The sequence below is a fragment of the Hippocampus zosterae genome, chromosome 18 (assembly GCF_025434085.1).
Source record: "Hippocampus zosterae strain Florida chromosome 18, ASM2543408v3, whole genome shotgun sequence".
Lineage (NCBI taxonomy): Eukaryota > Metazoa > Chordata > Actinopteri > Syngnathiformes > Syngnathidae > Hippocampus > Hippocampus zosterae.
In genome coordinates, this window is record NC_067468.1 from 7,214,357 (window position 1) to 7,358,535 (window position 144,179).

Below are 144,179 nucleotides of genomic sequence, written 5' to 3' on the forward strand. Positions count from 1 at the left end.
CATATGAACGCTCACAAAAAGAACAGGGAATGAAATTGTGATTCTGTATTGCTCAACTCCTGGTTTTAAAACTACAGCACCTTCAGACAAAAAAATAACAATGTAAAAAATAAACATGTAACATCTCTTCTTCATCTTTTGGGATGGTGGTGAAATTCTGTTGTGCTTTGAGTATTTCCGATCCAAATAAATATCACATGTCACCGAGTGGAACAAATTGTAGCATTAGGTTTTTGTCAGTAATAATATAAATATAGGTCTTTTTTTTGTACAAACTTGCAATTTGTCTTTGGAACAGCATAAGAAATTTGCAGTTATGATCCAAGTAACCACCTTTTTTTTCGAGGGGCCTTTGATATTCATAGATTCCAAATTTGTAACAAAAAGTCATTTCAAACTAATCTCTTTTTTTAATGGGATAGTGAAGAAATATACAAAGTTGATAGCCAGGACAACGATCATTTCTCATGAGTTTTCAATGCGTGGCCAAGTGACACTTTTGTATCCTATACTGCATACTTGGTAAGTTAATCATTTCATTGGGCAAAGCTGTGACAAATTTAAACATTTATTTGCATATAGGTATTTAATTAAGATACAAACACAAAGAATAAAACCACAAATAACTGTGCGGTATAATTGCTCGGTTTAATGCTTAAAGCTTGAATAGATTTGAGTAAAACGCTGGGACTCTTAAAATGCTGTACCAGCTTTTTGTCGGCGAGGACAAGAACTCACCGGGAAATCAAATGAGTGCTTATCCCATAAGCCAATTAAGACGGACATAAATGATTTCATAGTGACTATTTCAAAAAATAGGTTGTTGGGGTTTTCAACATTCCTATCTGTACAATTTAAAAGTTTTTGTTGACGTATTTTACATTAAAGGCAACTTTTCTTTTGTAGTAGGAATAAAGGGTGCATAATTTGGGGCAGTGCAATTATAACGTTGAGGCAATGCATCGCCCCCACCATCCCACAATTTAGGACTCTTCTTAATTCTTATCAATACATTACACCCATGCATCAGTTCAAGCATAATTGAGACTAACAGAATGCAGTATTTTTGGACTGTGACAGCTGGGGGGAGGCGACACAGACTATGTTCTCTTCCTGCAAGTTTATTTACGTGAATATCCTACCACAGCTCCTTTTGATACAACGACGTTGATGGAATGGCATAGAACAGAGTGAGGAAGCAAGAGAAAGAGTGTGCCGACCGGCTGCTCTTGCCGTCGTCAATGCTGACGGCGAACGCTCGCTTCAATAAAATGATTCCCACCGAGATCAAGTGCACGTATGCGGTCGGGTGATAGCTGGTTAGCGTCAGGATCGGACTGTGTGGAGACAGGGCAAATGTTAATTCAAAGGTACAGTGAGACTGAGAGAAGAGGAGAGAAAGTCTCAACCAAGAAACAGAATGGTACTTTGGTCACTGAAAACGGAGAAACGCGATTTTGAACGTTGAATCCAGAGAGTAGCAGTCGGACTTTTGAGTCAAACGTGTGTAAACGAAAACTCTTAACACTGAATCCAGCTTGTGGCGTGGTCGTGAGGCAGTGAGGAGGCAAGGTGTCCTTGGCGGGCGAGAGAGTCCAACCCTCACCCCCAATACGCCCGTCTTGTTGTCTTGAGTTGGGTTCAGCACCTCAAGTCAAATACCTGAAACGTGAACGGTCACCACTCTTTGTCATTTTGGATATGCAGAGCGACTTCAGTTATTAGGTCCATGGTGATTGGAATGTCAGCCTGAGGTTGATCCAACAGACGAAAAAAAGGAATAAAATCAGGCTCACTGTGAAGTTTACATTCCACGACTGCACGCTCATTCTCTCATCCTTGAGGTCCTTTGGATGCGTTTCTTCTCATCTTAATGATGTTTTGTCCATCATGGCGTACAGCCTTTAAGATGCTGGTCGAAAGTTTGAAATGTCAAAATGTCTTCTGCGGCAGCCAGAGGTTGTTTAGGACATACTGGAGCAGCGCACAGAGGGCGAACCCATCTGCGTCAGCACCTTGTCCAACCACTGGAGGGGGCCATTGAGATGCAGCTCGATCCAACAGGGAGTGCTGGTGACTGTCTGACGTCTGAAGGGATAAAACACCGCTTAAGGATAAGAACATGGAATGGGGTGCATGTCAACAACGACAAAAAGCAAACGCTTTGATAATTACCGCGCGGACATGATCCAAGCTTCCTAAAAAGAGAACCTCTCGAATGACGGCCAATTTGGAGCATTCTGACAGACTGATCTTTTCAGCGATCACAGAATTAAATCAAACGCAGTTCATATGACAATTTCAAAGTATGTGGGCGGTAATTCATTGTCAAAATAAGATCACATGATTAAACGGAGCCGACCGCCGTCGGCCTGAGCGGCGGGGCCACCGACGACTACCCAGACAGGCTCCACAGCAGCTTAAGGCCCACCAATGACGACAAAGCAAAAACCCCCCCACTGCTGTCTGGCGGCTGGGGAGGTTACAACACAATAACCGGGCCGGGGAGAGAGCAGATGTTTGCTGGATGGATGGTTAGACGGCCAGACGGATGGACAAATGTGCTGTGATCGTGCGCATTTGACAACAAAAGCAGCATATAATAGGGATTGTACAGGTGCACGGGAACACTGGAGTAGAAGCAAGCGACAGCTTAATCCTTGTTTACGGTACAAAGCATTAGTCTTCAAATCAAGCTGAGTACAACAGACCAACCACAGATGCACATGGCTTATGTTGAAGGTGCGAGTTACAGTATACTGGCATAATGTGCTGTGCAGTCTCTCCTGAAGGAATTGATATATAGCATTCATCTGTCTTCTCCATCTCGTGAGGTGGCAGAAGAGCTGAAGCCTTTCCCAGGTGGTTTTGGACGAGAGTCGCCGTACACGCCAGACTCTCACTTGAGCCCACAAAAGATGTAGGCACAATTTTAAAAAAGGAGAATAATAAAAGTTTCCACTTCAGCAGAAGTTAAACGGCTGACTGTACACCTTAGAATTCTTTTGATTGTCTTTTAATCTCGCCCCATCTTACCTGTCCCGAGTTTTCACCTGTCCGCACCTGCCCAGTTCCTGAGGTCAGGTCAGCGGACCAAGTAACGAACTGGAAGTATCGAGGAGGGATCGAGCTTTTTCCGTTGCTGGTCACTTTTTGAGGATGACCTTCCATCTAAAGCTAGGCAAGCTCCCCATCATTCAAACTCATTTTAAAACACATTTTTATTCTTTGGCTTCTGGCTCAGCATTGTTTTATGGCTATTTGTATGTTGTTACTGTCGTGTTTTAACCATCTTTGTTTTCATATACGTGATTTGTACTTGATGCAACTGGAGTTGTTTTTTAAAATAAAGTTTAGTTGAAACGTTACTGTATGCTGATTATGTCCCATTTCATTCTCTTCGGGGTCAGGAACCCATCCCAGAATTGGGTAAATAGGTTGTAGTCAACCATTTGCCCAATGCTTGCCATTCCAGTGGATATGAAGAAGAAATTGGGCGTGAAATGACGCTGGCGGCATGTCGGCTATGCAAACCACTAAATTAGAAATGGCCAACCACTGTAAATAGTGAAAGGCAAACATAACACCACGGTAACTTTGCCAAGTGATTAGAAAGATATATTCTTACTGCTTCAAATAATGAATTTCTCTCAACCGTTTGAGGTCAATTCTCCTTGTTAGAGGATGTGTTTAGAGATGCACACACCTGTACTCGGCGCCCCATCCTTTGACGAAGCTCATCCTAATGGTACACATCCTGGTCAGTTGGTAGACCGCCTCGAATCCCTGATTGACGGACTGCGCCAGCAGAGCGGCAAACTCCTGGTTGTTAAAAATCTTCAGATTACAGCCTAGAAGTGAAAGATTGAAGATTAGATTTCATCTGGTTTGCACTACTCGGAACATGTTTCTGAATATGTACGGCATACCACAACCCCCCCCCCTCCCCTCGCATAACCCGTGGCTATATTTTTGCCTTAAAAAACCCCACATTATTCTGATGGAAATACAAAGGGATATCGCCAAAACAAACAAAAAAAACAATGAAAGGAAGAAATGAGTTCATTTGGCAACATGGATTTATCAAAAACAAATGTGGACGTGACAAGCTGCTGTGCTGTGAAACGTCGGGGGGCGTGCATGATGGAGATGGTTCACACACACAGACTGACAGCGCAGACCCTGACATCTCCGTCATGTGACGCTTGCTTTTGCCTTCGACACAAACGTGCGGCGCCGAATGACACCGTTTCACGCTGCCGCTCTTGCCAAGAATGAAATGTTCAAAATTGCACGGATACAGATTAGTCAGCCTGTGTGGGTGAGAGTCTGCGGAAAAACAAGTCATGTTGTGAGGAACATCAGTTGTTCTTCCTTGAGGGCTTTCTTTTTTCAAAAGGAACTGTAATTACAATACATCATGGGTTGGGTTTTTTTTCAGATTCTGCTCCAACTTGCTACTTAGACTGTCTTTTGCTTTTTGTAATTATCTCAATGTCATTTTGAGATATTGACAGGATACTCATTTGTTGTGGTTCATGGCAGCAATTCAGTACAAAGGGGAAAAGTTAGTGAGAGAAAATCCGCTTTGAATGCCAGATATATTTTGGATGCCAAAAAGTGAAGTGAAATGACACCATTTTCTTCTTAAGGCTACTATCGAGTTCTACAAAAGTTTTTTTTCGCCCTTACGCTGTATGTTCTTTTAGCAAGCAAGCTTTTTAGTTGAGAACTTGAGTTTGGAAAAAGAACGGTTTTATTCAGAAAGACTCCAGCGGTAGCCATGTACATAACTGAGCCATTGTGTTGGTTCTGTTCAGCGATGTTTGCAGGGGCCAGTGAAAACGCGTTGACTGCTAAGTTAGCCCCTCCCCTTGTTGTATTTTAATGTCAGTCATTATTACTGGTGTGAGTAGCGCTATGCATTTTTTAGCTGGCAGTTGGTGTGAAAAGTTACAGAAGCACTGGAATGGCAAAGTTAAGACAGGTTTGGCCTCATATCGTAGGGGAAAAAAAAGGAGTAAAAACCTGGAGGTATCTTGCAGACGGTGGCAGGGTGCCACCCGTATCGCTGGTTGCAGTTGGGGCTCTGGACAAAAATGGCACTGTCACTGAGGCACTCGGCAAACACTTCTCCTCCAATGTAATACAACCTCACTCCACGACCTGCAGGGAAAACGGTAGATCGTGTTAGCTAATCGTTTGAGACATTCGAACTGCTCATTATGCTTGCTAATTAGGAATGAGAAGCGAACTCTGTACTTTTGTGGGTATGGACCCATATGTATTGTGTTTAGAACTTTAGAAGACGTCACACCATTTCTGGTATAGAATTCCAAGTAACGGTATTTCTCCAGCTTTGGTCATCAGAACCGAAGCATGCCTACCTATATGCCTCCGTGTCATTTCAACCGTCGCGTTCCTGTTGACGTTGCTGAGAAGCCCAAGGCAAAAGCGTTCAGAGTTGGAGGGGTCAGTGAAGCCATCCACAGTGAGAGAAGGCTGCGAAGCATGGAATGTTTCTCCAACGCGCTGGTTGAGCTCATAGTAGGCTATCGAGCACCAGAAAGCTGGTTCACTGTAGGTTACTGGCTGAAGGTCTGTTGGGAAAAGCGCGTCATAAAAATTGATTTCATTTGGGAATTGGTGTTTCTCATTCCAACTACGTGGAACTACAATACAACTGGATATATTCTAAAAAGCTTTTCTCTACCCCTTGAAATGGAACAAGCTAAAAAAGGGGGTTATTTTTGCCATTATGACTTAATATTTTCAGCTTCAACAAATTGGAGAATCTTTTATTGATCCCAGGGGGCAAATTCAATTTAGCTTTTGCTTGAAACTCCCTACAGAACAGAAGGAAATCAATAAATAAAGATAAAGACATTTACCCAGGCCATGACTGACAGGTGACAAAGTGTTGGGTGACAATTCTGCTGGTGAGCCTAGCACAAGACACACACACGCTTGTTAATACAATAATAGGTTGGTACAATTTTAAAAAACAGACAAAACGAGCTTACCTGATTCCATACTTTGATTCATCTGCTGGTCGCTAGCCTCGCCATCTTCACTAATGTAGCCAGGTGGGGGAGTCTCTGTCAAAGCATGATACATAAAGAAATATGTAAATCCATTCATGACTGGACGCTAACATACGCGACACATAAACATCTTGCTGCTAAGTTTTTCAGGGGTAGGTTGGGCGATTAACTTTAAAACACAAACAGATGAAGTGAAAGACAGCTACTGAGGTCTTTCTTTCTTTTCACATCTTTTTTTTATACTTTGTAACAACTGTTGGTGTGCCGGTCTGACGATTTTTCAGCAACAAATCGTTTTGAAACTGAAAAACACTTTTTGGGGGATTTTTGGACACTTAAAAAGTTGGGCTGAAAGTTCAGTACAAAGTTATCGTTCAGTCAGAGTGGGACTCAAAAGTCAAGCGATTTGGTGGTTTTGCCAGTTTGATTTTGATCCACGTCGCTATTATAAAATGAATACCTTGAGCAAGAACCATATTTGATACAGAAAGGGTTAACCTGCTTACAGACCTGGTATGTAGTTATTAGGAGGATCTATGCCGGCTGGGAAATTGGTGTTTTCAGGGATAGAGTTTGTAAAGTCATCTAGAGGCGGAAGCTCCGTCAGGATCTCTGTATGGCGGGGCACCAAAACTGGTGGCAGCACTGAAGAAAAAAAAGACAAAAATTGCAACTATTCTGGGGTGGTTTTTTTGTTCATGCAACTGTCTTACGCAGCACCAATAAAATCCATAACTTTTCATCGGCCTTTAATGAATTATGCAGATGGCAGCCTCATGATGAGCGCTAGCAGTATATACCGTCCCTGTATTTAAAATAGATTCCAAAGAGATCATTACCCGGCGTCTCCACCCTCTGGTAATGATAAGGGTTGACACACACTTCATCCTTCTTGAGGTTGAAGGCAAACTGACAGTTGTCAATGGCACGCAGCTCATGGTGGCTGTGGAGGTCGGGCCATCTCCATAGGCGACAATAGATGACGTGCGGCAAGCCTTTACGATGAGACACCTGAAGACGGCCATCCAGCGACCTGAGAGCATTTGGAGAGCCGAGGTCTTTAGCAGATGTCTTTTTATTTAATGGTAATGTACAGAAACAAGGATGAACCTACGTAAGCCGGACCAAATGAGTTCCACTTGTTCAATGGGTAGCTATTACTTATATACTTATACATAAAAGAATTACTGAGGTCTTTCTAATTGAAGGGCCATAACAGTATGGCATGGTTGGTTTTAAAGCATCCCCCCCACCCCCCTCCAAGAATGCAGAATTTGTGCGAGTGTATTCACCTGTTGTGGTCAGGGTATCCGTACATGCCTGAAGAGTCCCACTGCTCTATCATGTGGCCTGACCCTAGACCCCATAGATCTGAGCAATTGCTACAGACACACACATGCGTGCATACACACAAGACAGGCGCACGCACACACACGGACACAAACACACACACACACAGGAAATGAGCAAAAAAATGACAAAAAATAAAAGCAAACAGACAATAAATGTGTGATGTTCCATTCCAAATAAGTGGGATGAAATTACAGATGCGTAAACAGTTGGTCTCTTGTTCAAAATCGAGTCAGAAAATAAAATACCCCCTAAAACTATAACTATCAGAGACTAACTGTAGCAATCAAGAAACAAATCCGACTTTGACAGAAAGTATAGCACAGTCAATTTTCTTTTAGAAAAATGACAGAATTAATAAAATTTTTGTCTGCTTCAACAAAAGCACAATTATCTTTCTTTTCAGAAACCTAGTGAGCAAACCGTTTTGAACGATTGTCAAATGTCATCATCTCAAAGCTAACATTACTTGTTCTCATGTACAGCTCCTGCAAAGTCTGCTAACACAAGATCACATAATTTAAAATGCATGTATCTTGTTTTTGTTGTGATTGACATGTGAGCAACTTTATTTTGTTGCACACACAACAATCACGCCACCCTTAAAAAAAAGACATGAAAAAAGAAAAAGAAATGCAAACGACTGTTCAAAATGTCAAGAGGAAGACGAGACCACCCACATAAAAAAATTAATAAAACAACATCAGACAATTGGTGGAAAAGTACTGTGTATGGCTTATGACTGCAACACATGCATGCAGACACGACTAACCACCATCCCTTTTGTTTTTGTTTTGTTTTGCATGCAAACCAGTGAAACTTGGACTACCAATAGTTAAGGATCCCGCCCATGCTTGTGATCTTTTACACACTCGCTGCACAGCTTTTTTTTCCTTCGTTCTAAGAGAAATCTACACTCGTTTGCTGCCGGCGTTACGCCACACGCACCCACATCAGAAAGTTCTCTGTGGCGAGATGAATCACAAGTTAAAAAAAAAAAAAAAAACAATACTTAGCAGAAGCGCATACGGTGCTCAAGTATCGTAAGAGTAGCTTTGCAATAATGGGAACGAAATGCGGCCTAAAATACCAACTGAGTTGTGATAACAGTGACAGCATTTGGATCAAACATCATGCCGTGAAACATAATGGGCGATCAAAAAAAACCCAAAACATTTTTTTGAATCGACATCTAAGACCGAAGACACTAGGAATCTGAAAGCACCGACACCTTATCAGCAACACTTCAGTTATCACTCCCACATTCCTCTGGTGAAGAACCATAAGGGGTTTGGCCCTTGAGTATCTTTGCCCAAATAAAAATAATCTCTTCTGTCCATGCACCTTGCTGCTGTTGGAGTCTTTACCTACAGTCTAAATCACTTCATAAGCGAGGCGCAAATAATTCAAAGAGTGAAGGGGAAGGGTTGCGCGACCATTAAAGTGCAATTACAAACATGAAATGTCACTGCAAGCAGCCCAATTACCCCCCTTTACTGAGACTCGGCACTCAGCAGTGATAGACGTTAATAATCGGCTGTTCCGAGTCGAGTTTGCCTGACACTGTTCCGGCCCAATTATGATAAGGTTTCACAAGGCAGGTTTGAGAAACACTGGAAGGTAAAAATGAAATATCCCATTGCAGCTCTGAAGCAATGCGAGCGCTTCACAAATAAGAAATGACATCAAGGAAATTATTTATAGAAGTCACGGTTTGCTATCTACTTTTTTTTTTTTAATTGCAGGTACTACACAGAACTTCAGCGCATTTGTGGTATGCCTGTATGAACCAAACTAAGATCTCTGAACCGAGACATACAGTACATAAATCGTTACACTCTTCCTCTTGAGTGATGTTATTAGGGCCACGTGGGGGGGAATGTGGTTGAATTCCAATTTGTGTGACCTGGAGGCATTTGACTTTTTGTCTCGAGTGGTTCAAATCTGTATGCTTGGTCGAAACATTACCAGCTGAAAAGACAAAAACTATCTCTTCACCTTCAGCAAATGTGCACTATTAAATCAAACAACGTCAACAATGGAAGCATGATGGTTTCACGTCCGAGATTTTTGGTTTCCTGCACCCCCGGTTTCACTTCTCCTTTCAGGTTAACCTGTGTGACCTGAATGAAGAAGTGGACTTTGGTTGCACAACTTTTCGTTTTTCTTGCAAGTCTGTGGTGTTGTGACATGAGTTTGACGACACATTATGAATGCTGTGTGGCCAGTCGGTTCATTGATGAGTTCCATCTTACTAGAATGGAAGGGAAAAAGTCGGTGTGTGCGCAGTGATTCTGTCAGCTAATGCTTCAGCCTTTATTTAAAAATAAATAAATAAAATAAAAAATTACGCTAGATGTAATTTGGTTGAACTCCAATTCAAGTGTGATCAATTTACGGGTGTTTGACTTTGTCAGGAACTGTTTCGACTTCTCCTCAGTGACACTTGGCCATGTTTTGAGTACAACTATAACAGCGTTTGCATGTGTGTGTTATATGTGCGTGTTCCCATCTCACCTGGGTATGGTGACACACTTTGTGTTGCTGTTCTGCGTGGTGATGGCTTTTTCCAGCTCATCCAGCTGCCCCGTCTTCTTCAGCTTCTTCACCAGGCTCTTGACAGCTTTTTCACACCATTTCTCCTCCTGTCCGCCTCCATTTTGCTCCCCGACTCCTCCGATGCCACCTCCTGCTCCTCCGCCTCCTGCCGGAGTCTTCTTCCACCCCAGCAGCCGCTTCACCACCGGGGGAGTGAAGGGTAGTATGGAGGACATGTTGTATGTACGTTGTGTACGTGAGTGTTTTGAGTTAGCCTCTTAATCTGATGTAAAGGGAACAAGGGAGGGGGAGAGGGATTTAAAACCGTCAGCCTGTATTTCTAAAATCCTTCTGGAAAGAAAAGGACAACAACCAAATCTATTTTCTCTAATAGTCCAAAACTAAGTCATTAGGGTTTTTGAAAAAGGCCAGAAAATATAACGATGAGAAAATATTAGATGGAATGTGCAAATGTGGTGGAGCAGAAAACGGAGCATCCAGCTAAACCTAAAACACAGAAGGGGACAAAGATACAAAAATGTTTTTTAAAAAAAATACAGTGATGAAGAGATTCATGAACGTATACCGGCAACTGTCACGATTTGTGCACAGTGCACAAGCCGGTTGGTTTGTTACGATAAAATTAATTGTGTCAATACAGGGTAGCTTTCGGTTACTAGGTCAGCCTCTAAAACCTAATCCATCTTAACAGAGGTGATAAATCTTCTGCGCTGATGCTGATACTAATCAAACACTAATCTTATACAAAGGTACCGATCCCATTATCAAAATCAGAGTTAACCTTCTCTTGCTAAAGCCGAGCAGTGTCAGACCGCATTAAACCTGGGCCGGCTGCAGGGTCAAACGTGGTGCCACGGTTAACTTTCTGCACGTGTGGAGAAAATGCGCTCTTATTGTTCGATTAAAGAAAAAAATAATAACAATGGCGTCTAAAACAATTCGACCACGATGAGACTGGAATTTGTCAAGATGAGTATTGACAAGCCACAAAGCTTCTGGGAGAATGTCCTTTGAACAGATGAGACAAAGCTGGTGCTCAGCTCTGTTTACGGATGCAAAAATAAAGCACGTAAAAGCATGCTGCTACCTATCATCTACTGTGAAACATAAGAAGCACGGGTACGTTTTGGGGCCGCTTTGCGACATCATGCTCAGGGCATCTTGAATCTGTGCAGAGTGCAATGAAATCTCCAGACTTCCAGGTTTGTGTCTCTTGCACAGTGGCAAGTTTAGATTGTGTGGGGGTCGAGTGGAAACCCGAGTCCAAAAAAAAAAAAAAAAAAAAGAAGAAGCTCGGATGAAAACAGCATGCATCAATTTCCCCGTTGTGAGGTCAGCACTTCATCACAAAGCTGCTGAATTACACTTGCCAATTAATGAGCGGCTCCGTGCATCCAGCCAAACACCAAACCACCCCCCAACATCAACACGCCCACAATAAGAAAGAAAACAGCAGGCCATCTCTTTACAAAGTTCCATTCCTACAGCAACGATATATCCCAGAATGTGCCCAAGTCCATCACTCAAACATTAATTATTAGGGGCTGAAAAACAACTTTTTCTGTAGTTAACTGACTATAACGTGAAAGTTCAAAGTCAATTAAGCCTTGACATCATTAATATTTTTTCAGCACAGTACATCAATCAGTTCACTATTTATTTATGTCAGGGACACATTAAAAAAGAAAATATAATGACAACAACTCCCTGTAGCACTGAATGTAACAACTGTTGTAAATTGTACGAGACCTGCACATAGTTTTTTTCTTCACTGAGTGAGCTGACCTCATCTGGTGTTCAATCTTATTGCAATTATTACAAATTTCCTGTCGGGCTTGTTTCCCCATCACCTATCAATAGCGCAGAGGGCCCACTTTAATTGCATTTTGGCAATAAAAAAGTATTTTTTTCCATAATATGTCCCCATTTAAAGAAGGGGCATCAACAATGTTGTCAATGTGCGCATGCATGCTCCGATGGTTTCTTCTCAAACCTCTGTCAGCAGTACTGGCATGTTTACTTGTGAAATCCATGAGAAAGACAACACTGAAAATAGTCGAAATGTGCCCCCCCCCCCCCCCCCCTCCACCAAGTATCGTCGTGCTCTGTGACCTTCACGTGTAACCTCATCCGATTATATCGCTCATTCAAACAGCAAGATCAATTCCGCTGCATGGCAGTGAGAGTAAATTGGCCATCGGACGAAACGATACCAATGTCAAATTTAAAGAAGAACATACAGTATCATTGGGGTTTAAAATTCCAAATGAGAACGGCACGTTGTCAACAGGAAAGAAGGGATCATCACTTCGGAGTCTTCCTCTGAAAGTCAGAGCTCTTTCGAAGAATTTGCTTGAATGGTTTAGTGCCGACAAATAAGGAGAGTGACAAAAATTAACGACACTTTACAAACATTTAACGCTCGGGATTTACATCAATAATTGCTCCTTGGGGTACTTGTTTAATGCCAAACAAAGGGAGAGCAAAAAACCGCCAAGCAGCTGCAGAACGAACATATCGAAACTTATTTTCCTATTAATTACGGAATTTATCAGCATCTTAGGCAGGAATCGGTTTAAAAACCACCAAGGGCAAGCAACAATGCTGGGGCAAAATTTTGTGTTGTGAGAAAGACGAACCTTCCAAATGACATACGGAGTGTTTTTTGTGAACGGCACAACAAAAAGCTCAAACCGTGTTGATACGGCTAAAATGTCAGAATGAAATGCTAATCGCGACCAGCAGGGCCTTGTGGACAAGATAAGCGGCCTTTATTTTGTCTGTAAAATCAAATCTCACTGTGAGAAACGGTCTGTTTATACCACTTCTCTACAACTGCCCACAATATAAACACGCTTGCACAAAAACACACACAAGCACTCACGCGGTCGGAAGAATAAGCTAATAAGCTCCGCCGCAAACAGCTCGGTCTCGACTTTGAGAAAGAGAAAAAAAAGCGAGGCCAATTCTGGCATGATTTTAAAGTCCCAATACGTTGCATGAATTCGAGGTTCTTTGTCTTAGAATGTGTCCTTCTTCTTCTCCGCCTCCTCCCATCGGCTTCAAAAGCGAGTGCGAAAAAAAATTGCTAGCAAGCTTGCTACTTTGTCCGACAGACATAATCGGGTCTGCTGCATGTTATTGTCCCTTGCAAATGTTAGTAAGTATTTAACGCATGCTTACCGACTGGCGAGGCGAAAGAGTGCCGGGTGGTCACTTAAGTACCCGTCAATATATCCAGCTTTTTCATTTTAAATTGGTCCAGCGAGTCTTTCAAGTCGGTACACGACCACCGAACAACCGAAACGATGGCTCCTCATTCAAAACTCAACCAAACTGAACTAACAGCGAGTACCTACCCACATAAACTGAACCACATCTACTCCGCCTTTCTCTCTTTTCATTGGCTGAATTTATTGGTTCAGGGAAGGACTTCGTTGCCAGACATATTTCTATTGGTGGAAGCCAATGTCAGTTCTATACAATTGTGATGTTGACGAGTTCACCTTAATTGCCCTGCTATTCTTTTATTCTTATTCTTATTCTTATTCTTATTCTTATTCTTATTCTTATTCTTATTCTTATTCTTATTCTTATTCTTATTCTTATTCTTATTCTTATTCTTATTCTGTTTACTTTAAAACGGAAGTTTGATGTTCGTGAACCTTTTCATAGATAATGTGGTAGCATAATGCAAATGCGGAACAGTATTACACTGGCAGCACCTGCATGCAAATCAATTCCAAGGAATTCTCAGTTCAGGTGAGCTGCTTCCTGGTTTTAACCAAAGTATGGAAATTTAGCTTAATATAGGCTTGCGTGTTGGGGGCGAAAATACGGGCATGCGCAATACTTTCTCTGTTTCACCTGAGACTTGTTGCTCAGAAGCGGAGATGCCAACGACCGGTTGATTTTAGAGGGGGGGTTTTCCCTTTCATAATTTTACCTGATCATCGACATTAGGGATGCTTTACCAGACGGGAATAATAGTGCATCACAAGATGGACTCTTTACCTCACTGACTGTCGACATTACCTATTTTAGAATTTTGTTTTGGGTTTTTTGTAAGTATTTGCTCGATTTATCTCCCGTCTTTCTCCTTTTAATTTCCATGTCCTTTATTCATGTCAATGAGGTATGAAATGTCTTTTGTCTTTGAGATTTAATGTAGTCAATTCTCATTTTTACAACAGGTTATGATGTTGATTATTGCTGTGCTATCTTACTTCAAAATAACTGAGCAAATAAGCCATTTTACTGATCGTAAACAGAGGTCAGGTCACATTTAACTGAGTAAGTGTTAGAGACAAAATATTTGAAACGAATGTAGAACATAGTTCGATATTGTGTGAGCTGCGATGTTCATTTTCATGTCGCTTCGGGCAGGTGAAGACTGATGCACTGAGTTAATAAATCTCACTGGGCCATCACCGGAGTGACAAAAACTCCTGGGGGTTGACTGCAGTGCTAGTTATAAACATGCTACTGCAGTGGTATCCTTTCATTCAGAGAGTAGGGTTATTTGAGGCATCTTTGTTCATTTTTTTTACATAACGTATATAAATATTGATATTTGTTTTGTGTACAGGTGTGTGCCTGATTTCACCACACGCAATGGGCAAATGCTGCAAGTGCAACGGGAGGCTGCTTTGCATGTGCTTGCTGCCTTGCATGATGACCGGCCATCTTCTGATTTATATCATGGTGACCATATTTGTCACCATCTCCTACGCTCCCCCGAAAATGACCATTCACTACATTGCTCCAGGGATTTCGGCAAATTCCAGTACCTTGGCCTCTCATCCCCTTAGCCCCTTCTGGAACCTTCATCTGGAGCACAATGCGCTGTGGAACCAGTTGCAGCACTCCTTGGACCGTCACTACAATCCAATATTACGAGGAAATGTGACTGGGACATTGAGTGAGCCCAAAGCAAAAAGTTCAAGTCATATTAGGAATGGATGTCTCAATGCTTGTGTGTCACGCACGTGTTCAGACCCTCATCTGTATGATGTCAACAGTATTCCAGAAGAGATGAGAACATTTGTCAGATCAATGCATTGCAGGAGTTATCCAATCCTTATCAATCAACCCACTATGTGCAAAAAGAATGGGACGAAATCAAGTCTTGACTATCCAATGCTCCTCATAGCCATCAAATCTCAACTGGGGAACTTTGAAAACAGGCAAGCCATCCGTGAAACATGGGGGCGCAGTGGGTTTGTGACAGGGGAGTTCGAGAAAAAAGGCGGATTTGTGCGTACTGTGTTTCTGCTTGGAAGGCAGGACTCCAGTACAGGACCTCACCCGGACCTGAAAAACTTTCTGGACCTCGAGAACCAAAAATACGGGGACATCCTCCAGTGGGATTTTCGGGACACTTTCTTTAACCTGACCCTGAAGGACTTGCTGTTCTGGCATTGGCTCCAGCAATACTGCCCCACGGCTGTATTTATCTTTAAGGGGGACGATGATGTCTTTGTCCGAACTGGTGCTCTTCTCACTTACTTAAACAAGCGGTGGGAAGAACACAAACTGCGGCGGGCCATTCCAGATGAACCTCACATGGATTTGTTTGTGGGAGATGTCATTAATAATGCAGTGCCCAACCGGGATCCATCTACTAAATACTACATACCAGAAAGTTTCTACAAAGGTGCCTACCCAACATATGCTGGAGGAGGAGGGGTGGTGTACTCTCGCTCACTTGCATTTCGACTAAAAGAAGTGTCCCAGAGGGTTTGTCTCTTCCCAATCGACGATGTTTACCTGGGAATGTGCCTGTTAAGACTCGGGCTCTCTCCAAGTCACCACCCAGGTTTTTTAACATTTGATCTCCCGGAGACAGACAGGGAAAATCCCTGCGCTTATAAATCCGTGCTGCTCGTTCACAGGCGCAGTCCGAAAGAAATGTTGACGTTATGGCACAAGTTGCAGAATCTGCACACTCAATGTTGACTCTATTTGGATTCATTAGGATGAACGCGGCCATGAAGATTTGAAATATGACCTTCAGGCGCCTGTGCGGTTCTTTGAAATGGACAATATCCTCTCAAATAGTTTGTATGCCAGCAGTGTAGTTGTCCAGTGGTTTGCAATAATTTACTGGACGTCAGCTCGGGGAGACGAAAGCCCCCTGTGATCCTCAACAGGCCAATCGGTTGAGTGGATTGTACCATTTCTGCTCATAATTATGCAAATTAAATCTGATCTAGTTTAAACAGTCTTAAAAAGGACAACATAATAGTTATTAAATCCTTTTACAGACTTATGATTCAATAGTATATTTGGACCCTTTCAAGATTGACTTTAACTTCTATGATCGTAAAATACATGATAGTAAAAATGATCACTTCACAATGTATCTGTGCTATGTAATGCTGCGTGTGTTTTAAATGGCTTAACTTGTGATAGTAATACGGTGAAAAGTGTTTTACTTTAGTGATTTATCTGAACGATACTTGACATTTCTTGTGCATCCTCACTCCATACTGGTCAAGTGGGTCACCACAGATGTGTGCTGACTTTGTTCATTTTTGTTCAGCCCTTAACATTCAATAAATATACAGTAGACGTTTCTAAAGTTCATTTGACTAAAATGTTGTTTTGGGATTGAGGGACATCTAGTGTTAAATTCGAGCATCACAGCTACTGAAAACAACTAACTGAACAGAAATTCTCTCACTTTGGCACTCACAATAAAACAAAGTGGTTGATCTTACAATCAGCCTGACACAAAATGTGTTGTTAAGCGCAGTGGAATAGTTGTTCACACAGCCTCCCTCACGGCAAGGTTTCAATCCATCCACCCACGGTCCTAAACATATATTAGGTTCATTGAAGTCACACACTTGTGAACGCAAGTGTGAATGGCTAAATATCTTTACATGTCAGCCCCGTGACTGACAGGTGTGATCAGTCCAGGGTGTAAACCGCCTCTCACCCGAAATCAGATGGGCTCAACTCCAGCTTCACTGTGACACTTCAACAAGATAAGTGGTGGAGAAAATGTGCAGACAGATGAATTTCAGTCTCTTTTTAGTCGACTGACTTCAAAGCCTGCAGATCCGTAGGAATTATCTATGAGGGTTTTACCGGGAATCAACTTGGAGCCGTCTCGCATTGCCGAGCGCGTTTCCACACAAGACCTCAGAGGAGTCTGAGTGTCACATGACTTGGACACTCCAAGCATGTCCCAGGAGGAACCACCAGCCAGCAAACCAGTAGTGAAATAAGCACAAGCATGTGCGGTTCCACCTGGAAGACATTTGAGCCACCTGGAGCCTGCTTACATACCTCTATAACTCATTTTGGAAAAATTAAGACCTTTTAGAAAACTAGAGAAATTACTTATTTTTCCATTTTTAATAGTGCTTGTATTCGTTGGGGTCTCAGGTGGACTGAGGCCTACCGTAGCCAACATTGGGCAAGAGACAGAGTCCACCGACACTGGTTGCCTCTCAATTCGAGTGAATATACTTAGAGACAAACAATCATTCATACATTTTGGAATGGAGGAAGAAGCCAGACAGGTACTTTGCTACACTGGGCTAGGGGTCAGAAATTGGTGGAGCCGCAGTTAAACCCCTCCCGCATTTTCTTTTATATTTTAAAATATGTTGTTATATATAATTTTATGGTTCACAATTAGCCAATCCGTCACAATCCATTTTCGAATCCGCTTTTCCTCACAAGGGTCGCGGATGTGCTGGAGCCTATCCCAGCTGTCTTCGCGCAGTAGGCAGGGTATTATTAATCATTTTTTAAGTTATTATATTATGATCTGAAACAATGGTGTCAATACATTCATTCATTCATTCATTCATCTTCCGAGCCGCTTGATCCTCACTAGGGTCGCGGGGGGTGCTGGAGCCTATCCCAGCTGTCTTCGGGCAGTAGGCGGGGGACACCCTGAATCGGTTGCCAGCCAATCGCAGGGCACACAGAGACGAACAACCATTCACGCTCACAATCACACCTAGGGACAATTTAGAGCGTCCAATCAGCCTGCCACGCATGTTTTTGGAATGTGGGAGGAAACCGGAGCACCCGGAGAAAACCCACGCAGGCCCGGGGAGAACATGCAAACTCCACACAGGGAGGCCGGAGCTGGAATCGAACCCGGTACCTCTGCACTGTGAAGCCCACGTGCTAACCACTGGACTACCGGGCCGCCCGGTGTCAATACATGATCGTTTGTTTTCATTAATAGTGTATGTGGAATAAATACACTTCTCCCATTTTGGATGTATTGCCTGCTTAGTAGTAATCACATGGGTGTTTTCCAGTGTTGCATCTGTCACCATTGCACGTTTATTCCATTACCTTGTGATCACTTGCATGAGACTGGACTATTTTGTTGAACATTCTTTGTCAAATTTAGTTAAAACTACTTTTATTTTGAACATGTTTGAGCTGTGAAGTACCGGTATAACCTTTTTACAACGAAACCGAAGTAATAAAAAACGATTATCCAATAAACATAAATAAATCACAAACACATAAAAATCAAATTCAAGACGATTCATTCATCTTCAATCTCAGACAAACCGAAAGCTTGGACCAAATGTTAAAGGTCGTCATATAAAGTTGCCCACTAGGCGGCAGTCTCACACAATGATTTATCATGATAGGATTCCGCTGCGCTTAAATCCGCCAGGTAGCCTCCAGATGTCAAGCTAATTTATAAATCAAGATGAAGAGAAGAAAACTGGATAACTTTAACTCAACGCAATCATTGAGAAGATACATATTCATGTATTTATTAATTCAGGTTATCCAGGTACACTGTACAGTGTCAGTAACCAGCTTTTTAAAGGATGACATTGGGATGAAGTGAGTTTTATTATTTGTAGTTCCAGTTGTTTGGTGCACAAAATTGAAAAGACATATTCATTCATTTACTAACAGACTGGCACTGTATTTCTCTGACAGCATCGATCAAATGAGAGCATTATCTTTATTTTATTTAAGGATAAACATTTTGAAGTGTGCATTTCTGTATTTGTTTATTTATTGGAAATATTTTGTTAAAAACAAAGTATTTTTAGAATTCTTTGAGTGACATCTAGCTGTAATAGATGCCCTTTTGCTGAAATTGAGATACTGTATGACTTTGGGCATTTTACTTCACCTACAAGTCCTTTTCAACCTCTCATCCAGCAGTATGTGTATTTATTTCAGACATGTGTTTGGAGTCAGTATGAAGAACCATATAGAGAAGTAGGGCAACAACAACTGAAAAGGCAGATTTTAGTTTCAGTGTTTCGACATATTCCGTCTCTGCAAAGAAAGAACAGATGATGAAACCTCTACTGGCAAACAACACATCACTGCTGGGGGATACTGTGTCAAGGCTGGTGTCAATATTTTTGACATAAAAAGAGAATATCTGAGTTGGTTTTTTTTTAAAGGTGGTTTCACCCTTGGATGAACTCCCCAAAGTGGAGGCAGGATAGAAAAAAAAAGTGGGGGCAGAATGATAGGAAGCAAGAATAGAAGACGGATGAGGAGGAAGAGGAGGAGAAAGCAAAGGATCTGGTCCACGTAAATCATCTCCATTGTTCTCATAATGCTGCTTGTGGGCAAACAAATGCGCATGCACTGAGGGAACAGGGAACACACACACACACACACACACACACACACACAAAAAGAAAATCTCAGGACACAAACTCACACTTCCTTGTTCTTGTCTCATTCTGTTCCTAATGGAGTTGTTTTTATAATGCAACCTAATCACCCTCTTTTCCCCAAACACATAAAAGAGATATTCCTCTATCCACAGTATACTTTAGTGCTTGTGATGGGCATAAGCTCATCTCTCACATGCACGCCCGCACGCACACACATGCACACACACACACACACACACACACACATACAAACCCACAGTGTCGCCAACTCATCAACATGCAGTCATTCGGTTGGCATTGGATCGTGGGCTGCTAATTGGCCGCCAAGCAGAACGTGTGTGTGTGTGTGTGTGTGTGTGTGCGTGTGTGCGTGTATGTTTCTCTGCTGCAGAGCCGGGCTGCAAAGAAATTCTCGTCACGTCTGTGAGCCTCGATTAAGATGTTGCTCCAGTTTCGAACAGACAGACATGTGGGGAGGAGGGTAGAGGGGTTTGTGAGGCAGAGAGGGGGCTCAGTGGAAAGGATGCAGTGGGGGAGATGAGAGAACGCTGGAGGAGGGCGAGGGGTGGGGGTGGGGGGGGGGTGAGGTGGAGGTGGATGAGAGTTGATGAGGCGGGAAAAAAGTGAGGGAGCAGGAGGTAGCAAAATGCTGCAGTGGTTCTGTTGTGCAGAAAGTGATAATTCTCCTCTACTGCCATCCTTATCTGTATTATGTAGTTCAGAAGTAAGTGGAACTATTTTGTGGATGTGGACGAAAAGTCCCCCTCTGTGTTGGTTGGGGGCTATACTGGTGCATCCAGCACTTGGAGAGCACTTCTGATCCGAAAAAGTATCACAAGTTGGCAGGGTCACAGGTGAGCTGGAGACCATCTGAGACCATCTGAGGCAGAATCAAGCAGGCAAACCATACCATTGCTCGCCAAATACAACTGTGCCACTGGGGGTAGAATTATACAAATCCGTTGCTAGAAATCATTACTTTTCGTTCCACTTTAGTTGGGTAGAGTGCGGTAACATGACACTTCCTGTTAGCGCTCTTATTTGAAATGTATTCATGCCACTTCAGGTGTACTACTTAGCGGGTTGAAGCTAACTTAGATTGCATGCGGGGTTTCCAAGCATGCTTTGTTGATGGTTCCAGTCATCCTTGTGACAGTGTTATGTTTTAATTTACACAGACAGAATGTCAAATATTTATAATAATTGTTGCTTTTGGCCATGTATTGAATTGTTACTAATTTTGGTATTAAATGATTGCGACTTGGGATTCCCTTACAATCGTAGTGCAGTCAGTACTATGTATAATATCCATTCATCCATCCATCCATTTTCTGATCCACTTTATCCTAACAAGGGTCGCGTGGCGTGCTGGAGCCTATCCCAGCTGTCTTCGAGCAATTGGCGGGGGACACCCTGAACCGGTTGCCAGCCAATCGCGGGGCACACACAGACGAACAATCATCCGCGCTCACGCTCACACTTGGAATGTTCAATCAGCCTTCTATGGATGTTTTTGGAATGTGAGAGGAAACCGCAGTACCCGGAGAAAACCCACGCAGGCACGGGAGAACATGCAAACTCCACACAGGAAGGCCGGAGCTGGATTCGAACCCGGTACCTCTGCACTGTGAGGTCGACACGCTCACCACTCGACACTGTGTCGCCCTATGTATAATATATTGGCCTGCTAATATGTATTAATTGGCTGATTAATACGTTTAAATACTGCGAGCACACCTTATTTGATTTCAAAAGAGATCCACGAAATGAACATGTGGGCTGCAACAGTGGCCCGAGCAGCCTGGGCCACCTGGAATTCACTCGAATGTTTATGGTGTATGCCGCCCGCGTTAAATGATGCAAAGCTATTATGCTCCGGATGATGGTTTCATCGAACACCCTTCATTGTGCTCAGCCTGATCCTTCGGAACAAATTGATAGAAGTACAGTATCTCAAAGACAATAAGGGGATGGGGGTAATAAGATGAATTAATTAAAAGACTAAGCATCTATCAGTTATGAAAGTTGAATCCAGAGTGGACCTTAGATTACTCGAGTGGATGACTAGCACTTTCCGAGCGACAAGGAGGTGACGTTAGGGTGAATCTGTGACAAGAAAATTGATGAGAAGGAATGAGCAATAAGGGAGAAGAATAAACACAAGGGGGAAGGAAAGTGGGTAATATAATGAAGCCGTGAGAGACTGTTTAATGATTCCAGGTCATGTACTGCCTTACTGCATTTTACAAACTTGCTCTCACTTTCGTATGCATACTGGGTGTATGAGTACCCGCACGACACTCGGATATTTCACCGCAGTGGTCGTTATGTAATCACACCAGAGAGGGAACGAGTGAGAGCTTCCAATCTGCAGCCTAATTCGACACAGACATTGGCAGACACATCTTACAGATGTCTGTCTGTGACTTCCATCACAGCCAGCCAGCTGATTTGTCTGCTTCAGTATCTTGACAACTTATTTTTGGTCTGGTGTTTTTTTTTTTTTTTTCAAAACAAGCTGCTCTTAATTATTAGTTTGGATGAGCGCAGAAAAGGTCGCGGGTCACACGTGGACAATGCCCAAATCCGACCAACTTTACACCAATGTCGAGTTGTGATTATATCTTCCAAATGGCATGAGAGTAAAGAAAGCCATGCATTATTTCGCAGTCTGTGTGTGTCCGTACAGTTATGTGCGTCAATGAATGAAAGGCTCAAGCGTCTAGCCTAAGTGATCTCAAGTTCCTGACATGTTTGTTTGATGGAGGATAATTAAATCGGAACTGGAAACCAACCTGTTCTCACTGCAATTAAATCAATATTTAATTGATGCAGTGCAGACACACACACACACACACACACACACACACACAGACACACACACAAATAAAATACAATACTGCAGCCTTATGGTCACTTTGAGAGAATGTCCTAATATCAACTATCAAAACGCCTTTTGAAGCAGCAATAATGATTTTCACTCGGGCTGAAATTGACAAATTCTTAACATCGGCGGCGATCTTGGAACACTGTTTTTGAAAAGGCTTCATTGATATTCAGTCATCACATTTTGTGAAGGCGACTGATAAATTCTTTAGTCTACATGCATAAACGAATAAAAGTCGCACGACACAGAAGATGCTGTCATGATGTGTAAGGAAAATGTCTTGGCGAAGTGAATGTTGTGTGATGTGCATATAATAAGACGGTCTTGGTGCACAGGTCACATTCACTGTTGTGTAATCAAAGGTGTGAGTGAGCAATGGGCTTCGTGATTGCAAGATGTCTCCAAAAAAGGGCTACAAATGTTACTGTAGGTTTGTTAGATGCACTGTAAAAAAAAAAAAAAACTTGGGTCAACCCAAAATTTCAAGGCAACAAACCGATAAAATTTGAGGTCAACCCAATTTTTCTCAATCGGTGGTCTGCAAATAAAAAAAAAAGGCTTGTAAAATAGTTTGTAGTTTTTTTTTTTCTAGAGACCATAAAAACAAAAAGATCAAACTTGGGTGTCAATTTTTTTGCAAGCAACGCACTATAGAATTTAAAAAGGAATTAAAAAAAAAAAAAATATATATATATATATATATATATATATATATATATATATATATATATACTGGATAGCTCAGTTTGTAAGGCATCGGTTTGGCATACGGGAGACGGTGGTTCGAATCCCGCTTGGGGCAAAAAATGAGCACATAACACCATCCAGTGTGGGTCCTTGGGCAAGATCCTTCACGCTAATGCCTACCTCATACAATGATGAGAGACAATAAAACGAATGACATGCCGGCTCAGACGCCGCCCGGCCCAGAGAGGTGTGATGAAAAGGCCGATACCCGAGAGGTACATCCAGATGACCATACCTGAAGCACTAGAAACTGCCAAACAAAGGCTCCAAGCCTTGTCCTAAAGCGGTACACGAAAGAGAATGAGGCCAGACGAATAAACAGGCTGTTCGCAACACAACCTGCGAAAGTGTACGCTCAGTGGCAGGGTCCTAACAACAGAGCTGACCCACCAAAACCGGAAACTGAAAGGTACTGGAAATACATATGGGAGAAGGAGGTTGCACATAACAGCAGTGCACAATGGCTGGTGACCCTGAGAGATGAGCACAGCAACCTCCCTGAACAGAACCCAGTTACCATAACAGTGGCAGACATACAGGAAAGAGTCTCAGATATGAAGAACTGGACAGCACCAGGCACGGACATGGTCCACACCTACTGGCTAAAGAAACTCACAGCACTCCATGAGCGCCTAGCAGTACAAATGAACCAGCTGCTGAGGGATGGGACTCACCCAGAATGGCTAACCGAAGGGCGAACGATCCTGATCATGAAGGATCCCTCGAAGGGTGCAGCCCCATCCAACTATCAGCCAATAACCTGTCTCTCCACAACATGGAAGCTCATGTCAGGCATCATTGTGGCTAAGATAAGTGGACACATGGATCAATACATGAACGAAGCGCAGAAGGGCATTGGTAGAGATACCAGAGGAGCCAAACATCAGCTCCTGGTTGACAGAACAGTCGCACAAGACTGCAGGTCCCGACGTACCAACCTGTGCACAGCTTGGACTGATTACAAGAAAGCCTATGACTCTATGCCACATACATGGATCACTGAATGCTTGGAGTTGTATAAGGTGAACAGGACCCTAAGAGCCTTCGTTGCGAACTCGATGAGGATGTGGAAAACCACACTTGAAGCCAATGGCAAGCCACTTACCCAAGTGCCCATCAAATGTGGCATATACCAAGGTGATGCACTCTCACTACTGCTGTTCTGCATCGGACTGAACCCCCTAAGCCAAGTAATCACCAAGACAGGCTATGGATACCGCCTCAGAAATGGAGCTACAATCAGTCACCTCCTCTACATGGATGACATAAAGCTGTATGCTAAGAGCGAAAGGGACATAGATTCCCTGATCCACACAAGAAAGGGACATAGATTCCCTGATCCACACAACCAGGATCTACAGCAGCGACATCGGGATGTCATTCGGGCTTGAGAAATGTAGTCGGATGGTGACTAAGAGAGGAAAGGTAGTCCGCACTGAAGGGGTCTCACTCCCTGAAGGAACAATAGCAGACATTGAGGACAACTACAAGTACCTCGGTATACCACAAGCCCATGGCAACCTCGAACTGGCAACAAGGAAAGCGGCTACGGCCAAATACCTCCAGCGAGTGAGGCAAGTCCTAAGAAGCCAGCTAAATGGCAAGAATAAGACCCGGGCAATAAATAGCTATGCCATGCCAGTGATCAGATACCCTGCAGGAATAATAAGGTGGCCAAAGGAAGAGATTCAGACCACGGACGTTAAGACCCGAAAGCTCCTAACCATGCATGGAGGGTTCCATCCCAAATCCAGCACCCTGAGACTGTACGCAAGCCGAAAGGAAGGAGGCCGGGGACTAGTGAGTGTGAGAGCCACTGTCCAGGATGAAACATCCAAGCTCCATGAATACATCAAGGAGAAGGCTCCAACGGATGACGTACTCAGAGAATGTCTCAGACAATGGGGAACAGAAGATGAGGTGCTGGAAGAGGGACCATCATGGGAGGACAAGCCCCTACACGGGATGTACCACCGGACCATAACTGAAGTGGCCGATCTCAAGAAGTCCTATCAGTGGCTAGAGAGGGCTGGCCTGAAGGACAGTACAGAGGCACTCATCCTGGCTGCTCAGGAGCAGGCCCTGAGCACCAGAGCCATTGAGGCCCAGATATACCACACCAGACACAACCCAAGGTGTAGGTTGTGCAAAGAGGCACCTGAAACGATCCAACACATAACTGCAGCATGTAAGATGCTGGCAGGGAAAGCCTACATGGAACGCCATAACCAGGTGGCTGGCATAGTCTACCGAAACATCTGTGCGGAGTATGGACTGGAAACCCCAAGGTCAAAATGGGAAACACCTCCGAAGGTGGTATAGAATGACAGAGCAAAGATCCTGTGGGACTTCCAGATCCAGACTGACAAGATGGTAATGGCGAACCAACCAGATATCACGATCATAGATAAAGGGCAGAGGAAAGCCGTTGTAGTGGATGTAGCAGTCCCAAGTGATGGAAACATCAGGAAGAAGAAACATGAGAAACTCGAGAAATACCAAGGGCTCAGAGAGGAGCTGGAGAGAGCCTGGAAGGTAAAGGTGACAGTCGTGTCTGTGGTGGTCGGAGCACTCGGGGCAGTGACCCCCAAACTAGATGAGTGGTTGCAACAGATCCCTGGAACAACGTCGGACATCTCAGTCGAGAAATGTGCAGTGCTGGGAACAGCAAGGATACTGCGCAGAACCCTCAAGCTTCCTGGCCTCTGGTAGAGGACCCGAGCTGAATGAGGGACGGACACCACCCGAGGGGTGAGATGAGGATTATATATATATATATATATATATATATATATATATTTTTTTGACCAACAAGGACAATGGGCTTGCTGCATTGCGTTTGGTCACATCATGGTCTATTTTAAGATCTTCACCATGTTAAAGTGTGCTCAGTTTTGCCTTTGGTGTCAGCAAGCTCATCAAATATGCATGATTTGGACTTTTCACCTTTCTGATTTTTATTTCTTGTATAAATCAAAGGAAAATGGAGCCTTTTATGGTAGGAGCTCATCCATGTTTGATGCGCAGCCAGGAGGGAGACCTAGATAATAGAAACGATCAGAGACATACAGTGCTGTGTCTGCACGTGTCTGTATGTGTGTTGTGTGTGTGGGCGTGTGCGAGTGTGCGTGTGTGCGTATGTGTGCTTGCATGTCCTCATTTCACAGAATTAACGGACTTACATAAGTGCATATACATTCATTAAGGGGTTGAATTGGGCTACATAGCTTCATACAATGTGTACTTACTTGCATTTAATAATGGGGTTGTAGTTTAAAAGCTATAAGATACGACACCACTCATTTTAATCCGTTTCTGCCACAAAGGAGGGTCAAGCAGTGAAGAGTTTCTTCCCCTCTTTCAGACAGTACAGATGTACTACTCTTATACTGTACGTCATCCATTCCTCATCCATTCAGAAAAGTCCATCCAAGTCATTCTAGAGAAGCAATGATATTTCTACTGAGAAGATGTACAAGTATAAGAAAAGAAAACTCATGGCGAGTTCACTCAGGCAAAGCACCAGGTGATCAGAGCGCAATAGAGCGATTCATCAAAAAAGTGTCGATGCATGAGATCTGATTGTTTGCAGGGATAGTCCCTGGAGGTACACATGAACATATTTTGTGTCCCTGAGCAGCTTGATCTTGCCGTGGGACAAAATCAATAGTCATTTTCAAAACATGACTTAATAATGACTCATTACACACAGCATAGCATGAGCAGTGGTGGAATGAGTTACACCGGTCGGGAGATATACTCATATGCTGGGCCAAAAATAAAGTGTGTGTGTGTGTCTAAAACAAAATAGCGAAAATGCCGCAAAAGGTCCGCAAAAGACAGCGAAAGTCAGCATAACAACAGTGAGTCACATAGAGCAACATATACAGTACTACATGTATATGTTTACTGTATTTTGTTATTCATACACTAACCCAGGGGTGGGCGATTACTTTTTGCATAGGGCCACATGAGAACCAGAAAATATTATGGAGGGCCGGATCAAAAGGGTGAACTAAATTTGACATAATATTTATTGGATTTCTTTATTTAAAAAGCAGTATTTTGCATTTTTTGGCACATTTTTCAGACTTTAAGAGTACATTATTCTGTCGTATCGAACGGGATTTGCTTGACTTGGCACTACTGCGGGCTTCCGTATCGTCTCCCCCTTCCTCCCTATGCTCTGCAACTTCAACTAACTATGCCACCTGGCGTTGAAATGCCTGTCATTACAAGTCCAAATGAAATGAATGCAGTCGTTGACATCGAACCATAATTGTGTACCAACCTTCGGCGGGCCGGATTAAAAAGACCAACGGGCCGGATTTGGCCCGCAGGCCGTAGTTTGCCCACCCCTGCACTAACCTAATCTAACTTATACATCTTATACTGTATATGCATACATATATAGCTGCAGGGTGATCACATTCCTGAGCTATTCCACAGCACTGGAAAAAAAGAGTGTGATTATTAATTCAAAGGCCTGGTTGCCAATGTGCTTTTCTTCTTAATTCACAGAAACCTATGAAGCAAACCAAAGTGCGGAGAGTGTCCACTTCAGTGTCGTGAGGATCTCATCTCAGCAATTTGGATATGATGTAGTCCTGATGGCTTAAGTGCCACACATACCAATTTTAACATCTTCGCCATTTCTTAAAATGTGAACGACCGCTTCTCTAACGAGGGCTGATAAGTAACATTGGTCCTAAGCCTGGAAAAGAGGAAGGAGTGGCATTAGGAAGGCCAGTTGGGGTATTTTTCGCTTTTACAATGGGTAGACGCACATAAGTGGAGTTTGTAAAACTCCATCCATCCATTCATTTTATAAACCACTTATTTGGCTCCTGTTGAGGCTCACGAGGGAGCTGGACCCGAGATGGACCAGGCGAAGCGTGGTCCAAAAATGAAGCATGGGCTTAAAACAATCAAACCCTAGTACGAGCTCAACAGTGTATTGCCCTGTCGAAAATCTTTATGAGCATCTTTATGATTTACCTTTATGATGAAGGTTTTATCTCCACTACTTCAAATCTATATACCTTTAGCCACACACATCTTGTGAGAACACATTGCATGACTTTATAGCTCACTGTAGGGACTACCAAAACATTTATGATAAGAGACAAGATCAGTGCACAGACAGCCAAAACGTGGTCAAAAGGTCCGCATCTAGAACTGTCGAGAAAGTCTCAAAACACATTCAGACGTAGCTTTTGAACTCGTCTTGAGTCATGGAATGGTTCTTTGTCTCTTGGCTAATTGAGTTCTGTGGGGTATTCTTGAGTGTTTCAAAGATCTACTCACAAATGTAATTCTGTGGAGAAAGAAATATATGGTGGTAAAATATAGAGAGTAATAATAATTCACTTTTTATTTATTTTTTTGCTTCAGCTATAAAACGTACCGGCGTAATCTGCTTGATGCTACCATGGACCAATTGTGTCAAGTAGCTACACACCACGCATGCCAGCACATACATTATTATGAAGCCATTACACTAGATTTCATCACCTGATCTGACCGTGGTTTTGATTCCACAATAAACCTAATTAAGATGCGGCATTGTAGAAGAACAAAGACTGTCCAACCGGGGGAAAACTGTGCACGTGTGCGCATCAGACCACATTACCCAAGAGCGATGACGCTCTACGTGTGCACGCGATATTGCGGTTATTAATATATATTTAGCTCCTCCCTGTGTCTCCATTTTTCCCATCTTACCTTGACCGACCTTCAACACGCACAAACGCGTGCAATCGCTCGTACCTCAGACACGATCGCACACAGACAGAGCCCATTGGTCCAAAAAGGACATCACATTAGGGACAATTCAGTGCGTGTATGATTGACGGCTTGGGATAAAGGACCTTGGAAAAACATCTGGGCAAGTGACAAATACCTCCCTCCGGCTACCTTTGGATGAAGGCGACGGGCAACATGGGTAGCTGGCGACACTGTGTGAGTGTGTGTGTGTGTGTGTGTGCACGCGTGTGCATTGACTTATCTCCAATGCCGCACACAGACTTGCCAGTGACACGTCTCTGTGTGTGTTTGTGAATGTGTGTGTGTGTCTGTGTGTGTCCTTGCCAGCCAGCCAGCCACTTGACATCACACGGCCCTCTCATGGCGGGCTTGTCGGATCACTGGCAGAATGGATAAAGCTATTTACCCGCGGCTTTTCTGACGGGGGTCAGTTTCACGTCGAAGGACTGCCGTGACACCGGGATCATCTTTATCTGCTCGCGTTCACCTTGCGCTAACATCGACACAAATTGCGTTTGGGTAATCAGGAAAGCAGAGCAACAAAAGTCAATGAAGTGGCATCATTAAGGGAAGTCTTTGATTTGAAATATTGTAAATTTCCCCAGTGTGGGACAAATAAAGGATATCTTATTCAGATCATGGCCTGATATTCACTGGTCAACAAATGTTTTACTTCAAATGCAAGTAAAAATTTTTAAGATGATTTTTTTTTCAATCAGGTTTTAGCACGTCCACCTCACATTAGAGAGGTCCCTCTATTCATTATGCATCAACTCCACCGCATCATTTCACCCCAGAAAATGCACTTTTACTTTACAAGTCAGTTGAAATGAGAAATGGCGCATTCAAATATCCAGGTTGATGTTTGTACATGCATTTGGCAGAACAAAGAAAGGCGACCATAAATTCCTCCATAGACTCAGAAGTGCATCTGCAGTGACAGCTAAGGTTCTTCTGAAGGTCATTCATCATGATTAAAGAGGACTCTCGGCAATGATTTTCAAATGACCCTCGGGATAGCTCGACCAACGACACGTCTTCAAGAGAAAATTACTTTATTGTGCCCAGGGACACCTGATTTTAGACAGACGGTGGTCGTCTTGTAGACAGTGGGACAGTTTGGAGGGATGTGAGCAGGGATACAGATGGCAAACAATAGGCCACACGGAAAGACTTGACAGAGTCCAATATGGAGATGAAGAGGAATGACGCTGCCATGAAGATGATCGCAATACATCGAGGCACGTTGTTAAGCAGCACGCATCTAGCGATCGCATGCTAGCTCAACCCCAGAATCTGGTTCATCCACTCAGCCCCAGTGAGAATACGGCCACAGTACAATCACAGCACACACGCCCAACACACACACACACACACACACAACGACACGCTAGATTTTTTTTTCTTTCAGGCACCGATACAGAGGTTTTAGTCGTAGCGGCACTGATGGTGTGACGGCCAATTTCACCTTCATACAGTTTGTGTGCGTGCGGCTGCTATAATCGCCTTGAGCTACGAAAACAGGAGATTCCCCCAGAGATCAGCTCACCCAGGTTGGCTTTGACATCATTCCACACACACGCACGCACTTTTGATATGATATGTAAACAAGCAGGGTTATGAGTCTGACCTTCACGCGCGATTTAAGGTGAAATTCTGAAAAAAAAAACGGCAGAGGAGAAATAAAGAAAGGCTGCAATAATGCTGACTACCTCTCGGCTTAACGGTTTTGTCAATGTAGATCATACTCAACGTTGGTGCTGCAGTATTTGTCGTCATCACCGGGAGGGCCTTAGCAGGAGTCCAATCGATTTATGCAGAAACTGCGCCATATTATTTGAAATCCTTTACGCATTAAAATTGTTGCTGTTTGCGAGGCTTTCACACATACCGAGAGGTAGATGGGAGCTGCTGACATCAACAGTGTATGTCACTCTTGTTACTTGGGCTTGCATCATCGCCTTTGGAACGACGACATAAAAACCTCTTCCGTTTTATTATATAGGATTACTCTTAGCCGCTAATGTACCGTTGAGGCAAGTCGTTTGTATTTATGCAGCACCAAATCACAACAGAAGTTATCGAAAGGCATTTAACTTAATGGAACAACTACGGGCCTCACACAGCAGAACCTTTCAAGTCAATCAGTCATGCGTGGCAATTGAAAACGATAACGAGCCTATTTTGACAAAGCAGGGTGTAGAACATCGGGATATCTTTTTACGAATGCAGGGAGGACAAATAAAAAGTAGGCTCAAGATGAATTAATTCATTCATTTTCCGATCTGCTTAATCCTCCCCTCACAAGGGTTGCGGGGGGTGCTGCAGCCCATCCCAGCCATCTTCAGGCAGTAGGCAGGGGACACCCTGAACCGGTTGCCAGCCAATCGCAGGTATGACAACAATCCATGCTCACACTCACACTAAGTGACAATTTGGAATGTTCAATCAGCCTGCTTTGCATATTTTTGGAATGTGGGAGGAAACCGGAGCACCCGGAGAAAACCCACGGTGGCCCGGGGAGAACATGCAAACTCCACACAGGGAGGCCGGAGCTGGAATTGAACCCAGTATCTCTGCACTGTGAGGCCGACACGCTAACTGCTGGACCACCGGGCCGCCCTGGATAAATAAATTAAAAAAAACAACAACACCACAAAAAAGCCGCAACAAACTCAAGTACAGGAACAAAATATTTGTCCTTGACGTTACTTCCCACCACTGCTGCTTGGGCTTCAATTATCTTCATGCTCATCCATGTGGCTCAGTGCTGCGTCATCTGTCTAGCGTGGCTCTGACATATTGAAAAATGGACAACAATCGCAATTCTTCTGTCAGCAAAAGTATTGGGACAGTCTTACACCTTTCACTTCAAAGTATTTTCCTGTTGCTTGTTTTTCTCATCTTTATCACAAGCAAAACATGCAAACAAATGCTTTGGGACCTCATGAGATGTCACACATGATAACAGTTCAAACGCTGGAATGTTTGCTAATTTTTAGGATATTATATTTTGGGAACAATGTTGGCTAAGTCTAAAGATTCAGCGGTGTTCAAATTAGAATATTCCGGTGTACCACTACAGTTATAGAAAAGCATGAAATTCGTCCCGAAGTCTATGTGTACGCAGTTGAAATTCTCACTGAATCGTAGTTAACCTTTGACAAATTTCACCCCGACCCGCAGACGACTGTGGAAATGAACACAAAATTGGCCGCACTGCTTTTCTATAAATCCTTCATCAGGTGCCGTCAAACCACAATATCATTGTGTGTGATATATCATCTACCCAATTCTCTCTCTGATTGCCTCGACAAGCCCCGAGGCTTCAGCGGATGCTTTCCCCGGTCATTACCTTTATTATGCAGCCTGCGAGCCAGCTATTTTCTGCACAAAATCTTTTTCCCTGCAAGACGAAGTGCCGTTGTACCACAGCAGTGTTATAATATTCGTCAAATTACCGTTTGGAGAGATAAAAGTACGGAAATGACAATTCCTGAATATCTGAAGTCAAGTTTAGTTTTCTAGGAACTGGATCCATTTTATATAGTGCTCATCCTCATTTGGGCTGTGGCGCTGCAGTAAGTTAAGTAACTTGGGAGTGTGAAAAATCACACTGCACTTGATGCGCTGATGCGGTTCCAAATCGCACATTATGAAAACATTGTTAAAAGCAAAAAACAAAAACAAAAACAAAAAGAAGACGGGCAAATCAAATGAGATCATGGCAAAGTCTGATTCCATTGTCAATGAATCAAGCTTCTTTGACAAAGCCACATTCTTTCACAATTTACATGTGTTGGGTCTATCAGAAGTCTGGATGGGAGTATCGCTTAAGCTTGACTCCTAAAAGAAGACCTTAAAAGGTCTTAAATGCGAAAGGGAGAATCAGTCTCCATGTGCCGTTCTGACTTCAGAAAAGAAGTATTTGGACTGGGTGCCATTCAATCACAAGGCACATACAGACAAGCATTCACATTCACACTCACACCTATGGACTATTAAGAGCGTTTATATGCATGTTGGGAAATTCAGTAGAGAGCCGGAGTACCCAGAGAAAACCCACACAAGAACAGGGAGAACATACAAGGTCCACACAAGAGGGCCCGGGCCGAGATTGAAAACTTGGACCCTGCATCAATACGGTCAGATGTGCTGACCACTACTTCACCGTGCCATTTGATCAAGAAACAAAAGGCATTTACTTTTCTATAATTTTATTGGAAAAATAGAGCATTTGAGAACACACTACAATAAAAAAAACAACAACACAAACATAATACATGACAGTCTCAAAGACAAACTAATAGCACAACAGTTACTAAGTATGTTTCACTGTGCTTTCAATGAATCCAAAGCTGTCATTCAGTTGTTGGAAAATGCGCACGCTTTACCAGTACAATTATTGTTTTCAGCATTGAACCTGACCACCAAATGTGCGTAAATAGTAGGAGACATTTCATCAACACAAAGATTTCAGAGAGACCCGTATGCCAAGTTCCATGCTAACACTCCATGTTTTATCCGTAGGAAAACCACACAACAGGCTCTGGGACTTTTGATTCATGGCACCCTGTGTGACTGATGATGCAAACAATCAAGAAAATTCAATGAAATGTTTATTCAGGAAACACCAGCCATTGTGCAGATGATTTTCAGGATTGTTCCATGGATAATAAGGTTAAAAAACATGTCATAATAATATCTACCTCAGCCCCAAGCAACTAAGTTTTGATTTGACATTTTTCCAACATGTTCAAGAGCACATTGCTTATATTTTGAGTGAAAAGATTCAACTGAGTACTCAGTTAATCGAGAAGAAAAAAAACATCTCTACAAATGTTGCCTGCCAACAAAAACTGTTCATTTTAAGGTGTGAAAACTTTTTATGTTTGCCACTCGTATAAGTGCTTTTGGTCCAGTTCAATCAAAACCTCTTTACATCAGCGAATAAGACATGGGGACTCATTAATTCACAGTTTGGGCACAGTGAAAAAGTCGAAAACCTTGATAGTCATTTGATTTGGAATCAGAATATGACGGAAACGTTGGATAAAATTGGAGAGGTTGAACCAGGTGCCAATTTGTTTAGACTTTTAGACGTTTAAAGGCATGACTCAGTGAGGGTGTTTGGTTTTTGTATCTGTTATTTTTGTTTTTCTAATGGGTGCCACCACGGATTGAAAATGGAGAAATATGATGATGACCATAAAAGTGGAACTTATTGTAATTGACACATTTCTGTCCTGGACTCTTTTTATACAATATGGCTGAAGTGGCAGCAAGTTGACATCAATAGTAATCGAAGAATGATGTTGTATTCTGCACGTTGACGAAAATTGTTCGGTTATATTTGTTTTTAAATCTTAATAGACATTAGATTAATTGTTTTTGACAATTGTTGCTAAACATGCTTAAAAGTTGACTCCGTTCAGTAAAGCTTCTTCGCTGCTAGCTTAAAAGCTAACATTCCATCAGAAGAATGATTAACGTTATTGCTGTAACCTTGTATATTCTATTACTACAAAGTGGTTCGCATATTTTGGCAGTTTTTTTTAATGGTTTCAAACAGCAAAGAAAAGGACTGGGTTTGAAACTTCAACATGTCTCAAGTCCAAGAAGAAATACATTCAGAGAACTGTTTTGAATGTGACACGTGACTGATGTCATTGCAGTTTAGCGGCGTGGTAGAGAAATCAGTAATGCTCACAAATTGAAAGTATTTTACAGGACAATTACCAACCACCCGGTGTGTTTATTATCGATTTTTAAAAGCTATCCAAATTAATAGCTGTTAACACAAGGCCACTTTGAAGTGGAAGTGCTAAAATGCCAAAAAACAGCCTCGGAGAACATCCGCCTTCACTTTGTAGACACGATTCACAACATGTACGTTGAGCGAACATCAAGTCACCATCATACATTTCTTCATGATTACGCTTCAAAAGTCGACAATTGTGCCATTCACAAGAAAATGGTGCTCTTCATCCCTTCCGTCTGCTTCTTAAAATGACGACCAAATCCTTGTGATCAAGTGGAATTGATTCACACTACACATAAACGGACATAACCAAAGCCTTAAAACAACTTTGCGGTGGGGAATTAAATAAAGAAGAGCAACAGATTCATCATAAAGTGCAAATCAAATTAGTTCAAACGTGGACATTGTCTGACATTACCTGCAGATAACGTTGGCAAACGTAAATAAAATATGGGGCACCATTGGGGCCAAGCCTTTTGGCAGAGGAGGTGCCTGAATGATGGTGCTAAAAAGATATGAGGCACTTAGAAGGGTGTACAATTGTCCAACTGTTCATGCTCCAAGACATACGTTTTTCGTCGAAATTAGGTTGGTGGTTAACCATTCCATTTGTGCATCATCCCCCAAAATCAGTCACATAAATCAAAAATTAAAGAATGAAATTTGAAGCTAATTTAACTCTTTCAGGGACAGCGGTTACGGTACAGTGGACAGATTATCATGTTATCGGATTACAGGGTGCGTGAAAGGGTTAAGAGGCAGTAAATCAGATACATCCATCATAATTGCTTACACCACCAATATAGTGTATATTTTCAACCGTAAATGATGTTAACGAATCAGCCAATTGGATGGAGTTGATTATTGAGCAACTGTTTCGAAGAGAGTGAGGTGAAATTGTGTGCACTATTTTGGCTTCCTCCTCAGGGGGTGCTGTCAGTCAAGTTACCTGAGCTACGAACATACTATGGCAACTCCACGGGGGGGGGGGGGACACCATTATTCCGCTCAATATGACACTCACGAGAGTCTCCCATCTCATCTTTAAAAAAAATAAAAAGTGAAACAAAAATTTGTGAGTCTACTGATAATTTCCCCCGTGCCAAATGTGCATCCCTTCAAATCATCTTTTTTGTCCCAATCATCTACATTTATACTTCAATCAACAAATAGAGTGGATTCACAAACTTGGTCACAATTTGCACAGATTCCAAGTGGCATATTCACCTGCATTTTTCACATTCATCATGAGTAATTAGAGCAAAACAAAAACAACCCCCCCCACCCAAAAAAACAAAAACAAATGAGATGACACACAGAGTGAGTGTGTATATGTTGGTACTGTTCACGAACTGGTCGAAAGTTTTCGTTCATAAACAAATTTCTTTGTGAACAGGGCCGGTCCACTGAGTGAAACAAAAAGAATGTTTTTTGGTTTTGAAATTACGAAGCACAAGAGGGCACACTCACTTACAGCTGCCCCCCCCAACCCCATTTGTTTTCTAGGATCATTCCGCCGCCCTGTTACATAAAACGGGTTGCTAAAATGGTAAAATAATTTTAACACCACAATTCCTCCCGACCACGGTAGAGGCCTTCGCGTTGTCTTATTTGAAAATCTAAACGGGTTCTTAAAAAAAGTGGAAGAGTCTTTGAAAAATTTACATTCTTCTTGTGTGCTTTTCAAACAGTCCATTTGAGTGTCGTTTACAATTTCACTTCAGTCCCACCTCCCGTACACACGCCATGAACGAGTACCGGGGCCGCGGTGAAGAGAGAAAAACTACAAAGGACGAAATGGAATTTTGAAATGAACCTGCAATAAAATCCAATAATATTTTTTAAATGATTTTGCTGAAAATCCTAAGTATACCGCCTTACTGTAAGATGAGGCATATTGTCTCAAACTATTTATGCTTGCGTAGGAGTTGAAATAATTTTTCATTATATTTATTTCCTTCTAAAATGATATAAAATGACTATTCGATTTTCATCAGTGATACGATGAGCATTTACATCATCTTCATCTTTAAAAGTTATCTGCACATTTCTTTCAACTTGGGGACATGAAATACTCTGTAAATGTAAAAATATTCCCCACTTTTTTTTATCGAGGGTGCTGGAAATATTGATGTTGAATCGAAACTGTAAACTGACAACCAACCTGCAAAAGTATTCCACATTTGGATTTGTCTGGAAATCTGTTGGGGTTCACCTTGACAAAGGTCAGGTGTGCTCCCTGTCCCTAATTTACAGTGGAACAGGTCTATCGTTGAAGAATGCTGATTTTGAAATTCTACTCGGAGACGCTTGATCAATATCAACTTGACCACATGAAGAATTACGGAAGAATTATGCTCCCTGCTTTAAATAGATATAATACATTATATACATGAAATACATGTAGGCAGAGCTTCACAGATTCAATGCAAACACTAACCTTTTTTTTTTGTATTTTCTATAAATAGCAATAAATAATAAGTGATTATCGATGTAGTCAATATTGCCTTTGTTTGCCAGTGGTTCCATTTGAACGAGGTGCACTGTGGTGTGGCACACTTGAAGTGGAGAAAGATTCTGCTTCGGAAGAGTAGCCGACGGTTTTCTGCAGTAGCTGAAGGTGGCCATGAAAGTTGCACTGGAAGGAATCCTGGTGGATACCATTTGAATTTCAGAGAAGGATCCATTAGCGATTCCACTAACGTCTTCATGCGGGAGTTCTATTAATGCACAAACATCTGCTTAATCAAGCATAATCATGCTTACGAGGTCTTGACATCTCTTCTTCCTGGACGAAACTGAGGAGTTTTCGACATTTCGGCTCTCGCCAATGCAACCTTTCAGTTTGAATATCCACCGAACCACTTGAAAGACTCATCATGGTCCTTGTGAAGATTCCGACGGTTGTGAGCGTGAATGGTTGAGTGAGTGCTGACTGTTTCCTTTGCAAGATCAGATGATCAGTCAGGTTCCATTGGTTGAGTCCCGAGAAAGACAACATAAAGCGAGAGAACGTTGTTCATGCAGTCTGCGAACCAACTTCAGAAGAGTGCGAGCGGGTTTGTCTCCATTTGCTTATCAGAACATCATGTAGCCATTCAGGGTGGGCATCCGAAGAGCGTTACATTCATCCGGTTAAGAACCAAGTCCATACTCTCCTGGAGAAAATCTGACCCAGAAACATGGGGTCATAACTTTGTATTTCAGATTTCGGTCCGTATACATGCTACCATTCCTTTTGAGTTAATAACTAAATTGTGGTCGAATGTGACTGTGGATCTTAAACAAGTCTGGCAACCCGATTATGGCCGCCAAACAAAAACCGGAGTAGATCTACATGGCAGCCGTTGGTGCACTAATACCCCACGGTAGAACGGGGCTCGCTGCAGTTTCCAGAAGACAAGAAGAAGAGTATACAGGTCCGCTGTACTCAGATAACCTGAGAAATGAGACATATTTGTGATATAGCCAAAAAAGTGCTGGTAGCTCTGGGAGTCTACCTTCATGTTAGACTGTGAGAGTCTAAGCGGTGCTGGATGTGAGCAATCCCAGAGATTGACTCAAACAGAATCCTCTGGATGGAAAGTCTTCAGTTTAATTAGTCCGCCGTGTTCTCTCTGTTGTAAAACCACTCCGTTCCCTTCAGTTTGGTCCATAACACCATTCACTGGTCCATAGAAAGTATGTTCCTTGAAATGAGAAAGTGCGAAGCCGCTCTAGGTCCAACTGCTGTCTTCTTCATACTAGGCCCACCTATGTTGTGCGTATGTGCGCGCACCTGCACATGCAGTCCGCATCAGATGTTGACGCTGCTATTGGAGTTGTTCATAAGAACTCTCATTTCCTGAATGCTCGTGATGATTTTCTTCTGATGCCCTGCAAGGTTCACCCCAACTCTCCGCAAGTCCCTAAAAACAGCACACAAATCAGTTTATTTCACATCAACAATGCACCTTCAGTGCACCATGAAGAGTCAAACGGTGGTAGAACTGTTAGCTCGCCAATCAGTGCATGTGATAAACTATGAGGTGGCACACAAAGGCAAAGCAAAGGCAACCAAAATGGCAAAAATGTTTCTTTTTAAGTTCAAACTTTCTCCTGCTTATAATTTGAGGATGTTTGGGAATATTGTTGCAAGTGCCCGTACTCGGATGTCATTTGAGTGACCGTGTCCAGGGACGAGTATCCTCCTTCCATGAAGAGTTCCGTATAACGGCCCATCTTGATTGAATCCAGCCACTCGCCGACTGTTCTACTCCAGATGTTGCAGTCCGCGTCTACACTGGCATGCTCCACGAGCAGGTTGGACACCCTGAGGACACCAACCGAGACAAAGGCCGTAATTAAGTGAATTGTATTAATGCATACTGTGATATAGACTCTAGATTTGCCTTTTCCGAACACGAGCGAACAAGGACCAAACCAAAATATGTGTGAGCGATGCGCAACAATACACACGGCATTGTATACAAATAAGAAGGAAATTTGTGCTCACTTGTGATCGTGAATGTGAAAATGTTGTGGTGAAATGTGTTAAAAAAAAGTACCATATTTTCCGCATTATAAGGCACACCTAAAAGCATTTTATTTTCTCCTTATATATGGATCAATATTCCGATTTTTGGGACCTAATATTAAAAATGTGGGCGGCCCGGTAGTCCAGTGGTTAGCACGTCGGCTTCACAGTGCAGAGGTACCGGGTTCGATTCCAGCTCCGGCCTCCCTGTGTGGAGTTTGCATGTTCTCCCCGGGCCTGCGTGGGTTTTCTCCGGGTGCTCCGGTTTCCTCCCACATTCCAAAAACATGCATGGCAGGCTGATTGAACACTCTAAATTGTCCCTAGGTGTGAGTGTGAGTGCGAATGGTTGTTCGTTTCTGTGTGCCCTGCGATAGGCTGGCAACCGATTCAGGGTGTCCCCCGCCTACTGCCAGAAGACAGCTGGGATAGGCTCCAGCACCCCCCGCGACCCTAGTGAGGATCAAGCGGCTCGGAAGATGAATGAATGAATGAATATTAAAAATGTTCTGTAAAGCGCTTTGTTATGGCTGGAGCGGTTGTGAAAGCGCTCTATAAATCAAGCTGTATTGTATTGTATTCTCTTTAGCGTACCTCCATCTAGTGGATGCATAACATAACCGCAGCTACGATTGTAGCTTCTATGCGCCTTATAATGCTGTGTGACCCAGTATTGAAACTGTTTGAAAATAGGCCATTCATCAAAGGTGTGCCTTATACTCCAGAGCGCCAAATAGTGCGGAAAATAAGGTATGTTTAAAGTCTACATTGAGCCAACAAGTTAAACTGGTTCTAAAACGGTAAGTCAACAAAGAAATGAAAATTCTCAGTTTTCTGTAGTTTATAGCATACACAGCAAAGCATATGTTGTATGTATATAGTCTGCTTAGATTAGTTTTACGTGTTCTGACATATCTTGTTTGTTTTGTTTGTTTGTTTATTGAACATAAAACATATACAGTAATAATTTGACAGAAAATAAAGTAGATAAAAAAGTAAAAAGAAAGAAATCTGTCTTCATTCATCACAGTTATTATGTTCAAGGGAGTAGGATAAAGTAAACAACTTATCTAGTCCTACCCCGTTATGTGTTTATATCTACTAAATCATTTTTATATCAATCAGAAAATAAAAAGTAAGAAGAAGTCGCAATTAAGCCTCATACTTTACCCTTAACCGTGATATTTTTACAACTTTTGGTTTGTATCGGGATTATATACATCCTCACCCTGGCACTCTTGTGTCAATTTTCTCTTGTATTCATAATGGATATCTCTGAAATGCGTTTGTCATAACTATTTCTTCTTTCTATAGAACCTTAGTTGAGCCCATCAGTAGCTGTCGGATAGCGTGCTTTGTGTACCTTTTGCATTAGATATCTTTTTAGTGAAACAGCTACTACAGACTTTTCTGCGCTTTGACGCGACACATCATCTCACCTTCATTAGTCTATGAATGCACTATGATGCAAAGCTGAAAATTTGGTCCACTCATTACTAAGAATACGTTAAATTATTCAGGTTCTTCGCCGTGCTGACAAAGACAAAGTGCCAAGCTTTGAAATCCAAACGTTGAAGGCCGCAACCAGCGTTTTCCACGCTGCAGCTCGCTAATAGAAACATCATTATTCAGACGGTCTGGCCTTGCTTGAGCTCCTTTGAACTGTCAAACGCTATTGCATTGGTTGTTACATAGGGAAATTTACCTTTTTTCAATGCTTCCCTTTGTAGAAATGGCAGCGGAAAGGTCAACACTTATTTTATTGCCTCTTCAAAGAAAACGAGGACTAAATGTCTCCATTACAAGTCATTAATACCATTACACACTAATGTAAAGCAAACTAATTGGAAGCAGGAATGCTTTGAAAACCAAGACACCCCTCAGGAAACAGTTAAAACTATTGTTTATTCTCAAAGAAAAAATATATATATATATTTCAATTTATGCTTTTGTCCACCAACCCCCACCATCCGCCAACATGAAAAGCGTTTGCGGTCTTTGTCCAAAGTGAATTAATTATGCAGCCACACAAGAATTGAAGAGACTCTATTTACATTTCATCTGAATGATGATGAGTTTAGCGCAGAGTTTAATTCACTAGAGAAAGAATATGGAAAGAAATGGGAGGAAGGTGTAGAAAGTGTAATTTAGCAGTGCTTCCCTGCGCCGTAGGTGCCTTGTCTTCGAGACCGAGTTAAAGGAAAGGCAATTTAATATCATTGTCTTAAATGTGTCCTTTTCGCTCGTGATGATTACTTCCTTGATCAGCACATTGCAGCCGACTACTGGAAAATGTATGTTTTAATTGTTTGTATACAAATAGTTGTACGTCAGAAGTGCCTGCCCACCCATTGAGTGTGAAATTAAATAGCCAAATAAATCTTTGCTACGCAGCATATTTCTGGAAATGAGTCTGAGTGAGCCTTTTGTGCCACAATGCTACATAGCAGCACACAAAGGAACATAGCAACGTACCCACTTGCCAGGTTTCTCCACCAATGACTTGGCAGTGAGGCGAGCTGAAGTTGCAAAGAAAAAAAAAAAGAAAAAAAAGAAGAAAAGAGTAAAATATAACCCACTTTGGAGCAGTTGCCAGTCCAAGGCAAGGAAGTAGAAATGCAATGTTAGCACATGTTAGCGCTAGCTAACAGTGTTAGCAGCATTCACATGCAGGTGTGTGTGTGTGTGTGTGTGTGTGTGTGTATACACAAGGTTTGTTCATAGTGAGCACGGATACATCAAGTGTTGTAACATTGCTAAATTGTATAAAGCGGTACTTGTATGTACGTAGTTTTGCGGTATGTGTCTATGTCATTTCTCACCTGTGTGAGGAGTTGACCAGATTTTTCAGCGAGCAGGGGTTGCGAATGAGTTTGTCTAGTAGACATACAATCTCATCAAACTTGGGTCGGTTGCTGCGTTCTCGCTGCCAGCAGTCCATCATGAGGTGGTAGAGAGCCTCGGGGCAATCCATAGGACCTGGTAACCTATAGCTCTCTTCGACTGCCTTTATGACCTGCAGAATTGCAATTGAGTTGGGGGATGTTAGTTGGTGACAAGTATTGGATGGCCTACACTGCAGGGCAATTTCTTTATTTTCAAATAAAGGACAGCTGTGTGATTACTTGAAATGTGAAATAGATAGCTGAATGTAATGTTCTATCCCATTAACACCTTTATAAAGTAAAACAGATTCATTCACTTTCAAAAGGAAGTCTCCCAAACGAAGATGTGCCAAGACTATGAATTGGCAACATCAACGTTTTGAAAATCAACCGTAATGGCAAAAAAAAAAAAAAAAAAATCATCGCAGAGTTCGAGGCCAACAGATTGAAAGATGATCGTAAACGGCTTCGGCGCACAGCACATCCTGAACTGGAGAAGGCACTTTTGCGACTGAATGTTTTCAGAGATGAATGCGGAACGTGACAGATGTTTGTTTCATGTCTTCCTGTATACACGTATTTGTAATTGACATGGTATTATGTGTTCATGTTAATACATCCATAAATGTTCATAAGATTAAGATTAAGATTAAGATTAAGAAAACCTTTATTAGTCTCGCAATGGAGAAATTCCAGATTCACAGCAGCAAAGTTATGAAAGGAAGAAGTAGAACAACAAAAAAATAGGAGCTGCTGGAAAGGCAGCCACTCTCGCGGCGCCATTTTGAAGTCAAAATACTGTATTATACAATCGTAGTTGGCGGTCATTTTATTGGAAATGGTTACAACGAACTACTGTTGTAACGTACAGACTCGTTATGTCCCTCGAGGTACCTTGTAACGAGGTTGGACTGTGTATATATAGAGAGAGGGCGAGAAAGAGAGCGAGAGAAAGAAAGAGAGAGAGAGAGTGATAGAGAGAAAGAGATGTGTAGGTGTGCATACAGTGTAATAATACACACACACTGTACGCACATTATTGATAAACCAGTTGGATTATACCACCTTGAAAAAAGACAAGTACCACAAAAAGCTACAAAAATCGCTTTTTGTGGTACTCATCTTTTTTTTATTTGAAGCAAATCATCCATGCTCATAAAGAAACAAGAATTCACAGACCCACTCGCAGCTAGAGACAATTTAGAGTTTTTCATTGAGCGCAGCATGCCTGTTTATGGAACTTGGAAGGAAGCCGGAGTACCCAGAGAAAAGAAAACAGGGACAACATAGAAAGGCCAGGACTGAGATTCAAACATTAGATCTGTGATGCAGACATGCTCACCCCTAGGGCACTCGGCTGCCTTTGAAAAGTTTATCCAGTAATGCAAAATGTCAGCTTTCTATCAATCATGACCATTCAGTCTGCATAAACTAAAACTAAATCCATGTGGGAACAGACTAGTCAAGTTCAAATAAAAGTAAGCGTTGGCGGGCTTCAACACCCTATAAACGCATCATCTGTTGTCTACCCTACATCGCCCGGTTTATCAATTGTGCAAGATGCAGCTGTGAATCAAAAGAATCATTCTTGGCCCCGCCCACTTTGACTCGGTAAAGGAGCACATGCAGGCAGGAGATCTCAGGCTACTTCTGCTTGTCTACAGACCCTGGAGGGAATTGGGCTGTTGAGTTCATGACAGCTTCTTCTTGTTAAAAAAAAAAAAAAAAAAAAAAAACAACACATACACACACACAAGAAAAAAAACATGACTGCACTCAAACACACATGCATGCTCGTGAGCAAGTGAGAAGGCCAGCATCCATGCCAAGTGGCAAACTATAGAAAGCTGACTGGCAGGGATGGAGTGAAAGAAAAAAAAGACAAGAAAGGACCCAGACAGACATGGCGGGTTTCAGAGACAAAAGACAGGATGAGAGAAAGAGAGAGAGGGTGAGAACTAGGAAAGAGAAGGAGGGCTTACAGAAAGAGGGTGGAAGAAGATGCAATTTCTCGTGCAGATCTGAGAAAATCCAGCATAACGCTTTCAATTAAACATCAAACGTCTTCTCCTCTACTTCCCTCCTCTCATCCTCCCTTACTCCCCCTCTCTCCATTTTCTCGGAGACAGACAGCTTCATAAGCAAAAAGGGATGAGGGGAGCCTGAAGCAGGGGGGTGAGGAGGTCACTGCAGGGCTGCATGTGCACGATGCGTGTGCCTGTCTGTGTGCGGTGGGAGTGCACGAGTGGGGTGTCTGCCTCCCACTAACTTGTCAACACGCCACGCCATTAAAGTTCCTCCCATTAGGATGACTTCTGGGTCGTATGCTACGTTTAAGCCCCGGCTTCTCCGACACGCTGTGGCTCTTCTTCTCACTCGCAAGTGATTTAGGTCGCCGGCCACTTAAAAATGTCATGTAATTTGCTCCGACACGGTGTTCACGGCTACAGTAAAATGGAAGCTCTACGGAGCAAGTAAGTGTTTAAAAAAAATATAAAAAGTGTGTGATATTTCCTCCCACAAGGTTCTGCTGAGCTCTGTAAGTCCGTGTTCGTTCATGCGCTTCGGTCTCTTTTTCCACACGTGCCACAAAATCTCATCTTGCGTTTCCATGAGAGCTATTCTTTCTCATTGTCGACACTTTGCAGTAATAGATTGACAATAATTGCTTCTGACACAGCCCTCCCATAGAGCAACCCTCATTCAGCCTCTGGGAAGAAAATTCAGAAATTTCACTGACACGTCTGGTTTTCCCCTTCACCTTGCACCTATGCAGAATTTGCACATGCGAACAATGCATTCAGCGCTGTCCTATTGGCCACCTGAATTGTCAGCAAATATCTCATGTAGACTACTGAGGAGGACAAATCTATGTGTGGTTTCGGTCATACTTGATCTTCAACGCACGGGTAAAGATCTGAGCATAATTCTACTCATAGTGCAGGTTTTAAAAGAATTGATTTCAACTTTTTAACTCTACTTGAAAATGATGAGATAAAGCCCTGAAATAAGATGAAAAACAAATCTAATAAAATAGATTCTTTTGTGTACAGTCTGTATGTTTGTTTGATAAAAACACACAGCATTTTACAATATAATAAAAAATTGAATTCTCATGAAAGTTTTTAAAACATGTATACCTTTATATAAACATTTTAAAAAGTGTGATGCTGTTTCAATTTTTTTTTTTTTTTTGCCCAGTTGCCAAATTCAGAAGTGGATTTGTGGCTTGAATTCATGTTGAGAATTCTGCATGTAACACTACAAGCTATTGGATTTTTATTTTGTTTGAGCCATAGTCAAATTGAATGGATGGATGATAGCAAAACAGAGCGATACGATAGCTACATAGCTAGTTCGCTACATAGCTATATAGCTAGCTTGCTACATAGCTAGCTAGGTCGATAGATACTGTGTACTCCTAGTTTTTTTCATGTGACATAATCATGGGAGCCATTACAAACACTTAATCTCCTCGAGGAGCAATGTCACCTGGTGGTGGTTTTTTTATTGGCTGCCGCTGTATGCTGCTTCTTGGCCAAAAGGAGTAAAATGACCACAACCCCCAGACGACACTTCAACATTCCTTGCAATAATATCAAGATAAATACATTTACATAAATAAATTGAAAATAAACCCCAAAGGTTCATGTATTAAATTCAACATAAAAAGAGGAAAACGAAGGAAATTTTTGCGATAATTATTTGGTTTTAAAGGTAAATTAGAGGGTTATTATTAAATTAAAAGGTAAAAGGTTTAAATTATTAAAAGGTAATAAAGTTTTCATTTTTATTTTATTTCATTAATGAAAATGTTTTTTTGAATTTTATTTCAGTTACTTACATCTTGATTGGACATTTCCCAGTAGGGACGCTCCCCATACGACATCACTTCCCACATGACGATGCCGTAACTCCAAACGTCGCTGGCCGAGGTGAACTTCCTGTAGGCGATCGCCTCGGGAGCTGTCCAGCGAATTGGAATTTTCCCGCCCTGTGACACCATGAAAAAATATTAAATACGACACACACACACACACACATGTTAGCAGGATTCATCCAACAGTGCATTTTTTTCTACATTTCTATGGTCAAAAGCTTTAAAATATACTCCAAAAAAAGAAACGAAACAGCTGATGTGCGTCCGTTCATAACCTCGAAACCTCATATATTTGGACCCCTTATTCAGAACTGACTTGACAACACACTGAAATATGAGTGAATACTAATTTAGGAACACGGATAACAAAGTTGATCATCTTTTCCAGATAGTCATATGCTGTGTTTGTGTGTGTGTGTGTATGTGTGTGTGTGTGCGTGTGTGCGTGTGTGCGTGTGTGCGTGTGTGCGTGTGTGCGTGTGTGCATGTGTGCGTGTGTGCGTGTGTGCGAACCCGGGTGACTTCATTATCGAGCTTTCATTGCAAAGATAGAACATTTCCCGGGATGACTGCTTTCAGTCAATGAGAAGTGAAATTAGCTTGATGCAGCATTGATGAACACAGCAGCAGGATATCTCCGGGTGTGATTATCTGAAGGGTGGTGGATGATGTTACTCTTTCAGTTCAGCCGAGGAAGCGTGAGTGAGCGCGAATGAGGGGCGAGCAAGATGTGCAATCTTTGGTGCGATAGCAGCAAGGTTCAGTGCTAATTGAGTGTTGGAGAGGCCGACGCGAGTACTTAATTGGCCCTCTGTCTGCAGGAAGTTGGAGATTCCCCCCCGAAAGGATGCCACTCAGTTTGTGACACAGAGTTCATAAAAAAAAAAAAAATGTCAGTGCTGCATGGCCCTTCGTGTGTTTTTGACATCACACAGTCTTTAATATCATGAACACACGACCTATATGGCGAAACACCATCTGTATGTCGGAACTATTTTTCCCATTGTGATGTTTCCATGATAAAAACTGAACAGGTACTGTTTTAAAGTGCACATCCTGTATTTGGGTAAATTGGCTTTTTAATGGCTTGCATATTGGAGAGCCTCCCCACCAAGTGACAAGTGCGGAATTGAACAACCACATATCATCTAATGATGTGGGGTGGTGTCACAGATTTGTTATAAAAAACTTGGGTACTGTTTACATTTTTGATTGACAAAATGGCAACATTGAAGCTTTTGTAACGGTCATAAGTGTCACTATAAATACTGTTATTCCATAAAACCCCAAAAAACGGCAATACAATAGTCTTCATTTTAAAGTGAAGGTAATTTGTGTTTATTTAGAGATGGGCAGTGCATAAATGATGATGAAAATGTAAATCTGAGCAATAACAGCTATCGGCTAGTTTCCCTCTGCGGTCCCTTGGCAGCTTGATGCAACATTTCAAGAATGAAAACAAATGAGATGTGTTGTTTTGCATCACATTTTTAACATTCTAAACTGTTATTGGTGTCTCGTATGAATATAAAAACAAAACAACAACAACAAACACCCAATAAATGTTAAGATTTTGATCAAATTGACAATAAGTCATTGACACATGGAAATGGTCTTCGTGCATTGCAGTTTCCGTTCTTAGGCAAATGGGGTATGTTCTACATCTTTTTTGTAATACCTCTTTTTGAAGCTGGTCCTCGGAATAAGTGTCAACAAATGTGCATGGTTAACTATGCTACTTGACGAATTGAGTTCTTGCGGCTTAGTATGTGATGATGGACAATTGAGCTCCTGGGCTTTGTGGCATGTTTTTCCCTAAAATGTTTGCCCATTTCCCACTTCAGAGTTTCACCTATATTCCGATGTATCATCAATATATCCCTCCTTTTCACTTCCTCGTTCAACTGCAGACAATGTCCATCTCTCAGCATTTCATTGCTATGATTTATATGTGTTTTGTTTTATTTATTGTGAACGGAGGAGTTGGTCAACTTTTAAATGTCACCTTGAGCTCTGGGACAAGCAATTTCTTTTATGTGAAAATGAAAACAAACTGCCAGACGCAAACCCGCTTTCTAAATCAAAATGCACAGCCTCACCCGTGTGGTGTAAGCAGCCTCAGGGTCGTCCTCCAGAACGCGGGAGAGGCCAAAATCAGACACTTTGCACACAAGGTTACTGTTGACCAGGATGTTGCGAGCTGCCAGATCGCGGTGGACATAGCCCATGTCAGCCAAGTACCTGCATTCATCAGTAGAAAGGAGAGCACTGGCTTTTAGAACGAAGCCATGGGAATTTCTTATCGATATAAGATGGTGTGTACGTGTGTGTGCACGGGCACCTCATGCCAGATGCAATGCCACGCAGCATACCAACCAGCTGGATAACAGTGAACTGGCCATCATTTTTCTGGAGTCGGCACAGGAAAATGAACGTTAGTATAGGCGTAAAATGATCATCACGGTGACACTAAGCACACTTGTGTTGCTACACCTTGCAGTGATCTTTTTACTTCATGACCAAAATTTGGTGTCTTCCTTACATGACTATTTACACGACCAAACTCCCCTTCCAACAACAGGAGGGAAACTGTGTGTGCATATCTACCATCTATGTATCTATTTGTCCATCCATCCATCCATAGCTCCTATGTAGTGTGTCAGTCTAATTTTCCCTCGCTTATTTATGGCTACTTTACCACAAAAACATCAACAGAATAACATCCGACTTCCAAAATAAGTTCGATATGAAGCGTGATATATGAGTATGAGCATCGCGTCCCGCATTGTCAAAATGGTGCAACAACGACTCCGGCGGTGTCATTAATACTGTCCTCAGTACGGCAGCCATCCATGTAATCATGTAATAACGTACTTGACGGGCTTTGACGAGTCTGCCTACTACTCCACCGCACTTTGGCACTCAGGACCATCCTGCAAGCACTTTCCACTGATATATACGGTATAATGTATATATAAATCTAGGTATTTATATATATATATATATATATATATATATATATATATATATATATATAAAAGCTGAAACCTGAACTGTCTTGATTGAACAAGGTGCCACTGGTATCTATGAAAAAGCTACCATGCACCGACAACATTCCCATCTGAATGTGCAGACAGATTGGACATAATTCCAGTTCACAGTCGTGCCAATTATGTGAAGCATGTGTGCACCAAGTGGGTACATTTCGGTTTGAATGTCTGAAGTTAACGAGGCATTTAGCTGGAATAATATAAGCTAATTGGGTGTATTGTCATTGCGGGTTGATCCGCTTTGCTAAGAACTGTGGTGCAACATTCAACAAAATCCCCCTCATATTGCCTTTATTTGTTTATTTTTTACATCCAGAGGAGGAAACACTTTCCCAGTTTGCCAACCATGATCCTATTTCCTGATTACTTCACACTTTCAGTCAGTTGTAGTAATATTCCTGGTCCGCTTTTTATTATTAATTCTCCGTTGCCTATATTTAGCGACATATTCACCCCTGGCTGTTTTTTTTAATTCTGTGTTCATATCTCTTCCTTTTTCCCCACAAATGTCTTTTTCTTACCTTGAGAAATGTGTCCAGGGATCCATTTTCCATGTATTCAGTGATGATCATCACCGGTTTGCCTAGAAAGGAAAATAAAAACCAACAAAACAAATTACTTACAGTAACAAGGCAAATGACTTGAGACTGAATCAACAGTGCCTCTGCTGGTTGGTGGAAGTAATGCACAATATTTTAATGATGGTTTCACGACACAATTCATTAACAGTCAATCCTAAGGCATTTATCAAATCCATCACTCATCAATTGTTAGTGCCATTGGTACCATAAATAATTTTAAAAAAAGTTTTAGGAAATATGAAGAAACTTACTCTTGGTGACCACACCCTCCAGGTGAATGATGTTGGGATGGTTAAACTGCCCCATGATTGATGCCTCCCACAGGAAGTCACGTCTCTGATGCTCCGTGTATCCCGCTTTCAATGTCTTGATGGCGACTTGCATCTCCCTTTTCCCCGGCAACCTCAGTGGTCCGCTGCACACCTCACCAAACTCCCCTGAAGCACACAGACAGAGCTTCTTTATATTGGCAGACCACCTTGACCTGCAAACGTCGTATTCAAAGATACAAGAAGCTAAAAAAGTTGCCATTTTTAAAAATCATTTTCTTACATCTTTTTTGCTACTAAAATAAGCAGCCACCGACACATGCCTCAATCTCATCGGCCGCATTGTCATGAATGATGACCTTTCCAACAGAAAATAATAACTTCATCATCAAATCACCATAGGTTGAAATGCAGAATATGTGTGGAGTGATTTTAAATGACTTCACTGTCATTTTTTTTATCATTATCCAACATATCAAAATAACAGTACATTTGCAGGCCGTCTAAGAAGAAGCTGCTAACCTTTTAAGAGTTTGTTTGTTTTAAAGAAGTTGAAGCAGAATGTAATTCTTTAAACTATGAGATCAAAAGTAAATGAAGCTATTCACTGGAAACCCAATGGGGCCTTGCACGTCACGAAAATAGTGTCTGGACATTTAAAGAAAAAAATTACAACTCACCAGCGCCAATGATCCTTTCAATGGAGATGAACGACACGTCAATCTCTTGGGCAAATTCATGTACTGCCTGGTTCGGGTCTTCATAGGTGAGGGGGTCAATGTAGGTACGCACTCCAGGGAACTTAACTGTAGACACACATTGAGACGAACACCGAAATGACGCTTAACCGAAACAAAGATAACAGTCGGTCGGAATATATACTGTATATATATATATATATATATATATATATATATATATATATATATATATATATTATACTAGCTGGTTCGCCGCCCTCCGGGCGGCTCATCAGCTAGTTCCTGCGGAAGGCTGGTAAGGTGGGCCTTCGGCCCACAAAAGTGTTGTTGCTTGGTTCAACTTTTAGTTCATCTTCATTGCTTATCGTGAAAATAAAGAGATGTTTAGCTCTACTAAATAACTAACAATTTCATTGCAATGCTTGTGGGTAGACAACATTTTTTCGCTAAGATGCCCGCGCGATCGTAGTGAGCCACTGCCTGAGCGGCGCAGTGGCGGTGCGCAGTGGCGGTGCGCAGTGGCGGTGCGCAGCGGCGCGGTGAAGTACCCGGTAGGTACGTTTTGAAAAGGGACAGATGGAAGGACAGACCGCGTGCGGGACGACGCGCAATATATATATAGATATACACAGTATGTATATATGTGTTTCTAACATCAATACATCAACCGGTACCCTGTAAAGCTTGTATCACTAAGTCAAGAATGTCATCAGACAGCTAATAGGAAAGTCGTAATAATTGGCATCCTTGCATCTCTGGAACTTATTTTGAAATCCAATAATCTGTAAGCGTTTTATTTTTAAGGGTAATTTCATAAGATGCATTTGAAATGATATGACCAAGTTTTTAGATTATAGTTTGGGTCAATTTATGGTCTCAAAGCACTTATACAAGAACGTTAGAAGGATGTATACTGTCGAGATTTTTTTCTTTCAATAGTGAGGGTTGGCATGCTGTGGGTCTATCATGAAACTTTTGTTTTTCATTGTGACAGCAACACACACTGGCATCATGGTGCTTCTTACGAGCCGACACGGCAGTCTCGGTCATCCCTAATTGCAACAGATGGGCTGCAGAACACAACGCCAACATGTTGCCAAATATATGAAGCTGTCAAGACGGACAAATGATCATCGCCATGTTTGCACTCGACCAGTATGCCAACAATGAAAAGCCCTCGGGTTCTTTGAGTGGACTGTCAGACAGACAACACATGAGCAGGGCTTGAGTGCTTCATCAATCCATACTGACATGGCCACTCTTTCAACCCCGCACTGTAAACTGTTGGTGTCCAGTGAAACCTATGGTATTCATGTCTATTTACCAAAAACCAACAATGACTAATTGAAATTCAAAAGTCTCAATTACAGAGATACATATTTTTTTCTTAACAGTGACAAAACGCAAGGTGGCCTTACTGTGTCCATTATGGAAGTGCATTTTCTCCTCGTCAGGATCTTGCTTTGCTTTGCTGTACCCACACCGCCTAGGAAAGAAAAGCCATTGTAATTGTCGTACTCTGCTTTATATTGTCATTTCTGAAACTAAGTGCAGTTCAACATTTATTAAAGGTCTGCATTCAGTGGTTGAATATACAGTCAGTTGAAGGGATGCGCGGTGGTTTTGGGATTGTCTTGTTTGGATGTTGTAACCAAATGCTTTCATTGCAAATGGGATTTATGAACAATTTACTCTCATCTTCATTTTTTCCCGTGTATCCCAAAATCTCTCCATATGTCCGCATTTGTGCCAGTCCAAACAATTTCTCTGTGTCAATATTGACACATCCGAGACATCACATACAAACATTCATCCATCCATCCATTTTCAACACCGCTCATCCTGAACAGGTCGCATAGGGGGTTCTGGAGCCTATCCCAGCTGACTATGGTCAACAAGCTGACTTCACCCCTGAACTGATCGCCAGCCAGTCACAGGGCGCACATAGAGACAAACATTTAACCATGGGTCAATGTTTATGTTGTTAGCTACGAGTTAGCTGATATTTTGTTTCCAGCTAAGAAACGTGATCAGCACAAATGTCCTTTTGAAATTGCAACCACAGAAATTGACACTTTTGGTATGCTAATGTGTTCATATTCAAGCCAAGGTGCCTACTGACTAGCAGACAGACTGGATTGCCATTAACATTCAGACTTCAATTTTGTGCGTGCATGCATGCGTGTGTGTGTGTTTCGTATCTGCCTGGGGGTGTCTAGTTTTCCGGATCTGTTGAGTCAAGGGATTTGAGCATGTCCACTGCCCAGTGGCCACTCGGCCTTCAGACTTCCTGAAAGGGGATGTCCGGGTGAATGTGTATGCATGTTAACTCTTGTGGACATGCATCACTGCGTATAAGTGTGTCTACACATGTATGTACCGTTTCTATGTCAACGGATGTGAGTTCGCTGTCTGGACAGTTAAAATGGGGAAGGGATGGCCTGGGGCTTACAGTAGAATGGGGGCTGCGTGGCCCAAATTCAACAGTGAACATTTTATCTGGTCTCTGTCTTTTCCGCTTTGCCACAAATGCACCATCCTTGAACACGTTTGATTTTATTTCTTACAGATCACCGCTCCATGCACAGTTCACGCATATTTGGTAAAATAATGCAGGTTCAGTGGAAATTATGTTTTTGAATATAACTGTGTGGGACGATGGAGGCCTTCATGCCCACACAAACTCGGTTTAAATGTGTTGATGCTTGAGATGGATTTTTGAAAAAAAAAATAAAAATAAAATAAACGCGAATTAGCTGGCGTTCTTAATTTTTTAGATGAATATTTCTAATACAGGATTGTTGGACGAGAAAGAATACATGACCTAAAACTCCAGCAAAGCCAAAATTTTGGATAACTGTTGACAAATGCAAGCACGTGAACATGTAAAAAAAGGCTAGGCTTAATTTATGCTGTGGGTTCAAGCACCCAATTCCAAGTTAATGCCTGTGTTTGACTTTTTTTTGAGTGTGCAGTGTGTGCAGTGACACGTATTCGATATGGCTATGAGTGGATTCACACAAAATGAACAACCTACAAATTTCACGTAAAGAAGTCTGTGGGCAGTGTTCACAAAAGTAAGCAAAAATACATGCCTGACATGCCGCAATTATGCTGTGATTGATTTAAGGCATTGCCATCTACAAAATAAAGGCATGAATGGGTCCAAAATGTATTTTTTTTTAATGCCCATTCCCGGTAGGTACTGTATGGTGGCCACACTGTCAGATACACAACACAGTGGCAGAAAAGAGTGTACCTCAGCATATTGTAGAACAAGGATCAATGATATTCATGAGTCCAGTGACAGTAAAGCATTGTGACCACAGCATCTGCTCGATTTGACCTCCACGGTGGATGCGGCTGAGGGCTGCAGGTTGTAGCCGTGATACTGATGGATGTGTCGGCTGCACTGCGTATGTTCGTCACTAACTCTTTTTTTTAATAAACAATATACGTTTACCACTCCTGACCCGAGTCCCCGATTCAGAGCGACTGAGATGAAGACTGCCTCATGAAGTCAGCAGCCATGTCCGTGTGCTCACATGTGCAACCTCGGTCTACAGTCGTACTTGTCAAAGAACAACAAACACAGGTTGTCATAACAACTTCGGGCCGCAAATGGGCCTGACTACAAAGACCTCACTGTAATCATAACATAGATCAGTAATTTCCATCCAAGCACATGAAGTTGAGCTCTCAACAAGGCAGGCAAATCCCTTGGGAAGCTTTACTTTGCTTAACCCTTTAACTACCTGCTGGAGTAGGATTTCAATCAAATAATCCATTACAAGGGCCCTATGCAGATAACATGAAGATAGTAATAGTCACAATGCACTGTGCACTACACAACTTGTATTTTTTTTTTGTGGGCTTAAACATAAAAAAAGTTGGAACAGCTTGAAAATATATATTAATGACATTTATGGGAATCATTTTACTTCACACAAGAAAACAAGAACATTTTGCTCCAAAATAATGTGCAGATTTATTGTTACTTATACATTCAAGTTGGGGGGCCAATACAAGGGACGATAAGGTTCTGTCTTATTTTTTTGTTGAAAATGCGGGAAAGCCCATTTTTTTACATGATCAAAACGCCAAATATTTTGAAAATTGCCCAACTTAAAATATTTCCAAAATGTGTTGCCTTGAAATTTTGAGATATATATTTTTTGATTACAGTGCGGTAATGTTTCATCCTTTCTGCAATGTTTCTATGCAATGAAACAACAACATCAAAAGAATACCAAATAATCCAAGTTGGGTGAACTCAAAATGACCGAAATTTAAATTTCACAATTCAACGATGTATTTTCCTTGGGAGTATAAGGTGCACCGTCAACGAATGGCCTATTGTAAAACTGTTTTCATATATAGGGCGCACCACATTATAAGGCATACTAAATAGAAGCTACATTAGTGGCTGTGGTTGTATTATACATCAGATAGATGGAGCTGCGCTAAAGAAAAGACAATACAATACATTACAGTACGATATAAGTTGCACTGTCCGCTTTTGAGAACAGTGAATGCACCTTATAGTGGGGAAAATACGGTAAATATTTGAAGTTTTGCTGTTGTCAAAATTGGCTTTCCTGCATTTCACAGTAAATATGTTAGAGCTTCCAGAACTGTTGCCCTTTGTACAGACTGCTAAATGTAACAACTCGGCACATTGTTTTGGAAAAGATAACGTACTTGCTTTGTCATGCTAACTCACATCATTGTGGTTAATCATTATTTTTAAGTTCCAACTTTTTTTTTTTTTTGCGTAAGTACAAGTAAATAACAACAATACTTTGGCTGTTTTAAAATCAAGGATTGCATTTCGTTATAACAGCTCAAAGAAAATAAAGATAACTTTATATGTCGCTTGTGAACGGATTATCCGTCAAAGTAAATTGATCGGGCGACGGACTGTTGTTCCCTTCTCTATGTAATAGGAAATTCAAACAGTCCCAACCGTGTGTATTCAGACTACAACTTCATTTTGGCTGCCTTACCGTCCGCTAAGTAGAAATCCAGCCACGGCTGCCAGTAGGACAAGCGCCAAAGTGATGGCCACTGCTACTATGGAAGCCTGGGCACGCTCGCTGGTTGCTGTTACTGCCAATGGAAAGAGATAAAGAAAAAACAGGACTAGATATACAAACATATTGACTTGGACCGCATTACTGATAGCGCTTTCAAAAACAGAGTGCAGTCAAGTACAGGTGTGAGGTTTTTTTGTATTGCCACGCTTGCCCGCTCAAGCTTCCATTCTCACTCCCTCATCCAACAGTTCTCTGTGAACTCACAGTAAGGGCTTGTCTGGAATTCAAAACGCCGGCTAAAAGCACCGTAACCTGCAGACGTCCTGGCTCGCACCTGGAATAAACAAGGCACAGGTCTCAACGTTGGATTCTCTCAAACAATATATATGAAACAAAACCAAACTGTAGTTATTAGGATTTACCGTAATACTTTCCGTCATTCATAGCATAACATGTACATGCGTATGAGAACAGTGGAGAAATCCAACAAAATCCAACCACACCGTCAACAAACGGAGCCAATCGACTCTGAAATATAAACACTTGCCCATCATTTTTTTTTACCAGTCTCCTCTTTTTGTATTCTCAGAGCTCAAGTGGCCAGGACAAACCGCTTCTTGGTTAACCGATCATGCCGTGTCAGTTGTGGTTCAAAAAAAGTGCAGTTGATGTGGTGCCAATTTATTATTTTTTTTCTTAATTTTTTTGTGGTTGTCCACTAAAGTGGAACTAAGAACGGAAAATTATTATTTGGTGGTTTCTGGTGAGTAGTCCACATCTAAAATAACATCCAAGACAAAACATCGAGACATTCTTAATCTGACTGCTTTTTGGTGGATGATTTTATACAACTACGGTACCAAAAAGTATAAAATTAATGTCATATTCAAGTCATTAAATGACGACGATTTGCCCTGGAGAATGCTTTTTAATATCCTCACCCTGTCATGAAGCTAAATCAGGTAACTATACTGAAACAGAAACATCTCTCAAGTATTATGCAGTGAAGTTTGACACGACAAAGAGCAGAGATGATCCAAACTTGATCCAAATACAACTGTGACTGTTCCCAAATAAAACCAACAGAAGCATGGAGAGCGTATGTGAATTCCACACAGATCAGAGATTTTAACCGTGATTTTCACCTAAAAGTGAGTGTTGATAGTGAAAATACACCGAAACACAGAATGTCCAATTTATTTGAAGCTACATTTCAAACATGGTGCCCCCCCCCCCTTTGTTTTAAAGGCAGATGGGCTTAAAGGCAGATGGGCTTGATAAAAAAAGGGGACCCTGTTTGAAACATAGCTTCAAATAAATTGGACATTCTGTGTTTCGGTGTATTTTTACTATCAACACTCACTTTTAGTCCTTACATAACATAATTTCATTATGCTATAATTATACTGATATGTTACCTGAACTTTATTTAAACATTTTACAACAAAGAAAAAAAGCCTGAGAAGTGATTTTTAATAATGATTTCTCATGGGGAAGATTAATATGAAGTGTGAACCAATTGATCAGCCTCCTGAAACAGATTGTCTCCTGTCAGCTTCTTTTATTGAATTCGACTGAGAACATGCTGACTTGAACCCTTTTCCAAATATCTCTGGCTCATATTATTCGTCCAGCACAGTATTATTTCTGAGGGACCATTTGTTTGAGTTATACGTCACTTCGAATAAGCGAAATCTTTGCTCGCGCTTATTCGCCTTGCGTATTTTCCCCTCATGTTTCTTTTTCGTGTCATCTCATTATCATTAATCGATGTCTTTATGGATTTTTGAAGCCTGTGTCCAACCTGGAAGATGTAGACTGAAGAGGGTTTGAGACTTTCCACCGCCATCTCTGTCTCGCGGGATTTTATTATCGTGTAGCTAGAGTCCTGCTCCTGTTGGGAGAGAAAGAGTTACTGTGCACATTTCAGACATCTATCTTGTATGACTTTTTTTTCTTTCCTTTTTTTGGAGCACTCCATCAGCTTTGTTAGAGTGTGTGTTACACCCATGTGTAAGGATCAGTTTCCCAAGTGTAACCTCATCAGGTTTAAACAAGGCTAAATGCCCACTCCATTAGCCAGAAACCATTAGCTGACCGACGACCACAAACCTTGCCTCTCTCTTTCTCTTTGTCTCTCTTTGGTATACTTTTATTATGACCTTCCCAGAAAAGAATGCATACAGGGATGAAAGGAAGAGACGGACGGGGAAGGGCGTAAGATCCCTGAACTGAGGCGTCAAATTGCTCTCTTTAGCAATGTCCACCTTTAAAAACAGCTTTGAGAAAGCGTACGTTATTTTCACAAGGTGCCATTTCAGTTTATTTTCTGTACAAATGGAATGGCATAGACTAAATATCAAAGGATGAAAAAGACATTTTGTAGAAAACTGGATGTAATTATGTGTCCATATGTCGACAGCTATCGTGTGGCCAGTGAGAGCATGTTGCATGACAAACATACACCCAAAATGATCGGTAGGCCTCCACCGTTGGACAAAATAGTGGACAGAAATGCGTACAGCATTAGCTTGCTAGCAATACCTTCTCAAAATACTTGATTTCATATTCCAGGATGATGCCGTTCGGTCGGTCCGGTTCGGCCCAGGAAAGTGTGATGCTGCTCTTGCCAGTGTGACCTTTTCTCACCACACTCACCGGGGAAGGTGCTGCGTGCACACACACACACACACAAACACACACACACACACACACATACACACACACACACACGCACACACGCACACAAACTGTTAATTAAAACCCGGCAAACACAGAGCTGACATCTGGCAACCATGTGTCATGGCACCTCATCCTTCGTTAATGTTAGGTGTAGAAAATACCGCAAAGGGCCAACATGGCTACGCTGAGATCATTTCAAGACTGTGAAGATCATTCCAACCATTTGTACTGCATTACTATGAGTTGTCTATTTGACTCATTTCATCCATCATGTGCCCCCCCCCACCCGCCCACCCCCCACGCTCACTTTTCGTATTCAAGCTCCTTTGGGGATGCTTGATTGTTTTCATCCCATCCAGCCAATGAGAGGATTTCTAGTCCAAGGTAGCTCAGCTACAATTTTGGCATTGAGATGCGTGAGAGCCTAATTAAACTATCCAGTTAAATCTTCAGCAATTCAATACGCGCTGGCAGCAGAGAAGGCAAGTTGAACTGCGACTCAGTCAATCTGTCGCAGAGCTGAGGGAACCGCAACACTGCAAAATATTATGAGCAACGCTAGAAGGCTACTTCCTGGTTTATGTAGGGAGATGGAAGAACTTCGAAAGTTGACCGGTTGAGAATTTGACCCCAAAAAATGAGGACAAACGTTTGCATGCGAAATTGCACAAAACTGGAAGTTGAACCGCTGTCATGAACAACGTCATTTATGCATTTGTTGTGAATTAAAGGATGCCGTTTGTGTTCGATGTCAGAGAATCCACAATATCAAGTTTAACTCACTACCCAACTGTGAGAAAGATTCCTATTACAAATTTTAAAAGAATGCATGCACAGGTACTGTGCATGCTTTGAATAGCCTCAAGTTGCATGTGGATTTGCAATAATTTACATTTCTACACGGGCTATGAGGAAAATTATTCACAAATCAAGTGAGCTGGCTTGGTGTGTCTGCATCCCTCATTGAGCCATAGTGTTGTAACCTGAACTGCTGGCCCATCTCTCAAAGGAACAGTTGGAGAATCTACGACACAAGAGGCTTTTAACTGGGCAAAATGCTCCCTTTGGCAACATGTGCGTGTGTGTGTGTGCGCACGCCCGTGTGCCTGTATGAGTGTGTCTGTGACACCAAACAACGTTTAGGTTTCAATATTCTCAGTCCACCTCTCCAGGGAATAAATCATTGCTGCAAACACAGTAACTGTATCCTGAGTAGATGGCTTCACAAAAGTCCTTATCGGCAACATCTTAAAAGCCTGAAACCCAAAACCAACACACATGCACACACTCTTGTTTTTAAATACAGTGAAGGCTTGGCTGTCATGATGACAGAGTGGCTTTATTTTATCCTGCAGATTAACCGGCAATAATGCTACAAAAATCCATACAAGACAAAAATGGAGGCATTGCATATGCATATCATACCACTCTTCGGGACTTGCACGCAAAAAAAAAAAATTTTTTAAAATAAATAATTATAATGACAATGAGAGAGAAAATTCTCTCAGACCCTCCACATCCTGGTCACTACCTCTTTCTGCTCCTTCCCTCAGGTAGGTGCTATCAAAGTACGCACACAAAACCCAGCAGACATTACAATAGCCTCTTGCCTTTCTAAACAGTCCTTAGTCGCTAATTTTAGTTGCGATGGTTTGGTGATTTTGCACATCCTTTTATGACAGTACTGGAATATTGTTTATTGTAGCTTCAGCTCTCTACTTATTTGTAAAACTCTTTTTGACTAATACACTATTCCACGCGCCTGGACACACTATGTGCTCAAGGACTTCATTGCACATTTGTCGTTTTATCATAACTTCGCCACTGATCACCTCAAACTGTGCGCCGGTTCTCCCCTGCGCAGCTGACTATAACTAATGCACTAGTGCTGATTTATTTTCACTGTGGTTTTGTTTGATGACTCTCCGCATCACTGTCATTGTTTGGCACTAACGGCACACTGACTTAATATAATAGCGTAAAGACCCTCTTTATTTATGCGTCACGTCCTGAATGCTCTTATTGTTTGATTAATGCTTGTTCTGCAATACTTGAGTGGCTCATAGTACCCAAGACAACATTCCTTTTGACATTTTGGACATTTTTGGCCAATAAAGATGATTCTGATTCGAAGCGACAAACTAGCAACCTCACATATTGGGGCGTAAATCGGGAATTTGGACCCAATCAAACAGGTATTTTAAATCTGGTAGTTTCGAATAGACTGATCAAAGATGGCTATTTCTTGGAATTCAACTTCTCCTCAAGTTGCAAGCCACCTGCTACCAAAAGCCTAAAGACACAGCGACAGCTGCCTACTTGACACGTTTAAGTACATCCGTCTTACAGCGTGATGGGCGCTGAAAATAAAACAGAGAGAACCACTTTTGCTCTGCAGCTTTTGAAACGAAAAAAAAAATCTATTCAGACCCCGGAACATTTAACTACGGTTTATACGTACACGGAGAGAAATGTCATCAACATGATGAGTAGAACAAAAGTGTGATAAAGAGAACTAACCTCTTACGGGAGCCGATTACATCTTGTTTTCTCGCAAGTTAACTTGCTCTATTTCATACCAATCTCGTGTTTAATAACATCTGCGATGCAATCCTCCCAGACAAACAAGACACTCGAACATCTCTATTCGCAAGGGTATATTCATTAAAGCAATGAAAAATATAAGTGTTACGAATGAGCAAAGCCAGAGAATGTAATGCACCAAGTGACACGCTCTGCAAAAGTTCATTTTCAATTCCATCAAGATCAATGAAATGACTGGCAACTTGCATTCGCTTGCTCTATTTCGTTGCTTCTGTTCCCTCCTGTCGCTGTCTTTGTTTTGTCCCATTCTCTGCCTATAACTTTCCTCCATCGCGTCTAATCTGCCCGTTGGGCTGATCTCCATGCTCCTTCCACATCTCCTGAGTCCCACCTGCCCTTCACCGCCAGCAGCCTTTTCCGCACTCGTGCCGACACTTTTGTTATTCAGCAGGGCTTTACAGGGACACCGTGAAACCACCTATTTATCTGACCCCCTTTATCAAGTGTGACACCTCCCACACTTCACACGGCAGATCTACTCTTCCTCTGCCTGTCGGGGTCGGCTCCCGTTGGCCTTCTCTCTTGCCTTCTTTTGCTGGATCAAAACACACGTCCGCGGGACACTGATCACAGTCATCGCGGAGCAATTCCATTACAAGGGGTGTGCGGAGCAACTGCAGCTATGAACAAAATAGACTGAGGATTTAAGGTGAGGCAGAAAATAGGATCGAAACCATGCTGCTCGGCTCGGCGGAGGAAACATTCGTTCCGGTGGGTGTTGTGAGGGAACATCTGGGAAAGGTGGCAGCTGCTTTGCAGCTCTGGTAAGTAACAGAGCTGTCAGCCTTAATCAAGCCATTGAACACAACTCTGTCAGGCAATTATTGCACTGTATTGAGTGGCAATACATTTTTGTGTGCTGCGGGGGCATACTCGTATATTTCCTCATTGAACCTATGAAACCTGCTGTCACGAAATAACAGGATCATACCTTTGGAGTAATCTTCCTCTCCATTTGCTGTATGCAGTAAAGGAATTATTCGTAAACTCTGTGTGTGTGTGCACGTGTTAATTTTTAAATCACCAATTAACTTCTTGGCCATTACCCCTTTTCCAGATGACAATATTCAAGATGGCCATGGATAGAATGAACAATAATGACATTTAGTAATTTTGAATTACTTAAAGGGATGGACAAATTGTCCTTTTAATGTGCTCGATTGGCATTGCGGAGGCCTCGTGCCGTCGTGGATGCTTCCATGAATGTAACCCAACATCGCTGGCATCGTGTAGCAGTTCTGTATTTTGCAACTAGTTGAGACTAAACTAGGACTGCTGGTGCAACCAAAGAGATGCACCACATATTCCCCTCAAGAGGCAATTAATCGCAGATCTATTTGACACAATGACGTAAAATTGTAATGATCCAAAAATCCGTTATTATGCCGAAATCTTGCGCCAAATTGTACACGTTTTGGTAAAAAGGGGGTGTACTTTAAACCAAATGGATCAACGCATGATGATAGATGATGGCCATTTGCGAGAGAAAAACTAAATCCAAAGGCCAATCTGTCTATGGCACAAAACAGCTTTTATTCACTGGTTGCTAACGTGTACTTGCCTCCAACGCTACGAAGTTAATGATCAAGTGTAATTTAAGAAATGCAATTGCACCCATTGTCGAGGAGCGGTGATTTTGCCTGTCATATGTAATCTCGTGTAATCCCTAATCTCCAATTGGTTAACTCTAATCCCGCTACAACTCCGATGAACTCAGAGTGAGCTCTGCAGTCCGGTGTAATCCCCTCAGACTGCTGACAGTCACGGTGACAGCGGGGTCAGAGGTCTGTCGGTTCTCTTGACTGTCAGACAACCATCTGTCTCTTCCCTCCCTGAACGAGTGACCGTCCCTGCCGTCCACACCCGTCCGCTGCTATTTCCACGTAACCATGCAGAGAGTCTGTCAATAACCCGGACTACAACATTTCTTTAAAAGTCTTCTTTTTCAATTTATCTCCTGAATGGAAGCATTTTGGAGAAAAATACACATTTTATTCGTCTCATTGCATCATTCTGTGAGGTTGCTGTCTCATTAGAAATAAAATGCAAACACGCAAGCGCAACTGACGAAACATTGGTTTCCCAAGAAGATGATGTCGGAATTTGAATCTCCATTTGAAGGGAATCCAAGAAATGTTTTGGTATTGACAATGATGGTGAGGTTCAATGTCTCAACGTATTAACCCTTTGATGCACCCTGTAACCTGATAACATGGTCAACTGTCCACTGTAGTAACCGCTGTCCCTGAAAGGGTTACCTGTCATGGTCTCCTCGGTCATTGCTGTCGCAAACAAGATGTCACAACTCCAACGCTAAATACAGCAAAAACAACCATCATCTCAACATTCACGTCATCAGCGTAATTGGTCTCAATGAGTTTGCTCCGCCCACACACGACCATCTCTACACAAACAATAATACATATGATGTTGCTCGCAGTGTCAGCTTCCAGGAATTGTGGTCATTTAGCCATCCATCCATCCATCTTCCGATCTGCTTTATTCTCACAAGGGTCGCGGAGGGGTGCTGGAGCCTATCCCAGCCGTCTTCGGGCAATAGGCGGGGGACACCCTGAACCGGTTGCCAGCTAATCGCAGGGCACACGGAGACGAACAACCGACCGTGCTCCCACTCACACCGAGGGACAATTTGGAGTGTTCAATCAGCCCGCCACGCATGTTTTTGGAATGTGGAAGGAAACCAGAGTAACCGAAGAAAACCCACGCAGGCCCAGGGAGAACATGCAAACTCCAAACAGGAAGGCCGCAGCTGAGATCGAACCCACGACCTCTGCACTGTGAGGTCTACGCGCTAACCACTGGACCACCGGGCCGCCCTTTGGTCGTTTCAATAAAAGAATTTCCATGGAGACTCAGGCACAAGGACAAGTAAGCACAGTGACAGACTGGTTTAGCTACACTGTGATAACATGATCATCTTGCGTTTGTTCCATTTACCAGAAAAAGTCCCAGTGGACGCACAGATATTCAAAAGGACTTTGTGAACTTTGGAATAGAAAGCCGTTACGTACCAGCCTGATTGGTGGTCACGTTGAGTGACACATACTGCTTCGTGCGGTCTTTGGCAAACTCTGACACGCCATTGACGGCCTCCAGCAGGAAACTGTAGTTGGTGTGCGATTGCAGATCGGCCACCATCACTGAGGTGTTGAATAGGCCCGCCTGACGTGGCAGAAAGCGCACGTTTGGGCCGCACTCTTCCAAGCCTCTTCCGCCCGGCAAGACTTGTTGGCAAAGGACGTTGTAACGGATGTCCTTCCTGCCTCCGGACTCCATGGGAACAGACCACTCCAGGAAGACACTGGTCTCGTTGACGTTGGAGATGGCGTTGCGCGGAGCGGAAGGTGGCCCTAAGAGTCACAAGCGCAAGTTGCAAGTTTGATGACTGTTGTTGACTTAATTACGGCCATGACAATTTTAGAAAGAAGCATTGTGTGTAGGACTTACAAAGCTGCACCAATGAAGAGCTAGTACATTCATTCGTAATTTGACATCTTATTTGTTCTTCTTCACAGTGCTTGCAAAGAGGACTGGAAACACTCCCAAAACTTTACCCTGAATGATTTTTTTCCATGTTTCTGATTAAATATAAATCACTGAAAAACATTCTTGGAACTGAGAAGGAGATGTGTTCCAAATTAACCCATCACATTTAAAATGTATTAAATGCCAGTCAGCACATACCTGCTACCATTTTTAATGCTTCTGATCGACCAAAATAAAGCTCAGTTGTTTTGGTAGGTTTTATCAGACACATTTTTTCCCCTTTCTTTTTCATTGATGGCGAAAAGTGCCATGGTCCGCTTTTTGGCCATTTGTTAGTAAAAAAAAATAAATGTATATATATATATATAATTTCAAATAGGGTACACATGCTTGATGTTTTTTTTTCCTGAATGTCTCTCTAAATGGGACAAATCAAATGTCAATCTGTGCCGAATGTATGCAAACACAGAAGTTCATTCTTACGTGTGCAGGCCATATTGGGAGGATCAGAGTCAATCTTGTAATATCCTTCTTCACAGCTGCATAAAGTCGCTCCAGTGTGCCGGGCCACACTGTGGGGTGGACATTTACTGCAGAGCAGGGAATCCAACAGCGACCGGTAAAAGCCCACTTTGCAGGCTGAAAGACAGGAAGGGAGTGGATGTCACAGGGGGTGTGGGGGGTGTGTGTGAAAAAAATGAGATGATAGTGGCAGATGTACAGGTGGAAAAGGGGAGTCGTAGAGGGGGGGTGGTGGAGGTTAAATTAAGTTGGAGAAGAAAAGAAAACGGGACAATGCCGTTTGCTGCTTTGACCAAAAAAAAGGAGGTCACAGCGACAATCACGCTTTCCCGGAGAGATTTGATGTTATCACAGATACCAGTTGCAGCAATAAAAGAAAAAAAAACACATTTGCTGTTCTGTCAGCATTCCTCAAGGGATCACTGTGATCTCCTCATGTTTCAACCGAGGTACAATTTGGGGACTTTCCTTCTTTCTTTTTTGTAAGTGCTGGACACAGAAGGCCCTTCAGATGTTGACATTCAAGCATCCTTTAAGCGAGTCAATTAGTCTTTTGTGGTTTTGCACAATATATTGATTGTGCAAGGGGCTGTGAGCTGTCACAATGTGACTATCACACAACTTGAATAGATTATGTACAAACGGTTGCTCGTGCCACTGCTACTCAGCCTGCCAGTCTCCAGCTCGCTGATTTGTCGGCAATTATGATTTAGCACGACTCGTACGCACCGGCATCTCATACGGGCAACACGTCACACGACAGAATGCAAGAAAACAGATGTCATCTCCCAAACACAAACGGGTGTCAGGGAGGGTTGACACACGCGGAATGTTAACACGCGAGAATGCATCAGCGACTTCTGTCCCCGCAGCTATCCAATCACTGACTTATCGCCGCCACATCCTCTCCCTCGTGTTGCCGGTGTTCGCAGACAGATACAAATAACGCGTGGGATAATGGAGCTTCCACAGGGGGAGCCTTGTCCTCTTAAAGGATCTGTGCTTCATCGCTCCTTTGTTTCTTATTGGAGCGCTTTGGTGGTCTGTTCAGACCGCAACTGTGATTAATAACTACATTAAGCGCAGATAAAATGGAAGAGGTATAAAAAAGAAAGGGAAAGGAGGGAGATAAAGGAGGAGGATAGAAAAGAGCGAAAAGCAGGACAAAAGAGATGGGCAAGATTTGTATGTGTGTCCCGGGCGGCAGTGAGTCACCTTGATGGAACCTTGGCCAGTTGTCATGGAACGTTAGGCCTGAAAAATTCTCTCTCTGACCTTGCCGTCTGACAGGCAACCCCCCCCCCCCACCCTTCCCCGCACCACGCACACACACACACACACACAGACGATTAGTAGAGAGTATGTAGGCATGTAACAATGACAGCAATATCGCGACATTGCAATATTTAAATGACTACAACATCGTCGTCATGTCACTGATTTGAATTTGTTTATTTGATTTCTGTTTATTAATCGTGTCTTCCACAAACTGATGCCAAATGGAAGGGCACCGTTTGTCTACAACCAGCAGAGGGTCTGTTGATTCAGTTTGTTTGTTAGTCTAATGAATAACATGAGCTCTCTCAGCGTTGCCAATTCCACCTTGGCGCCATTACTCCACAACTTAAAAAAAAAAAAAAAAAAAAAAACAATTCTCCCATCCCTTAAGTGCAACCCAACAATCGGATTGAACGTAGTTTATACAGACTTGGGTCCTTTCCATAAAACTTTGTAGAGGTTTTGCACATGTACCATGTACAGTAGAACCCATCGCGTTTCTTGCTTTGGATAAAATGTGTGTGTTCCTTTGTTTTGAGCCACAATGGAACTTTGACTCCACCGTTGAAAGCAAAGTGACCTGATCACAAAAAAATTAATATATATTTTTCCACTTGTTTAATTTGAGATCCATTCTTTTTCATTTACGTAGGTCAGGGGTGTCAAACTCATTTTTTGTCGCGGGCCACATTGTAGTTACTTGGAGGGCCGTTATGAATTTTGGGAAACCATATAAACGTTTAATCACCTCCGCATATTACATACACAGCGCACAACAAATTGATGAAAAACTAGTTTTAAAATCTGAAGTCAAGAATAATTATTTGTATTGTGGATTACATATGACAATTATAAATTTTGGTTCAGACTTTAACAAGCATCAAGGAACTTGACATGATTAATTTGCTTTCGCGGGCCACATAAAATGATGTGATGGGCCAGATCTGGCCCCCGGGTCTTGACTTTGTCACATGTGATTTCGGTGATAATAGGCAGTTTTCCCAACTTGGCTCACATTCCCCTTTGTGTACGGTATGGATGAACTCCAGTCAGTTTCTGGGATCCTCCACAAAGGTGGTTTGCGACATTCAAAGAAAAGTCTTTTGTAAACAGCTAACGACCTTGGCGGTGGTCACCGTCTACAGTCCACTGAAGAGCAGAAGTTGCGGTCCAAACCAGTGAGCTGCTAAACTGCATCTTGAGACTTTAGAAATACCACAGTAAAGTTCTACTCCATTCTGTGTGCATATCCCAAGATGTGGGAGGGACAATTGGACACCTGATCTGTTCCTGATACACATACTCCCCTTAAAACACACACAAACACACACACACACACACACACACACACACTAGATTTATCACCACCATCATCTCCGGTAGCACCCCTGGACTTCCACCTCCACCTCCCCCACAGACAAATTACAGAGAATGGAGTAACTGTTCATTCGTAGTACAAAGCCAAGCCAGGAGACCTGGTTCTTTGGCTCACAAACCAATCCAACAATCAAGTAAAAAATCAACAGTATTTATAGAGCACTTTCAAACAGCCATCGCTGCATACAATAATAGCACATAGCCGGACAAAAATGGAAGCGGTTAAATTTTTTCATGCATTAATAGAACATCATAGGACACATATTAGCATGACCTGAAGGTGGAAAAAAAAACATGAAAATCGTAATGGACCTATGCGAAATTGAAGCAAACAAAAAATAAAGCACAGCGACGAGTGAAGCTTTAAAATGTTTGAATGATTTTTTAAAAATCATCCAAACTAAGGAAATTAAATGACACAAAATTCTAAACGTGTCAATGTCAGTCCATCTCATTCCATTTTGACATACGTCATGACATAAAAGACTAGAGTCAATTATACTAAATACTCAAGTACTATCTCCAGAAAACTTGCAAATGACAGAAGATGAGAGAGAGAGAAAAAAAAGAACAAAACCCCTGCATGTTGCTTTAATGAAGTTGAGCAACTCCCACAGGAACCAACATTATTGACATTGAGGTATTCATTACGTGCTCATTTCCATTTCTGTTCAATTTATCACACATGCGCCACATGAAAAGTGAACGCCAATCATGAGTGGATAATTACCGACAAGCAGGATTTGTCAAATGCGGCAGAACATATGCTGATGACCCTGCGCCGATGTCAAGCGTGACATAATAACGTGGTCTTCATTTCACGATTTTTATCGCCTTGAGCCAATCAATCAGCATATAGATCGCTGCAATTGAATTGCTCATTGACACTAAAGGACAAAGCCTCACGCATGGATTTTCATACCGAAGCTCACAGGCACACATACCGACCTGTTTTCTATGGTGAGTCTTTTTATGGTCATGGCTGGTTGACTAAAATGCATCCTGTATGTGTGTGTGTGTGTGTGTATTTGGCAAGCACATGCGTGTGAGGGCGTGCGTTGCCCTTGGCCAAGATGCCTTTTTGATGCCACACAGCTTTTAATGCACTGAACAAAGGCTAATAGGTAATTAATATGCAATACACGCTAATGCGCCATTTGTGTGTGTATATGCGTGTGCCTAATATGCAATTAATATGCATCACACACAACGGCATCCCTGGCAATTAAGTATCCGTTGGCGTCCTATGCCGACGTTTAATGAGCATCCTCTTCACTTGAAGACATCACTTTTAAGTACGCAAAATGTCTTGTAGGTGGGACAAGGAGGTGTTGCGAATATTTTGGTGAAAATATTGACAACGTGGGAGGGAAACGCCTCCGCCCCACCATTTTTTTTTCTCATCCAGTGTTTCTATTTGAACTCATTGAATTTCTGTGGGTTTACCAAATGTTGTGTAGACATACGGGCACCAAAGTAAACTCGGATGCAAAATTGATTCGGCTGATCCCTAATACAACGCTGGTGTGTTACCAGATAGGATTGTGGACCCATAAACCACATCAGGAAACAAAGTAAATATCCTCTTCCTGTATTTGTCCCACAGCGAGATACTAGCCAAAAAACACCAACAAAGAATACATGAACACATTTGGATGTTTATATGCGTGTATGGGGCATGTATCGAGTAGCTTTGTGTATGATTGTTCATTCACTGTTTGGGTACATTGCTCGTCTTTGTGCCGGTGCGCGTCCGTATTTGTGAAGAGCAGCGTGTGAACACAAACAACGGCAGATGATAATGTAGTAACATACAGTGGAGTCAATGGGGCTTTCATTTCATGCTGGGCAATGTTCCTCTCTGTCATCCCAACAATCAGTGAACAAGCAAGAAAAACTACAAAGGCCAAGCAAAAAGGTCACAATTGCTTCTGAAGCAAAACCAATTTAGTGGACCAGTGAAGCTCTGCTGGGGAAGATTGGACATTAGCAGTACATCGCGTCCATAAATCAGCGAGCTCGCTGCTCCTGGCTGACCAAGTGTAAGGACAAAATAAATCAAGCAAATATAAATACAGTAGGTATCGGATAAAATATTTATAGGATGCCTACTAGCATTTAGCTGGAGGGGGGCAAAAAAAAAAACTCTAAACATAATGGCTCTCAAAGGACCTCTAAATGCAAAGCAGGAAAGAGGTGGACTCGGGTCAGGACCTCGGTGCTATCGCAGTACTCTCGAGAAATCATCTCACAGAGGGAAAAACAAAACAACGCCGTCACTTCGGCATCTCACATGTGGACTGTTCACAATCAACAATGTGCATCCAAAGCGCGCCTGTGTCAGTATGCAGTCGGTGCGTTGCAGCTGCACGTACAGCTGGAACTCATTAACAGCATGCACACTGATATATTACGCACTCTGACTCGGGATACAATGAGATAATGAGGAAGCATTTATGGACGTATTTTTCCCCCCCCAAAGCAAACGTGTTATTAGGAGGGTATTGTACAAGCAAAACAACGAGCGCATGTGAAAAGGCCCGCGTGAGGTGACCATTTATGCCAACCAGCTGTCAACATATTCCAAAATTATTATTTTTTTGATGATGAGGACCATCATGGGGCTAGAATGTTAGTCCAGTATGAAAAACAATCTGAGAAAAGCAGAATCGGTGAGTGCATCATAAATGGTACTCAGGTGAGCAGCAAAAGCTGAACAATCACCATTTGGATAAGTTTCAAATTGAAAACTTTAATAGGTGTACACCTGCTACCTAAATGTTGTCATTTAATCACATGCATGAATCATGACGGAATTAAACAAACAATACCCTCTTTGCAATATTGAGAAAATTGAAAAAAAAAAAACCCAGATTGGATCTTCCACTTTATTTCAAACCAAACTAAAATAAAATCGGTTCTTCTTACTTCAAACCTGAGTTATTGAAAAACAATTGGATAAGTCATACTTAAATACAAAGAGTTGTCAGAGACACAAAAAGACATGCAAGAGCCGCCACTTGCTGGGCCGACGGAGATGGCAAGTGCTGCTCAATCACAAAAAAAAAAAAAAAATCCACGTAAACAGACTTTGAAAAGCACACCTTGTTCGAAAGTGATTCCAACCTTGAAAAAATAATAAATAAATAAATAAAACGGCTCATATTTAAATTTGATTTGGGACCATTTGTAGCTTGGTGACTGGTCTCACATGTGCGGTGAAACGTGCGCAAGTGTGTGGATGCTTGCATCAAGGGAGGCTAAAGGAGCCCTAGTGGGGAAGTTGGTTTACCCAACAACCACTAAAAAAGTACTTTAGTTGTCATGACAGCATCGCCATGTTTGGATGATAAGGCGATAAAGGGAGGGAAGGATAGAAAATAGAGGAAGGGAGTAAGAGAGAGCATGCAATGAAAGCAGTCAGTTCATTTGCAACAGAGCAGGGATCTAAAATGATGATAAATGGCTGCTCTTTTTTTTTTTTTTGCAGCAGCAGCAAATTGACTCAATTCATACTTGAGGAGATGATGGAAAGGGCTTCCATCCGCCCTTTGCAGATTTCTATGCTATCATTCACCAGACGTCTCTGTTAGTGCCGCATGACGGCTTGTCCATTTTTGTTCAAGCTCAGTTCTAAGTGTTTTAGGGAAATGAGGGAAAGGGAAACTGAAGGTTCAAGCAACATTTGTATGCCAATTTCATCAATGAGACCAAACAGTTCAAAATAGGAAAAATAACACAAATGATTGGTTTGGTGATCCAGACATGCGTAATAGGTCGGACAAAGATCATTTTGTGAAAAACTGAGCTCAGGTTTTTTTAATTGTCTTTTTTTCTGCTGTTTGTTTCTTTAAACAAGGGTCAATAGATGGGCGATAGGGACAGTTTGAAAAAAAATGTGACTTTTTTTTAAATTTATGATACACACACAAAAATCAAGCAAGCAAGCAATTACACATTTTTTGTGTAATGCTGTTATTTTGAAAAACATAAATGCCACAGCTTTCTGTTAAAAGTGATGATGCAAATCCAGGCCATACTCAAAACTGAGACTATTCTGTAAAAGGACAAAGTCCTAGTGTTCTTTTACCAAAACATGTTTTGTACAAGTGATACTAGAACGAGCAACCAATTATATCTTCAAACAATGATTCTGTCAAAAGCCCATTTTTACTTCTACTCGCTTGTATTTTACATTCAGCATTCTAGACTCGACTCCATTTTAAATGGTTTCCTCTTGACTGTAATACCCGACACCACGACATCAACCATTCCTCGTTGCCAATCATATTGTTCCCAAGAGGGAGACTGAAGAAATCTTCCTCCACTTATGATGCCAGAGTGGCGGATTGTGACGGCAGCGCTACCGGTTGACAGGATGAAGTTTGCCATATGCTGTAGTGACATTTGACAGGCGCGCAAACACAAAAGAACATCAAGGGAGACCCGCCTCTCGAGCAAAGTACCGCAAAGGGACATCCAGCATTTCCCACGACACACTTACGATGACATAAATAGAAGGAACATTCTCTGCGGCACTTTCTCATTCCAGGATTTTTTTTACGTTGATGATACCAAGTGTCTTCGCGTTTTCATTTGTATTTTTTATCCACTGGGGTCCCGTTTCATCTTTCTTGCTTACTCTTACTTCCCCCCTCGCCATCATCCTTGCGCTCAATTTCACTGGCCATCTTACAACTTAAAGCATCTCATGTCTCGTCAGCCTGGCTCGAATGTGAACGGCGCAAAGCTGTCAATCGCCGGATTCCACCTTAATTTCCAAATTCAATTGAGTCCTTCAAATCTGTTCCGGGACTCAAATGGAGCGCTCCCTAATTCTTTCACTGATGATAAAATTCATATAAGCTTTACTCGTTGTCTCAGCTCTAAAACCGTTGAGTCAAATGTGTTCTCTCAGCCATTAGCCGACATTTTTAACATTCATGGCTCCGTTGTAAAACATATTTTACAGTCTAGTATTGTTCAGCAATAACCGTGTCCGTTATCGCGATCCAGTGAAATTTTCAGCACACGAAATCCAATTTTCGCAAGACCGATTTGAAAACACACTCAAGAGGTAGTTTCATATCGCATTTTGACAGGCAGCGTCTTGGTCTGGACAGCTCCAGCTCGGTGTCGACTGTCCGTGACGTCACTCGCGAGAGCCGATGCGCTGTACCAGAGATTGCCAATCTAAATGCGGAGCTGTGAAGTTAAACACTACATGTGCTGGATGACGCCTCTGTTCCGACTTTGTTGCTATAGCGACCTGTCAGATGGGTCAGTAAATGTGGTCCGGTCTGAACAGGTCCGGATCCCATTCCGACACAGTGTGGACAGTCAGCCCTAAAAATCAAATTTGAGGAAGAGTCTGATTGGAATCATAAATGCCGGCAGCCTGAAAGGAGCCAGTGTGTTGGCCCCCTGCAAAGTGACTGCTCATCAGTCATTGCTGGTCTCATTCAGTAGGGTCACAGTTAAACTGAAGCGTAACCCAACTGGCTTTTGGTGAGTGGCAGTGTACTTGGACAGCACCTTGGACTGGCGGCCAGTCACTCGCAGGATTTTGAGCCTCAACTATTGCTCATATAGTATCGGCTCTGGCATTCTTGGAATCCAGGCTGACTCTGTACTAAAATGGCATTTGGTAAAAACCTGATTTTCCAAATGGAAACGTCTCAATATAGCGGTACCATGCAGTGCGGTACCACGCGGTCTGAAAGTGCCAGATGAGAACGAGTTTCTCCGCAATCAATGCAACACACTGTTGAAGTCTTACTGAAGTTTCTGCCCTTTCTCCACAAGCTCCCCCAATTCAATTCAATCATGTTTTTACTCTCATCTTCCAGCCAAAATTCATTGCTTGAGTTCAGGAGAGCAAACTCAATCTCCAAGTCCTGCCCACGCCTCCATACTTCATTTCTCTCTTCATCCATCTGCCCACTTCTGTCCTCAGTTATCCGTCCTCGGTGGCCGTCGCCCCAGAAATAATGCTCATCCATCTCTTTGTCTATTTGGCCTCACATCCTGTGTTGAGAAATCTTCCATTTCTCCTCCATCCATTTGCTGTCCTATCACTTCTCTCATTTTTTTGGATCTGTCTGTCCATCTATAGCAACCCCCCGATCCCACCCCTTGTTTGCAGTCTAACCGCCCAACCCCCCATCCATACTTGTCTCGCTGTGCTAACAGTGCCGCTGGCTCTGACCAATTATCTTGGATAAAGTTGTGCCAACATGATACATTTTAAAATGTGCATGTGCGGTATCATCTGCTGTCACCCCACACGACTGCAGTGCAAAAACAAGGAAGTATCAAAACATGCTTCATATGTAAATATATTGACTTCCTTGTCCTCTTTTCCTGTGCAGTAATGTAAAGAAGACTCCAGCTTTAAAGTCAGCGCCAGACAAGACTTGTTTTCAAAGCGTTACATTAAATCATTCCGAATGTTTAACAGTCGTTGCTTTGATTTCAACTTTTGTGTGACAATTTTGGTTAAAAAAAAAATTGGAATGAAAAGCACAGCTGCTACATTTACGAGACCCTCTACATTTGTCATTAAAGTGAAGAGGAAAAAAATGAGAATGGAGAGAAGAGAGTTGCAAATGGTATGGCTGTTTAGAGGATTAAATGTTCCATAAAAAAGACAATGGCAAGAGCTGAAATGGATTATTTTTGGAACTTGGAAATTTGATCGACATCTTTCAATTTTGTTTTGGTTTTCTCTTGTGGGCGGACCACTTTTTTTTTTTAATTCAACATGTAAGATTCCATTGTCTTCACTGCACTCAATGACTTAACGGAAAAAAACATTTGATTACATTTGTTTCAAATAAATATCCTTCACTTTGGTTGTGGAAGCGTGAAGAGACTTTGTTGTTGGAAAAGAAAATAGGAAACTTGCTCGATGGTGTATCAAATAAAAAAAATATTTATTTACACTTTACGGAGGCTTTCATAAATCAGGCGTTAGCACCCCTCGGGATGTTTGAACTTGTTGAATTGATGAGTAATCAAAAGTCTTGATTTAATGCTATTAATGATGCATGAATGCAGTTTAAATAAATTGGTCACATTAACCAACTGAGGACATGTTAGAGCAGGTATGTCTAGCTCCGGTCCTCGCCGTTTTTCGCTAGAATGACAAGTTTTTAAGCTGCATTGCCGTTTTCTTTAAAAACAAATAATAAATGTGTATGGATGTAAATAAAACACTAAGATGGAATAGTTACCATATTTGAAAACCAAAAAAAAACTGCATGAAATGAAGTCGAACGGTATGCTCAGAGTTACAAGGTTAAGAGAAAAGCCAGTCGCAATCCTCTTAAATGCCACAATGCTAGCTTTCTGTTTGCAGATATTGACAGTCCTGACCGATTGGGAGCTGCACAAACCTCTCACCGCACTTTCTCAATTCTGACTGCACAAACAAGTTGCCACGTAGCTATAGATGAGTCCAATCATCATAAGATGTCAAACCTTACAACAGCTAATCAGTGGAATTTTGACTGGTTAAGCTCTAGAGGGGGAAAAAAATCATCTTGACACGCTACAAAGAAATAGACTGCTATTTTGGTTTCAATCTTAGTTTAATCTACATGATAATCGAATTCAAACTGATTTTTTTTTCTTTTACAAATTGTTCCCCAACGTTATTGTAAGTAAGGAACTGATGACTCAGGCCTCAAAATGAACTGCGTTCTTCATTGAGAGGCATGCGTTCTCTCAAAACATTAAAACATACAAATAAAGATTCTGTGAGAACTGGGAAAACATCACGTTGGCACTATTTGTCCATATTAACTCATTCAGTACCAGCCAATTCTAAACCAAGTCTGAAAAGACGTTTAAAAACGCCTTTGGGAGTGAATGAGTTAAAGTGACCAGTCTATCCTGCTAAGCATGCTGAGTAAAATGAAATAATTTCAACTTTCGTGGGAGGACGAACACAGCAAATTCATATGTTTGCAATTATGCATTTCCGTGCAAATGTGTGTGTACTGTGTCGTGACAATGGCCTTCGTTGCAAACTTCACTATGCTCCGTGTGAAAAAACACTTTAAGCCGAGCGGCTATACCGTTCTGTAATTCAAGTGATTGTTTTGCACAAACAGAGACATGCTGTAGGGAACAGGATCCTGCTGCTTATGCCGTCGGAGTGCTAATGTAGGTGGTTGCTTGAAAGAAAAAGCAGAGGGAGGAGGTGAGGAATCGGGAGACAATAAATGATTGACAGTGACATGGAGATAAACCGAGAGAGAAAGGCAAATGGAATGGAAAAGACATGCAAGCATGAGGGAGATTGGAGGAAGTCAAATAAAGATAAAAACGAGACCGTGAAATAACGACGTGCGAATGAGGTATGGTAATGAAAACGAAAGGGGAGACAAAGGAGGTGCGAACGAGCTGCCCACCACCAGTTCTGTCCCAGATTTTACAAAGACTGCGTTAAATCATGCTCGGCTAGGCGCCGTGCAGCATTGTCTCGGATTGTGTTGCACTTTGACCTGCAACGATTCCCACTCGGCGAGGCATGCGTGCTTGAAACAGGTGCTGAATGGTCCCAACGTGGCAATAATGTGCAATTGTATTATTTTCAGAGCAGCACTTCTCTTTTTCAAGAGCAAAGAACGACTCAATGAAGTGAATACAGAACTATACAATGGGTTCTTAAACACAGCAAAGTACTTTATATAACTCAAATACATCAAATCTACATTAAGCCCGCTGTTCCTAAAATTTTTCTCAAGTCCTCACAAGATTGTTTATGAAAACACCAAGCTGAAAAGGGAGAAAATATGTTCTTTTCTCATTCGAACTTTTCAAAGGACTGGCAGAGTGACAACCTCATTTGCATGCAGGAGTGTAAAAACGACTGTAGCTTCATTAATTACGAGAGGACTCACATTTATTCTTTTTTTTTTTTGCTCCATTGGCAATGTGAGCCTTGTTTACTGGTGAGCAGTGAGACATTTTATCCGGAAAGGAATGTTGAACAAGAAGTAATAATTAGCGTTTTGCTTGGAGGGTGGCACGGTGGGTGACTGGTTCGCTAATTGGCCTCACAGTGCAGAAGTGCAGGGTTCGATTCCGACTTTGACCTTCCTGTGTGTCGTTTGCATGTTCTCCTTGTGCCTGTGTGGGTTTTCTCCAGGTACTCCGTTTTTTTCCCCACATTCCAAAAACATGCATAGCAGGTTAATGGAACACTAGAAATTGCTAGGTGGAATTGTGAGTGCGAATTGTTGTTTGTCTATGTGCGCCCTGCGATTGGCTAGCAACCAGTTCAGGATGTCCCCAGCCTATTGCCCAGAGACACCAGCAATAGGCTGCAGGACGCCCGCGACCCTCGTGAGAAAAAGCGGATAGAAGATAGATAGATGTGAGCTTGGAGCAAAAAACACTAACACGACTTCAAATGAACAGCACCTTATCTTCAGTAACCTTCATATACCCCCCGCACCCCCAAAAAAGGCAGCAAAGACAAAGTACCGGAAAACATGCTCACATTGTATTTTACTTTGACAGTCAAATTCATTTTGTGCTTTTTATGCCAGAAGGAGAACTTCTCCTTGAGGCTCAGACAGAACCGAGTCGACACTTGCTGTCAGATCTAAAACATTGATATTCACACCGGCTTTAGGAGATTTTGAATCTACAAGTCTCCTCAAGTAAGTCCTTTTGGTCCTATGACGACGTACATATCCTCAGATGTGGTTTAAAGGTAGCTAGGCTGAGGCGGTGGCAATTAATCACAAGATGAAGAGAAAGCAGGGGGAAGTAAGGTACATGATATTTATTCCTGTGACTTTCCGGGGCCATGGCACAATGGAAAACTAGACGTGCTAAATGGTCCTTGATAAAGCCGCCTTGTGCACGGCTAACTCCACATTGCTTGGGGACAAAGAAACAACAAAGTGGACCGGCAGGGCACGGGGTGGTGGTGGTGGTGGCGGGGGTAGAATGGGCTGTCTTGTAATCAGAAGGTCACTAGCCTGGCTCAGGGCCATTGCTCATATTATTGCGTGTCCTTGAGCAACACTGAACCCCAAATGACTGAAGCGTGCGATGGAGCAGGAACATGTGTGTGTGAAATACGGCAAAAGGGTCCGGATTTATGAGACAATCAAAATGTGTTTATGACCGATTTTTGGTAGGGAGTCAATGAGCAAACTCATCTCCTTACTTGGAGCCACACAGGACCAGAAACAGTTTGGGAAAGGATAGATACTTGAAAAGTGATTGGATGAACGTTTTGCCGTATGTTGTCAGTGGTGAAGTACCTAGCTCGAGCTTGACAACGTCAAGTTGTGTTTTGCTCCTATTCAATTTATTTTATTGGTAACTTGAAAGAACAATTGACTGTTGGCCAATTAGCTTGGTAGCTGTTTCACCCACAGCAAGAGTACCAATGCCAATTAATTCAAAAGGTACCATGATGAAGGGTTACTGAAAATTTGCTCGGTTGGAGTCCGATAGAAGTTGAACCATTTGGTGGAAAAGGTCCTTGAGTCCAATTGACCAAATGCCCTTGTTACTATCTCGGTCATCTAATTTCACTAATTTTTTTTCTTAATCTCCCACAATCAATCATAGCTTGAAACTTGTCAGAATGGATTTAGAGTTTTGGTTTTTTTGTTTTATTTGGGGGGGGTGGGGATGGGGTGCACACTGCATATATGACCACTACTCAAGCAGACTTATACTTAACCTGAGACTAGTTGAAGAACATTTAGACAACCTTTGATGCACATTAGGTTGTACACTTTCAACCCCAATTTTATGGAAAAATATACATCAAAAGTTACCGGTAGTACTATATGAGCAAAAAATAAATTAAAAATTGTTATTGCATGCACAAATTAAGTTTACTCAGCAAATACAACAACGTTGGGTATCATTGTAGGAATGTTCGTACTCTGCACACAAGTAGACGCAAAATCCCTATTAGATTGACGACTTGTGAGTGCTACCCTATTTTGTTCGCATTTGTGTGCGTAATTTGATGAATCAGAATTCATCCTAGCTGGCAGTCGCGTGCCCGTGGTGCATGAATTTGCATAAGCCCTTCCCACATTTCCCGCAAAAGAAAAAAAAAGGGATTCATTTGACACATCTCAGCCAATGCATGGAGGTCTAAAGTTGCAAAAGATTAAAAAACAACAGAACAACAGTCAGATTGGTGCGTACGCATTGTTAATAAATGAGGGCCAATGTCTAAAACTAAACAAGGAATAGGGAAGGAGGGTGGGGGGGGGGGGGTGATTCCTTTTCCACCTTAAAGTTTTCTATGTGTGTTCAAAACAATTAAATTGCTCAGTCTGGTATAATTTTCAACCATAAGGTCAAGTTAAAATGTGATGTACTGTTTAAAGAACATAAGCATAGCATTTTGCAGGTAGTGTCTGAAGGTGCTGCTGGTTTGTGTCGTTCCCCCCCCCCCCCCCCATTTGCTTGAATGGTCAAACCTTTTGCTGAAAATGGAGAGAAAACAATGCTAGCCACACAATTGCTATGACAGCGCAGAGACGGTCTTGTTAAAATAAGCACCGGAGAAAACAAAAGGGGACAGCGCGCACATGGGAATGTCAGTTGACGTCGGAGGTGGGAATATTTGGGCTCTAGGCTTAGCAGAAAGGCGACCGTAAAAGAGCAGCAAAGTGCTTCAAGTCTCGGGGGGAGGGGGGGGGGCAGGCTCCACTAAGCCAAGGAACAGCACAGGCACTCAGTGAAGAAAAAAAAACACTCTCAGATAAATAAAGACCCCAGATGAATAAACGCAGGCTATGCGATCACAAGAGAGGCAACGTTTTTGTGCTCACCTTGACAGGATCCAAGGATTTCTTCAAATCCTGGCTTGCACACGCACTTCCCGATGGGAACCAGCCATTCTCCCTCAGAGCTGCAATGCATCCTGGGAGGCTCGTATAAAGGCAGCGAATTGTTGACGCAGCGACCCACGACCTCCACCAACTGCGAGGCCTCTGATCCAGGGATGGTATCCGCGAACTCGGCCAGGCTTTTCACAAGAAGCGGGCAACGTTTGTAGAAAACTCGCACCGAAACCAGAGCGATGCAGGCTCCCAAATCCTGAAATGCCAAGTAGAAGCCCTTCCGGGTCAAAGGGCCTAAATCGCGGACTTCGGTGTTGAGCTTCATAACCCGATCCCCGAGGTCAAGCTCAGTGAAGCTCTCGTCAGCCGCTATGGTGTCGATTTTGATGTACTGGCTCTCCTTCAAGGCCCTGTCTTCCTCTTCCGTTATCCTCTCGCCGTCCTCCATTTCTCCATCCTCCAATTCGCCCCCATCCGTTTCATAGTAGTACATATTGAACGTCTCCTTGCAAGTTCCAACGCCACCGGGGAGGCTGTTGCAGTCTCTCAGGGTGAACTTGAGCTCTATGTAAACTCGCTGGGCTCCCTCTGTCAATATCCAGTTGGTGTGAAGCCAGTTGTTCTGGTTCTGCTCCATGACCCGACACACTTGGTAGGTGTGGATGGGGGCATAGTCTTCATCTACTTCCCCGATTTCTTCCCACTGGTGCAGGAAAAGGAGATAAGGAAAAAAAACAACTCACGTCAGACTCCATGAACACAGTTTGCATGAAGCTACAATTCAATTTGAGCAGTCTGAACCACACAATTCCTAACCAGATGCATGACAAAAATGCTATTTTATCTACCGTATGGACAACGTATGTGCAAAATAAGCGCTCTTCATACTTTGGTTATTGCATGTTTGATTATTTTTTTTTAATGCATGGGAAAAGGATTTGAAGCAAAAAACAAACTAGCCACATGCTATGATCGTTTCAGCCAGTGTAAAAAGGACACTCTTACATAAAAAATAAATGAATGAATAAATATATAAATAACTCCAATTCAAGTATTGCACAAACCTGCTGAGCAAAATAAATAAATAAATAAAATGCAAAATTTTGAACATTATGTCAATTTTTAAACATTTTATTAAAAATTGTTGTTATTGAGGTCTACTCAGCATGTATGACACAGTGAAAGCATTACTCAGAAATGTGTGCCATCTAGTGGTGATTGCCAATATTACAACTAAAAACTACAGTCAACCCTTGCATATTTGCAGATCTTTTTTATTTTTTGTGGAAAATGTATTTTGAATGTTTATCAGGTTTTTTATTTTTTACAACTGCAAATATATAAAAAAATGCATGCGGCATGCTATCAGTTGCCCTTCCGAGCTGTAGCTTGACTACACTTTCTAAAATGGCCAGGATGTCATCAATGTTGTAAAAGATAATAAACATGTGAACTGTCCCACTCTAATCAACTCCTGCGGTTCTTCTGGTCACAGTAATACATGCTTAAGATGGGGGTGTTTGTTGATTGGACACAGTGGAACGTCTTGGAACATGATGAAAAACAATAAATGTGTCACACTTATCTTCTCTGCTTAATTCAAAGGCACGTAACTACGTAAAACATAGCTGTCACAACTATCGCCACCCTACCTACGCGCACCACACTGCAAACACAATCTTGTCTCTTGGGGTCGTGTTATGGTGAAACTTGGTGTACCAATGTTGGCCGAATGTTTCTAACCTAGAAGAAAATCAAACAATAACTAATAACCAATCCACTCCACAAATATAGGAATGTACTTTCTAGAAACATCATTTAGTATAAGTGAAGCCACCATAATTTGAGTGATCTACTATCTTCTTGTTTTTTGTCCCTCCCAGTCAACATTCGAAGTCAATCTTCTTCAAAATGACTTTGTCAAGCACTTTATTGATTTTAAATCATATCCTATCTATTTTATAAGAAGCCCGAGACATCAGAGCTCCTCAGATTACAATTCATCATTGATACTGGGTAGCTCCTTCAGCCAGAGACTGTTACACCCGCGCTGTAAGAAGGAGAGATACCGACGCTCGTTCCTACCGACTGCTGTTAGGCTGCTGCATAAAAATAACAACAATAATAATAATAATGATTAAATGATGTGAAGTGTGTGATGTGAAAAACAATTGTAAATAGCACTGTGATTTATCCATTTCGTATTTATATTGCACTTAATTGAACGGTGTTTATTTGTTTTTTCTTCTTTCTTCTTTCAACCCACATTCTTGCTGCTGGAGGCTGTAAATTTCCCCAGTGTGGTACAAATAAAGGATATCCTAATCTTACCTTTACAGAGATGCCATACTCTGATCAGCTAGATTGGAAACCATTCAAGTGTTCATCTGTGCTTTGCGGTACTTATGTAGTTAAATGATTTCACACCATGAACAGGTGAAGAGAGTAAGAACCATGAAAAATCGAGTCAAAATGAGGCACAGCAAAGCCCTATGTGAGGCTTAATACGTAACATGTATAAAGAGCTGTGAGTGGCTCATGCGGATGGCAAACTAATCCTGATCCTTTCCACCTCATTTCCCCTCGGTCCAAAAGATTTGAGCGGGTTCTGAGTGGAGGTATTTATCATAAATGAGGGGCGTAGTTCTTGTCAGCAAAAATAAATAAATAAAGACTGAGTATGTACTTGTAGATGAGCTAGCTCATCTATGAGTCTTGTAGTGCCATACATGCACAAAAGTTAGTCTAGTCCTCCCTGACGTGTGTGTTCAGAGAGTTTAAATGATTGGCAGTGTGTGTGTGTGTGTGTGTGTGTGTGTGTGTGTGTGTGTGTGTCAGACAGCAGTATTAATTCCTTCTTCAACTTTCCTGGGACATGGCTATTATCTGCATCGCTAGCACCCTCCCCTGGTTAAAACAGGTGCTTTATCATGTCAGCGTAATATGGCCAGAGGGACTAGACTATGATCTGGTGTTATAGCTTAATAGTCCATATTAATCATCCTTTCCACGGTTGCTGTACACAACCTTGTGCCTTTGTCTTTTTCTCCCTCCCCCGTGTCCCTCTACTTCAGTCTTCTTCTTTTCATTCCTCCCCACCTTTCTGTCTTTTGTTTAGGTTGTACTGTACTCATCTACGTTACGGAGCCATTTCAGCATCGATCACATCGTGGTTAAATTTATTCGCATTTTTGTTGACGGGGAGGCGGGGGTTGAGTTTCATGGGATTGCAAGGTGATTATAAAATGGGGCTATTTCCAGACATGATGCTTCTATGCATGAATCACTTTATGAGTGCAGCAACATACAGTACATGCACGTGCATGTGTTGGGTGCATGTACCGCTACAGTTATGTCTTAGACTGCAGCACACTGAGACATTAAGCTTCTTACTGGTTAGATCGCGCAGATTCTGTTGCCTTCACTGAGCTTTTCACAGCTTAGCAGGCACACACACAGACACACAAACAAAACGAGCACACAGACATTCCTGTACTTGTGGCACAGTGAGGACCAAGTTAAAAAAGGCCTACAAAGCGAGACACACACACACACATACACAAACAAAGTGAATGAGCGTTAGGCATTAAGGTATGGTGACCAGTGAGCACCGACTGATGAAAAAAGAAAAACATGGGAGGTGGGGAGAACAAGTCTCAAACTGTGCTCCAATAAGTGAGGGCACAGTGTGGGCTTGGAAAGAACCTCTGCAACAGCCACAGGAATAAGAGATTTGGGAGGGGAGGGGGCATCAGGCAAGGGCAAAAGGTAGCAGCGCCCCACCCCAGAAATGCTCCGCAGCGACTGTAGCCTTTCATACTGTGCCGCACCTCCTCAGCGCACATGGATGAAAGGCACTGATGATAGGGTTGTGTTTTAAGTTGTGTGAGCATGAGCATGTTTTCAACTTTTGCGGACAGAAAAAAAATACATGACTGAGCATCAATGGCTTATTTCATTCCATTTTTGAAGCCTCACGGTTGTTGCAGGGTAACCAATATTTATTCGTTTGAGAGATGGTAATCTTCTCCCTGATGACTGTTGAGGTGCCCTGGAGCAAGGAATCAAACCTCGCTTGTACTCTCTTTTTGAATGCCTGCCATGTGTGTTATCTGGATATCTGTGTGGTGTCCACCAAAAGAAAATAAAAAAATACACGCAGCACGAAGTAGGTTGCGTAAAAATATACTTCTAGTACAATAAAAAAATAATAATAATATCTGGAATAAATAAACTTCACCTCACTGTCCCAACTTCCCCTCGGATGGGGTTCAATGAACTCCCTCAAGACATCAAGAGAAAAGATTTATCTTCTCTGTTGGAGGAATGCGGCAAAATAATCCACATAAATTGCAGCATTGTTCTGAAGCGGTGGGAAAATAACGCCAAGGTTTGATCACTGCAGGTTGATCCGTTCAGCCTCTATTTCACCTCTGCGTGTTGCTCCACTAGCCATCCTTATCACTCGCATGCAAACACTCGAGAGTCCCTGTCGGCATCCCCCTCCAGCTCCTCATTAGGGTGTGTGTTTGTTTTGCTGACTGTTATGTGCACGCCTGTTTGTGTCTGTGTTTGTCACATCAGTCAGCGGACCCCCCGCCGCTCTGTTGAGTGGTCTCCCGGCACTGCGAAGCTGTCTCCAACTTATTATTGCCGCCTATTACAGCTGACCGCCACGACACTGTTATAAGAACAGCGGTCCCCGCTCTTTATCCATGAAAGAAACACCAGCATGATCACCATCACCGGTAACACCCTCCCACTGTTTTTTTTTTTTCAACTTTTGCACCCAGCTGGCTTGGCTCCGTCCATCACTATAATCATTTTCCTACTGCGTGTCCTCTATTATTGCTATTGCAAATACATAGCGACACTTTCGGGACACACGCTCTGCGTTCTGCTTTCCAATTTCTGCAAGTTGTCTTTCCACAAAGCCCGTAATTGGATCTCATTCACCATTGCGTCTTACATTATTCATTTCCTTCACAAAAGGGCGCCAACAATTTTGTCCACACGGGCATGCAAAATTGACTCATTCCAACGAAAAATCGACAATAATGGATCGTAAGTGAGGGTGATTATTCTTTAACCCCTTTCACTTTACTCCTCCATTGTCCTTATTTTTGAGAAATGCTCCAGATTCTTGCTGGTTGGCTGCCATTGAGCATTGATGCCTAACCATCAGCCATTTTTGTGAATGCATACATGTGTGCTCAGCACTTTTGTCACTCGTCTGCCCTTATCTCGGGCTTCTCGTGCTGAATCAGCAAGACAGTCCATGCATGCCGGACTATTCGCTCAGGCGGTGAATCAGTCACTGCTCCAATGCGCTTCCATAGATGAGCTCTTAGGGGAGAATTTGATTGTGGGGGATAGGCAGCCGGTTGATCCAGTCTTCAACTTCAGCTGAATAGCGATCACACATAAGCTTAGGTACAAATGGTTTGAATCAAGACCTCAGAAAAGTGAAGTAGAACACGCTGTCAGACTGTCAGATAGATGTGCTCTTTGTCCAAGGATAAAAACTGAGCCCTTAAGATTTCATATAAAACAAGCATGAGTGGTGCAAGGGGCAAAAGTCTCTCTGGTCAACAAAAAGTGCAGTCGTCAAGCTTTGAACTGAAAACTAGAATGAGGAGATCATAAATCTCAAAGTGTTTTTTTTTTCAAGAAATGCCGAAAAGGCTCCATCACGACTTCTTGCAGTATACGCCATTAAGATGTTTTCCAGGTGTAGTGACGTGAAGTTCACAATGTCAGTGGTGACATTAATTTCAGTTGACGGCATAGGGCGATGCTGCCCAACGTGGCCGCCTCCTGAGATGGATGAATAAATCCGTTCAATTCTTATATCATAAACCCGATATTCGTCAGAATAAGGCGTTTCGGCTAATATATAAAACATTTTGTTGCTGAAAAACAAATGGGGAGTTTAGTTCCCTTTTGAAGGTGCATGCATGTACATAACTATGACAAACCTATTCTAGTTTCTCCATTTCCTATACTTGCTTTTCCATTTTTTATTTGTTTATGTCAAAACAAAACAATCGAAATGTGTGTTTCGATCAATCGAAATGTGTTTAAAGAGGGTTGGTGTGATTTTCCGCAGTTTCCGTTGATTGGAGATTTTCACCTTAATGATGTGTCTTGATCATATTCCCACCGCTACATTTTCCGTCCTTTTTTTTGTTTTGTTTTTTGTAAGAATTTGATTTGAAATCATCCATCCGTGAGGCATGCACAGAAAGGCAGTTCATATTCCAAGCGCGCACCCGGCCCAATCAGATTTTGAAGTGTGAAAAGAGTGAGTCGTCACTGGAGTCCGGTTTGAGAGTTGTTTGGTTGCCTCCAATCTCACGCCAGCTGGCAGACGTCAAATCAGTTGTCGTGTGTGTTTTCAGCTTCAATTTTGAAAGCCCCAATGTTTTCATCAGTCAGCCTTTGTCAATGCTCTTGAAGAGTCCAGTAGATGTGGTCCAGATAACGGATCAAAATGGGCCTGGAGTTGGTTAGACTCACAGTGTACAATGGAGACAGGTGACATGGATGGAGCTGATGGAAAAATAATCCTAATAGTGACAACCATCCCTTTTATAGTGCCTTCTTTTTTCACTTGAAGATGCAGTCGATAAAAGCCCGTACGAAATGGCACGCGAGCTGCAGCGGCTCAGCTAATCTGCCATCACTCTCCGACACAATATGGGAGCCGAAATGGAGGAGGCAGGGTCCCAACGGAACAAAGACCAAAGTTAAGTGTTCTTGCCAGGACTTGCTTTGCAGTCTGGCCGTAACTTGCAAATATTTCATGGTTGACTTCCATCCAGAAACACCAAATATCCACTTTGTGTTCATTTTGTCTTCCCTTGACAATGGTAGGGGCAATCAGTCTGTTGGTAACCACATAAAACGCTTAAAATTCCAGATTCTGATGATTTTTGGAAGCATATGGAGCATTGGGAGTACATTAAACCCTGTTTAATGTGAGGGATACATTCCAGAGCTATCCACAATCTGTGTCCATCTGCAATATAGGGAGACCATCGGAGAGTATTTTTCTTTCATTGTTTAACCCAGGGGTGTCAAACCAATTTTCGTCGCGGGCCACATTTTAGTAACCATTTCTGCTGGAGGGCCATGATGACTGAAATCATATAAAGAAGTCACGAAGAATGGTTTATTGAACTACAGGGTGTCCATAAAGTCTCTTTACCATTAAAATGCAATTGATGAGATATTTTATTCAGATCTGTTCTATTGTATTCGGCGTTTATTAAAGTTTTTTTTATTTTTTATTTTTTACCTCTTTTAATACACTTCTACATGGGCACCATTAATTGCACGAAGCACATCAAGACGGCACTCGATTTCTTGCCACGTTCGCTGTAACACTGCCTCATCAATTGTGGCAATGGCATCAGTAATCCTAAAAGGTAATAACAAAAAAACTTTGAACATTTTGAAATGGTAAAGAAACTCTATGGATACGCTGTATTGTTTAAGTTACTGCAATGGGGTGTTTAGCAGCAAGAACATTTTTACAATATCTCTCTTATTTCAGATGAGAATTTGAAATTTTGGTACATATTTTAGCAAGCCTCATGAAAGTTGCCATGTTTGATTAGCTTTCGCCATATAAAATGGTGTGGAGGGCCAGATCTGGCCCCCAGGCCTTGACTTTGACACTGATTGTTTAACCCCTCCCACATGCTTTAAACATACTTAAATTAATCCAAGTATCTGTATGAGTGGATTAATTGTAATCTATGTGCTTCATACTTCTCCCCACTTTCAATAAATGTCTGTAAAAATGGAATTGGTGATTGTGGCTCTCCTTGCCCGCATGGGGGGTGGGGAGGTGGGTGCTTTAGAATACGTATATTGTAAAAAAAACTATCCCTAATATGTATTGTTCCGTATGTACAGCATATTGTCAATGTCCAAACAAAACAGTTTATGGAATGTTGGTTTAAAGCTATTTTTTTAATTGCGCCTTGAAAAAAATAAAAAATAAAAAAGATAATGGGACAGAGTACGCCTGTCCTTAAACACACTTCCCATGAGCTTTTTGTTCAAAAGCAAAAGAGAAGCATTTGGTGGGGAGCACAGAATGGAGAATAGGAAGGATGGTGAGATAAAAAGACAAGCAGATGGCATCAAGGACACGAGGAGAGACGGGAGGCGAACACGACAGATAGAAGAAGCCAATGTAAAAGATATCAGTGCGGATGGTGGAGGAGGAGAATGAAACAAACCATCTGGAATATCAGCCCCCCGCCCCCCAAAAAAAGCCCCCCCTGGTTAACATCTTATTTAGCCGTAGTAGACTGCCGCTGCCAACTTGCGCACAGCAAGCTAGTCGAGGCGCTCCAGATTGGATTCTATTGTAATCAGCTTCCACAATAGGAATTCTAATAGCCAACAACAGTCATTCTTGTTCCTCCCACATATCATTTTAACACAAGGCAATATGTCAAATGTAATAAAAAAATAAATACCAGCTTGCACTGGATGAAAAAAAAACACTATGTGAAAATGTTAGGGAGTTATTTATTTACCTCTATTTCCCATGAATATGGTTCCATACGGACTTGGATAAAACAAACCATGAGGCATAATCACACTCGATGAATATGATTATGTCTGCAATTTCAGCATATCTCCTCCAACTAGCGACAAAACAGCCTTGGAGGAGATGTGGCTGGCAAAAGAAAAAAAAGGTGCCGTGTCGCTCTGGTCAGCATGACAGGTATACCTGTTTATTACGGTCTATTTACGGAGACTTTGAGCTGTCCCCCCAAAAATGTCTTATTTTGAAGAAACACAAAAAGATAAGACAATCTGAGCATTAAAGGTGGAAATCGGAGGATTTGGACAATTTTAAGTGAAACAATGGCTCTGAATGATGAATCGATGATCAAATGAGTTGAGGATGGATTTGTGATCGATCAAGTCGTGAGTCGACACCCACAGAAGTAGCTAACTAGAGAATATTAATTAATAAATCTCTTCATATGTGCTGTATTAGTTAAAATAAGTACCAGTTACACACAATGTAACTTCTTTGAAATGATTGGTTAATTCCATCATTTATTCTGCTCATTTGCAGTAGCATGCTGGATATACTTAGGGCATATTTATATACTGACAAACAGTAGCATTAAATAGGGATGATTTTCCATGAGAAAACCATCACCTTATTGGGCAGGAAAATTGCCCTTCCACATTAACTTAAGAGCGGGCGGTGAAAGAGTTTGGCTGTGATCACTCGTTGAAAGTCCGGAATACATTTTAAACGCACCAATTTGATTTATCAATGGCTATTTTTCAATATTCACTCAGTATTTCTTCAACTTGCCCTTTGGCTGAGCTATGGAAATCCAATTCTTGGCCTGAGAATTTATATAGGCCATGACGACTTGCAATAGTTTCATTCATGAATTCAAACGAGCCTTATAATTAACTTGGAGTTCTTGGAAACTTAAATGACCTTTACCATTCCTAAAGCAAATCTGGCTGGCCATTTTAAACATACGTCAGTCACTCGTAGTGTGCTTCTTTATGCTGAATGGATGCATTTCAGGCTCACTCACCCCATTTTTCGGGTATGACACCCATCCGAGGTCTCCCATCACAGAGCGAGAGTCCAGCAGGTTAACTGTGAAATGAAAATAGCAGTCAGTCAAAATGAAAGACATACCGTGAAAGATATCAAATATACAGGAGGTGATCGATATTTTGGGCATCACACGGTTTCGAAATGCTACCGTGATCGCGTTAACATGACCTATCAATTTACATATATTAAGGCGGCTGGCGATGACTCGGCTCACGCAGACCGAGTCAAAATCTTTCTCCATCGGTAGCAGACCTCCAATGCCGCCTCTCCCTCCCTCGCTATAGCACAGTCCACATTACTCAGAATTCCCATTTAATTTTTCTGCCGATAAATAATAATTCCAATAACTGTGGCAACGGGAGTTGTGAGCACATCTGGAATCACATTTTTTACTTTATGTGGTGACTCTCTCTTGCATATCTACAGAAAATGCTGACAATTGGCAAGGTGGAATGGTGGCACATGGTCGCTTCCATATTAGTTTGGTTATAACAATCTGCGATTAAAAGAAAAAAAAAAATCCCCAGCGGTGGAGACTTGAATCTCAGCAACATTTTCAGAAAATTACGCTTCCGGGTTTGCACACAAACTCAAGCGTTGACATTACTTACATGCATGACATGACCATGGAGTGCTCGACACATTTGTTATTATTAAAAAAAAATAATAATAAAATAAAATAAAACAATATGGATTTTTAACTTTCATGATTTTTGATTTAGATTTTTCACTATTACGAATAAGAATGAGGAATTTCAAACTACATTCAGCTTTTCATACTCCAAATTGAGCCAGGTCGCTGGGCTTCATTTGCCCATTTTACAATGGCAATCCCAATTTGACCCTGGATTACATTTCCATTTTTTTCTTCTGTCTTTTTTTTGTTACTTTAAATCTGCATAATTTAACAACTTTCAAAATTATGACAAAATAAATGGTTTTTTTTTTGTGGCAACATATGTCACTTTTACATTTAAAGCCGTCATTCTAGCCCATAAATGTTAAACCTGGCACTGCTGTTGTCGGCGGCACTCACATTGCTGAAAAAACACTTTTCAGTTTGACCAAAATGCAATGTCTTGTGTCATTTCCAATTGAGTTCTAAATATTTTGCTTTTGAGTGGATGGAATGTTGGTTCGTGAGAAATGAAAACGGTGCACAAAGGGAATTTGCACATTGCATTCAACATCGGGAACAGTAATGAACTCATTCACTCCCAAAGGCGTTTTTAAACGTCTTTTCAGACTTGGTCCAGAATTGGCTGGTACTGAATGAGTAAACATGATTGTAAAAAGGAGATTGAGCTGATGCATCACTATTACGACAAAAGCAGAAGAGGCGCGTGGGCAACGTTCACTTGACTTTATCTCATCGGTGATAATGTTGAACTTGTTCCAGGGTAGACCGTGTGCACTCACGTAATAAAAGTGAAAGTCCAAAATGAAGGATCCTTTGTTTTTCTGTTCATGTTTGTTTATGTGCAGGTATGCACTTTATTTCATTCTGAAAGATAATAATCAGTGAGGGGAATGCAATGACGCAATATTTAAATTAAAAAAAAGACATGATGTTCATCCAAAACCATTGAAAAGGTTTTTGTCTGTGGGCAGAGTCTGTCTGGGGCAAACCATGTTCTGCGTCTAAGACTCGCTCCCTTCTCCAACCCTTCCCCTACACAATCCGCTCGTCTTAAAGTCTCCACCCGCTCTGCCTGGAATAATAAAAGATGTCCTTTGGCGCCGATTAGACAACTAATTAGGCCATAAAGAAGAGATAAGTGATGCTGAACTAGATCATATGGGATACGTGTCCGCTTTCACTCTACCTTCAACCACCTAACTCGTGACAATGATCTACTGGAGGCATTCGGAAGACTCGTCACTGCTCTTAGACGGGCCTTTCAGTGTTGCGCTGCTATTAGTTTAAAGATATTCTCTGAGGTGCGCACAGACTTTTCTTTTTAGTTTGGGGAGTCCTGTTAAAAAGGCCAAAGCAGTTGCACTGACAGGTGCTTAACACTTTTTGCTATCGTACAGATATCGTCTCTTTTCTCTGCAGAACTTTGCAAGGTCGGTCATGTTAGCTTAAATCGTTCCGGTTTGATTTGAACCCTCTCATGCCCCCTGGAACCTGATAACATGATAAGCTGTCCACTGTAGTAACCGCTGTCCCTCAAAGGGTGAATGGCTTAACTTCACACACGGAATTACGCGCGCAGCCACTTTCATTAATTCATTTCATGTCATTTTGCCAAATGTAGCAAATCTACCCCCTTCTTATCGACACTATTAAGTGTGATGAGTTTGGACCTCACTAACGTGCACCCTTGTATACCGGTTACCATCCTCATTAGTCAGATATTATTATTCTTAATAGGGCCCCGGTGTTCATCTCAAAAACAGATGCGTGAGCATCTTGCAGTGAATGGACAATGTTTGGAGAAAGCCATCAATTAAAATGAGCGTGGACCCGCTCCAAAAGAGGACACTAATCAAATTGGAACTGTTTTTCCTCCGAAGTGGCTCGTCGGCCATGTTATTAGACTCAACGAGACGTTTTGTCACTCCTGGAGCTGATATTTAAATATTAAAGTAGCCATTAAGGTCGTTGGCATTCGCAGTTTCCTCCTCCAATTAATATGGTGCCTCGCAAACAAGAGAAAGAAAATTGCATTTGTCTATCGCTATTCGATTGATGGAAATAACCAATTATTCTGAAGAGCATGATAGGATAGGAATTCTGTTCATTATTGATCATTATACTTTTGGTCAATCATATAAATTGCATATTTATATCAATACACTGTATTTTGTAGCCATTAAAATAATAATCGAGAAATTTGAGGATTTTACTCTGAGCCGTGCTCGCATGTAAACCGAGACTCAACTAGTTTGTTGCCTAAACAGGCTGCAGATGAAATCAAAACAGGAAGTAAATGTTCTTCTTTAGGGGGTCCCGTGGGGGGGTGGGGGTGGGCTTTGGACCCCAGCACTTAAAATGAATGTTTCATTATCTCAAACAGCCTGTCAGTCATTGGTCCCTTTCAGTCATCATCACTTTTTCCTTCCTCATCAATCGTACCAACATGCGTTTGACAAATTATAAAGACTGCGATCGTCCAATTTAAATGTGCATAACAGCAAAGATGGAGGAGCCATGTGCTGCTTTCAATTCGGAACATTTGCGCAGATTCGTCAAATCCCATTGTTTGAGTCTTTGGCAGTGTGTTGGATGGGATAACAACCCAGTATGATGTATCAGGTGGTTCCAACTTCTTAAATGAAGGCCGCCGTGCACAACAAACAACAGGAGTGATCCACTCTGCGGCCACACAATGAACAAACACTTTTGCGCAGCCTAAACTTTTTCCCCCCCCAAATAAATCTATCATGTGAAGAATAAGCCGGTTGAAGAATGATCTCTCTTTCCCCCGGGATAATGCCAACTAACAGCCTCGACAATAGCTTTCATCTCACACGATTAGAATTCTGCACAGTGTGCAGACAATAGCGTGGGAACACAACCTGCCACTCCGTTCCATGATGTCGTGACATCAACCCGCTTAGATGTCGAATGTAGCGAAGCAGTTCATCTGAAGTGACGTATGTCATGTTTGCACGAGCTGATGAAACGATCGGAACATGTCATCGCCTTTTATTTATTTTGACTGAAGCCATGCGATCAACAAAGCTGATGACTTCAACTTCTGACAAGGAAATGCAAAGGTATTCGAATAACAAAATGAGGATAACGAATACATTAATATGACCACCTTCGTGTGTTTTCTCCCAAGTGTTGACATCGCGCAGTGGGTGTCAGTCCACGCTAGTCTTTAAGTGACGGGTTATCTGTCAAGGTGCGTGTCGTGTACAAATTGTCTTTTTTTTCCCCGCCTGACATGTCAGAAGGATTCGGAGAGCCACGCGCGAGGTGGTCCACTCAAGTGATTAAACTCTTGTCAGTGACAAGTCAAGCTCTTAAAGTGAGGCTAGCAGACTCACAGCTTACCTTCATTTGCCGGGATGCACCACGCCACGCTCCAAAGACCCCAAGTCCACGCCACCAGCCCCGCACCGCAACTCCTCCAACGCGCTTTCATGGCGCATCCAAAAATTCAAAAAAAAAACCAAAGAAGAGAAAAGCCGATTCCGAGTCGCACGTTGCCTCAGCGGCGGCGTGGTGAAAGCATGAGTGACGTGACGGCGGGGTGTCCGTTCAGTGGGGTGAGGGAGGGCTCACGTTGTGCGGCGGACTGCTTGCTGAAAGCGACTGTGAGCTCACCAGCTGGAGAGACCGGTGGTCCGTCGGTGGTGGGCGGGGCGAACATCCCAAATTCTCCAATCACAGGGCGAGCGCAGGTAAAGTCACACCGCAGGATTGTCTTGGCCCAAAGGGCACCAAATTCCCTGTCGCGGTAATCACTTGATGCGTTTCTTCCGCAAGTGTGACCATTTAAGTCAGGGGTGGGCAATTATTTTTTGCATAGGGCCACATGAGAACCAGAAAATATTATGGAGGGCCGGATCAAAAGGGTGAACTAAATTCGACATAATATTAAGTGGATTTCTTTATTTAAAAAGCAGTATTTTGCTTTTTTTGGCACGTTTTTTCAGACTTTAATAGTACATTATTCCGTCGTATTGAACGGGATTTGCTTGACTTGGCGCTACTGCGGGCTTCTGTATCGTCTCCCCGTTCCTCCCTATGCTTTGCAACTTCAAGTAACTGTGCCACCTGGCGTTGAAATGCCTGTCATTACAAGTCCAAATGAAATGTATGCAGTTGTTAACATCGAACCTTAATTGTGTACCAACCTTCGGCGGGCCAGATCAAAAAGACCAACGGGCCGGATTTGGCCCGCGGGCCGTAGTTTGCCCATCACTGATTTATGTGGATGCGACGCACGCAGATGGGCTCTCGAGTCAACTCCACATCCTTCACGACAATCGTCGCTTGCATACAAAAGTGCAGGGGCAGGGAAACAACAAGAGAGAGAGAGGGGCGGGGGAGAAGAGAAAAGTTTCAAAACCTACTGAAAACTACCGGTAATTTTAAATAAGGATTTAATGAGAGTCATGTCCATAGTTGATAGATCGCCTGGAGAATCACAACACTTGAGTTCCTCATTTTATTTGATTACTTTCTGCAGTTTCATGCCTTCTCCATTGAGCCGATGTGTTATTTTTTTCCCCTCTGACAGCTTCAGGCGACAGCTAACTGAGGTGCAAATCTGTGGTGTAAACTTTTGCAATGGTGACTCACTGACAAGTGTTACTGCACTCCTACTCTGAGGTCTGTTGGTAACTACACTGTAGGCCTGTTCATTTTCGTGATTTCTTTGATGCCTGCCTTCCATATGGTGACATATGGGGTGATTAAACACCTAAGTAGCAAAGTCTAACTGCAGAAGACAGCCAGATACTAAACACTTTTTTTATAACAAGAATGATGTAAATGTCATTTTGTATTTCTAATACAGTACATATACAAGCAATGTGGTTCAACATATGTGCAAACACTACAATGCGAAACACATGGTTCAAATGTTTCATCTACTGTATGTAACAATGATTTAGCCTCGCAGAAAGTGTCAGTCAAAACTGAGCATTCTCAACTCTAAGAACACTTTCCCCACTCACACAGCTCTTGTACGGTTTATTTAAAGTTTCATTGATCACGATTCAAGTCTTCCGACAGATATTTTCTGACATTTTAGTCTGGTTATTGTCAAAAATAGTGTGCTACCGGATGTCACTATTGCTGTGGTTTAATCTGCTGACATCATGCATTTTGTGTGCACTTACTGTGAAAAATGTGGGAAGCTACATTCCAGATTATAGCATAACCTCCTAAACATTCTCACCTTTCGGAGCAAAAAATAGAATCTCAAACAATTCATGCATCTTCTTCATCTAAACGATGAGCATCATAGGTGTAGGATCAGGGTGTTGTATACGTGTGGGTGTGTGTGTTTGACAGCGGGTGTGGAGGTGGTGCCAGGAAAGTGTGGCTTTCTGAAAGTGTTGCTGAATCGTCCACAATGTTTGTGGAGAAGAATGCCAGACAGAAAACAACTTCAAGTCTCCAAAAGCACATTCTCAGTTAACAATGATGAAGGTGATGATTTGATTGTGTAATTTATTGTTCTTTTTTTTTCCCCTGTGGCTTTCTGTGTATAATGTATCAATCTGGAATCATTGAAAGGGGTTATTATGATTAAAATGTTGCAGTCTGATGACATTTGAAAAAAAGAAAATGACTGTTACTGTTAGGGATTATTAAACAAAGCTTTTTAAAAAGCACCCCAAAATATATTTGCGTGCTATCGATTACAGAGCACTCATTGCACACAAAGTGAAAACACAAAACAGGCAAGCAAGTAAACATAAGCCCCATGTTTTTTGTTTTGTTTTAATGATCGAAAAAAAAGAAGCTGTAATTCAAGCGTCTCGTGAAGCCATTTTAAAGCCTTTATTTAGTGGCAAAGCAGCGACGTGGTGTCGAACTAGGCTATGCCCTTCAACATGTGAACCGTTTTTCACAGTTTTTCAGAAGGAGTGCAGCAACTGGCTTCACTCCAGCATGCGGCAGTGTTTTATTCTCCAAATGCACTGATTGGGTGCAATGAGAGGTGATGGTACCCTTGTGGGCTCAACGATTAACTGTTGTTTTGTGCCAGCCCACTCATGTGGGACACCGAGGGGAGCCAAGGAGGCAGGAAGGTCAACCGTGATGCCCAATCGAAACTGGACAACATTATGACCACTTTTAAAATGTAAGGAGACCCAAAAATGAGGAGCAAACTGTCCTTTAATGAGCCTTAATTTTCATGAACACAGCCAGAACGCAATTACCGCACTGGCCCGAATATAAGACGGCCCTGAATAAAAGATGACCCCCTCTTCTGGGAAAGTTTGAAAAAAGTATTTTTGAACACCAAATAAATTTTATACAGAAAATAATGACAGTACATCTGAAACAAATGATTATAACAATATATTTGAGAGAAAAAGTATGTTATTTTTCCTCATTCAAATCTTAATATCTGAACGTTTAAATATGTAAACTAAAGTGCAATCACATTCGTAAATGAATGGCTTCTTATTTTTGAAATGTAAATGACATCATAACTCGACCCACGTTTCTCCATTTTCTGTTATCTCTTCTATTATTTTCCTCTTTTTTCTTTCTTACCGCGATTTTTAATTTTTTTTTCTTCATGCTACCGCTATTTTTTTTAATTTTTATTCTTCGTAACAGGGGTTCACTTTGGCCTGGGGAGTGAAGTTCAGCATTCGCTGAGATACGCTAGATATCTGGCGTCATCTAGCGTCGTGAATGGGTGTAATGTCTAGACCCTGAATATAAGACGACCCCCACTTTTTCAGCCTTATTTCAATGCAAAAAAACACCCTCTTATATTCGGGCCGATACGGTAATTCAAAAATATGGTTGCCTAGTGTTGCAAAACAGCGCAAAATCATCATGAGAGCTGTTTCGTCACATTTTTCCCTCTTGTGCCACGTTTTACATTTTAGCATGTGCGGAAAGATGCCCATCTAGGAACTTCGAGTTACTCATCGCGACACTTAACGAACAAAGTCGTCAACCTTCAAACAAAGTTCTGCTGTTCTGACTCTTTGGCCTCTAGTTGAACCCGAAACATGGAACTCATGTTTTTGGGGCTTATAAAGAAGGAAAGCTCCCCAAAATACACACTTGCGCACACACACACAAACACACAGACACACACACACACACACACACCCTTGGGCATCGTTAAGCCCTGCTTAGCAGCTCAGTGAGTCTGGCAGGCATGGCTGCTGATATTCTCGCCCCATTTTGACTGCACCCCCTCTGCATACTGCTCCAAATCCTACTGCTCTTCTTTCACACATTTTATCACCCAACTCAGTAGTTACAGAATATATACTTCATGTGAGAAGGGGTGTGTGCAGAGGGTCATGGGAATAACTTAATTCTAAGTGCAATCCTTAAAGAAGAAGAAAAAAAGAAAAGCCTGGAAATGCATGACAAGTGTTTGCATAAACCCTCAAAGACAAAGTGTTCTCATTTCAACTAAATGCAGCTTATGATCATTTTATTACGGTAAGTGAAATGACACTATTCTGTTTGAAATGTCGTCCATGGAACACAACATGCGGTATGGCTTCCGCTATCTGGCCAGTTTCTCATTGTAAATCAATGTTTTAAACAACAATGCTAAATGAACCGTTTTAGGGACAGCGGTTTTACAGTGAACCACTTATTATGTCATCAGGTTACAGGGTGCATGAAAGGGCTAATGAACGCAATTGATCTGCAGTATATTTGTAGCGAATGTAGATTTTCACTTGAGCAGAATTCATAGAGACCAATGGGTGTAAGCATAATCATTGCTCGCGGGCGAAATCCTTTCATCTTCAAAACCACAACTTGATTGCGTATTTACACCACGTTCTTAAAGTTGGTCCCTTATATTGCTCTTGTATACTGCTCTGCACCAACATGCACACAACACCGTCTCAGTATCATATTCAACTGCAAAGATAATAGCAGAATCCTGCTCGAAAGTGGATTTTTTTTCTTCATGTTAATATGTTTTTAGTTCAGTATCAGTTTTAGTATGAAGGCGGCCTGCTGGTCCAGTGGTTCGTACCCGGAACCTCACAGAACAGAGGTACCGGGTTCGTTTCCTGCTCCGGCATGTTGAATGTTGTTTCCATGTGGGTTTTCTGCGGGTACTCCGGTTTCCTCCCACATTCCAAAAACATGCGTGGCAGGTTAATGGAACACTTGAAATTGTCACTAGGTTTGAGTGTGACTGTGATTGGCTGGCAACAGTTTCACGGTGTCCTCTGCCAGCTGCCCGAATACAGCTGCGATAGGCTCCAGCACGCCCAGTGACCCTTGTGATAATAAAGCAGATCAGAAAATGGATGGATAGATACTAGATGGAGTACCGGTAATTGTAATATTAATATTAGCTTTTGGGCAGGTTTCATTCAAGTCAAATTGTTAATGGTTCAGAAAAAGTGTTTTCATCATTTATCATAACATATGAAAACCTGGATTGTTTTACTTGCTGCCTTCAGAATATAAAGTAACTAACACATCAACTGCATAGACACACGGTGGCTTGGCTCTAAAACAATAGATTTTCTCTTCCCGTTAGCCTCCGATTCCCACATTGCGCTCACACACACAAAGGGGGTCCAGGGCAATCCAATCAATTGTTTGTCCAGCTTAGAGATGCTAATCAAAAGCTGGCATCTCACTAGCATAAACATCCATCCATTTGAATTGCATTTAGGAAAAAAAAAACCAAACAAAAAAAAAACCACCTTATACATAATTATGTAGATTGTGTTTACCGGTACGTTGATCTGAGGTTGAGGGTTTAAATCTCTGCTCTTGCCTTGCTTTGTGGTGTTTGCTTGTGTGAGAAATATATGCATTTACATGTACAAAATGTCAATTAGAACCTAATATAATATTTTTTGCAAGGGGAAGAAGTTAGGTGCAAGTCTACTTCTCGACGACTGTCAAGATGCTCTCGAGCAAGGCCCAAAGAAGTGCAAGAGTGTTTGTACAACCCTCAACCCTGTTTTAGTATCGCAGTCTTGATTTCAAAAGAATATGTAGAATATCCCGTCCTTAAATTCAATTGTGGGAAAACTGCCTGGACTAATTTTCCTTTGGGACCACAAAGCATTGAACATTCAGCAGTCAACAGGCTATTCCATAGTGACGACTTTAATGAGGAACTTCATTGTCATATTTACAGCCAATAAAGCATACTCAACACTGAGATCAATGTTCAGTTAATGTCAATCAAAATTTGACATTATTATTTTTGCCAACACACACTTGTATTGGATATTGGTAGCTTGTGCTCAGGGACCTAATGCCAATGGATGGTATATAAAGTCTCTGTATAGATACTTTTTTTTTAGCTCAAACATGACATGGAATCACATCATTCCAGCATCCTTATTTAATCTCCCCTTCAGGGTTGATTTGAATGTCGCGTGTGAAGACGGGAAGAGCCCATAAAGAACTGGAAGGTGTGTGTTGATGTGTGCAAAGAAAAGGACCATTAGAAGTTCCCTGGGGAGTTAGCACATAGCATATTTGCCTTTGAATCCCACCCATGGGAAGCAATCATGCACAAATATACAGGTGCTTTTATGTTTGTGAGGGGGGGGGGTGGATATGAGGTGAGGCTAGTTTCTGAACACGGTGAACAGCTGTCACACGGACACAAGCAATTCTAAGTGTGCAATGCAATAACAGTTTTTATAATTAGCCATTGAATGTAGCCATATGCACACCACATCCTTGGCTGCAGTTCTGTGTGTGACATGTCGTTATGCTACTGCATAGATTAAAATCATAATTAGCATTAAGTCTCATAAAGAGGCACGTTACAGAAAATAAAGAAGTTTTTAAAGTTTTTAACTCTGGAAAACTGTTGTTGCTATCCATTAAGCAATTAGCCTCATGCTATTTACTGTACTTTCAGATATATTTTTAGATGATATTCAACGACCTTGCTAAGTGAATTAAAAATGTGTTTCTTTGTACATTATACACTTTTGAGTTTTTTTTGTTTTGTTTTTTTAACACTCATTTTCCTGTTGTTTTAGTTGCATCCCGCATGAAGTGCATCTCCCCCACTATAAAAAAACTAAGTCAGTCATCAGTTGCTATCTCGTGCAACTGCGAGTTCCGACATGTTTAGCTAGCTATTGTAATAGTCCACGATTATAATACGGCATCACGTCTTTTCTGTAATACACCTCGGCTCACACCACACAAGTGCGCCATCCTATCGTAGATATCCGAAGCCTGTTAGCGTATAAGCTAGCTGTTGCCTTAGGCGTCTGGTCACGGTGTGGAAAAAAAAACAGCAATGATGCGGTGCGAGATACTACTACTGCTCATAAAAATATATTTATTACGCCCTCCTGTTAGGCCTCATCTATGTGTGCCCTGTGATTGGCTGGCAACCATTTTAGGGTTGCCCGAAAGCAGCTGGGATAGGATTCAGCACGCCGCGCGTCATGTGAAGACATGCGGATTAGAAAATGGATGGATGGATAGTTATTAACATCTCTGCGATGGCATCTAAAAGCACAAGGAGACAATAAAAACATGCAGAGTTGATCATTTAGAAGCTCACTCAGCTCAATATTCAAAAGGATCAGCCATGAAGTTTGACATTCTGGACCCAAATAAGAATTTTTATAGCCTTACAACGTAAGTGGATTAATCTAAATTGAGAAATGCTGTTTAGAACCAAAGTCACCAAATAACATGCCGTCACATGGAAAAATGTACTGCCTGCATTTGCTTGTATTACTGATTTTTTTTCTCTCTAAAGCCGAGTGCATACGGCAGCCAATTCTCATCACGATTCCAGTAAAGTTCCAACTAAGGGAAGACAAAGGAAGCGGGCGGAACATTTTCAATGTGCGTCGGCATGGAATGTGTGATAATGGGCTTGGATAAATTGGACTTGTTTGGCAAGAAAAACGTCTGGACGGGAACGAGAGCAATAGGCATTATCATGCACAGTCCTGTTGAAGCACATAATATCAACTCTTTAAAGGTAAACATATTGGGTAAGGTCATGTCGAGAGCCTCCTGAGTCCCAAACACTCCAATTTGCCACAGTTGGGGAATTACTGCAGTCTTGCATTCAGTCTGACTTTTCCACATGGGACCCGCATTATCCCCATAGCGAGCGAAATTGATTCAGCATGCCGTTGTATAGGTACTAAAAAAAAAACACTATAGCAATATAATAACATACAATTTATTGGTCACACGATAACTTTCAGCCTTTCCTCATCTCTTCATTTGCTTTTGAGATCACCTCCCTTTTCTTGTTTTATACGCAACATATAGTTGACCTTGGGGCTTTCAACAGCTTAAATTGCTGTCATGAATAAGAACTGCAACCCGAATCAAACGCCTTAGCAAAGAAGCTTGCCGGCATTTAATCTGGTCTTGAGCGAAAATAGCAAAAGAATTTTTTTTTTTTAAAAAGGTAAACACAGATGCAAGGCAAGCCTGAATTGGACTAAAGAGCATTTGCTGATGGCTGTGGAGGAGGTAGCGCTACACTTCCAGCTCTAAGGAGGACATTTATATCGACTTGTGCTTGCCTGCATGCACAGATGGTTTCATGACTGTTGTGTGTCTGCCAGGGGAAAGCTGGCACAGCTGCTGGACGCTGCACAGGATCTCTAATAACACCTTCAATATGGTGCTTCCCGATGCTTATGGTCGAATCGCAAAACAAAAAATAAATAAATACAAATTAAACCTGTTGTGCTCAGTAGGTTATTCATCGTTTGGTGGTGAAAATGATGCTCCTATATAGGTGACAGGTCAAATAAAGAAATAAAGTCGTTTTGGGGTTGTATACAAGTTTCACATCCTATCAGGTTCTTTCGATTTAAAAAAAAAACACTTTTTATATCAGTTGCCTCATATGTGAAGGGTTTTAATTAATATATAATGATTTATTGGTTGGGATATGTTTATTTTCATAAAAAAATGTCAAGCACTTAAAGAGGCGAGGCACGGGATGCGTGCATAGCAGTTTAGCTAGCAGAGGTTTGTGTGTTAACTCAATGCAGGTTTTTGACCTTTCAATTTTATTTCTGACTTTTATGTACCGGTAAACGTTTTTTCCTTGGCCTCAGTCTTCATTAGTAGTTTTCCCAGGCCATTTCTTCCCTCATTATGTTTGCTAGCAGGATTACATGAATACCTCACAACCAATTGTACTGAATTCTTTATGGTGGAGTGTTTTCGGTGGCAAAGAAAGAAACACTTACATTTTACTGCGCATTTGAATTTAAAAAAATACTCTTAAGTTGGAACAATGGAACTGTTCCCACCACTCTACAATGCAAATGGTCCATCTCAAGTCTGTTCTAATTTGATATTTTACATGCCATTACCCGTGTGCTCATTTCTGTAGAAATTTCTTACTGTCGGATCCCGATATCGATCCGATACGATATCAGAAGTAATGATGCATTGTATTGCTTGGTTGGTTTGGTTGCTTGCTTGCACTACTTGAGAAAAACTCCACAGCCAATGTCCATAAAACTTTTAAAAAGTTTGTTCTTTTCTTTTTTTTCATTATTTACCAGCAGAATGATATAATTACCCTTGCCCAAGAGAACAAATGCTCAACTTTTTTTTTTCATTTGTTCTACATGAAATTAGCCTGCCAGGTAACATACTGGTGGACAAACACTAACGCGACGCTCCACAAAAGAATGTGCTGTACTCAAGTTGGAGCTCACCGGTAGCTTTGTTTTTATAATGACTCTTTTTCCACAGCAGTCTGTACAAACTTGTAAAACATCTACTCACGGACACAGCGGGTTAAAACAAGTGAGTAGAAAACCAATGTCCACAAAACTTTGCTACATTGCAACAACAAATTGAATTTCAATCCATTTTTGGTGAAAATCTGGTTAACGGCGCAGTTATTTTGTCACCATTAGCGTCATTATGATACCGTGGGAACCATCCAATCGCCAGGATATGGGATACCTGCAGGCTATACTTTATGAAGACCAACTTGGTAATCATTTCGCCTTTTCCATATGCCAACGTTCATTATCTTTCCCTCCATAAGGTTAAATGCAGCCACTTGAGATGCAGGGCAATTTTTGACTTCAAAAGCTGATGTGTTACAACACCAGTTAGTCTCCTCAGTTCTCATCATTTACCTTCCAAGGGAGCGGCAAGCACAGCTGGTGATGCTGCACTCGTGCTACAAGAACAGCTTGCAGTCAGACGTACAGGACAGCAATGAAAAGAGACGTCAAAGTCTTTACGGCTCGGGGTTTCTCTCATCTGCAGGAAGACAGTGTGGCCCAACATGCTCAAACGACTGATTTCCATCTGGGATTGACACCTTTATTTCATCTCTCATACACGGCGAGTGTTCTCAAAATGTAACATATACATTCACATATGGTGAAAAAGAAAGCTGAGGAAGAAGAAGTCCCTCAGTACAAAAAAATGAATTAACTCACCTGAATCTACCCGCTGCTGGGATTTGTTGTTCCTATTTGAATAATTATTGTGTAAAAGAGGTTACATTCCAATTTACCATCGAGCGTTGCCTTTATAAATAAATAAAGCCTAACGCACGCAGATACAAGCTGGGCTTTAACAAGGTGATTCATGCTTGCACATTTTTTGCTACTGTTATTGTGTGCGTGTGCGTGTCAACAGAAAATGGACCAGCTTATTTTAATCTTGCTTTTTTTTTTTTTTTGCTGGTTTGGGAGTGCATTCCCGCATACATTGTGCAGATGACAAAGACGGTGCTGCATTCCATTATCAAGCCCTTATTTGTAAAACAATGTCGAAAATAATTTGGTATTAACTCGTCGGGATGTCATTGGAAAAGAAAAGGGATTAAAAACCTCACGAGGAGTCAGCTTGTGGTTTGGACGGGAACAAAACAACAACAACGAAAAAACATGCGGAAACCAATCATCCGTGTTTCTTCGAATGTAGCCTCTCATGAATGTCGGACATGCGACACCCACTAATTACTACTGCATTTGAATGACCAAATATCTGTTGTCTTCAATGACATATTTTTGAAAGTTTCTAGTGGTTTGTCAGTGTCAAAGTTTGGATGGCAAGCTACAAGTGAGTTAATGGACAGGGCTGCAGTTGAGTGGCTTTAAGAATGTGGTCTTTAGGTTTGAGCAGTTCCCTTACTGTAATTATTCAAAACAGATTACCGGTACATCTCTAAATTGCTCGTCAAATGCTTGACAGTTGCTAATTCAAAAAGTCATATTAAATGCAGTCCATTTGTTCATAACAATAACATTGGAGTTAAGCTAATTGAATCCTTTTAGGGACAGCGGTCACAACAGTGGACAGTTTATCATGTTTTCAGGTTAAGGGGTGCTTGAAAGGGTGAAACAGGTGGAAGGTGAATGCATCCGCACGCCGAGCAGCAAATCTTGAGCTGGGACAATTGCCTGAAAACAGACGTGGACATCAGAGAGCTTTGTGATGATTTGAGACTTTTGTGAAGAGAAGACCCTTGGAAAACTATCATGTCACACCTGCTCTCATTTTATCATTTTAAGTTATAGAGTGTTTAGTCACAGCCTCTTCACAGACTGAGATTTTACAAAGACTGTGAATTTTGCAGGCTCATTCTTTACAAGACTATAACTTGAGAATGAGATTTTTCAGCCGTTTTTAGACACCCCCCCCCCCCCCCCCCCGAATGTAAATGTTTTCCATCGTGCTCAATTTCCCAATTTCCTATTTCCGATTTTGGTCAAGGTCATCTCAAGGTTGTTGGTTATGTCACGTCGCTGTAAAGCCTGAAAGACTTTTGATAACATCAAACACATTTGATATTGTCCTTAGGCCAATGACATGGATCGAAAACAACTGCAATTACATCACTGCAGTGTTTAGTCTTTAGACTGGGAAACTCAATGAGGTGTAAGCCCAGCTTTAGCCGGACAGGTGGCCAGACCGTCGGACTGAAAGACTGAAAACAAATGTGCACAGATGGGAGAAGAGACAAGCCAGGCTGAAATGGAGATGGAGTAGCGGCTGGACTGGGAAAACTGGTCAGAGAACTGGAAAGCAAACGTGCAGCCTGGACTTACTCGACTGAAAAGGCCAGATGGGAAGATTGGGAGCACAACATACTGCATTGCTTGTATGATTATTTCACAAAACTGGACAAGGCAAAGGTTGGATACCTGAAAGACCTTCAATGGAACTGGTGAGCTTGATGATGAAATGAGGCAGAATTAATTTGGAGATGATACAGATGAAACCGGACAGAGTGTTAGGGGGCTTGCACAGGAAGCTGCACAGGCTCAGCAAGAGACTGGACAGATAAGTGGATGCACTGAACCTGAGACTGGGAACGGTAGGCGGAGTTCGGACATTAGAGTTGGTTGTTAGACCTCATGTGCTACCACAAACAGACTCTTCACAGACTCTTGAATTAATGCGGAGATGGAACGAGGTATGAACTCGAGGCTGCCGCTCGAGTTTTGTAGACTTGAGAGACTCGACTGTTTTGCTGCAATGAATAGTATCAACTTTATTGGGAAAATAGAATTCATTCCAAAGCTCTGCGAGATAGCACACAACGGTGGGAGACAAACCAGTAGGTTGATACTGAAGGAGCCAGGTAGACTAATGAGAACAGCTAAAAACAGATGACAGAGCCAACAGGGATGGTGCCCAATGGTAGCATAAAACTATCAATTAAAACGCCAGATGGGACTGTGACAGATCCTTTATTTACATCAACTTGCTGGTGTCGTTTATCCTGCGCGCTGCAATCGTATACAATAATAATACTATAATCGCATCTCGTTTCATTGCCTGCAGCGTGGGCTAATTACAAAGGAAATGAACTCGTGCCCAGTCCAAGCCCATTCATAATGCAGGCAGATATAATATATAGCAGGACGCAACCTGTATTTGATGAAATTATTTGAGTGTCTGGCTGTAACTGTGACAAATGGATCACGCTTGGAAGTCTGCCCCCCCAAGCCCCCTGTTCGTAACCCTAATACCCCGGTAAACACCGGCAGCGGGAAATGAAAACTTCAAAAGGGTCAATTCAGGAAGAGCTAAAAAAGAAAAACAAAGAAGGACCCCCGCCCCCCTGCAGTATGATACTCGCCTGGCAGTTGCCACATCCAGTTAGTACCATGACTCTGACAGCTTGCTTAAATTTAAAACGTGTTGGCGTTTGCTTATGTGAGCTTTCGTGTATTTTATATTACTCCAGTCTGATTGAGTTTCACCGACGTGTTTTTCAGTATTACAGCAGTTCATTGCCTTTATCTCTGTATGTTAGTGCATCTAGTTTTATGGTAGTTTATTCCGAGGTGTGTGTGTGTGTGTGTGTGTGTGTGTGTGTGTGTGTGTGTGTGTGTGTGTGTGTGTGTGTGTGTGTGTGTGTGTGTGTGTGTGCGCCGCTAAATTTGACAGCCACCTGCTTTTTATCCCGGTAGTGCCACTCTCTCCTGCCGGCTGCACTGAGAAATGTCACCAAAAGGATCGCAGATGACTCCCGGTCCTGAACAATGACATTCTCATCTCCATAATCCTGCCATTCCAGAAAAAGAGGAGAGGAAGTGAGACAGTGCCTCAGACAGGAGGAGCAGAGAGGCAAAAGAAGGGTGGAAGAAGACAGAGAAAGAAGAGATATAAAGAGGATTGGGGGCTGCAGAAAAGTAGAGTAGCGGCAGGCGGAGGAACGCGGCAGATGAGTGGAGCGCAGGAGCAGGAAACATGAGATTTTAAAACACACACACGACATTTAATTTTGGCAAAAGAAATATGTGTCTCCATTCAGACTTTCTTTTTCTTGTCTGTCTGTAAATGATAAGTCCAACGGAAGTTGTTTATCAACTTTGTAAAATGTTTGTGGACAATGACGAAACAAACAAACGTGACTGACAAGCGACTGTAATTAACGCTTCAAGCACGCCATAAAAATATAAAACACTCTTCAGTGGAACCTCGAAAGCGAAGAACCCAGCAGTCATTTTGGAGTCTCGTGAAAATAAAATCTCACCAAAACCTGCCCGTTCAACATTTTCTTTTGCCATTACTTCTTCCATCAATCAATTTCTTTCCCGTTTCTCTTCCCCTGCAAAGGTTAAATTATGGTAACTGTTTTGGATGAAGGATTTTGGATGAAGGATTGTGCTGCAAACATTTATCAGCATTTTTTTAATGTACTGTTGGAAACGAGCATGGAGTTGACAGTAAATGACTGGGCCAATCCCATGCTTGTGAAAACCAAGGAGTTGATGTTGCTGTTTTAAACAAAATAAAGTTGATTGACAAGGAAAATGCCCATTCAGGGAAATAAGTGAGGGGAAATGAATGAATAGGGGAAGGGGACACAGCAAAATAGCTGCAGGGGTCAAAGAGATTTAAAAAAAAAGGAGGGGTGGAAAAAAAGAGGAAACGAGCCAGACTGTAACGTGCCGGACCGTAACAATGCCAATCAAGTTGACCCTAAAAATGGAATTTGAGAATTCTTTGAGCTGATAAGATAAGATATGGAAGAGAAGTTATGGACAAAAAAATAAAATAAAATGATCAACAAACAGCTTTATGAGGTTTTTACTTGTGCACTCGCCAAGGTGGGAAAATGGAAAATGCACACACACACACATACACGCGCACACACACACACACACACACACTATACAAGAACAAGTAATGCATCGAATGTGTGATGTCATTTGACCCAAATATAAACAAAGAGCACCCAGACACATGCCCTCACACACACACATACACCCACGCGCACGTGCACACAGCAACCCTGAGGCAACTTGGCAAAGCTCCTATATAAGACAAAAGTAAGTCGCCTATTCAGCATAGATATGCATAATACCGTCTGTGTCACTGCATCAGACAAGTGTTTGTGACGACTTAGTCAACCGTTAAAATGCGACACGAAGGGTTCCACTGGCGGGGCGTCGGCAGACTTCTGCGTATCAAGATCAAGGGGGAAAAAGGGATGCGGGTGTTGCAGGAGGATCAAGAGAGAGAAGCGAAGACGATCGTGAAGAGAGTAAAAAAAAAAATAATAATAACTTTCAGATGTTGCAAAATAGCTGCGGGCATAAAGTGGGAGTGATGAGATTATGGAAGACATTAAACTGGTATCATCGGATGTTGGTGTAGTTTTGAATACAGGTTACGGTGGTTAACACGGCGAGATAAGACATATTCAACTCTTGTGTCGGTAATTATGCAATGAAATTCTTAAAGAAGAACTTTAAGAAGGGAAAAAAAACAATAAATAGAAGAATAAGTCGTTGGAGGGTCTGAGGTGCTGTTTTAACAGTTGTCAGCAGTATTGACACGGTTCGTCAGAGGCTTACTAATGATCAATTAGCCTGGTAACACCATAAAGTTGGATTAACTAACACAAAGTGGCATTTAGACTACAATTCGTGATTGCGGAAAGGTCTCTTGTGTACGTCTGTGTCACCAGGAATTTATCAGAGTGGCCGCTTTTACAGCAGCTCCTATACTTTTTGTTCTTCTACTTTCTTCCTGTCATAACTTTGCTGCTTTAAATTAGGAATTTCTCCATTGTGAGAGAGATAAAGGTTTTCTTATTTCTTATTCTTGCCCTGTAATTTTGCCACATTTTGTAGAGACACGGACATCGGAATATACTCTTAGAAACGTAATTGTGGCGGAGATTCTGATGAAAGTATACACGGCATTCAACAAGTTGATATTTCTATCGCTCTCAATATCCTGCCTGTGCTTGTTGTACAACTGCAAGACAGGCCGGAATTGCACTGCGGCTGATGTGCACTGACAAGTCGTGCTATAGGTGGAAATGTAACTTTATGACACATGCGCTTGCAGTTTCGAGTGTTTGGCATTCAAACCGCGTTCAGTGGGTTGGGGTTAACTGTGCATTGCTGACTCACAGTCATTCTCAGATATTTCGTTTGATCCTCGAAGCATCAGTCACAGTTTGCACTGTAATGCAGTGGTTCCCAACCACCGGGTCCGCGGACGGAACCCTGGCCAAGGCCCGTTTGGGACCGGGTCGCGCGGCGACAGAACTGCGAGCTGTGAGCAAATTTCGGACGTGACGTGGGCAATTTGCTAGCTAGCTAACCCTTTGGAAAGTTGAAATAAACAGAATCCGCCAATAAATGAAAGAAGAAGCAGTAAACGGAAAGTAACGGTCACAAATTAGACGAAACGTACATCGAAACACGCAGCATGGGCATCAATGCCTTCCAAGGATGAAGCTATTTTGGCAAGAGAAGTTCCTCCACTGGCGGTATCTCCAATGGGACGTGGAGGAGGAAGCTGTTGTGCTTCCTGTGTTGTAAAAAAAAGGCAATACAAAAAAACAGTTAAATCAGTTGATCCAGTTGAAAGCATGAAAATGCGAGCACGTAAACATTAGCAGTTTAGACGCAAATAACGAGCCAGCAGCCACCGAATGAAAACAGTAATGCAATTAGCAATAATGCTAACGCCGTATGTAGGACTGTCACTTCAAAAATGATTGTTTACATTATAAGGCATATTTATTAAATGTAATTGATGCTTTTCTTAGTAGTTCACTGTGTTATGTTATTTAATTCTTCATTTGTTGTGCGGTAGAATAACACTGTTTGAAAGGAATGAACGTTAAAATGTTGAATTACTCTCTAATTAGCATTGTCTGTACCAATGCTTTAAAACTTGCAATTTAACAGCAACGGAGGAAAAAAAAAATGGTTACCAGTCCGTGTACAGCATGTACTTGTCTCAACCGGTCAGTGACACAAATACGGTTGGGGATGACTGCTGCTTTTTCTTGTTCTTTTGTTTTTTTTTTGGATGGCTGCCATGTGACATGAAGCGAAGAAGTGATTTGCGATCACGATCGCAAGGTGCAGCCAACTTGCTTATCGTTGAAGATCCCTGGAGGATAAGAGACACTTTCAAGATGGCATTTGTCTCCACATCCTGCGGTTGGGTGATGTTCTAGCAAATTTGTTGCGGTAAACAAATTGCCAATGAGAAAGTTTTCCTGTTGCCGCAGAGCCCCACCTCCCCACACACACAACTTGATAGAGATGTCTCGGCCAGACACCCCCCTCCTCATTCTTCACCCTCCCGCTCTCCCTTGTTAAGAGTGTCTCCCGGTGTTTGGCGCTTGTCAATCTGTCTTTCTCCTGCCTTTAATCTCCTAATTTCCCAATTTTCCCATTTTTTTCCCCTCTGTGGTAAACAGACTCGTTTCCCACTGTAAATCCATCACCTCCCGCCCTCGCTCTCTTCCTCTCTCTCAGTCAACATCTTTTTCGTCACCCTCATTTTCCCTCAGCCCTCTCATCCTCCCCTGCAGACCCCCCCCTACCCCCCGCCACTCCCACCCCCCCTGCATCTTATGCTGTCCTACTTTCCGCAGCCCACGTTATGAATTATGTGCAACGAGCTTGCTTCATGAAAGAATCATCTCGGCCGATGAAAAATAGATGCCGAGGTGAATAGAAGTGTAGGTTACAAACTGTGTTTACCCTCGCAGCCTTATCGACTGTCTTATCAATTTTACGGAAACATCTGACTGGCTCATTTTATCAAGCACGACGGATAAAAAAAAAAAAATCAGCAATGGAGAGAAGGTGCATTTGCTATTACTTAGTCTTTTATTATCCTGATCGTACCAGCCTTTTAAAACTGTCATGTAGTTTTCGTCAACCCTGTCTCAGAAGCTTTACGAGAGCCAATGTTAGACTGTAAACAGACTGTACTGCAACGACAATTGTTTCTTCCTTTTGACATCGGTCATACATTTCAGTTACTCTCTCCATATGCATTACGGTGTAATTTAGTTGACTCTACAATGTAGGATTTTAGCAACTTGTGCGATTGTGAGTCGAGGGGTTGGGATGGATCACTCGAGCTCAAAAAGTACCCAGAGAAAACCCAGCCAAGGACATAGTGAACATGCTAATTCCACAAAGGTGGCCCTTAGCTGGGATTCTAATGTACTGTAGAGCCTCTGAACCGCAAGGCAGATGTGCTAACAGCCACACGTCGGGCTGCCCACTCCTAAATGGAATCTTTTATGTTAATATCGACATATCACGTGTTTTGACAGCACAGCATCCAAATAATGAAGAGAGACTGGTGCTGAAAGTAGCTCCAAGTGATTGAGATAAGAATGTATGAGAAAGTCTGACTGCAGTTTGGGTAATTTATCTTTTGTAAAAAAATGAAATTAACATGTAGTACGAATGGAAGAGGATCATTCGGTATTATCTGTAATGAAAGCCTGTGGTTACGAGATGTGAAATGAAGTGTTTCATTTTCGGATTCTGTGTGAAGAGTATGCCCACTACATGTTTTTTCGGTCCCATGACTACGGTGACAACAATATGCAACAACTTCTTGCAGGAGGTTGTAATAGAGTGCACCTCATGAATATGTTACCAAATGATTCAACGAAGTAGTCATGCCGTAAGGGTGACATAGAAAGGATTAAAAAAAAAAAGAATGTCGTGCTGCCATGGACGGCCGCATTGTCTTGGCAAGCTAGGAAGGAGAAAGAGCCAGCAGTTACGAATTGTCTGGTAATTATAGATCAAGAGGACGGTAATTCTACTGCGCCTCTATCCCTACAGGATGGGTGAATAGAGGAGGGGAGGACCGAGAGAGGATAGAAAGACTCAGGGGTAGTGTGAAGTGAGACAGTGGCAGTGGAACAGAATGCTAGTTTGAAAAGTGTCTAAAAGGAGAAAAAAAGTGGGGAGGAGGGGGGTATGGGTAGAAATTACAGAGAAAGAGGGAAACTGGAAAGAGGAAAAACTGGAAAAATTGACTGGGGATGTGAACAGTTGTCACATGGCCCCATTGAGTCCTGCAGCATCAACAGGGCAAAAATCCAAAGCTGAAAAAAGTGTATATGTATGAATGTGTGTGTGTGTGTGTGTCTGGGTGTGTATATATACAGTATATACTGTATATATATATATATACTGTATATATGTGTATATATATCCATCCATCCATCCATTTTCCGATCCGATTATCCTCACAAGGTTCGCAGGGGGGGCCTTTCCCAGCCATCTTCGGGCAGTAGGCGGGGAAGACCCTGAACTGGTTGCCAGCCAATCGCAGGACACACAGAGACGAACAGCCATCTGCACTCACACTCACACCCAGGGACCATTTAGAGCAGGGGTAGGGAATTCCAGTTCCTCGAGAGCCATACCTTGCCTGTTTTAGGTCCCTCCCAACATCAACGCACCTGATTCAAACAATCAGCTCATCAGCATGCTCTGTAGAAGTCTCAAAATTGACAATTGAATCAAGTGTGCAGGATTTGGGAGAGCTCGAAAACAGGCAGGATATGGTTCTCGAGGAACCGGAGGTCCCTACTCCTGATTTTAGATGATTCCATTAACCTGTCAGGCATGTTTTTGGAATGTGGGAGGAAACTGGAAGACCTGGAGAAAAATCACGCAGGCACGGGGAGAACATCCCCACAGGAAGGCCGAAGCTAGAATCGACCCGTGCACCTCCGCACTCTGGCCATTGGGTATAACTAACTAACTAACTAACTAACTAACTAACTAACTAACTAACTAACTAACTAACTAACTAACTAAAATTACAATTTGGGAGGAAGAAATTCCACAATGTTGGGTATAACTAACTAACTAACTAAAATTACAATTTGGGAGGAAGAAATTCCACAATGGTCTTTTTGATTGCTATTGGAAGACACATTACACATTACAAAACATTTGAAAATAAAATTTCTGTGGTATGTTGCCTCCCATAAATGATTGGTGCACCACCATTTGCCCTCTACAAAAACATTCATTGTCATTCTCTCTCTGAATAGAATGCACTGGTTCGTTGAATCGCCGAACGTTGTTTTCAGTTGTGACCCGTCTTCCACCGCAACTGGTTATGAATGGATTTTATCCGGGACCATCGCTCACCAGCATATATAATTAAGTCAACATCGTGATGGTGCTTGAAACCTTTGTGCAGTTGGTCCGCAAGCAGGTGCGCCGCGTCCACTCAAAAGAGGAACGCTTGGCTGAGCAAGACAGATTGTTGACAAGTCTCACTTCATTGAGCATGACTTCATGCTCCGCATTCGATTAATTTCCCTTAACTGAGTCGTGACCCCTGCAGTTTGTTTAATGCGTTCGGTCCTGCAGTCAAATCATGTGCACGTGCACGCATAATGCGGTTTTCCTTCGTAGTTGCGAGGTCCATCCAAGTTCAACAATGACTCAAATCCATAGACAGAATGAAACCAGCAATACACTACAACCATTGCAAGTACTTCTACTTCTCATTTTCCAGATCAAAGGGGCATCTTAGCGCAATATACACCACAGATAAATCACTCAAGATAATTTCTCCGACACATATGATCATGTGGGCCTTGCCGACTTTGATCAGCTGGGTGGAAAAATGCTCCAATTCAATTCATCGTATTGTGTGTTGAGTGTTTTGTGGTAAACCTGATGGTCTGATTGTTTAAAAAAAAGTAACTAGACTGTGCAAAGATGTATCTGATAAATATTTTATGATGACATCGGATAGGATGAACATGAAGCTACATATTTTAGGAACCTTGCTTTGAAGCTGTAGTTTAGATCCCTCACACATTTTAAAGCATGTTGTTATTGTTTTGTTTTTGTTTTTCTGCAGCTTTTGTTTCAATAATGAAAGTAAATGAATTCTAGCGATGGCACAAAGCATAAGTTCTCACATGTGCTATCAAATACTCCTGTAATAACACTTCTACGCCGTGTTTGGCTGGTCGAAGCATCACCTCTAATCCAATGACTTCATTAAATGATAAAGAAAGGCGCTAATGAGGGCTTGGCTAACTTTTGACATACTGTCTTTGAAAAAGAAAGAAAGACAAGTTGCGAACGAGGGCCTGGTGTTTGAGAATAAATGGGCGCATGAGTATGTCACAGCTGAAGAAATAAAACAACGGGAAACCTCAGAGCTGCTGTTACACACTTCTATTGCAACCGTAAAAGTGGCGTTACTTTTACAGTAATCCCTCGTTTATAGCGGTTAATGTGGATCAAAAACGATAAATGAAAATCTGCGACCAATTAACATACAGGTAAAACAAAACAAAATAATGTTTTAGTTTTTTGTTAAGTCTGCAAAAAGTCCGCAAACGATCCGTGAGAAGCTGCAAAACAACAGCGAGTCACATAGAGCAACATATGCAGTACTGTATGTACTCCATGCATAAATATATATTTTTAAAAACATGTTTTTTTTAAATATGTTTGAAAAAATCTGCGATGCACTGAAGCCGCGGTAAACGAACCGCGAGGTAGCGAGGGATCACTGTATATGATTTGAAAGGTGTTCCAAAGGTGGTTTGGAATACCACGTGGGGTCAAATATGAACGTTAAAAACATAAGAAAAGCGGTTACTACAGCGGACATCTTATCAGGTTATCATTATTTGTGCATGAAAGGGTTATATTGAAAAGATTTTATGTCGGCCCAGTCACAAGAGTGGAAAAATTAGTGGACGTTTCCACACGCTGCATAATACTCTCAAGGAAATATTTTGGTTCAGACTTTACTGCTTTGTGTGGTTTGGTGCAACATAGTTGTTTACTTGGCAAAGGGAGGCTCAATTTAAAAAGGTAGACATTTGCTGCAGCAGCAGTTCCGTCCCTGTGGACAAGCGAGAAGGCTGCTGTAGATCAGCAAGGAAGCCAACATGCTCGCATCAAGTCGGCAATGCGAAACACAAAAGAATGGGCACATGCTTAAAGCATATTTTTTTTAATAAGGAACCCGTTTTTTTTCTCACAAGATATAAGTGTAATTTCTTGTGTAATTAGGAAAAGTTGAAATGTTATCCCCGCCCCTACCACCACCCAAAAAAAATTGTTACGAGATGGACCTCACATTAAAAATAGAATCCCCGAAACAACTCCTTCACCCATTGGCAACAGTGCTTTGGATTTTTGCCAAAGTAAAGCATTTTTGTGGTCGAGAGTAACGCTTGATCGTGGGCAGTGAGCTATGGCAGGATTAGCCGTAGGCACCGTTTAACGATTAAATCATCCTGGAGCATTTTAGCCCTTCGGTTAGTGCCATTTGATGTCCGTAAGATTTTGTAAGCATAAGACATCCAAGACACAACTTCAGAGATCATCGGGGGTTTAGGGTTTTCCAACAGTATCCCTCCTCCCACAGGTAACCCAGCCAGGGTTTATCAGGCACTGGCTTGTGTTGGAATATGTGTCCAAATTTCCACTTTAATTCACACGAGAACCGGTCTAGCGCAGAGATGCCTTTTTTCCGATGTTGTTCACAGCAAAGGTGAATCTGGGTTCAAATCTGGGGGGTTTCGCCGAATATTCTGGCTCCCACCCACACACGTGCCCTCTAGGCGAATGTGAATCGTATTTTTACCATTTAATGGGCGACCAGCGGCTTGGCAAGCAATCTGTTTTCTCTCCCCAACACTCATAAGGATTGGCAACACACAACCTTGATTCAGAAATGCCTGCATGACATATTGTAGTCATGAATCACTATTATTTGACTTGCAATGTCTTTATGACAACAAAACATTAGGCTTGGTACAGTTTTCAATACCAGACTAAATTATAAAATTGAGTGACGAAACTGTCGCAAAGTTCATCAGCTCTGCTTCCATTTTTGTCCGAGCACGGCGCTTACATAAAAGACTGCAAACGTCAGTCCACGCTTGATGTCCCCTCAGCCAGACCATGAAATACCTCAGTAGTCTGGATCTCAAGCGATAACACATACATTAATAGAAGTCCAATTCTCATTGTCAGTACTAATTAGCAAAGTTAATTTTATGTGAGTGAAGTCCCAAAAACGTGTGTGGCTGCATGTGTGTGTGAGTGTGTGTATTTCTCTCTCTCTCTCTCTCTCTATCTCTCTCTGTCTCGCTATGTATAGATTCATCCGTTTTGTAATCCGCTTATCGTCACGAGGGTCGCGGGCGTGCTGGAGCCTATCCCAGCTGTCGACGGGCAGTAGGCAGGGGACACCTTGAACTGGTTGCCAGCCACTTGCAGGGCACACAGAGACGAACAACCATCCACGCTCATACTCACAGCTAGGGACAATTTAGAAAGCTCCATTAACCTACCATGCATGTTTTTGGAACGTCGGAGATAACCGGAGTACCTGGATAAAAGCCACGCAGACATGGGGAGGACATGCAAACTTCACACAGTTAGGACAAAGAGTCGAACCCTGCACCTCTGCACTGTGAGGTCGACATGCTAACCAGTGCTAACCAGTTTATGGAGTACAACTGCATTAACTGAGAAGCTGAAATTCACAAACATCACATTATCCAGCTCTGTGAGGTTCTGTGTGGATTGCTGTGTTGGAAAAGGGAGTCATTAGGAAATCAATTAGTTTGACATACTGGATGTAACAATGATCAAATTGTAACATTTTTTTACTTCCTTTTTGCCACTGCTTTGTGTTGTGGATCTATTTACATGCAGTTTTGGCATTAGTGTCGTTTTCATAACACTTTCAATCTCATTCATTCTTTGGTGAGATATAGGGGAGATCAAAAGGAGTGTTAATGAATTAAACTTCGCAGCAGTAACGATGGGCGTAAAGCAGACATGTCCAGCTCCAGGCCTGGAGGGCCACTGCCCTGCCTGATTTCCAGCTCTCCCGCATGCAACACACCTGATTCAGATGATCAGATCATCAGCCAGCTCTGAAGCAGCATGAGAACAATCCTGATGATTTGAATCAGGTATGTTGCTCCTGGGAGAGCTGGAAAACATGCAGGACAGCACCCGACTTTGGACAGCCCTGGTGTAAAAGGAAGGGGAAGCTTGATATTTTTTGAATGTCAGCTGGCCTGAGGTAACTCTTGTGGCCGCCATGTTTGCGTGCAAACTTCCACTTAGTGTCGGTGTTCACAGCAGTGTAAACGCGCAGGCCGGGGTAGGCCTGGGTGCGTGTATTGATGTGAGACTCGCAGCGAGTGTCTGTTTGGTCGGGTGGATGCATGCGCTCATGTTTTATTGAGGTTCCCTCCTCGGAGGGTGGCTAAAGCTGGCACGTCGTGTGCCTCGAGACAGCTGTGTGTTTTGGCTGAGAGGAACTGTAGCAATCACACACGGATAAAAACATCACAATATTGGGAACGAGGATACCTCAACACAGGAAGAGAAGTTTTAGGGAAGATGGGTAGTGGGAGGTGGTGGGGTCTGAGCGTGTACACACACATGCTTGAATGTGCATGAACACGCTTATAGCGCAATGTAGTTTTGCATACATACATATCCTAATCAAAGATGCACTTACCCATTGGGGAGGTCAAAACACGCATGCAAACATGTACTTTTTTGCCTGAGCATGAACAAAATAAACAAGTTACACCCCCGCCTCCCTCTCGTCTCCAATCTCTGCTTCAACATCTGCGATAGCAGCTGGGGGCAGATTCTCCCCCTGAAATGGCTGCCTAATATAATTACAGATAATAGCATTATATGTCACACTATTTGCATGCCGGATGAATAAATTATCCTGCATCATCACGGGTTATTTTTTATAATCCTCATCCATATTCCTTCCCCACCTTCGACCGTGCATTTATCTTTATTAAATATTCTATACGTTACATTAGTCTAGAATCTATACTTCTTAGAAGTAGAAGTAGAAGTAGAAGTAGTACTTAGAAGAATCTATACTTCTATACGTTATATTTCTCTTCATCTGCCTACACGTACTCTTTCTGTCCTTGGATTAGCTCTAGAAAGCACCGTCCTCTCTTCACTGTTTGCCGACATAGTCATCTTCGTCTCACTTGCGCGCATGAATGCTCTCAAAGCTGTAATCAGCAAGACACAACATGCCGGGAATGCCTTTGCATGACGGAACGTGCACATGTGGTTTGAGAGTATGTCTGTATGCGTGTGTGCATGTGTCCTTGTCAACTTAATGAACTGACTCTCACAAGTCAGTACGTTGGCGCCATATCAAGATATCAGCTAACACGCGCAAGGATGGGCACGCAGATTGTCACAGCCTTGTTAGCCTGTAAGACCATCGAGACAGACTTCAAAGGATGACATGATATGTGAGACATTTTGCAAGTACATTTTAGCTCAAGATGGATTGCGGGGGCACATTTAAGAGTTGAAAGGATAACAACCAAAACTGTAGTACCGTATTTTCTATACTATAAGGCGCTTCGGATTATAAATTGCACCTTCACTGAATGGCCTATGTTAATTTTTTTTTTTATAGATATGGTGCATTGCCTAATAAGGCGCACAGAATAGAAGCTATAAAAGTGGCTGCAGTTGTGCTATGCATCCGCTAGATGGTGCGACGCTAAAGGGAATATAATACAATACAACTTTATTTATATAGAGCCTTCACAACCGCTGCAGCTGTAACAAAGCTGTGAGAACTGGTCGCAAACACGTATATTAAACATAGAAATACAAATGGTATTATAAAACAATAAATGAAAGACAAAAGTTACGAAGATCATTGATTCGACAAAAAGGCACACAAAACCTCATATATTTAGAAGTTTTGCTTGTCTCCTTCTTCCTTCATATTGTCAGTAGTTAACTATGCATTGTCATCTTATGAGAAAATTGAATGCTTTTAGGTGCACCTTGTAGAGTGGAAAATACGGTACATGTGCATTTTGCATAAGCAACTCGCATAATGTAACATGTTAAAATGGTTATTTAAATTTAAAAAAATCACAAAGTTGATGTAATTGAACTGACTAATGCTTGGGGGAAACATCAAAAACCTGCAGGATAGCGGTCCTCGAGGACTGGAGTTTCGCCGTGATCTGGACCACTTATGTCTTGATACTGTCAACGAAGTGGTTTGCGGTCTTTTGTCTGTATGTTACCACCAGATTTCTCTTTTTGTTTGTCTCTGTTACTGGAGAATGTTATTACTACACTCCTTACACTTCATCCCCAAAGGAGCCATTTAATTAATTCATTCAGTCATCTTCCGACCCGCTTCATCCTCACTAGGGTCGCGTGGGGTGCTGGAGCCTAACCCAGCAGTCGTCGGGCAGTAGGCGGGGGACACCCTGAATCAGTCGCCAGCCAATCGCAGGGCACACAGATACAAACAACCATCCACGCCCAGACTCACACCTAGGGACAATTCAGAGTGTTCAATCGGCCTGCCAAGCATGTTTTTGGAATGTTCGAGGAAACCGGAACACCCGGAGAAAACCCACGCAGGCCCGGGGAAAACATGCAAACTCCACACAGGGAGGCCGGAGTTGGAATTGAAAACCCGGTACCTGTGCACTGTGAAGTCTACGTGCTAACCACTGGACTCTCGGGCCGCCCAATTTAATTCATACTGTGCTTTATATTTTGTGTTGACCTCATTGAAAGAAACCCACACCCAGATCACCCACATGGAGGTATGCAAAGGTAGATGTCAGGGTGAAAGGGTGCCATGCACCATGATTAAAATGGCATCAACACATCCTTAAACAACCAGTCAAATAGAAGTTTTACTCGGCAAGCCGTTCCCATCGCGAAAGAAACAATCAATGAAGTTCGAGTTTCCTCAAGTTTTGCTGCAGAGGGAACAGATGAGACACCAAAGTGCATGGAGATCGAGTGATGGAAGTGCACGCCGTTCTTAACTCGGATTGAATTGTTTGTGAGTGCACAAAGAAGAGTAGCTAAGAACAGAAAAGCTGAAATAGCATGATCTATTATTGATACTGATGCAGCTCAGCCCATGTTGAAATCAATTTGAGGTTTTGTTTGTACGGCTATTGTTTGTCTCAGAGGCGCAAAATGTACAGTTGTCTCCAAAATCCACATTTATTTTTGTTGGTTGTTGTTTGCAGAGGTGTGCAACTGCACTGCATCATACTGAGAACTCTTCCAAAGGGTTAAGACTATTTTTTTGGGGGTGGGGGGGGTGTATTTTCTCATGGAACAAATTGATGTAAGTGAAATATTAGACGCAGCTCTCCCACAGAGGCAGTACAGTGGTGGGTTTCTATCATTCAAACCAAAAGCATTCAACCAATCCTGCTGCAGCGGAGACACGAAAAGAAACGTGTGCTTATTTTATCCGGTCACACAGTCGCAGGCATTGAGCAGAAGAAAAAACATTTGACTGAGTCCAAACTATTCCAACCAAGACAAATTGAACCTCTGGAATATACAATACTGCATATGTCTGGCGGAAATAAACTATACTTAGTGTAAAAATAACCATGACAGCCACATTCCACATCATAAAATAAGCGTCTTTTGACTCGTCATCTGGCTGAAACACACCTTTGTCAGCTCCATCCCCCCCTTTGGCAAAATCCCTTCAAGCAAGGCCACGATACCTTTTCTGAACATCTTCAGGGAAGTGCATAAGATTCGATCCATTCCCCCGACATCAACCCAGTCCATGTCTTACTGGATTTCACGGAATTCAAAGTGGCTTTCTTTACAAGGTTGTAATAATTTGTTTGCTTTATGAAGTATAGCATATTTGCTTTATCAGACGACGTTCTTTGCATTCAGCCTACTCAACTTGCAAATAGTTCTTGACACATACTGACCCTGGCCTATACCATTAACAACATGTAGGATATCCTGTGACCGGGTCAGCACTAATGTGACTGATGACATCTCAAAGTTGCCTATATCCATATGTGGGAAAGCATCCACCCTGAGTCTGTCCATGGCTTGACTGGAGCTGAGTCCACTTTCCGCATACAGCCGCGCAAGTCGCTATAAGATCTTCCTTCTAAAAGGGCCTTGACAGTCGACACAATGCATGAGGTCAACTCCCCGCATATCTTGAGGTGGTTGCTTAAATGGCACCGGTCTACGCACTACTGACTCCTTAACCCTAGTGTTGTGTGCTCAAGTCCCCTGTTGCGAAGGTCGTGCCACTTTTTTCGCTCCGGCGAATGCTTGGGGAATGCTGGGAGCATCATGTTGGACCTTACATGTACATACTGTCCGGCTGAGACATCCCAGCGCATCCCAGGCTCTTAGCAATATAAGCATGTCTCTTTTTTGGGTGGGTGGGGGGGGGGGGGGGGGCACTATCAATGATGTCAAATTTTTGCATGGAAGCATCTTTTGCTGATATTAAGAAATACAGTGCACACACCGCACACTGCATAGACAGGTCCAACAGACTATGGCTGAAAATGTGCATTTATCCCCAGTTTGCCGCATTTACATTGACACCGTTTATTTATGTGTTGATTAATGCGCTCTGTCAAAATGAAATTGATAAAATAAAATTTCTAAATAAAATAAAAACATTAATAGGTGCTATATTAATTTCAAATGTTTTTCATATTGGGAACCTGATTTACAGAAGCCCCTCCCACAAGGGGTCCCCATGAGTGATGATGGGAAAAATAAATCACAATTTATATATATGCTCCCAAATTGTAAGAATACAAAAGTATGCACAAACACACCCATATCCATAAACAAACATTTCACCCCTTTCGCCCCCCCCCACCCCCCCGCGAGTTTGCGGGCATCGCTGGTGACACACACACACATACATCACCGTATGTATCACCATCTGTGCATGTCTTCTCCTCCCTTTGTTTCATTCTTATGTTCCCCCCTTTGCACCCCACTTTTCATTTCATCTCCTGGCCTCTCTTTCTCCAGCCTTGTTCCCGCATTTGCAGCCATCTGAGGTGAGGCCCAACTGTGAATTTCCTCCACGGCACGTTGTGTTCGGTCCCAGGTGAGTCCTCCTTATGTGGACTTGCCGACTGCCTTTGAGCTTTCCCTTTTCCCTTTCCTTTTGAAGGCCTTCTAGCGTCTCTGTGGGAAAATGTTAATTGCTTCTGGACACCGAGCGGTGTTCATTAAACAGTTCTGCTCCCTCTAGCAGATGCTTATTCAAGGAGAAAAATTAGTTGTGCGTTGCTTGTTCTTTGTCAATAAGACAGTTGTCAATAAGACTTAATGTGTTTGATTCCGGAGTACTTTTCCTCGCGTTTAAATAATGAAGCCACCACAAATCAGCAGTGAAATCAAAGTGGAAAGCTGCAAATCCGTATTCTAAAAAGCGGTCTGACCTTTGACCAGTCGAAAGCTTCACATTTGGAACCTTAACTACGTATTGATAAAATAACATGACAAACACATAAAACATGACAATAAAATATTTACATCATCTTCACTAAAGCTGCTGATAATTGGAATGTTTTTTGCTAGTTGAACTTGACTTGCTCTGACCAACCAGTCAGAAAGGGTTTACGGGTATCTCTACTGGTGTGTATGGGTACGACTTATTCAGACATACTGATCAAGTTGAGTAAGTCTCGTCACACATGAAGTTGTATTCTCATTGCATCAAAGCCAAAAATCATTTGGGAATGGAGATGTGAACGTTAAAATGGACTTTTGCTGGTGAAACCTTTCCACCATCTATTAATACCATTCTAAAAGGATATGATTAATTTCTGGGTCAACTCTATCAAGAGTGCAGACAACGATGAAGCTGAGGTCTGATTAGTGCATTTATGTCCAGGTAGACTTTAATGTATTACGAGTATCTAGCGCACAGTGGCCGCTGTCGTTATTAATGTCATCATACCCAAAGGGCTGACTTCTGGGTCTCCCCAATTCCAATTCATTCTCCCAAGGCATAATTATCCACGAAGCCTCCTCAGAATTGAAAGATAGAGGAAATAATGTGGACACGTCATATCCAATACATATTAAAAGGGAGTTATTTCAAGAATCTGTTTTTCTTTTTCTGTTCCCGAAATCCTCCAGAGCTCACCTGGTCTAATATACCACTTCCCCAAGAAGCAAAGGGGTCAGCTGGGATGTTTCACTTGCAAGTATAACTTGTAAGCGCCAAACGGGATCTTGTATTTAAAAATAAATGAATAACTAACTAACTAACTAACAAATAAATAAATATATAAAGGGTATTTCTCGAGTTTCTCGTGTTCCTTCTTCCTGATGTTTCCATCACTTGGGACCGCTACATTCACTACAACGGCTTTCCTCTGCCCTTTATCTATGATCACGATATCTGGTTGGTTCGCCATTACCATCTTGTCAGTCTGGATCTGGAAGTCCCACAGGATCTTCGCTCTGTCATTCTCCACCACCTTCGGAGGTGTTTCCCATTTTGACCTTGGGGTTTCCAGTCCATACTCCGCACAGATGTTTCGGTATGTGTGTATATATATATATATATATATATATATATATATATATATATATATATATATATATATATAGGCGGCCCGGTAGCCCAGTGGTTAGCACGTCGGCTTCACAGTGCAAAGGTGGCGGGTTCGATTCCAGCTCCGGCCTCCCTGTGTGGAGTTTGCATGTTCTCCCCGGGCCTGCGTGGGTTTTCTCCGGGTGCTCCGGTTTCCTCCCACATTCCAAAAACATGCGTGGCAGGCTGATTGAACACTCTAAATTGTCCCTAGGTGTGAGTGTGAGTGCGAATGGTTGTTTGTTTCTGTGTGCCCTGCGATTGGCTGGCAACCGATTCAGGGTGTCCCCCGCCTACTGCCCGAAGACAGTTGGGATAGGCTCCAGCACCCCCCGCGACCCTAGTGAGGATCAAGCGGCTCGGAAGATGAATGAATGAATGAATGAATGAATATATATATATATATATATATATATATATATATATATATATATATATATATATATATATATATACATTTAGAGCAGTATTACAAATGATGTCTAATACAGTTTCGCAACTGATAATTTGGGGTTACTTCTGAGGCTTCATTGTTTGTTGCGCTGTGGCTGATTAGTTAGTTTGATGAGTTTCTGGGCTTCAGCCTTCCTGTGTGGAGTTTGAAAGTTCTACCTGTGCCGGTGTGGGTGTTCTCTGGGTACTTCTGTTTCCTCCCACATCTCAAAAACATGAATGTCAGATTAATTGATGGCATGCAGTTGTCCAGAAATATGTGAATGTGAATGCTCTTTTGTTTTTTTTTTGTGCCCTTCAATTGACTGACATTCAAAGACAGCTGCGCTATAATAAGCACCAGCGTTTTTTTTTTTTTTTTTAAACTGGATGCTTGAGCAAGATGAAATTCATAATTTATCCATTTTACCCGTGTCACGTGGTCTCTTAAGGTCTGGAAAGTTTACATGAGTGATGATGAAAATGTTGAATTTTCACAAAATGTTCTGAGTTCCTGGCTGACATATGAGCGTATTGTTTAATGCTTAGGTGTCAAACTCAGGTCCCGGAGGGCCGCTGTCCTGCATGTTTTCCAAGTCTCCCTGTTGCAACACACCTAATTCAAATGATCAGATCATCAGCAAACTCTGCGCAAGCCTCACATTGAACCTGTTCATTTGAATCAGGCGCGTTGCAACAGGGAGACTTGGAAAACATGCCAGACAGCGGCCCTCCAGGACCTGAGTTTGACACCTAGGGTTTAATGGAATGAAACTGCAGCAGAGACAACAACAACGACAAAACTACAATAAAGTCGCCCAAGTGAAACGATGAAATTGTCCAATGGAACCATGCACACATAGCGCCCCCATCTGGTTCCAGTAATTTATGAATAAAGTGCATTTATGAGCCACATAAAAAACATTATAGCGCCCACTAGGATATTTTATTGTTGCTGCTTGTTATTTAGTCATATGGAGAGTTCATTATCAGTGAAGCTATTCAGCAGGGCTACTGACATAAAGCTCACTGACAATTTTAAGATTTGGACCATTGCTCTTTAATTGTGCTGCTTCCTTAGCTGGCGTAGCGATGATGTGATTTAATGGGCACCGCTCACAAGCAGAACAAGCTACGCAAAACAGAATCCATTTATATGCAAGTATTATGGATTCTCTGACATTTTGTCCTTAATTATAAGCACACTGCTCACAACGTTTATGCCCACCTATTCACTCTTTTGCAATCAAGAAAAAAAAATTGTCCCTTAAAACTGTCATAAATATTTTTTTTGGACGTAGTATTCATTTAACCGTTTAGACTGTTTGCATTAGGATCGAATTTTATTTAATTATATTTTGGCAACATAAATTAACAAAGGCAACATGTTTGAATGAGATTTTATGCTTTTATAGCTTTGCAGTGGTAAAAGTGCATTTCTACTTTCCTAATAATTTACAAAAAGCTTTTTTCTCCCTCCTGCAATGTTTCATTGTGGTCAGTACAAAAGAATAGACGTTGCAATTTCTGTATTGGCCAATAGATGTCAGACGCAGACAACCCTTGAAGCATACTGCTTGCACAAACACCGGTGGTGCTTTCACTTATTCATTTTTATCTGCAAAATGCCACAATATGATATGAGTCCAACGCCTTCTTGTGTGCCTATTTAATATTCTGTGAGTGTTTACTCAAAAGGTTTGGGGTAACGCACATCAATTATCTCAATGATCAACTGATTCTTGACTTGAGAAGTAATGACAATAGTTTATCGCAGGAGTAAACATACTTAACGTTAGTTTGATTATCAGCGCCACTCGCCTGGTATGTGGAAAAAAAAAAGAACATAGACATATTGCAAAATACTTTGTATGCTTGTGCGGTACTATTCGAGGCTCATGTCATGACATTTCTACCGACTAGTTGACATGACAACTGCTTTTTCTCCGTTTACGATTACAGCGTGTCGCAACATGTGCTCATGTGAGCAGAGTTAATTGTTTCAATGATTCAAGTATAATCTTTGAATGATGACATTCTTCAGGTATGTGCGTGGATGAGTCGTCTAGCGGAATGTTGTTGTTGAATGTTGTCTAGACTGAAAAGCGTTTCATCACAGATGATTGACATTTTTACGGAGCCCCCTAAAGTGACGTGGAAGAAAAAAAACCTTTGCGTTCCTTGGCAAAGTTTGCGAGATAACGCAGTTTTTTTTCTCCATGTCACCTTAGGGGCTCCTTCACATTTTAACTAAGCAGGCGGCAAAAAAAAAAAAAACACTACAGTCAGCCTACTCAACAGTGCCTTGCCAAATGGTATATATATATATATATATATATATATATATATATATATATATATATATTTTTTTTTTACTCTTTTGGACATGGTGCAGTTTAGAACAAAATTGATAATTTTAGCCCCCAGTGTATACCAGAACAGATAAGTCCTATAACATCTTAAATGCAGCATGTTGGTGATGGAACTGTGTCGGTTTGCAAATGTTGAAAAAAACCTGGCGCTGCTAAACGGTTTCCGTTCCCCGCAGTGGCGATGTAACTTTGAATCGTTCATCAGTCAGACTGTGCCGTTGTATATCAGTATCTTGTGCTGTCGTAAAGTCATAATTTCAGGAATGTATGAAAAGTACGCATGCCATAAAAATAACCAAATGACAAAAAAATATATATTGTAACCTGTCCTTACAGTGACACATGTTCATGTTGATACGCAATCGTTCAGTTCGATGGGAAAATGGAGGTCACAAAAGCAACTTATGAACATCAACGTGAGGATGATGGCAAACCGAATTGATGTCAAAATTCAGGAGCTCATCAATTATGCGCCGATTGCTTTTTCTGTCTAGGCCAGGCGGCAAGTTAGATGACATTGAATTTTGGAAGGTGATTTAGTGATAACTGCATGTCAATGTTATTTGAAAAGGTGTGCCAAAAACAAGCTTTACTGGCACAGGCTACTTAACTGCTTTGACGAGACCGTAGTGTGTACATGTGTATGCTTGAACTGAAAACGTGTAAATATCATCAGGGTACGTCCCATGTCTGTGTGCTCTCCAAATCATCCACCTTCTGCTTGGCTCACCAGTCCAAATGTCAATCCATTGCTGAGGGCTTTTTTTTTCTCCCATACGGCAATTATTCACAGTCTACTTCTTGTGTTTATTATCCATGCGGTCCATATGTGGGTGTCCATTACAGAGAGCCATTTCGATGAAACGTTAAAAAAAAAAGGAAACAGTGACTTTTCCCTGCCATCCATTTCCTCAGAGCCACCTCCTTTTTAAAAAATTTCTTCCTTCCATCCTCGCTCACCCCAACCACACTCTCCCCAATGCTCGTCAGTCCACTAAATTCCGACTCTTTGAAGCCTTTTCCATCCTTCCCTCCCCCCCCTTATCTATCACCTCACACAAAACAACAATCCTCTGTGCCTTCTGTCCCCCACATCTGATCCCTTCTTTCTGCTCTCAGCTCCCCTTTGGATTGCCCCTTATCACTGCTCCCTCAGCCATTGTTTCCTCAACTCATCAAGATAAAATGAACAGTGGGGATACACCTGACAGATTGAACCTGTTATCCTGAATGCATTTTAAGGGAGTGGTGGGGTGGAGGCTCCCTTTAAACTCCGTGACCTGCATATAGAATATATTCTTTGCTTGTTGGTCTTCTTTCCCACCTTCATCCAAATACCGTCAGTTACCTTCCAAACCCAATCCATGTCCTATTTATCCAACCCTTTAACAGTAACCTTAATCTAACCTTTCCCGTGACAAATGTCTTTTTTTGTGCATTCCTTTCCTCCAGCAGTGTACTTCGACTCGGGTGTTCACATTTCAGCAACAGGGGGTACATAATCCCAACTGGGATATTGCAGCAGTATCCTGGGTTATACTGGGAAGGACTTGAGTGAAAACCCTCCAATGTGAGATATGCGGAACATCTTGAAGTGGAATCACTTCTGTCTGACTCCTAAGCAACAATTGCAAATATTTCAACAGACACAGTTTGAGCCCCTTATAATGCTTGGCTCCCTTTGTTCAACAACAGACAGAACATAAATTCCACATTAGGTGATGGCTAATGCAATATACAGCTAACAATCATTGAAAATCCCATTACGGTAGATGGCATGGCTTGGAGCAAAGATACCATTGCCCAGTGATTCTTCATGCTGACAATCTTAAGGTATTGCCCAAAGAAAATTTGTTGGGAAAAAAATCACAGACATCACTATGGCTAGTCTTCTTGGGCTCAGGCATAGAAGTTGCAATGAGTCTTGAAAAAGAGGGGGTCGTCTTATAACCGGGGCCGTCTTATATAAGATAAGATATCCTTTATTTGTCCCACACTGGGGAAATTTACAATTTGGAAATATTTGGGCTAATACGGTCATACTTCTCTGACAGTATAATTTGAATCTGAGGACCATTATTTGTGTATAAGCCAATATTTAAAAAAGGAAAAAAAATACAACATATAATATCAATTAATACTGACCTCCGAACAAGATAAACCGTAGAAAATGAAACAATGAATGCACTACAAATGCTGTTACAACATAACAATCAATCCAGTGGTTGCCAGCTAAACGCAGGGGAGGGCCAATTTAGAGTCTTCAAATGATATTGTAAGACAGTTAAAAATAAATGTATTAAATAAATGTAGTAATAAATAAATAAATAAAATATCGAAAATCACATAGCCAAACTAAAAATGTGTACTGGTTTGCGTGTCATATTTGGACAATTTTAAAAAGTCAATAAGTAATGAAAACAATGCGTCTGAATCGGGACGAGTGATTCATGAGAGGACATTTTCGCATTGACAACCTTGGGCGTGGAGGGTGTGTGCGTGTGGAATAGTCGCCGACTGACCAAAACAAAGTGTACTTCTTGCAAGAAAAGAAAGTAAGCTGAAAAAAGGAATTGCTAATTTCTTAAATGAAATCAGTGATTTATGTAGAAGTGATTCTACTTGATGCAAAAAAGGATCCGTGCACATGACATTCAGTGGCATGCGTGAAGCAGTGACCCATCTCAAGCGCCCTCAAAGATACCCCAAAGCACATTAGCACGTATAAATAATAAAACATACAAAGTCACAGTTCTTCCAAAATCCACATCACCCACTACAACCCACAAGAGTGGTGACCCACATAAGGAAACTTTTTTTTTAAAATCTATTATTTGTTATCTTTCTAAGGCTGACTGGTTGCCTGTGATGGTCCAGTGTGCCTCGCAAAAAGCTATTTGTGCTTAATTTGTCACAGTGTCTCACTTTCCAGAATGGAATTACTGTGATTGCAAACTAACAATTTTCCCCTGGTGGAACGAGGGAAGTTCATTATTCATCCAGGTGGTTACATCGCGCGGTATCTCTCTCTCTCTCTCTCTTGTTCTCTTGCCAGAACTTCAGGCCATTATGTGATTAGGTCGCATCGCGCTGATGACCGTTTGACTCAGATGTGCATCTAATAACCCCTTGTTTGGAGTCCTGAGCCACATTCAGACGGGCGCAAGGCCACGAAGGGATGCTCACGTCCACTCGCTGGAAAACGCAAGATGTTGAAAAGCACTCCCACGCAAACAAGGTCCCTGCCGAGGGACACTCCTCTCATCAGGTTCTCTCGATGATTATATGTCAATAGTGTGCGATCCTTTCAAAGTGGCGGCGAAGATAATTAAATACAAGGACGGAGGCTGCTCTTGTTCGAGGAAGCTGCTAACACTTTTGCAATAAAGTTGTAATAAAGAGAGTATGACATGGCAGATTGTCATGGGCACAATTGATTGTAGTTTGATTCACAGAGACTGATTTATCAAAGGCAAAGTTATGTGATGTGATTTATGTTAGTACAGTACATTGAATTGGCACATATGCCGCTTTGATGTGAATCTAATTGTGCCATGAGCAAAATGTGCTCCCTGCTTAAATTTCTGCACATCACATATTACACGAGTGAGCAAAGCAGGCGAGCACAACCATTTGAGTTTGCACTTGCTGTTAGGCCATGCAGATGTAATAGAAGCCCTTTTGCTACGGGAAGAGGAAGTCAACAGTATTTCAGGATATTGCTGTTTCTGCACAGATCACGTACGCAACTTTTTAGACTCTACTTTTCAATGCAATAAACAGTTGGATTACTTGAAATGATAAAAACAAAATTGATGTAGCGATACGAAATAACTGAGATGTCCCGCTTCTCAGAATGCATCCATCCATCAATCCATTTTCCGAACCGCTTGATCCTCACTAGGGTCGCGGGGTGTGCTCGAGCCTATCCCAGCCGTCTTCAGGCAGTAGGTGGGGGACACCCTGAATCAGTTGCCAGCCAATCGCAGGTCACACAGAGACGAACAACCATCCACGCCCACACTCATACCGAGGGACAATTTAGAGTGCCCAATCAGACTGCCATGCATGTTTTTGGAATATGGGAGGAAACCGGAGCACCCGGAGAAAACCCACGCAGGCCCGGGGAGAACATGCAAACTCCACACAGGGAGGCCGGAGCTGGAATCGAACCCGGTACCTCTGCACTGTGAAGCCGACGTGCTAACCACTGGACTACCCGGGCTGCCCTCTCAGAATGCAATGATGCATTATTTATTTCTTTTTGCAGGTCATGTATGTATGATGTTCTTGACATTTTTGCACATCTTGGCAGACAAACGGATGCACTAGAGAGCTCTTTGCATCTGTTGCTGGAGGTTAAGGCATTCGTGATGGTGACTTGGGAGGTTTCATCTTGATTGTGACTTCTGTTGGAAATCTACAAAGAAGACGCATAAGGGAACCAGATAAGGGGAGAAAGACCCGAAAAAAAATATGAAAGGAAATTGTTGGATGTACAGAATTTGGGAGGGGCAAGAAAATGTATACTCATTCTGTAATTCTACTTTATTGTGCCGTTTGCCAATTAGACCAGGGAACATGATCCGAATTGATTCACATCACACTCAGCCATTGAGCGAAAACTCAGAACCTGCAAATTAGAGTTATTGCCAATCACGCCAAAGTCAACGTTGTGCTTACACAGACTCAACACAAGAGCCTACGAGAGCCAAAGGATCCCATAACGGGGTCAGTTAGCGCGGTCAGCCACAGCTGGTAAACCGCTATGTGCAGAATATGGTCCAGACTGACCTTGTCCTTGTATTCATGGACCAAAGGATCAGTGATTCCCAACCAGAGTGCCATGAGAGATACTCGGTGATGACGTGGGAAATTATCCGATGTCACGTACATTGCCTGAAAATTCTCATTTATCAATGACCATTATATTTGTGTTCGTCTATCGATGCCGGCGACATGCTGACAGGAAGAACAATGAAAAGCTCTTTGTATGGGATATAAGGATGCTGTGCCGTGATGTATTTACCAGCTTTATCGCCTGATATTCATTTTTTTGCTTGTTTAATGTAGTACAGCAGAAAAGAAACACCTGATTATGGAAATGTCAGGCCAGCAATTAGTCTCCACCGAAGATCTTGGCAGAGTACCAAGTCATGAAGACAATGATCAGAAAATCCATGAAAGTCAATCACGTCGATCTCAGTGAAGGCTGGCAGCAGATCCACGGTTTAATGAAATTAATCCAAAAAAAAAGAGAAAGAAGCAAAGAATGAAATAAACCCTGGCAAAAGGCTCGAACGGCGTTTGGTTTTTAAGAGCCGAAGAGACTCTGGCAGAATCACTTCAATCATCGCAGTGCAGCATGAAGGCTCACAATCATTTATCGTTAATGCCAGCCAAACTCATCTTGGAAATTTGACAGAAAAATCCAATGAAGTTTGACAGCATGTAACTTCAAAATAAAATGAAACGTTATAAACAACATTTCATTTGCATGTTCTAATGACTGTGTTTCCATACCAAAACAGTGTCTGAGGACATTGAAAGAAGTTGGACTCTTTGATGGGTTTCACCTGCATTGTTGCTGTGGAAGCAATGAGTTTAAAAAGGGTGTGGTATCGAATGGATTAACTGTGTGTGCATGCGCGTGTGTAGGTGTGTAGGTGTGTTAGTCACCTGGGTCGGTTTTCCTCTTCGTGCGTGTCCCTTTCATCATTTCCCTCTGGTACAAGCTTCCAAATATGTCAGCACAAATATATTGCATACACTGAAGAAAATGGTGTGTTGAATTTATTTATTTGGTGAAGTTGTTGTAAAAAAAAAAAAGAGAAATCACCTGCATCAAGATATTTTTCTTAAGTATGGTCTACTTAGAATAATGTATCTGATTTCCGATGATTTATATTTCGTGCTCCCACTTAACAAAATAAGAGTAAATTTAACAACTTTTTTTTTCTGTGTAGATATACTGTATGTCACACACATGCAACAGAGGGACACTCATATACAGCTAGTCAATACAATAAACGGTTCCAATGTCTTGTGAATTTGTTTTTTATAATTGTGGCGCAATTCAAGTTAGATACGATACATATACAGTATATACTATATCTATATATATATATATATATATATATATATATATATATATATATATATATATATATATATATATATATATATTTAAACAGTGTATATTAGTTCCTGAGTTTCATTTCATCTTGCGGTTTCGCCGGTCTCTTGCCACTTTGTTGTCCCCACTAAACTTGTGACTGTTGATGCTCAAAGTATTAGCTGCTTGTTCATAAATAAAGCTGACAACTTTGCCTTTCACCGATCCAGTATTCAACCCATTGGGTAATCGTAAAGTTGAAACGTTTGGGACGGAATGCTCGTTGCTGGGAAAGAGCAAAGTATTATTAATACGGCCAGACGATCAACTTCTGGTGGAAGTTCTGACCTTCAAGCTTCGATAAAGCGATTGTTAGAAAGACAGTTTTCGACTTTATAATGAGCCACAAAATGTTTCTCCCAACACCAAATCCATTGAGCGGGCTCTGGCCTTGGAAAACTAATATTTGAGGAAGGAACTCAAGCAAATGTCAGCAGTTTTATCTGTGCACGGTTGTTCCTTACCCCCCGGTGTTGCTTTAGTATGCATCAGTCCCCCTCCCAAAGTTATTACTTAAGCCAGTGCTAAAAGGCGAAGCAAAAAATGTCACTTCTCTATCAAAATGTCATATGCTGTAACGCAGTGGGGGAGGAAACAAATCGTGTCTTCTCGTGGCCCTCTTGCTCAAATATTAACGATTACACCATGGCACTCTCATGAAAGGAAAAATGTGGAATTATGCGAGTAAATAAAAGTATGCGTCTTTGATGAACAACCCCAGAAGTCAGGCGGCAGCACTAACCCCTTCTGGACTATCATTCAGCTTCACGATTTGATTCTGTAACATCAATGCCCGTCGGCGAGCAGGCAGCCAAAGAATCCGAAAGACAAAAAAGATCAGCTGCAACAGCCAGACAAGCTCTCTCCCACCCACAAACCCTGCTAGGTGAAGCGGGAAGGTGAACAGATAAGATAGCTAAAAGGAATACGCGCAGCCTGACAGAAATGTAGTCAGTCAGAAGGAGAAGCAAAAAGATCAGGTGATGATTCTTTTGATGAGAAGAATTCATTTTGAACTGAGCACCAAACTACAAGTAAGAATGAGCAGAAACGGAACTGTCAAGAGTTCAGATTACTTCTTCTATTATCTACTTGGGTGGAATAGTTGGAAAGCACGCAAGAGTGGTTGTTTTAGGCTGTCTAATTTTGATCAAAACCCAAGAAAAACCAATGGGAACGGTACATGCTGATGTCTTCTGTGCCCGAAACAATCCATTTAGCATTTATGTCAATTAATCACACTGAGCAGAATTTCTCTCTTGCCCTCTTTTATATTTCAAAGGTGAAATTAGACTTTTATTTCACATCTATCATAGCCAGAGGGACACTGAATTAATTCCTACTTTCAGTCATTTCTCTGATACTTCTTTTAATGTACCATTTTATAGCTAGCTAGCCAGATAGCTATCCAGATAGCCAGATAGATAGATAGATAGATAGATAGATAGATAGATAGATAGATAGATAGATAGATAGATAGATAGATAGATAGATAGATAGATAGATAGATAGATAGATAGATAGATAGATAGATAGATAGATAGTAATAACCCATTTTCAATGAATATTTTTGTTTCTATTAATATATTCAATTTAATTAATGCCATCTTTCCACATAGCCAAGAATCAAAGTCTCAAAAGGCTCATTAAGTCACTTTGCATTCCATACAACTGGCAGAGCTGACAGTTTGCAAACTGATGAAGGGGTCGTGACCCTGTCACATTGCTTTGACAACTTCAGATGCCGGCCCGGGGCACCTGTGGGAATGTGATCGGGACTATTGGGATAGTTTGTGCTCTTGCGTGCATCGTATTCTCCTTGGGATGCTTCCGTTTGTCAGGTGAAAATAAGTAAGTGTCTCTTCGTGTGTATCACAGGGACAAAACCTCTGTGGAACAAAAGAGTAAGCTTTGGAATTGAAAAGAACTGCCAGGTGAGGGATGCGCTTTCATTTACACGAAATCTGTACGTATGCTTCTTGGAGTATTGGACAATTCCTTTATAATATATTTGAAAATACACGGTCACCGATGGAGATGTGGTTCACTGGCCTGACTCGACTTCCCAAACAGCAGAAAAGAAGATGGAGTGATCTATAAAACAATTTGGATTGGAACATCAAAATATGATTCCACTTGTTGCTAAGCAGGATTCATAACCCTCATTTGGGACCCTCACGATGTCCGCTTGTGTGCTGTAGAATATTATGCGTGATTTTCAATACTGCCTCCAAAATAAATAACTGACAATTAGATTGTTCAAGGACATGCCGTACACCACGGACTAAGAAAATGTCCTACCTTTTGTCAGTCTGAAACATCTTTGGGGACACTTTTTGCCCCATCTGCGCCATCAACAGAAATGTTCCAATTTGAAATGGCAAAAGTGACTTTTTGATCCCCTCTTGAGCTTTGCTCTGCCCTCTTGGACCGAGTGAGATGTCACTTTGATGACTAGCTACAAAGGCAGCATGTGATGTTTTGCTTTTTTTTTTCATCTAAAGGACTGTCCCCTGATTTCCTGGGCAATTAAAAAAGTGACATCACTTTCCCAACGAGACATGGTCATTTATTTTAAAATGGGAAAAATATAAGCAGGACCAGTTTTGATCGTCTTTGTGTTCAATATTCCCGAAAAATGACAACTGAGTCCACCCCCCCCGCCCACACACACACACACACACACGAGTCCACAAGTAAAATATATTCTTCAACGTCACCTTGAATATCCCAGCTTTTTATTTTCTCACCCTGCCTGAAATCCACTCTTAAATCGTCCCATTTGGTTTGAAACTCTGGAAAGCTCTTTCAAAGGCTGTTACCTCCGTGGCCTACCAGGAATTCTCACATCCCGAAGGAGCATAAAACATCGTTAGGTTTAGTGAGACCAAATTGAGTATGAGCCCACATGAGCACAAAAGCACACACAAAGAATAAATCTGTGACTTTCACAGATGGGGCATTATACAGCTCAGCAGCCTGCATGGCAATATACAGATACCGCAGCACTTTGGTCAAAGCATCCACGAGGAAAAACGCAAAGGTGATACACAAACGCTAATTCACATCACACAGTGTATTTCTCGGCATCTTGAGTCGTGCACTTGAACAAGCGCCACTTTGGCCCGCGTGCCAAATTGGATTTCAAATTGTCGCAGTCGGTCCCAATCATAAGGCCTTATCCATGACAGTGCAGATATTTTCTTATGCGGCTTTCGCAGGATGAGTCACAATCGCCTGCTAATGGAATGGCTTAATCTGTTTCAAGAGCCACCTTAAAGCGCCATTATGTATTTTTCCTGCGATATTAAATCTAAATCGAATAACGTTCTGTATGGCGCTGATGGGGTGGGAGCAGAGTTGTCTGTCACCTTGTACTCGCTTGGGTTACAGTAAATCATAAAACAACAGAACACCCAGAAAAACAGATGCAGTGTGCTTATTACAGTATTGGCCCGAATATAAGACTGTGTTTTTTGCATTGAAATAAGACTGAAAAAGTGGGGGTCGTCTTATATTCGGGGTATAGACATTATAACCATTCACGACGCTAGATGGCGCCAGATATCATTGAAGCAAATGCTGAATTTGACTCCCCAGGCCAAAGCAAACCCCTGTCACGAAGAATAAAAATAAAAATAGCGGTAGCACGAAGAAGAAAAATAAAAATAGCGGTAAGAAAGAAAAGAGAAGAAAATAATAGAAGAGATAACAGAAAATGGAGAAACGTATCGGCCAGGTTAACCGGCAGCTGAGGAGAAGTTATGATGTCATTTACATTTCAAAAACCAGAAACCATTCATTTACGAATGTGATTGCACTTTCGTCTACATATTTAAATAATCAGATATTGAGATTTGAATGAAGCAAAATAAGACGCTTTTTATCTCAAATACATTGTTTTCATTATTTGTTTCAGATGTACTGTAAGTATTGTTGTAGTATTGTTCAAAAAGTATTTTTTCAAACTTGAGTTTTGAAAAAGAGGGAGTCGTCTTATAATCAGGGCCGTCTTATATTCGGGCCAATATGGTATTTTTATTTGAGTGCAAATGTTTCTACAATAAGGCGCTGTGAAGCACAGGTTTGAAGGCACTTAGCATTCACACTGCGGTTTTCATAATACGGCATGAAACACAGTGAAAATCATTTGCATAAGCACGAAGTGACAATGTGATTAGGCACCATTTGTGATGCCTTTACATTGTGGAACTCACACCTTCAAAACTCCATGAGACCGTCTCCAATTCGCTCAGAATGCTTCTGCTCGGCTTTTGTCCACATCCCATCCCACGTCGCTCCTTCATTCTCGCACTGGCTCCATGTCACTTTTAAGATGCACTTAAAAAATTTAAGGGTCACTTTGAGACAGTGTTGCTAATTTAGCGACTTTCCCGCTATATTTAGTGACCTTTTTTCCAAAAAAGCAACGAGCGACAAATCTAGTGACTTTTTCTGGTGTGATTGGATACTTTATTGACTGAATGATAGTTTTGCTTTGGAGGAAATCCGTAGCAGGCGGCTTATACTGTATAATGCATTAGTACTCATCGCTCATTACCCGAGCCACTGCATAAGATCAGCAAAGATGCATGCCCCGAGAGCAAAGTGCTCTTGTGAGCATGTCACTCAATCCCTGAAATACAAAAATGGGTAAAATGAAAAGACAAGTGACTCATGGCTTCGGAAGAGGAGCCAGCTCCTGAATTAAAATCCCGTGTGAGCTTTTAGTATGCCGAACACATTGTGGACCACTCTCCAACTGCGTTGGCAGCCTCATTCCCTCCCTTCTTCACACCCAACCTTTGATGCCAGCTGAGTGCGAGAAATAGATGGGACATGAAGACATGGCGGAGAGAGGGGAGGTGGGGCGAGGGTTGGGGTGGGGGGGTCAATGCAGATGTTAAGTGCAGTGTAGAGTCGACATGAGGTTTGGAAAGTGTTTCATAGGTTTTGCAGGCTGAATGGATAAAGAGAAATTGCTGGGAAAGGTAGAATTGGTGCATTACAATGAGCATGATGACTGGACAAGGACACATGCTTTTTTCATATTTGAACTACGTGAGGGAAATCTGACTTATCCGCCCACCACTTGATTTGAGAAAGTTCGAGTGAGACTCACTGGATAAGGAGACATTAAAACTGGCAGTGAGGAAAAGCCCCGGCACATGCTGTGTGGTCCTGCATTGGTCACGAATCCTTCTGCAGTTTCGAATCAATACTGAGCAATATTTGGATCACCTCTCATGTAACTTGCAGACATTTGGACCATATTGTCTCCACCACTGAGACCACCATTTATTTTTTAAGCTTCTAATAATGTCTTTAAAGTAAATGAGACTTGACAAGTTTTGGAGGGGAACATGAGCCATTCAAAACGGCCCTGCTTCAAAGTATCGGGCAGCAGGTTTATGCAGTCGCTCCAAATTGAGGTTCCTTTTTGTGTTCGGCAAGTGAAGAATAGCAGTGCCTGTGTTGAAGTTCATAGTTATAGCCAATGGGTCAAGCAACATGGCTCATGTCACAAGATGTTAAATTGAGTATTTTACCATGTTATCTCAGCCTCTGGCCTTTCTCGACTTCCCACTCAGACCGTCCACCATGAGATGGCAATTACGACTGTGTCGACACATGCTCGCTCCCAAGTCTTATTTATTTATTTTTGTTTCTGTCCTTGAGCATCTGTCTTTCACTCCGCCTCTGTCCCCTTGTCTCCTTCCATCAGCGTTGTTTCTGTCCTGCTCCACTTCGATGAACGCCGCCTACCGCCCCCCGTCTCGCAGCACCTCGGCATCCATGCCTGACTCATCCTCACTTTCAAGTTTGTTTGTGAATTGCCACCTATCCTCCCCGCCATGCGCTTTCCTCGACTCCCCCTCCCGAGTCCATTCTCGCTGAATCCGAGCAGCTGGTTTCAAGCCCAACTTGGCCTGTTTGGATTCCTTTTTACAATTTTTCATCAAGAGCTACACCCTCACCTAGCAAACACTCTCGGAATGTGTGATTGCCAGAGCCAGAAGGAATGGCTGCACTGCTCGCTCGTGATGTCAAAACAGCCTAATTTTACACTACCGTGTGAGGTTATGTCGGGGTAATCCTTGTATCTATGGCAATTGTGATCTAAGCTTGAAATTCCTAATGACAGTGAAAAGTGTTGTTAATATTGTACCCTTTGAAAAATTTGACGTGTTTGACAAGCAAATGTTTTCGCTTGATACAAAGTAACAAGTACTGTTATTGAACTGCAACAGGTCAGGATTCACCCTTACACGCCTTCTCCAAATGGCTGACACGTTTCTGTGAAATTATCCACCAATAAGCCTGGAAATTTCGAGGGGTTTTCCCATAAAGTCAACGCGTTAAAAAAAAGCATCCCTTGCCCTAAAAACTCAACATAAATATTACAAATGCAACATTATTGTTGAGAAGAGCAATTTTAAGCAATAGCATAAGTCATAGACTTATATTTGTGTTAAGAAGGATTTTAGTAGTGTGTGAAGTTTAGTAGTGTGCTCATTCCATCTTTTTTCTGGAAAAATTCCACAACGGTGACAGCCGCCGGCCACATTGGTATTCACATTCTAAACATGTAAAGATTTGACAATTGTTAGGAATATGGCAAAAGTTATTCGTTTGAAAGTCGCAAACTCCCCATTCAATTCAGTATATCATGCAAATCGATGTACACAATTTAACTGAGCCAAGCCAATATTTGGCATTCATTAATTTCCTGATAGGGAATTCTCAAATGGTTTTCCAAATCCGAACATTCACTCGCTGACTGCAGCTTGTATGCATGCAGCACAGTCACAATCCACAATACAAAAAAATGGAAGATTAACAGAGCCCATTGGGTAATTATTCAGTTTAAAATATGTGGCTGGTTTCCCTCATAGCGGGATTAGGGCTGGAATGTGGTCAACATCACAGACACACATGCACTGCATTGAAAAAAAAAATATGAGCGTCATCCTCTCTGATTGGCTCTTATTGATGTCAACGACAAATTTTTGAAATTCTAAACAAGTCGATGATATTTGCTTTAGAGTCACGCACATTCCCCGGATTGGATAGAACGAATTATTCACAAATCTTATTCAAGTTCATTTATTATATTTACAGCATATCTATCAAATGAGTTAAATGTGCGGATATACTAGAGCTGCGTTACGCCTGACAATGGTTTTCCAACATTGCAAAACTGGGACAAATCACATACTCTTGTGAGGGAAAGAGGCCTGCCTTCATTTGTATAATCCTGTTTGTAGTGTGAAGACAGGTGCACCCAAACACAGACAAACTTTAGCTTTTGACAGACAGGGGGTGGGGAGTGAAAATGAACAGACGCAAACACAATTGACAATGTGGAGAACTAAACGCAAACTGACAAACAGAAAAAAAAAAAACAAGGGAAGTGAATACAAACGAACTAATCACAATCTGGCAGTTGGGAACGTGAAGAACCTAGCAGGGATGACATGTCTGATTCAGAAAGGAGACACAAGTGAACTACAACAATCTTGTGCAAACTTGGACGGATTTTCTGAAGAGCAGAATGTAAATTGAGATACACGTGTGTATGGGTCCAGAGGACAAAGCATACAAATTAAGCATCTAAATCACAGAAGGGAAACATGACTGTGTTTCATCATTGCCTTTGCTGACAATTCACCTGGCGTCTTCATTGTGAGCTGTTTGCCACGAAAAATTAATGCAAAACAAGGCGACACTAATAAGGAGTAATTGCAAACAAAATGCGTATTCATTGCTGGCTGTCATACGTGAAGTGCCCTATGATGCATCTCAACTACCTCAGAGTAAATCACTCAGCACAGTGTAAACACTGGCAGACACACACACACACACAGAACAATTATGCAGCTCCGTGCTCTATTTTTGTGACCAACACAAGTATGGTGAGAGGGTCTAAAATCTGCGCGGGCTAGACTTTGTCTTGGTATTTTCGCAGAAGCGTGTGATTGATTTTGTTTATTTTGCGCCGTTGTGGGTGTGAACACAACCAACTTGATCCACCACCAATCAAAATGGCTACTTTCATTGTCCTTAAAATTGGCACATGACATGGCAGATGAAAAAATGAGTTTTCTGGAGTTCATGCAAGAGGTCAAAGCTTATAAAGCAACTGCAAGCAAACCTCCTCGATGTAAAGTTGGCCAAAAAGATCACACATCAAATTGCCGACTGTAAATAAAATGTGACACTAAATGACTGTATCATCAGAGCGGTCACACGAGTACAAATGAACTGTATATCCTGAAAAACCGGATCCAGAACTAAATTTGTTGCAGCATTCTGACCATAAATAGAACTAAATGAATAACTTCCTTTACCTAACGTTTAGATGCTGACAAAATTGTGCAGGAGACCAATGTTTAGCCCTTGGAAGAGTTCTTGAATCTCATTTTCTTTCTTTTATGTTACATGTTAAAATTCAAGAAATCCTTGGATTTTGACCTCAACCTGAAGCTTTAAAGCTAAAAATCAGATTAATTGGTGTACAAAAAGCCGCTTCTGAAGTTATTAAGATTCATTTGAAGTAGCCTACTATGTCAAATAGGTCTAACGCCTCGCTAAAAAGCCAACCCAGCTTCAACGAATTATGTTTATTTGTGTAGTCAAGAAATGCACTTTAAAAGGTTTGGCCTTATTTGTGTCAATTGATTTGTGTAGCCTTGTGTAGAAAGGATTGCTGTCCCCATAATGCATTGGGTGGGCTTTACTTACTTATTACATTCATAAGGGTGGCAAATATAACGAAGAAAATATCTTGTCTGTTTTGTCAGTTTGCCGAGAAGTATTTTTTATTGTTCAGATTCTGCCAGAAAAATTACAGCGAACATCTCATTAATTTGTCAGCTTCATCACCACGCCGACCTGTATCGCCTGCATTAATTCAAGCGGACAACAAAACTTAAACCGTTCCACTGATCATCACTCCGAGACTCAAAACTGATTGTTCTGCACTATTAGACTGGGGAGGGGGAGTGGGAGTAGAGGTAAAAATGTTAGGAGCAGGGTGAAGGTAAATGTAGGCCAAATACATGTATCTAGGACAGTACAAGAGTGCAGGCTAGCAGGATTTTGAGATGGAATGAATTGAAATGCTGAATGAGAGCCACAAACTTGTTTACATTTATATGCCCTCACGCGCTTCCGTTTGAGGGCAAACCAAACTCGCTAAAACATGAGAAAGAAGATATATGCAGGTAGCCGAAATACGGATGTTGAGACAGAAATATATTGTCTATGTAAAAAAAGGGGGTGGCTGGTTGACTGCTTAGCTAGTCCACCTCAAAATAAAGTGGTTGTGGGTTTGAATCCGGTCCGAGCCTTTCTGTGTGGTGTTTGCATGTTCTCCCGCCCCCCCCCCCCCCCCCATGCGTGCCTGGGTTTTATGCGGGTACTCCGGTTTCCTTCCACATTCCAAAAATATGCATGGTAGGTTGCTTGAATGCTGTCCATAAGTGTGATTGTCAGCACGGATGATTGTTTGTCTATGTGTGCCCTGCGATTGGTTGGCAACCAGTTCAGGGTGGACTGTGCCACGCTGAACTGGCAGGGCCTGCCTACTACTATACCCTGCCTACTACTCGAAGACGGCCGGGATAGGCTTCATCACACCTGCAACCCTCGTGAGGATAAGCGGGTCAGATAATAGATGGATGTCAAAGAGGCACATGTTAAAGCAGCGTGGGAGTAAAATACGCCCCCATTCAATGGTTATTCATGTGTAAAAAGATGGAGTGTGAGGACAGGAACGGCAAGAACAGACAAGGTTGAAAAATAATTTTTTAAGTCGGGACAAAATGATTGATGTTAACCAGTTTGATCTTGGACTAACTTGAAAGGACTTGTAGTATCAAAATTAATGAATAAATAAAAGAACGCCAGGCGGCCCAGTAGGCCAGTGGTTAGCACGTCGGCTTCACAGTGCAGAGGTACCGGGTTCGATTCCAGCTCCGGCCTCCCTGTGTGGAGTTTGCATGTTCTCCCCGGGCCTGCGTGGGTTTTCTCCGCGTGCTCCGGTTTCCTCCCACATTCCAAAAACATGTGTGGCAGGCTGATTGAACACTCTAAATTGTCCCTAGGTGTGAGTGTGAGTGTGAGTGCGAATGGTTGTTCGTTTCTGTGTGCCCTGCGATTGGCTGGCAACCGATTCAGGATGTCCCCCGCCTACTGCCCGAAGACAGCTGGGATAGGCTCCAGCACCCCCCGCGACCCTAGTGAGGATGAAGCGGTTCGGAAAATGGATGGATGGATGGATGGATGATTCGAAACTGCAGAAGGATTCGTGACCAATGCAGGACAACACAGCATGTGCCGGGGCTTTTCCTCACTGCCAGTTTTAATGTCTCCTTATCCAGTGAGTCTCACTCGAACTTTCTCAAATCAAGTGGTGGGCGGATAAGTCAGATTTCCCCCCCGCGACCCTAGTGAGGATCAAGCGGCTCGGAAGATGAATGGATGAATGAATAAAAGAACGCCCAGATGTGAGATTCATGCAATTATTCTGAAAAAAAAAAGCAATGGCTGGAAATGTCCACAGGAAATAAAAATGACAACATTTTAGAGCACCTGGCTCACCCATCCAATGAATCATAAACTTTTATTGGGAATGCTTCTTTAAACTTTTTCACTGGGAGAAATTTATAAGGTTAGAAGATTTTAACCTTACTGTCGCTTAGCATTTGACATTTTTGTGAATGGGATCCTTCGGTAGCTGCATCGGCGTGGTGTCAGACACAAATTGCGGCGCAGCTCTCGAAAAGAAAGGTACATGAGCACACCAAATGGTTTTTAAAAAAACAAAATAAAATAATAATAATAATAAGAATGCTTCTATAAACTGATCAGTCATTTCCACTTTGGACTAACTAAGCAGCATTTGATACATTAACCACCACAATATGAAGCCAGACATTATAAAGGTCACATGACCAGTGAGCATACCATACAGAAACAAACATATTTCAAGGCACTTTACACATTGTGCAGGTCAGGAACCACACTCCTCATATATATATATATATATATTTATATATATATATATATATATATATATATATATATATAAAAATCCTCATCTCACCCCTCGGGTGGTGTCCGTCCCTCATTCAGCTCGGGTCCTTGAGGGTTCTGCCCAGTATCCTTGCTGTTCCCAGCACTGCACATTTCTGGACTGAGATGTCTGATGTTGTTCCCGTTGTTGCAAGCACTCATCTAGTTTGGGGGCCACTGCTCCGAGCTCCGACCACCACAGGCACAACTGTCACCTTTACCTTCCAGGCTCTCTCCAGATCCGCTCTGAGCCCTTGGTATTTCTCGAGTTTCTCGTGTTCCTTCTTCCTGATGTTTCCATCACTTGGGACCGCTACATCCACTACAACGGCTTTCTTCTGCCCTTTATCTATGATCACGATATCTGGTTGGTTCGCCATTACCATCTTGTCAGTCTGGATCTGGAAGTCCCACAGGATCTTCGCTCTGTCATTCTCCACCACCTTCGGAGGTGTTTCCCATTTTGACCTTGGGTTTTCGAGGCCATTCTCCGCACAGATGTTTCGGTAGACTATGCCAGCCACCTGGTTATGGCGTTCCATGTAGGCTTTCCCTGCCAGCATCTTACACCCTGCAGTTATGTGTTGGATCGTCTCAGGTGCCTCTTTGCACAACCTACACCTTGGGTCTTGTCTGGTGTGGTATATCTGGGCCTCGATGGCTCTGGTGCTCAAGGCCTGCTCCTGAGCAGCCAGGATTAGTGCCTCTATGCTGTCCTTCAGGCCAGCCCTCTCTAGCCACTGGTAAGACTTCTTGAGATCAGCCACTTCAGTTCTGGTCCGGTGGTACATCCCGTGTAGGGGCTTGTCCTCCCATGATGGTCCCTCTTCCAGCACCTCATCTTCTGTTCCCCATTGTCTGAGACATTCTCTGAGTACGTCATCCGTTGGAGCCTTCTCCTTGATGTATTCATGGAGCTTGGATGTTTCATCCTGGACAGTGGCTCTCACACTCACTAGTCCCTGGCCTCCTTCCTTTCGGCTTGCGTACAGTCTCAGGGTGCTGGATTTGGGATGGAACCCTTCATGCATGGTTAGGAGCTTTCGGGTCTTAACGTCCGTGGTCTGAATCTCTTCCTTTGGCCACCTTATTATTCCTGCAGGGTATCTGATCACTGGCAGGGCATAGCTGTTTATTGCCCGGGTCTTATTCTTGCCATTGAGCTGGCTTCTTAGGCCTTGCCTCACTCGCTGGAGGTA

The 144,179-nt window shown here is 42.0% G+C and overlaps 3 protein-coding genes across 6 annotated transcripts in view; 1 reads left to right on the forward strand and 2 right to left on the reverse strand.

The window, feature by feature from the left end:
- The window catches only part of smad2 (SMAD family member 2), a 14,226-nt gene extending 916 nt beyond the window's left edge, over positions 1-13,310 (reverse strand). Inside the window, exons 1-12 of one of the 4 annotated variants that reach the window (XR_007959771.1) lie at positions 13,137-13,309; positions 9,912-10,439; positions 7,337-7,426; positions 6,884-7,077; positions 6,555-6,689; positions 6,024-6,098; positions 5,892-5,945; positions 5,388-5,600; positions 5,029-5,166; positions 3,707-3,851; positions 1,418-2,088; positions 1-1,381 (exon numbers count right to left, since the gene is read on the reverse strand). The exon at positions 1-1,381 is cut by the window's left edge and continues 916 nt beyond it. Coding sequence is in view for 3 of the 4 variants with exons in the window: in XM_052050282.1 (XP_051906242.1) it covers positions 1,965-2,088; positions 3,707-3,851; positions 5,029-5,166; positions 5,388-5,600; positions 5,892-5,945; positions 6,024-6,098; positions 6,555-6,689; positions 6,884-7,077; positions 7,337-7,426; positions 9,912-10,168 (1,425 nt within the window). In the remaining variant the exon portion in view is untranslated. Of the gene's footprint in view, positions 2,089-3,706; positions 3,852-5,028; positions 5,167-5,387; positions 5,601-5,891; positions 5,946-6,023; positions 6,099-6,554; positions 6,690-6,883; positions 7,078-7,336; positions 7,427-9,911; positions 10,440-13,136 lie in introns of all 4 variants that reach the window. The other 3 variants (XM_052050282.1, XM_052050281.1, XM_052050283.1) reach the window with 3 other exon arrangements.
- Positions 13,311-14,547: 1,237 nt separating this feature from the next.
- si:dkey-175m17.6 (N-acetyllactosaminide beta-1,3-N-acetylglucosaminyltransferase 2) lies at positions 14,548-16,471 on the forward strand. Its single transcript, XM_052050285.1, has one exon. It carries the CDS (start codon positions 14,568-14,570, stop codon positions 15,909-15,911), a length of 1,344 nt encoding a protein of 447 aa, XP_051906245.1. The 5' UTR covers positions 14,548-14,567; the 3' UTR covers positions 15,912-16,471.
- Positions 16,472-33,188: 16,717 nt separating this feature from the next.
- Positions 33,189-93,695, reverse strand: LOC127590800 (ephrin type-A receptor 5). The gene is made up of 19 exons (XM_052050243.1): positions 93,100-93,695; positions 89,065-89,129; positions 79,463-80,177; positions 64,944-65,099; positions 63,986-64,324; positions 58,212-58,336; positions 57,472-57,561; positions 55,932-56,001; positions 55,638-55,740; positions 52,050-52,117; positions 50,611-50,736; positions 49,913-50,098; positions 49,602-49,663; positions 48,372-48,439; positions 48,130-48,271; positions 45,995-46,144; positions 42,088-42,281; positions 38,897-39,061; positions 33,189-38,657 (listed from the first exon to the last, which is right to left on the reverse strand). The coding sequence occupies exons 1-19, from the start codon at positions 93,188-93,190 to the stop codon at positions 38,546-38,548; spliced, it is 3,027 nt and encodes a 1,008-aa protein (XP_051906203.1). The 5' UTR covers positions 93,191-93,695; the 3' UTR covers positions 33,189-38,545.
- Positions 93,696-144,179: the final 50,484 nt, after the last annotated feature.

Coding starts and splice junctions, on each gene's coding strand:
- LOC127590800 (XM_052050243.1), bottom strand. CDS start 93,190: ATGAAAGCGCGTTGGAGGAGTTGCGGTGCGGGGCTGGTGGCGTGGACT. Junction 57,562..58,211: donor AAATCAAGTATTTTGAGAAG/GTATTGCTAGCA, acceptor CTCTCCCAACAG/GAGCAGGACTCTAGCTACAC. Junction 48,440..49,601: donor CCCTGGACACATTTCTCAAG/GTAAGAAAAAGA, acceptor TGCCGACTCCAG/AAAAATGATGGCCAGTTCAC.
- si:dkey-175m17.6 (XM_052050285.1), top strand. CDS start 14,568: ATGGGCAAATGCTGCAAGTGCAACGGGAGGCTGCTTTGCATGTGCTTG.